Source organism: Trichosurus vulpecula, chromosome 6 (assembly GCF_011100635.1).
Source record: "Trichosurus vulpecula isolate mTriVul1 chromosome 6, mTriVul1.pri, whole genome shotgun sequence".
Lineage (NCBI taxonomy): Eukaryota > Metazoa > Chordata > Mammalia > Diprotodontia > Phalangeridae > Trichosurus > Trichosurus vulpecula.
The window spans coordinates 243,783,659-243,927,837 of record NC_050578.1 but is presented as its reverse complement, the minus strand read 5'-3'; the positions used below and the strand labels follow the sequence as shown (position 1 = coordinate 243,927,837).

Below are 144,179 nucleotides of genomic sequence, written 5' to 3'. Positions count from 1 at the left end.
ATGTGGTATAGCATATTCAAGAGATTGTCAGAGTTTTTCAGTATATTGATTTTGTTGATTTTTTTTCCTTCTCCTTTTTCTTTTTCAAATAATTCATTGCTACATAAGATCCCTCTGGGGAGGCAGGAAGGAAGGGAAAGGATATAGGGGAAAATGTAGGTGGTATAAAAACAAAAGATATTAATAAAAGTTTATTTTCTTTTAAAAAAAAGACTATTTTTCCTTTGCACAGAACTGAAATGTTCTCTCTTCTCATTTCTACCTCTTCTACCTCCACCACTAAGGGGGTGGAATAAAATGAGAAGAGACAGCTTCTGAGTCTTCTTTTCTAATTGTCAAATTCTGTGTGTAATTCTTTGTTCCTATGCCTGGATCAGCTTAGCCAAGGAAGAAACCCCTGGCTCAGGAAACATATCACTTAATTTGGGCAGAGATTAACCTGAATTCGTGTGTGTATGTGTGTGTGTGTGTGTGTGTGTGTGTGTGTATGTGTGTTTACATATATATATGTATATATATATATACTTATACACAAATCTACGTACATATGTATGTTTCATATATTATATCATAATTATAGAATAATTTTATCATAATTACATAATAAAATAATTATATATATTAACATATTATCCTCTGTGAGAAAACTCTTTTCTACCAATGCAGGGCAGCACTTTCTCTGATACTTATAATCTTAGAGAATTGCCTAGAGCACTGAGAGGTTAAGTGACTTGTCCAAAGTCACACAGCCAGTATTTTTAGAAATGAGGATTTGAGCCCAGCTATTCCTGATTTTGAGACCAACTCTCTATCCGTTACATCTACCACCTTTCAGTTATTTATACACAGGATTTATATGGAGAAATATGTGTATTGTTTATCACTCTCATTTTGCAGTCACTCTCCTCTCAATTTCTCCTGGCAGTCTGCGCCCTTCCCCGCACCCCACCCCCCCACCCAGTAGAACACTTTCTTGTGACAAAGAAGGATTATTAAGCAAAGAAAAGCACTTCTTTGGTAATGGCTGACAAAGTATGCCTCATCCCAGACCTAGTCTCAAGAGGCAGGAGGCATGTTCCACTGTGAGATTTCAGAGGAAGTGACATTTGGTCAGTGCATCATTCAGGGTTCTGATGCTTTAACTGCTGTTTCCCTTTTCCAATGTGTGCATTTTGCAATGCATTCTACGTACTTACTTAACATGCCACTAAAGAAGTTGCATCACTTTTTTTGATGAGTTTCCTTGTTTCTGAGCCTCTGCTTTTCATTTGGTTTTAAATGAACAAAAATCCAGTCTGACATCAAAAAGGATGTCAGCTGTTTTGTCTTTTTTTTCTTTTCCAGGCCCTTCCACATCCTTGGTTACTGTTGTTTAATAATCGTGGGGTCACTCAAAGTGCTTTTGTTCTAGGGACCTTTCAAGACAAGCCAAGGCAGCCGTTTAGAGAACTTCTCTTGTTTGTAGACAAAAATACATTAAAACAACCAAGGGAGCTATTACTCTTCTGGATAATTATTTTTAATGTCTCATTGGACATGTATGAAATGCCTTTCAGGCCCTTGGGAGACAAATTAGAAGAAATGCTTTGTTTTGTTTGAAATCTTGGAACTTGGTCTTTGTTCCATTTCTGTTCAGTTTGGTCATTGCGTAATACTCCCTCCCAAAGATGCTGCCACATTTTGGCTGATTCAAGGGATACAGACAGGGTACATAAGCATTGTGGATTTTGTTATCTTATTTTGGGCTGGTCACTTTTATGCCAGTGCAGCCCCTGTTAACTTCTATCTGGTTTGAAGTTGACCTTTTTCCATTCAGGTAAGCTGGTTCAAATGTTTCTCCCAGCAGGCATCTGGCCCATCTCTCTTGGACTTGGTTTTCCATCTCCAGCCTTCCAGCCTTTCTTTTCAGCACCACAGAGAGCTGGGTAGGGAGCAGAAAGAGTGGAGAGGACCAATCAAATCTAACATGCATTTATTAATGAGCTAGGTAGAGAAGCAGTGTGGTATCCTGGATAGAGAGCTGGTTTTGGAGTCAGCAAAACCTAGATCTAAGTACTCCCTCTGATACATACAGGCTCTGAGAGCATGGAGAGGTCACTTAAACTCTCAGGGCCATAGGTAACTCTCCAAATTGAAGACAAGTCCCAAACTGGTGGAGGGAGATTCCACACAAGGACTTCCCTACACTTATAAAATCACAGGTTTGGACTCCACCCGCTCCCTCAATTATGAAAAGCACTGGAATATAAAGCCAAAAAAACCCCATAAAAGATCCTTGTCCCTCTAGGAACTTATATTCGTCTTAGTTTGGTGGAAAGAGCAAGGGAGCCAAGTTCGAATCCTGTCCCAGCTACTTCCCACCTTTGTGACCTTGGGCACATCCTTTCAGCTCTCTAGGCTGCAGTTTGCTCATCTTTAAAAGGAGAGGGTTGTTTTATATGAATGAGAAAGTCCCTTCTAGCTCAAAAATCCATGGTTGTTGATCATCTCCTAGTTAGTATAAATAGTTTTCAATAGCATATTTCCCCCATTATGTCCTCTATAAAGCACATAGGTGATTGTTTATTTTTAATAACATGGAGAGTAATGTAGCAGAAAGAGTGCCAGCTTTGGGAGTCAGAAGCCAGGTTCAAGTTCCCCTTCTGACAGTTACTAGATAGATGTATGACTGGGGCAAGTCAACAACTCAGAGTCTGAGTTTCCTTGTCTGCAAAAATGGGGACAATCATACTGATGTACTCTCCCTCCCTCATGATGTGTGACTTGCTAATTGTAAGCCAAAAATTGGGTAAAATGTCCATCCTCAAAAGTCTAGGGATTTCATTGCTCAGCATATCCTCCAAGAAAGCCACTGATAACAAAGCAAGAAAACACAGCATGTTCTAAAATCTTAGTGGGTTTTAAGCTTTAGCAAAACTTTTTGTCACAGAAAAAAAAACTGAAAACAAAATACATGCCAACCAACTGGGGAGGTGACTAAATAAACTGTGGCATATGAATGTAATGGAATACTACTCTGCTGTAAGAAATGATGCATGTGACGAGCATAGAGAAGCATGGAAAGACTTGTGTGAACTGATGCAAGGTAAAGTAAGCAAAACCAAGAAAACTATGGATGTAGTGACTACAACAACATAAATGAAAAAAGCAACAACCATTAAATGACTGAAAGGAATGTTGCAAATGATAAAGATATGTATATATATATATATATATATATATATATATATATATATATATATGCACATACACACATATACAAGTATACCTACATAAAGCTTGGCTCCCAGTCAAATCAGCAAGCATCTATTAAGCACCTACCATGTGCCAGGCACTGTATTCTACTCTGAGAATATAATAGAAGGCAAAGAAGTCCCTGCTCTCAAGTGGCTTACGGTCTAATGGGGAGACAGAATGTAAACGACTATGTACAAAGAAGATATAGATGGGTCAAATTGGAGATAATCACAGAGAAAAGGCACTAAGAAAGATTGGGAAGGCTTCTTCCAGAAGGTGAAACTTTAGCTGAAATTTCAAGAAAGCCAAGGAATCTAAGGAACCTAGGAAGTGGAGATGAGGAAGGATAGAGTTTGAGGCAAAGAGGACAGTCAGTGAAAATGTCTGCATCAAGAGGTGGAGGGTCTTGTTTAAGGAACAGCATGGAGGTCCAAGGTCACTAGATTGAAAAATGGAGGGGAGTAAGGTGTAAGAAGAATGGAAAGGTAGGAAGAGGCCAGGTTATGAAGGGTTTGGAACACCAAACAGAAGGTTTTATACTTGGTACTGAAGGTGACAGGCAATCACTAGAGTTTATCGAATAGCAGGGTGATAGTCAGACATGTGCTTTAGGAAGATTGAGGATGGACTAGAGTGGGGACATGCTTTGGCAGGGAAGACCAGTCAGCAGGTTATTGCAATAGTCTGGGAATGAGGTCTAAACCAGGATGGTGGCAGTGTCAGGAGGTGCATATGAAAGATGTTATAAAGGTAGAAATGGCTGGGCTTGGTAACTGCTTGTTACCATGTGGAGGGAGTGTGTGTGAGGAGCTGAGAATGTTAAGTAGCTTGAGAGCCCCTGTAACTGAGAGAATGGTAGTGCCCCCAACTGCTATAGCGAAGTTGTTTAGGTGGGAAAGATAATAAGTGGAGCCTCAACAAAGAGGTAGGAGAAAATATCTCCTCTTACTCCTTTGTAGTCTGTCAGTCTGTCAATGAGTATTTATTAAGCACCCCCTATATGCCAGTCACTACACTAAGTGTAGGGAAGACAAAGAAAGGTAATAGATAGCTCCTGCTTTCAAGGATCTCACAATCTAACGGGAAAGACAATCCATGTATGATAATCTATGCGCAAACTATATACAAGATAAATGGGAATTAATCAGTGTTAAGGGGGATCAGGAAAGGCTTCTTGAAGAAGGTAGGATTTTAGCTGGGACTTGAAGGAAGCTAGAGAAGCCAGGAGGCAGAGATGAGAAGGGGGAGAATTCCAAGCATGGGGGACAGCCAGAGAAAATGCCTGGAGTCTGGACATGATATACTGCATGTATTGTCAGACTCCCCCCACCCCAGATATAGTGATCAATTTTGCTGATTTTTTTTGTCTTCCTCTTTTTTATTTTTCTTTCTTTCTCCTTTTTTTCCTCTTCATATCTTCCTTCTCTTCCTTCCTTCCTTCTCTTCCTTCCTTCCTTCCTTCCTTCCTTCCTTCCTTCCTTCCTTCCTTCCTTCCTTTCTCCCTCCCTTTTTCTTTCTTCCTCTTTTTCTTTCTTCCTCCCTCCCTCCTTCTCTCTCTCTCTTCTTTCTTTCCTTCCTTCCTCCCTTCCTCTCTCTCTCTCTCTCTTTCTCTCTCTCTCTCTCTGTCTCTCTCTCTCTCTCTTCTAATGGATGGTTCTCAGGGAGGGAGGAGAGGGAAGAATTCAGGAGGAGTTAAAGCAATGTAAAAACAAAAGTTGACAATAAAATTTATTTTTTTAAGAAGTGCTTTGTCCTCTTAGTAATGCAAGGTTCTAAGATAGGTCCAACAGACTCATGATCAAAAGAGCTGTCCACATCTAGAGAAAGAGCTATGGAGTCTGAATGCAGATTGAGGCAAACTATTGGCTCTCTCTCTTTTTTTTTCTTTTTTTGTTTTGTTTCTTCTTTCTCATGGTTCATTCCATTGGTTATAATTCTTCTTTACAACTTGACTATTGTGAAAATAAGTTTAACGTGAAGGTACATGTAGAACCTATATCAGATTGCATGCTGTCTGTGGGGGGAGGAGGGGGAGGAGAGGGAAGGAGAGAAAAATTGGAACTCAAAAACTTGTGGAACTGAGTGCTGTAAACTAAACATAAAAAATAAATTATAAAAAAGTGCTTTGTAAGCTGTAGAATGTAGGGGTAAACACTTGTGGCTGATCGCTTTGAGACTTGAATTCTAGTCTTATTTCTGTTTCATTACTAGATGTCTGACCTTAGGCAAGTGACTGAACTCTCTTGTGGCCTTCCTTCTTTTCTCATTAGTAAAACAATGACCTCGAAGGTTTCTTCTGGCTCTGAAGTTGAATGACTTTGAACTATGAGATTCTGCAGTCATCCTCTCTCTCACTCCAACCCAGGGAAGTCTACTGACTACAACTCCAAAACAGAATTGTGGCCCATTTGGCTTTTGTGCAGCTTGAATGCCATTCTGTTTTGGAGTGAATTAATTCCCCATCAGTGGAAGTTTTAAAGTGGGGATCAGAAGACCATCTTTATGGAGGAGATTCATGACTGGAGCATTAGGTGAGATGAAATGACCTTTGAAATCCCTTACAAATCATAGAATCTATGATTCTTTAATGTCACCAATACCACCTGACATCATCTAACTTGGACTTACCATTGTAGGCACTCACCTGAGCCACTTCACCTCTGAAGAAGCCCTCCTTTATATAGTAGATGGTCTTGGAGCAAGAGTCCTGAGCAGTCAAATCTGAAATCCCTTAATGAGATAAAAAGAAAATTATGCTGTCTCAGGCAGAAGACAGGTCAAAAGATCCTTGATTTAGAAACTGGAAGGACCTTAGAGTTCTTCTGGTTCAATGGTCTTAGTTCACATATGAGAAAACTGAGTCCCTATGAGCTATAGTGACAAGTTCAGGCAGGTAGAAATGAGCAAAGCCAGGAAATGAACTTGGGTCCTCTGGCTCCGAACTCAGGTCTTTCTCTATTATACTGTTCTGTATACTATATTTGGTCTGACCTAAGTGTTACTAGGAGGCAGGTAGGTGGCTCAGTATATAGAGCACTGGGCCCAGAGTCAGGAAGACTCACCATCCTGAGTTCAAATCCGGCCTCAGATTCTAGCGGCGTGACCCTGGCTAAATCACTTCACCCTGTTTGCCTCAGTTTCCTTATCTGTAAAATGAGCTGGATAAGGAAATGACAAATCATTCCAATATCTTTGCCAAGAAAACCCCAAATGGGGTAACAAAGAGTCAGACACAACTGCAATGACTCAACAACAACAGAGGTGTTACTAGGAGGGTCAAGTTAAATTTGGGAGATTAGGGAGAATGCAATAGAGACACTTAGTGGGAGCCATTTAAGAGCCTCTTCCAAAAAGAATTATTTAAAGAATCTCAATTTTGTCTGAATGTGGGAAGCTAGGCTTTGCTGATTCCATTTCTCGAAAATTACCATGTTAATGGCCACAATAATAGTTTTCTTTAAAAAACATGCCTTTTTAAAAAATATTTTTCCAATTAATAAGCATTTCTCTTCTCTCTCTACCACAAACACTCCTCTCTCCATTGGAAAAAGAAAATCTTTATAACAAATAAGCATGGTTTGGTTAAAAACAAATTCCCACATTAGCCATATGCAAAAATGTGTGTCTTTTTATGCATCTTGAGTCTATCACTTCTCTGTGAGAAGGTGCTTCATCGTTGGTCCTCTGGAATCAGATGACCACAATAATGCAAAGACAAACAATACTGAAAGGCTAGTGATCCATCATGGCCTCAGAGGACTGTCAGCAAATCATGCCTTTGGCTCCTTCAAAGAGAGGTGGTGGTCTACAGGGGCAGAAAGAGGCATACATTTTTAGACATGTCCAATATCTTGGTTTGTTTGCTTAACTTATTGATTCATTGCAAAGGAAGGTTCTGTTGGGAGCAGTGAACGATATAAGAAGAAAAGAGAATCAACAAAATGCTGTTTTGTTTTTTTTTTAATTATGCTGTTTGAAACCAAATGATTTTTCTTTTGGATTCTTCATGAGGGAATGATTTGGACAGTATTCCTCTTTTCTAAACACTGAATAAGAAAGTCATTCTTTAAGAGGGTGAGCTAGATAAACAATTCCTCAGGGGTATTAAGCACCCTATTATGGAGTCCTCTGAGATAGAGGTAATTAGGTCTGTGTTTAGAGAATCTCATTGTCTTCAAGGGAACATAACACAATTGACCTAACAGATGTTCCTGCTTATCCAATAATAATACATTGTGTTCATTTGGAACATAACTAAACTGCTCATGCTGACTTAGACGTCCAACTGCAAAATCTGGGATTCAGATCCTGGGGATTTATCACACCCTCTGGAGCACATTGGCTTTAGAATCCTCCGAATGGATGAGTCGTCTCCGTTAATGTAGGCTCTGTCCTCTCCAAAAGATAACATCTTGTTTCTCCAGCCTACATTTTCTGTAACTTCTTTCATAACATAATTTGGGGGTAAAAAACCAACAACGTGTGAGAACACATCAAGCTGGGAAAGGCTCAGAGGGGATGTCGCAATAAATATGTCAGGTATCCGGAATAGCTGGTGATATTTATTTGGTCCTTGAGCAGAAATTATTGGACTGTGAGAAACTGGAGTCATTTCTCAAGATCTCAGATTTCCTGGTAGTGCATATATGTTGGCAAGCAGCTGAGATTCATGCTAATTTGTTTATAAATCATCAGAAAAGGAGAATCCAATAATCTCTCCAATCAGATGTGCTAACAAGAAAGCTGAATTGGATGACAGAAGTATCTTCCAGTTCCTTTAAGAAGTATCTTCGTATGATGACGAGTCAGTTAGTCAACAAACATTTATTAAGTGTCTACCATATGCCAAGCACTGGGGAGGCAAAGAAAAGCAAAAGATTTTTCCCATTCTCAAGGAGCTAAGTCTAATGGGAAAGCATGCAAATAACTATAAACACAAGCTGTATACAGTATAAATTAGAATTAATCAACAGAGGGAAGGTATTAGCATTAAAGTGGGGATACGGAAAAACTTCTTAGAGTACGTGGGACTCTAGTTAGGTCTTGGAGGAAGCCAGGGAAACCAGGAGGTGGAGGAGAGGAGGGAGAGGATTTCAGGCATAGGGAACAGTCAATGAAAATGCACAAGACAGACAGCTAGGTGGCACAGAGGACCCTGGGCAAGTCACTTAACCCTGATTACACCGTCCCCCCAAAAACACAAAAAAGAGAATGGACAGGAGATGTTGTTGTCTTGATTATTGTTGTTTGTCCTTCGTTTTCGAGGAGGACCATGACATCGGGGAGGTGATGCTATGGAGTTTCTTTTGAAAGGATTAGCCACAAGAAGATCCCACAAAGAAAACTCCTAGGAATAGTTGCCAAATTCCAGAGCTCCCAGATCAAGGAGAAAATATTGCAAGCAGCCAGAAAGAAACAATTTGAATATTGTGGAAACACAATCAGAATAACACAGGATCTAGCAGCTTCTACCTTAAGGGATCGGAGGGCTTGGAATAAGATATTCTGGAGGTCAATGGAGCTAGGATTAAAACGAAGAATCACCTACCCAGCAAAACTGAGTTTCATGCTCCAAGGCAAAATATGGATTTTCAACAAAATAGAGGACTTTCAAGCTTTCTCAGTGAAAAAACCAGAGCTAAATAGAAAATTTGACTTTCAAACACAAGAATCAAGAGAAGCATGAAAAGGTAAACAAGAAAGAGAAATCCCAAGGGACTTAGTAAAGTTGAACTGTTTTGTTTACATTCCTACTTGGAAAGATGATGTGTGTGATTCATGAGACCTCAGTATTAGGGTAGCTGAAGGGAATATTTATGTATGTATATATGTATATGTGTGTATATATATGGGTATGCATATATGTATATATGTGTGTATGCATGTATGTGTGTATGTGTATATATGTGTGTACATATATATGTGTGTACATATATATGTGTATATATATATATATATATATATATATAGACAGCACAGGGTGAGTTGAATATGAATGGATGATATCTAAAAAAATAAAATCAAATTAAGGGATGAGAGAGGAATATACTGAGAGAGGAAGAAAGGGAGAGATAGAATGGGGTAAATTATCTCTCATAAAAGTGGCAAGAAAAAGCAGTTCTGTAGGAAGGAAAGAGGGGGCAGGTGAGGGGGAATGAGTGAATCTTGCTCTCATTGGATTTGACCTGAGGAGGGAATACCATACACACTCAATTGGGTATCTTACCCCACAGGAAAGATGGAGGAAGAAGAACAAAAGGTGAGGTGATAGAAGGGACAGCAGACAGGGGGAGGAGATAATCAAAAACAAACCCTTTTGGAAAGGGACAGGGTCAAGGGAGAAAATTCAATACAGGGGGATAGGTTAGGAAGGAGCAAAATAGTCTTTCACAACATGAGTATTGTGGAAGGGTTTTACATAATGATACACATGTGGCCTATACTGAATTGTTTGCCTTCTTAGGGACGGTGGGTGGGGAGGGAAGAGGGGAGAGAATTTGGAACTCAAAGTTTTAAAAACAGATGTTCAAAAACAAACAAAAAAAAGTTTTTGCATGCAACTAGGAAATAAGATACACAGGCAATGGGGCGTAGAAATTTATCTTGCCCTACAAGAAAGGAAGGGAAAAGGGGATGGGAGGGGAGTGGGGTGACAGAAGGGAGGGCTGACTGGGGAACAAGGCAACCAGAATATACGCCATCTTGGAGTGGGCAGGAGGGTAGAAATGGGGAAAAAATTATAATTCAAACTCTTGTGAAAATCGATGATGAAAACTAAATATATTACATAAATTAAAAAAAAGAAAACCCAAAAACAAAAAAAAAGAAAGAAAGAAAGGATGAGCCATCTGCTAATGCCATGACTGAGTGCAGTTTGGTGGCTAGTAGAGTCTGGCTCATTTCTAGGGTGTCTATAGTTCAGTCAAGAGGTCTGGGAGTGGGATGTACTCTAAGGAGACCAAAAGACAGAAAAAATGTTCATGTTCTATCCCTATCTCCAAATAGAATATGGGCTCAGCTCCTAGCACAGTACTGGGCCTATTAACAAGCAATTAAATTCATGTTGGATGGGATTGAGTTGAAGATGAAAAGTCCTATATAAACTAAAATATCTATGGAAGCATTTGTTAGGGTAGCAAAAAAAAAAAAAAATAGAAACAAAGCACGAACCCATCAATTAGGAATTGCTGAGCAAACTGTGGTGTATGAATGCCATGAAATGTTATTACATTACTAAAAACAAGACAAGTATTCAGAGAATTCAGAGAAATATCAGGGGGGCTACTGGTAAAATGATGCCAAATAAAGAAAAGAACCAAAAAAATATATAGACAATGACTAAAATAATGTAAATAAAACATTAAAAGACACCAGAATTCAAGTTAAAGGCAATGACCAATGCTAGTTTCAGATGACAGGTGAGGATGTACAAGCCCTTCATCTTTTCTTTAGTGAAGTGGTGGACCACGGGCATGGAATGCTATGTAAGCTGTCACATGTAGTCACTGTGATGGTTTTTTATTATGTGATTTATTATATTTCTCTGTTACAAGGGAAGGTTTTGAGATTTCCTGGGAAGTGACAATGGTCTTTGTGTGAGGGGAATTGATGAGAGAAGTCCTTCCAATTTGTCACCCATAAATCTCCTCTTAGGCAGGATGGACTTGTAACTATATTACTTCTGTATGTGTGTACCCAGCAGCACCTTGTTGACAGCCTGGAGATGGCTCCTGATTGAATTTCAAAGGCTGAAGCTACCTCAGGATAACTGACTGGCTGAGTCTCAGATGGATGGACTTTTGTCTTTTCCCTTGTACTTGTCTTCCAGAGTACAATGTGTGGGGCGGAGGGAGGAGATAAAGAGAGAGAGAAAGTTCATAGTGTCCTGGGTGAGGGCTGAAGAGCATGGAAAAAGCAGATGTGTTTGCCCGTGTGGCTTGAGAGAATGTGGTTCCTGAAAGTGGGCATCCCTATCCCAAGTGATAGTAGCAGTCAAGGCAATATTGTCAGAGTATGCTTGTCCTCTCAGCTGGAGAAAGGAGTTAATGGGATCACAGATCTCGAGCTGTCAAGGACCTCAGAGAACATCTAATCCAACCTTTTTATTTTTAATGATGAAGAAACTAGGGCCCATTGAAGTTACATGACTTGTCCCAGGTCATAAAGGTAGTAAGCTGCAGTGGAGGGATTTGCACCCCATGTTCTCATTCTAGAGTCCATGCTCTTCCTACTGTACCAAAATCATGGCCAATGTTTCTGAATCTGAAGATCCTATATAGACGGAGGGGCATTTCAATTTCCTAGGCATTTTGACCCTATGTTCTAGCCTTCTCACCAGAGAAGAGATATTTCCTGGGCATCATCTGCCTTGGGGTTTACCTTGAGAATTATCCTTCCAGAAAGAGAAGGGGAGTTCCTGATGTAGTTTGTCTCTTGGAGAAAGATGGTCCCATACGGCAATGGTCAAGGCTGTGAACTGGAAGACAAATGATGAAGCTTGCCACTACCCTCACTATCCCCATTAGAGTGAATGATTACAGTGTAGGTCTGGTGAGAAGTGGTTTGCCAATTCAATAAACTAAAAATATTTTTGCCTTTCAGGGGAGTCCAAACCACAGAGAAGCACTACAAATCTTGAGGACACCGGGCAAGACTCTGAAGGAGGAAGAGATTTCATTGTAGCATAAAAGAGTTGGCCATTGAAGTCCAGTTCATTTACCAGGGAAACTTATGGGCTATTTTGAGAGCTTTATGTGTTTTCAGTATTTGCTTATAGGTTACCTGGAGTACTTTTCACCTTCAGTATTTTCTATTTGATGAAAAATGCTCTTCCTTACCCCTACACATTTACTACCTTCAGTGCTTGTATGGGAGTTAGAGATTCCTTTTATCCATATTTGTGAAAACCTAGACTCAAACTACATTGAGAAATTTTACAGGAGTAAACTCTAGGCAAAAAGAAAAACATTTCCTTAGGCCATCCCCCAAAACCATACATGATCTGTAGGACTCCAGGGATTTTGGTGGCCCCTGGGCCATAAGTTATAGGTCTAAAAAAAGGGCACCAATAAAACATTTTTAATCTCCATGATCAAAAAGAATTTTTTTTCTGGAGCAGCTTCCATAAAACTATGTTATCTTATTACTAGGAAGAGAGAGAGACAGAGACAGGGAGACACACACACAGAGAAACTATAGATTCCATTTATAATGGCATTATTTGTTATTGTAAAAAACAAAATGAAATCTGGAAATAAGTGAAATGTCTAACAATTGAGTAGTGACTGAAAAAAGTGTTGTATATAATGCAGTGGAATATTATCAGGTTGTAACAAATCTTATTGAAAAGCAAACCTAGTTTTCCTTCCCATCTGTCTTTGGAGCCCCATTTCATGTACCTAACTCAGGCTCTTCTCTGGTTTCTCCTTAGGAGGAGATAGAGACTCATCTTGTAAGTATAGCTCACAGCTCTCCAGGAGCTCAAGTAGATAAAGCATGGGGAATTCTTATTCATCAGTGAACATAGCTATCCAGCCATGTCCTGTTACAAATATATAGGATAAATGAGCAGAAGGTTAAAGGGGGCACAGGGAATACCTGATACGTCCTTAGGGACATATCATTTGTAGGATTTCATTTATACTAATGCAAATAGTTGTGAAGTATATTCAATCAGTTTTATTGATGTTTGAAGCTCATGTAGAGTCATGAAATTAAAAACTATAAAGAGTTTTAATGAAGGATATTAGAATGTTCCATTCATTAATAGTAATATGACACTGAATATGTGTCAGGCACTGTGGTAAGCATTTATAATTATTATCTCACTTGATCCTCACAACAAAAAAGTAAATGCTATTATTGTTCCCATTTTACAGTTCAAGAAACTGAGGCAAACAGAGATTGAGTGGCTTGCCTAGAGTCACACAGTTAATGTCTGAGGCTGGGTTTGAACTCAGGTCTTTCTGACTCCAGGTCCACCACTCAATCCATTGTACCACCCAGCTTCCTCTCGTTGTGGAAATTGTTCAGATTTCTCTCTCTTGGAGGTCATATTTTTTTATAAATTAATTAATTTATTTTCATTTACAACATTCAGTTCCACAAGATTTTGAGTTCCAAATTTTCTCCCCCTTCCTCTCCTCCCCCTTCCCTCTCCCGAGATGGCATGCATTCCAATATAGGCTCTCTATATACATTCATACTAAATATATTTTCTCATTAGTCATGTTGCAAAGAAGAATTAGAACCAATGGAAATGAACCACAAGAAAGAAGAAATAAAACAAAAAAGAGAGAGCAAATAGTTTGCTTCAATCTGCATGCAGACTCCATAATTCTTTCTCTGGATGTGGATAGCATTTTCCATTATGAATCTTTTGGAGTTGTCTTAGAACCTTGCATTGCTGAGAAGAGCCAAGTCTATCAAAGCAGACACGGCACAATGTGTCTATAATTGTGTACAATGTTTTCCTAGTTCTGCTCCCATCATTCAGCATCTGTTCATATAAGTCTTTCCAGGTTTTTCTGAAGTCCATCTGCTCATCATTTCTTATAGCACAATAGTATTCCATTCATATACCACAACTTCAGCAGCCCCTCAACTTACAATTCTTTGCCATCACAAAAAGAACTGCTATAAATATTTTTGTGCATGTGGGTCCTTTTCCCATTTGTATGATCTCTTTGGGATATAGCCCTAGAAGTGATATTGCTGGATCAAAGGGTATGCACATTTTTATAGCCCTTTGGGCATGGTTCCAAACTGCTCTCCAGAATGGTTGGGTCAATTCACAACTCTACCAACAATGCATTAGTGTTCCAATTTCCCCACATCTTCTCCAGCATTTATAATTTTCCTGTTTTGTCATGTAAGCCAGTCTGACAAGTATGATGTGGTACCTAAGAGTTATTTTGATCTGTATTTCTCTGATCAATAGTGATTTAGAGCATTTTTTCATATGACTATAGATCTCTTTAATTTCTTCCTCTGAAAACTGTCTGTTCATATCCTTTGACCATTTATCAATTTGGGAGGGTAATATTTTTTTTAAAGGACCATCAACAAAAACAACAAAGATCTTAAAACATTTATCGTATACACAGCATTTTACACAAGAAGAGATATAAATTTTGATTTAAAAAGGTTCAAGGAACTTATGGTCTAGTGACTGTATTGGGAATAAAGATGGGCTCTTAGCACTTATTCAACCAAGTGCCCTTGAAGAGTTTGGCCTTTGTTTCCTTGATTATCTCCTTGCCTCAAGGGAAAGCCTAGTTTGCATGAGTTTGAGTGATATGTTTGTGACATCAGAAGCTTTTAGACTACGTGGGTTTAAGTTGCATTTTTGTGACAATTTTAGATCATGTGGGTGAGTTGCATGTGTGACTCACCTTTGACCCTGAACAAGATATATAAAACCAGAGGTTGGCTTTCTTTTTTTTTTGGACCCCTGACCCATAGCAGGAGTATTGTGTGACTCCGGGCCGGCCGTTGTTGACCTCCTGGCTGAACCCAGATGTTGGTAACTATGAATTGTATTTGGTCTGTGTACAAACGTATGTTTGTAATTTGTTTGTATTTGCTCTTAAGTTCAGGGTGCTGGCTTTTTCCCCGGAACTAAGTGAATGATATTTGTATGCTGGATTGAAGTGAGATTGTTAACCCCTTAATGTTGCTTTCCTTAGTAAAGCAGATCAAAAGAACCTGGGCTTGCAGTGTTCTGTGAACTGGTTGTTGTTGGTTTTTCACACCCACAGCAGCTGCTAGCCGAATTGTTACAACAGTGGCTAGTGACTTGACGAATCCCATTTGTTCTGTGATGTTTGGATTCAGCCAAAGGGCCACACTTGAGGACCTAGAGAGTCACATGTGGCCTCAAGGCCAAAGGTTTCCACCCCTGGCTCTAGTGTGGTAATGATACTGATACAGATCAAAAAATCATTTTTATTTAATGGTTGTATAAAGATGAACCACAAGAAAATTTTAAAATATGAATGAAGAAAATTACATGAGTGAGAAGTAGAAAAAATGTGTCCAATTGCTCAGAAGTTGGTTTTATTCATTCATTCAATTGTCAAATGTTTATTAAACATGTGATTTGTACAAGCCACACCTTGGGTAAAGGAACTGGGTTAAGGAGATTCAGAAAAAACTAAGAAATGATTCTTGACCTCGTGTAACTTACTGAATGTTCTGTTCATGTCTTCAATGTCACAACTCTCCCATCCTCCAATTCCATGACAGATCTGGGATTTCACCTTTGTGGATAATCCTACTAAGGACACAGAGCAGCACATCTGTGCCTGGCCTCCCCAGGAGACTCTTGCTCATGTCCTTCCCCATAGGGGACCCTCCCCAACATGCTGAGAACCTTCTTTGTTTTACCCTGATATTCCCAGGATATCAGTGGAGCACCTCAGTTGTCAAGCTGCCATCTTTTGCTGTTGCTTATACTTCTTCACTTTGCTTTGATAATTCTCTGTTCCTCCCATGTCACCAGCCTCTCCATTGCTGTTTGGATCATTATAATTTTCAGTTCTTCAGGAGCTGTGGTTTGATGACTACATAGAACAACACCAGCAGAGGAATGGGTGGGTCTTTGTTTCAGGGAGAAGCTTGGGATCCTTAAGTCAGCTTTGCAATTGCTCAAAGGCAATTCAATCCACTCTACCCACTTTGTTCAGTTTGGGACTTACCTCACGGACCATTTACAATGTGAAACCAACACATCTATATCTACATATCTATAGATAAAGAGGTAGATATACAGATAGATTTTGTGTACATACACACATATGTAAAATACACATATATACATACACACACATATGGATGGGAAGTTGTTTACCCTCTCAAGTTGGCTAATTGAGGCACAGCACAGTTGATGGCAAGATGTCCCTTCTAATTCCATCAGGGAGAAGGCCATCACTCTTCCTAAAGGGATAATGAAAATTAGATAGGTCATTAACACATTAACATTTTGTGATCTTTGTTATTTGTTCCTTCCTTTCTGCGATTACATGAGCTAGGCTGGGGAGGGGGCAAACCAAGTCTCCCCAACTAGGTATAAACTCAATAAATGGTCCATTCAATGGCATGACACCAACTGGACATAGGCATTCTTCATCCATCTGGTTTCACCCTCCCACCCCCATGGACATTTAAGCTAGCCTCCCTCCCACCCCCTGCCTTTCTAGGCTCTGTTTCTGACTCTCTGGACCTCTTTCTCCATCATGTCATAGCAGCCCTCTCAGGGAGGAGCCTTCTCACCCTGGAAGATTATTCTGCCCCAGTAGTCTCTTGATTGGTCAGTTGCTCCCAAGATTTCCATTGTGATGGGCCAGGCCAGCACTGTCCCCCTCATGGGTACCATCTCTCCCTATTTCCAGCTTCCTCTTATGTGTTATTTTCCCTCCCCCATTAGGATGTGAGTTCCTTAAGGACAGCAACTGTCTTTTTTTATATATGTTTTTGTATTCACAATGTTTAACAGTGCCAGGCACACAGTAAGCACTCAATAAATGCTTCTTGACTTGACTATGACTCTTATCCAAGAGACTGCAATATTTTGGGTCTTGATGCAATAAGCCAATGCTTTAAAAATACCCAACCAAACTTAGGGTACAACTTACTAGAACGTTGCCCTAAATTTGGGTCTACTGTCCAGGCTTCTCTTTCACTGCCCTACAACATGAGCCTTCCATTCCAGCCAAACTGGCTTACCCATCACCTGAATGCTGCTTGGGCTTTCTTACCTCTTCACCTTTGCTCATGCTATTTCTCTTGCCTATAAGGTCCTCCCTACCTATCCTTTGAGGCTCGGTTTGGTTGTAACTTCTTTATGAAGCTTGCCCTGCCCACCCCAGCTGAAGTGAGCCCTTCCTTCTCTAAACTTAGTGACTTGAAAGATGTGTTATTCCCTTTTCCTTGTTCCATTGAGCTCCGTGACCAGCAGTGTGGTATAGTGAAGGCCAGTTGGCTTTGAAATCACAAAGATCTGAGTTCAAGTTCCCCAGGATGCCAGTGAAGTATCTTTGATACTTACTATCAACAAAACCATGAGCAAGAAAATTTAACCTCTCTAAGCATTTTTAACCTGTAAATTGGGGATAGGGGCAGCTAGGTGGCATAATGGATAGAGTTCTGGGGCTGGTGTTAGGAAGACTCATCTTTCTGAGTTCAGTCTGGCCACAGACACTTACTAGCTGGGTGACCCTGGGCAAGTCATTTAATCCTGTTTGCCTCAGTTTCCTCATCAGTAAAATGAACTGGAGAAAGAAATGGCAAATCATGCCAGTATCTTTGCCAGGAAAACTCCAACTTGGGTCACAAAGAGTTGGACACAACTGAAAAATGACTGAACAGTAGCAAATTGGGAATAATACTAACTCAAAGCATTGATATGAGGCTTAAAGTAAGAAATTCATGTAAAATCTTGAAAATGTTGTATACATGTCACTTTTTTATGTAAATGCAGTCCATCATTCAATAAGCCTTTATTAATCACCTAAAAACTGTATTGAATTCTGAGGATACAGATACCAAAGTCAGATCATCCCTGCCCTTAGGAGCTTACATTCTATTCAGGGACAGTACATATTTTATATATTCCACAGTACCTATGACAGGGCCTTAAACATAATCTGTACTCTGTAAATATTTATAGAATGTATAAATGAAAGGTACTATTTAAAAACACATTAAGAAAAAGCTATGAATAATAATGGCTGACATTTATATAGCATTTCTAAGTATCCAGAGAATATGACATATTTTATACCTATATTTTTTCATTTGAACCTTACGAATAACTGTTGGTACCACTGGTATTAACCCCATTTCACAGATGAGGCAAATGAAGCATACAGAGGTTAAGTGACCTGCCTATAGTTAGTGACATAGATAATAACTGTCAGAGTCAGGATTTTAGAATCTAACCTCTCTTGACCAGGCTGTCTCTTTATAGTAGGGAAGGTCTGAGAGTAAGCAAGATGGCAAACTTGAAGCAAGATGTCTACATTTGCTCCATCACTAGGGTGGTACTCTGATGGAGGGTCAGTTTTTGCCCTAAATTTAGAATCAAATATAACTTACATTCTTCTGTTTATCTATGAATGAATCAAAAATACCATGGCTACTTCCCTAGCCTGGACTGATTAAAGTTCATATTTATGATCTCTTGAGAAGCTTTCTAATTAGCCTTTCCATCAGTATATTCATAACTTGGGCTTTCTGAGAGTCTACTAAAGGAGGAAGAGGAAAAAAACACCACCCCTTAGATCTGGAACAGTGATCACAATGGACGGTTCATTTGCGTGTGATTTATGAAAGCTGGAATTAATGGACGATTGACCAGCATCAGATTTCTGGAGACTTTATCTTGTTTTTTCTAGGCAACTTCTCATAAACTTGGTAGTATCGAAAGCAGCAAGATGATACTGTGCCTAAGTCTGTTTACAGAGCTATTAATAAATGCCATGGGGCAACACCAGAAAGAGGGTCAAACCAAACCGCTTTTCCTCATCATTTGCTGAAAACAATCCGCAAGTTATTTGAAAAAAAAAATGTCCAGAGTTAACAGCTCTGAGAGTCAGAGCTGAGTCAGCAAAGGGGTGCAGTGAGGAGAAGAGAAAATGAAAACAGTCCCCTCCAAAGACAAATAAGATAAGTAAGGGCACCTTAGAAAATTTGTGATCAGTATTCTGTCCAGGAAAGAATTTGTTCTTTTTTTTTTGAGGGGAAGTTATTTTTTAAAAGGCATACTGAAATAGTAAAGCTTTGATAAGACATTGGCAGTTTTAAAAGAGGAAATGGAAAATTCTTTGTATATGTGCTCAGAGTCCAGCTTTCAGCCTGGAGTAGTGGAAAGAACATTGGACTGAGCAAGAGTTGAGAACAGAGCTGTAACTTTGGTACGACAACGTGGAGTATGCCTCAGGACACTGAGAAATAGAAGGCAAAAAACTTTTTTAAAAATTCCTTTATACAGAGACAACTGTAGATAGCACTTAATTAGCAAGAATAGCAAATTAAATTAGGAGGCCTCCAGATGGTGTATTGTTAAAATACTCAGCATAGCACAATTCTACTGGTGATTTTATTTGTTGTTTTTGTTTTTGGTGAACTTAACAATCAACAAAAACCCCAAATGTTTCAAGATGAAAAAAAAAACAGGGAAGAGGATAATATTAGTAATAGAGAAACTGTGAACTTAACTTTTGGGAAAACTGGAAAGCAGTCTGGCAGAAATTAGGTTTAGACCAAAATCTCACAGCATATACCACAACAATCTCCAAATAGATATTTTACCTAGATGTAAAATGACATACCATAAAAAATAAGAGTGAGAGAGAGAACAAGAACATCTTCCCATGCAGCATGAGGGAAAATAGAGGGTTGGCCTTGAAGCCCAGAATACATGGCTTCAAGATCCTAATTGACACATCCTGGCTTTAGGACTAAATATAACTCAACCACTTAAGCTGAACTGGAAGAGAGACTTTCCTGGAGAGTTCTCTATACCCATGAAATCACAGGACAAGTTTCTATTCCTACTCCTATCCTAAATACGTTGCAGCAGGAAAAGAGATACCCTTCACAGCTATGTATGGGGGAGGAGTTCTTGACCAAACAGGGGATAATGACAGAGAGCATCATTTGAGATGAAATGAACAATATTTTTGATTACATAAAATTGAAAACTTATTTATTTAAATTTTGTTTTCATTTTCAGTTCCAAATTCTCTCCCTCCCTCTACCTCCACTATAGCCTCTACTCAAAATTGAAATTTTTTTTAAAGAAACAAAATCGATGCTATAATCGCGACTGCATCCACTGTACTTCCTAGCTTCCCCCTAAAATATAGGGCCCAGCATTGAGCGCAGTATTTCAGTGGATATAGTGCTGGGCCAGGAGTCAGGAAGAGCTGAGTTCAAATCTAACCTCAGGCATTTTATTAGCTGTGTGACACTGGGCAAATCATTTAACCCTATTTGCCTCAGTTTCTCATCTGTAAAATGGGCTGGAGAAGGAAATGGCAAAACCACTCTAGTATCTTTACCAAAACAAACAGACAAACAAACAAAAAACCCCAAACAGGGTACTAAGAGTTGGACATGACTGAAATGACTCAACAATAAGAACGATTATCTAGCAAGACACTGCGCTCCGGTGGAAAAAAAAGTCAGTCCCTTCTTTCAAAGAACTTAAATTCTGCTGGGGGTGGGAGGTACCATGTGTACACAGATAATTAAGTACAAGATAATTAGAGTAGGAAGAAAGCACTAACAACTAAGGGGATCGGGAAAGACTTCCCAGAAGAGTTAGCCCTTGAGTTGAGTAGTAAAGGCAGCTAGGCATTCTAAGGAGCAGACACGAGGAAGGAGTGCGTCCCAGGAATGGGAGAGAATTCTGTGCGTCCTTTGGAGCGCTTTCTGTGTGTTTCTGTGTAATAGTGACCTTTGTAACAGGAGGACTAAATATAACAGAGACTTATAAGTAGATCTGAAATGCCTCACCCCACACCGTATGGAGACTGGATTTACATCTTTGTGGGTAGTAGGACTTTTGTCACTAGTCAATCGATTTCTCTTTTGATCTCCTACCTTCAAGAGGGGTATTGAGCTGGCATTATATCTATCTATTACAATCAGATATTTGAAGTCTAGGGTCAGTCATTCAATCAACTAGCAATAATTAAGCACCTACTATTTGTCAGGCCCTGTGCTGACAAAAGAGAGTCCCTCTTCTCAAGAGTTTACAGTCTAATGGGGGAAATGACGTGCAAACCCCTATGTACAAATAAGATACATACAGGATAAATCGAAGACAACTTATAGAGAGAAGGTATTACCATTAAAGGGATCAGGAAAGGCTTCTTACAGCAAGTAGGGCTTTAGTTGAGACTTGAAGGGAGAAGTCATGGAAGCTAGGAGGCAGTGATGAGTAGGGAGAGACATAGGGGACAGCAAATCAAAACACTCTAGGGGTACAATCCTTTTTGGGGAGTCAGGATAAGAGCTACTTTCCCTCTTCACTACAGCGGGGTGGGGATAGTTCCGTCAAGATCTAGAGGATAAAAGTTAGCTTTATCTTGGCTGGTTTAATTTCTTCTCCCACCAAATAGTTATTACACAAAAGACAATCATGGATGATAAATAAATGTTAATTGAATCAGACAAGCAAAAGCAGTAATGATGACAGAATGGTTTAAGTGATAGAATACATAAATTTTAAGGGGTTTTGTGACCCAGGAGTAAGAAATCTCTGTACAGCCTAAGAGACAACAATCTCATTGGAGGGGTCCTCTGCAGGGAGGGGTGTAAATTAAATTTTGTTTTCATTTTCAGTTCCAAATTCTCTCTTTCTCTCCACTTCCACCACTGCCCCCACTTAAAATTGAAAACTGGAAATCAGTTGGGGGTAAAGTCTTTCCTCACATGTTTGGGATTTCATGGGTCTCCTGTTAAAGTCCAATTGCTGTTTCTCTTTGCTCTATATCTTTTTCTCTGTTTGTCTCTCTTAGAGGTCTATCAGTTTATCAGTAATCACATCTCCCCAGACCCACAGTGTCATAATGTCCTTCCTCAAAGAACCAGAAGGCACATATATAAACAGTGGGGCTACATGTGTAAAGGGATGGAAATGGGAGATGGAATTCTGACCTTAGGGGACCAATTCACAGGGAAAATATGCTTTGCAGAGCCTGTGGACTTTAATTTTTAGTTTTTAGATTATGTCAAGGGGAGCAATATGAAATAAATCTAGATAGGTATGTTGTAGTAAGATAGCAGAGCTCTTTAAATACCAAGCTGAGTGTGTTTTCTCCTAGAGGCAATAAGTTGCTGTTGAAGATTGGTGAGTAGAGGAGTGGTGTGGTCATTCGCACACTGTAGGAACATCATTTTGTCAGCAATATGGAGGATCGATGGTAGAGGGGAGATACTGAACAGAGAGACATCATGAAGCTATTGCAGTGGCCCATGTGATAGTTGATGAAAACCTGAACGAGGGTAGTGATCCTGTGAGGCTCTTAAAGACTTAGTTGTTCTAGCTATAAGATCGGTTCACTAATACTTATAATACATTGTTGTTGTGAGGTACAGACATAAGATGATGTAAATAAAGACACCTCATAAGTTTATAAGCTTTCGTATGTTTCATTCTAATTTTTTTTGCAGGAATGGAAGGGACCTACCTTTCACAAACTGATCAGATGCCTTTAAGATTTCAAATGCATTTGATGGAATTTCTGGAGTGAGATGCTATGGGCATGCACACTTACAAATGCTGCCCTGATCTGGACCCAGGAGTGGACAACGTTCTGTATGAAGAACTGCACAGGCATCCATAGACACATCATAGTGGGAAATGTTTTCTATTCTTTTTCTTTAATAAGTTTTTATTGATAATTTCTGTTTCTTACATCATCATCGTTATTCTAAGTATCCTTCCCCCTCCCCTAATGGGAATATGAAGAAAGGTGAAAAAATAGTCCCTGCAACAAGCCATGGAGGCAACATTCTAATGAACATGTACAAACAAGATAGATGCAGAATAAATTTGTTGATAATCTCAAGGGGAGGCACCAGGATTAACTTTCCTCCATCTCTAGTAAAAGAAAGAAATATGTATTAAGGATAAAAAGATAGAATGATAACTAGTTTTAACTTACCTTAATGAAAATATTTCAGCAAAACTTGGAGTTTAAAAAACACAGGACATCAAATCCCATTGATGTGTGCCTTCCCATCACGTCCTCCAACTGAATGGTACCCCTTTAATGCCCAGCTGGATCTGTGATCTCATCCATTGGAGAGTTCCCTCTAATCACAGATACAGCAACCTATCCAGGCTGGCCGAACCTGGGGAACTCTTCTTTATAAGTTAACCATGGTGGGGCGGGTTCTACCCAATGTTCTGGAGGCTTTTCTCACTTTCTTCTGACATGATACCAGTGCAGTACTTTGTTAATCGAATATCCCTCATTCCTCTCATATGACCAGTCTGTCTTCTCTTCCTATCACATAGTTCCTTGATGATGTTTTCTTTTATTATTCTTTGGAGTTCTTCATGGGTTATATACCGTAGCCTGCTCACAAACATCACGTCTGTCTGTTGTCCTTTGTATGATATTCGTTTTTTAATTCTTTAGAGGCAGTTATATTTCAAATCTTGATGCCATATAGAGTCAGTGAGCTACAGTCCATGGACCAAATCTGCTTCCTCTCTGCTTTTGTATGACCTGTGGGCTAAGAATGGTTTTAAAATGTAAAAAAAAAAAACAAACCATTTTTATCTTGTAAGATGTGCAAAAAAGGGTGGCAGGCTGAACTTGGCTTGAAGGCCGTAGTTTGCCGCGTCCTACCATATAGAATGTTAGTTGAAAATATGGGCCTTTTCTTTCATGGGAAGCTTAGGATAGGTAAAAGAGATTTTCTGCTTCTCCAAAAGCAATCCAGCTTCTGTTCCTAGGGACTCTGTGCCTAATTTGTTGTCCACTTTAATAGTCTATCCCAGGTATACATCTTGTTGAACAAACTCTCCATCCAAATGCATGTTGAAATCTGGACAATAGATATTCTTCATCCACTTAGTCTTTCCTATGTGAAAGGAAAGGCCAAACTTATTTTTGTGCTTACAGATAGAACTCTTCCATGAGGCTCCACAATGTTCTGGGGCTTGACGCAATCAACACAATATCAGAAAATAGGAGCATTCATGAGACTTTACCATCCATAGGAAATCCCTTGTTTGATGTGCGTTCTGTCCTAGATCGATCTATCCCAGCATATATTTAATATTTTATGCCTTTATTAATGTTTATTATCAGAGCATGACTGAATAGGGTTATTTCTGTCATTATATCTTTCAAAGAATATTGAAGCATATTGATGTATGAAATTGAACATACCTTATTGTAAAAGAGATGCTAAGGTAATATTTTGATCTACTGAATCTGATGCCTTTTCATAACCAACAAGCAACAATCATAATGAGATCTTACATCTTTCAGTTCATTGTAAAATGGTAAAGATGTGGTCTATCATTGAATATGACTTGAAAAAGACTGCTTGTTTCCTACTAATATCCTCATAAAGGATTCTCATAAAGATTGTGTATGTATGGGAGAGTAAACACATGGGATGGTAGTTGTTAATGTTCTCTCATTCATTTTTTTTGTATTAATATGTTCTAAGGTTTTTCCATGTCTCTGATCCTTCCTCTTTCAGATACCAAGTATATTGCTGCTCAATGTTCTCACAATTTTATCATCTCCAGCAAGGATCTCCTTTACATATGATTGGTCTAAAATGGCTACTTTTCTCATCTTACTTCTCTATAGTGCCATTCCCACAGCTGGGTCTGTAATTTTGGGATCCAGGTGTGGTGGTTCTAGAATCTTAAAGGGGCAAATTATTTGTTAAATTGATTTTTACCATTTTCCTTCTGTGCACTGACCTTCTATTTTCCTCCTTGAATGCCCTTGGCATGACTTTGGACATCTTGCCAAGATTTTTTAAAGCTGCTTTTGTCTTCTATAGCTTCTCTCTGCTTTGTAAGATGATACTGCTCATAATTTTCCAATATCCTTCTCAGTGAGATTTTATATCAAGTTTATATTCAACCCTAGTGTTGCCTTTGGTAGGCATCTTTCTCTATTTTGTAAGTTAGATTTTTGTTGATAGGCTGTTTTAGGGCTCTTTTTGTTTCTTTTTGTGGCAATTAATTGACATTGATTACACTTCTAGTTAAAATCAGTATAGTCCATGTCGATCTCATTTCTGTTGTTCATTTCTTATTTTTGATTTTCAATTACTTGTTTAAATAGTTCTAGGACAAGTTGTTTTAAATGTATTATCTTTTTTCATGGTTATTCTTCCTTTTTTCTTTTCTTTCTTTTACAAATTCTTATTTCAGCTCTTATGATTCAGTGGTTTGACCATATTTAGACAGCTAACTCAGGGATAATTCATTTCAATAACAATTATTTTCCTGGTTGTTAAAATATACTTTGTTCTTTTTGGTGTTATTTGGTGTTTGCCAAGTCCAGACCAATTCTTTTTTAAAAAGTGTTCATGAGGTAGAGGAGGTTTCTTTGTAATCTTCAAGTCCTTTGTTTCCTTCTTCCTGAACCATGCTTTCCCATATATTGTTCCCATCCTCACCTTTTCCCACTTTTGCATTTAAAGTTACCAAGTATCAAAGTGAATGTCGATTTAATTTGGATGGTCTTCTCCAATTCTTCATATAATTTTTCTTCCACTTCATTGGGAGCAACAGATGTTGATGCATAAAACATTAGTCATTTTCATGGTTGTCTTTTTTTGTACAGCATCAACCCTGTGATACATGATAGCCAAGTAGCCTATGAAATAATGTTTCTGTTGTTTCTGAACACAAGATAAAATTCACTCTTCTAACTACTTTCTTTGCCTTTCCAAGGAGTCCATGTGAACCATCTTTGCATTTAGCTGTAACTTTCCTCTTATTTTGTTTATAGCAAGAATGTCATAGTTGATATGTTGCAGCTATGCTAGCAATATGTCCACTCACTGGTCACTAAACAAGGAGCTAATGTTGAAAGTGTCAACAAACAAGATAAACAATCAAAAAATCAAGAATCAAAGTTTATTGATGGTCTAAAAACTGTAATTCTTAGTACCTTCCTTCCCTGCCCCCCTCCCCTTTGTGCTAATCTGACATTGTTATTACAGAAGAGAAAGGGTATCACATAGGACTGAGGGACATTTTTTCTTTTTCTTTTTCTTTCATGTCTTATTTTAACTATCTCCCCACCCCCAAATTCTCACCAAGAGACCAGCCTCCTGATGCAACACCTCTCCATAGTTAGTCTGGTTATAATACAACAAGAACAGACTAAATCTGTTACAAGGGCCATACTCAAAGACTTTCCAGAGTAGTAAGGAAATGACATTACAAAAATGCAGTGAATATGAAGAATTAGGAAAAGTATGGGAAGACTTATCTAAACTGGTGCAAAATAAAGTAAGCAAGGCTAGGAAAACAACATACATTGTGACTACAACACGGAAAATGGAAAGAACAATAAAATCCAAACTGAACACTGCATAATTATAATGACCAAGTTTGGCCCTGGAAAAGAGATGGGGAGAAGTATTGGAGTAGTAGTTAGAGTGAGACATATTTATGGCCAATATGGAAATTTATTTTGTTTGACTATGCATATTTGTTACAAGGACCTTGTTTTTACTTTTTTTCCCAGTGGGTGGGGAAAGTGGGAAGGAAAAAAAAGCTTGGTAATTGGGGGCAAAAAGCAAGGGAAGAAATGAGGAAATACACCTCTCCCATATCATTGGGAAAGTGTGTGTGGGGGGCTATGGGTGTGGAATGTTGCATATGCTGTCAAAACCAGTTAGTTGGTTGAACTGTTTAAAATCTTCATTACAAAGGAGGGAAGGATTAGGGGTATATTCTGAGCTAAATGGTATGTAAATAAAGAAGTCTTAACAAGATTATTAAATAAATAAGTAAACTAAAGGGAACAGCTCAGATTTGTTCTAATTAGAAACTTCTTCCAGCAGTTTCGGGTTGCAAAACAAAGACTGAGTCATGTGATCTTAGGTGTGTCCAGGAACTTCTTCATGGCTGGATAGTGGGCCACAGCCCATGTCTATCTTTCCAGTCTCCACAATCCAACTGAAATATAAAATCATATTCAATGCCTACCCCTTATATTGAAGAGATGTTAAGATTGATTCAGACTCTGGCATTTTGATGTAGATTAAGGTCAAAATTCTTATTTACTCAATAATAAAAGTTGACATTTATATAGTTCTTTGAAGTTTACAAAGCATTACATGCCCTTTCTCATTTTAGACTCAACATTCCCCAATGAAAGAGGTGCTATAGGTATTATAATATCCATTTTACAGATGGGGAAACTGAGGCTCAGAGAGGTTAAGTGAATTGTCCAAGGTCACAAGTGTCAAAGGCAAGATTTGAATCTAGAGCTTTCTGACTCCTGTTCCCAGCACTCCTTTCGTTAAAAAGTCACCCTGCCTTCTCCCAAGGATCTTACATCAACTATTGTGTCACCGATATGTCCAAATAACAGCCTGAAAAGCAGGTCCTTCAGTTAATACACTGGGGTGCTTGGTCTAGATAGCACCCAAGAATCAGTTTGGTTTTTATTTTTTACTTCAGTAATGGATTGGTTGGATGGTGTAGATGGTGTTTTCCTCATCCTGCCCTAAAACCTTGGAATCTGGAGCAAGGAAGGAAATAGGAAACTTCTAGACTTAAAGGCAGGAAAATTGTTTTCAGTCCAAAGAAGACATCATTGGAACTGACCATCAGAAAACATCATAGACTAGAAGGCAGGTCACCTCATAGATTGACTGGGGGAGGGATTTCAAAACCTGGCTATAAGGTCAAGCTTCACTGTGATTCTACGCTGTGAGCAGGTGAGACTCACCATCTGTATCAGGACTCCAGGGTGGGAGAGTTGCATCTGTCTTGCTGAATTTAACTTTTTAATCTTTATATTCCCAATGACTAGCAGAGAATTTTGCCAATAATAGATACTTAATATTTTTTATTTGAATTCTGTGATGTCAGAACCTTAACTAGGTTCCTGAAAAAAATTATCTTCTGCCCTCCCTCCTCCATTTCTCTCCCCTTCCCCCTACCCGGAAAGATACATATTGCATTATCCCAACGCTTGAAAAATGGACTTTGGAACAATTGTTTCCAAAAGGCAAAAAAATGTTCTGTCATTTTGCTAAGATTAGGAAGCCCCAAGGTTATCAACTGTGTAAGCATCAATTACAATCAATTTTATCTTGCTCCCTCCTTTCCTTGGGGAAATCTAAACCAGAAACTCTTCTGCCACATCTCAGGACACCTTTCCTTCTCTCTCTCCCCGCCCTGCCAATCCCCTTCCTCACTCACTCCCCATCTTTTCCATCCCTTCCTTCTTTTCCAGCTCTGGCTGACTTACAGGAACATCTTTCCACTGCAGACTAGATGCATATCCGGATTCACAGACAGACATCCAAGTGTCTGTTCGGGAACGTCTCATTAAGTTATCTATGGGGAAAACGGGTGCCACTACATTTTCTACTTAAATTGCTCATGAGGTTAGACTGGCCTTGGAAAAAGTAAGTTTTCAGAACTATCTCTCTCTCTCTTGTTCTCTCTCTCTCGCCCCCCCATCTCTCTCCGTTAGTCTCATTCCCTCTCTCCACTCAGCAATAATTCCACAAAGAATTGTTTTCTGCATACCTTTAAAAATAATTTACAAATCGTCTCCATAAAATGCAAAATATTACTGTTTTCCTCTACCCCTAACATACTGTTAAAATGGTGATACTTAGCTCCGTTTAATACACTCCTCTCTCTACCCGAAAAATTTTGGATACCGTTACAATATCCTATATATCCAGTATGAAAGATAATACTGATACCTTGTTTTATATGAACTTTTATACACCGGCATTTTGGCAAGGGGACTAGCTACATTGGAATATTTTATGGCTTAATACATCGGGATGATTTATATTCGCATTTTGTCTAAGCATTATACTAATAAATTTAACCAGTTCCCCTGTACTGCCCTGGGGTTCATTTTCTTCGAGGGGTCTACATACCAGGAAAGTTAAAGCAACAAGTTCTTACCGAGAGGAAGAAGTTGGTCCAACTGCCTCGGACCACAAATAAAAATGACTGACTTTCTGGGAGACTGAAGCAGCCATCAAAACCGAAAAGTTTTTAGCTCTAGAGAGATTCCTGCAATTAAGCTCTTTCTCAAAGGGGGACTCAGAGCATGATAAAATATTTAGCACGCTCATTTGCTTGGAAAGTGTCTGCGGTGTCCTACATAATTAAATCCAACACACAGAGGCGCTGACCATTATTAAACTCGCTCCAGCCGGTTGGAGGAAGATGGAGGAGATAAAATCCAGCCTATAAAAGATGTTCCATTATCTTCTGTGCCTTTTTAAAAACGCAGGCACGCAACGCACCACCCCCCCCCCCACATTTGGAAAGAATTTTATAAGATCAGAAAGATTCAGAGATTGAGGGACCCCTCCCCCCTTTTCTTTTACAGGTGCAGAATAAGTAACTTTTTTTGGTTCTTTGCAGAGTTGAATCTGGGGTCAGGAGTTCTAATTGTAACCTCAGACTGGAATTCCAGATGGCGTGTTCAGGACTGGAAGCAACTCTCAGTTCATCAATTTCACGAGCTGGAGGGATCTGTTCTGGTTATGGCCCCGACTCCATTCCCAATGTGGCATTAATGCAGAACAAATTGAGACATATCCTCTATGTAATTAGTTCCAGAATTTACAAGATTTACGGTAAAATAATAGCCTGGACTCTGCCGGATTCTTTTATTTAGGGCTTCTCCGGGGGACTTGGGAACTTCTCGTGGTGGCAGGGCTGCAGGCCAGGAACTGGGGTGGCACTGACTTCAGTCTTCGAAGGAATAAATCAGAGTCCTGGCTGAGAATTTTGCACCTCGCACAAGAACCGGGGAACGTTTCTCCCCCTCCACTCCACCACATCTCTTGCTTCTTACTAGGGCTGTCAATTTAGCAGGGGCCGGGGGGTGGGGAGGAGAGGGGAAGGAAGGGCCCGAGGGCAATAGACACAGCCAAGTTAGGGGGTGGTAAAGCACTTTTCCTTTTTCTTTCTTTTCTTTTCTTCCTTTTTTTTTTTTTTGAAGCGGAGCTTGGATTTTCCAAGTCTTTTGTAACAATTCCTGCGGGGCGTCAGCGTGGTCCTGACCCTTGTGGGCCCTACACTAGCAGGGGCGGAGATGGCGGGGTTCGGGGTGGGGGTATGCAGGGGGCTCGGTGAAGTGGGATCAGAAGTGTAGGCGCAGCGGCCAGGAGCCTCCCACAGCGCACAGAGCGTCGCAGCTCCTTAGGGCTGCCCCTCTCCTCGGCTAGGTGCTAAGTTAGCCTCGAAGGAGCTACTGAGCGCTGAGCGTCGGCTCCTCTAGAGTTTTCCTCGAGGGGCAAGGGGAGGTCAGGCCCACTATTTATTACGGGCTTCGATTCGCCGGGGCAGGAGGACAAGGTTCTTGACAGATCGCTGGGCTTCCTGCATGTTTGTTCAGTTGTCCGCAGCTCAGGAGGTTACGCAGGGAGAAGGGCCAGGGCGGCTCTACGAGCGCCGGGTTATTCCCTGGTGCCCAGAGCCTAACTGGCAGGGCCCGCGCTCGGTTAGATGTGGCTGACAGCGCTCAAGGGTGGAAGGCAGGAGTCTGGGGGCACAGGAACTCTCTTTCCAACCTTCTCCCAGGAATTCCGCTCCTTTCGATCTCACAATAATATATGTATATGTATACGTATGTATATGTGCATGCATAATGTACACAAATGTATAGATACGAAGCGCTATATCAAAGACTACTTTGGCACGATTTTTCCTTTCTGGGCTCCTCCCCTCCTCTCTCCACCCGCAGGCCGCCCCCTCCCTCTGCACCCATCCTTCTTCCTCCCCCTCCCAGTGTCGCCACTCCGGCTCCACGGAGCCCCTAGAGTAGTAGGAGGGGGAGGGAGAGCAGCCCTAGGCTGCCCTATCTCCCCCGACCCCGCTCTTTCCCATTCCTACCCTCACCTCCACACCCACCAGAGACTTAGCACCAGCCACAATCTTAGGTGCGGGGAAGGTACATTCCCTCTTGTTTCTGGTTTCTTTTCTCAGGCTGCTGGGTGATCCTTTAAAGGGGAGGCTGAGGGATTGGGCAGAAGTGTCCGAAGGGGAGGCCCGGGAACCCTGACAGGAGGTCCTGGAGGCGGTTTCCCACCCTAGGTTTGCTTGGAGAAGTAAGGGGCGAGACTGCCCAGTGCGTTCGTGTGCTACACTCCCGAGGGGTCAATCTAGAAGGGAGAGGGAAGTTCGCCTATCAGCTTGCTCTCTCAAAGCTGGGATTCCCCTTTTCCTCTCCTTCACGGACCTATGGACGCTACTGATTCCCCATCCCTAGCCCAGCTCCTGGAGGGAACCAGAAGGCATGGGAGGGAGTGGAAGAGGTTACCTTGGGAACATATTCTGTGGGGGCCTTGATTCTCCAGATTTAGGACACGCGGGTAGAGCGGGGCCTGGGGGGAGAACCCCTCCCTTAATGTTCCCACTAGGACAAAAGGAAGGGGAAGGGAGAGACGAAGGCACTCGGGGGAGGAACCTCGTTTGTCCGTTTTGCTGTGCTCCCTAGGGGTCTGATCGGAGTGAGGAAGGTCCCAAAGAGGAGGAGGGGTCTGGAATTAGTTTCCAATTCTCTTATTCCTAAATTTCTTCCAGGAAACAGAACAGGTGTACGTGTAGAGGGGAATATGGGGTTTCAAAAGATTTGGGTCGCCTCTAGTCCCAGACGCTTCACTACAGCCCGAGCGCGAAGCAAAGAAAATCCTTAAGAAGAGAACCCGGCAGGCTTGTCTCTTAATTAAACAAACAAAATTCTCCCCCGAAAAATGCAACAAAAACAAAACAACAACAAAATCCACCACCCAAACCCGAAACCCATAAAGGCACACACACACACACACACACACACACACACACACACACACACACAATCAGGACGTATTCGTTTAGAAATCGAAATCCTTAGCTTTCCTCCCTTATTTCCTCAGAAAGTCCTGCGATCCTATGTCCGGTCCCAGCTTATGAAAAAGCAAACCTTCCCACAACTTGGGAATAGGAATGGAGGGCAAGAAACCTTAGCTCCACGTTTCCTGGCAGAGTTAAGCTTACTAACCATGGGAGAGTTTTCTGTTTTCCTCTAGAGAAACAAAACCTGTGAGCAAATCCACCCCAAAATGAGGCAGGAGACCTGTTTTGCTAAAACAAACACAATAACCTGAAAGATTTCGTATGGATGGAGGAGAGGAGGGAGGGACTGAGGAACTGAAAGGTGGGGATTAGGGACGAGGAAATAGGAACTACGAAAATGTTCTTTAATGACCTAAATGGGGCAGGGGGTGGAAGATTGGTGGGTTGCTGCACAATGCAATCCTGAAGATGATGTACAATTATCAGAAGCGGGGGTGGGGTGGGAGGTGTATGTGTGTGTGAACGGATTCAAGTACTTCGAAACAAAAGGCGAGAGCGACGAGACGCGGGGTTTTATTTGTTCGGTCGTTTCTTAAAAAAACATCTTCCTCCCAGGCACCTCTGCAGAGAGAAGTGTACACAATCTTCGAAAAATAAGGTTATTGTATATAAAGTGTGTTGCTGTACCTATTCATTCATTCAACCAAAACAGGGAGCTAGGCTCTTCGTGGAGCACCTGATCTGTGTTTTTAACGTGTGTAAGACCATACCCTCATGTCCTACAGCCATTGTGATGCTGGTTGAGCTAAGGGGAAAAAACAATCACCACCCAATTTCAATAATTCAGCTAGGACCCCTTAGCCAGATAGAGAGCTACCGGGACCTTCCTTTACAGTTATTTCTCTGAAAACAAACAAACCAAAAACAACCAACCAGGTGGCTGCAGCTAGCCTTACATGGAGAGGCCAGCGGACATCGGACAACCACTTTGCGCAGTTTCCCATCCAGCGGTCCAGATGGCGCCTTCTCCCGCACACTCTTTCTACAGTCTTAGAAAAAGCGAGGGACAGATGGGGCAAGAGGCTCTTCTCCCCAGGGCGGTTTTCCCAAACGCGACTATGGCATATCAAAGAAACTCTCCATCTCTCCAGGAAGCCAAGGAGGATTTCATAGTAGGACAGGTTGGGTGAATGCAGAACTGGGCTTTAATTAAAAAGGAGTAAACCCTGGCAGATAGGAGCGCTTCTTTGACTTTTCCATTCCCATCACAAGGGTTTCTCAGGTCCCGAGAATGCTGTTGAGCCTCTGAGCGTACGGTGTTTTATGTCAAGGGCTGAATTCTGCTGGGACATCCTCTGGGATCGTCCTACTAATATCATTCCTTTCCCCAATCTCCCTTCCCAGTTCCTCTTCCACACCTCGCTGTCTCGGTTTTGGAGCTAATAGGGACTATTTGAGTGGTGTGGGATCTCCAGAAAAAGCAGGTTGTCGGTGACTGGGGTGGGGGTGACGCTTGCAGCCTTGAGAGATAGGGAGAGATACACCTCTCTGGGCGTTTCCTGAATTCTTAGGCTAAGGGAGCGCCCCCCCCCAATCCCGGTTCAGGAATGTCACAAGGTCTTTTTGTCCTTGTTGTACCCTCGGGTTAAGGTGTGGGATATTCCCAAGTGGAGGTACCACTGTCACGGATTTTCAGGGAACAAGAATAAAGGAAGACACTTCCGCCGAGGAAGGAACGCAATCATCGAAACAGGGCAGATTTATTATGGTTGATATACTGTCCCACTATTCTGGGCACCTGCTCACCTCCCGGGATCAGCTTCCTCCCGGCTCGCGCATCACCCAAGCCAGAGTAGGTGAAGCAGAATCTATCCCTGCGTGCTCAGCTATAGCCCCGATCTCAGACAGCACATTCCTCCGCCCCTAACTCCAGAACGCAGAAATGCTCAGGCAGCTTCTGGTTCCCGGTTGCAGAGATCCACAGCTACCCTCTTCCTCCCCTGCAGAAGGTGCCGCTTGCCTGTAAATCCAGAATTAAAGTCTCCCACTCCACCTCTCTTTACTCTGTACCAGGGACCAGAATCTCGAGCAAGGTGCATGAATGTTCCATATTCCTTACGAGCCAGCGAAGTTTCCCAAAGTCCCACCCCCTTGCAACTGACCCCCTCTTCCCCGCCCACGGCCTTCCTTACGACCCTCTCCATTGCGTGTCTATCCAGTTTCTTCGTAAACAGGGCTTACCTGGAGTGCCCCCCTCTGTCTGGAGACCCCGACACCCGCAAAATCTTAGAGGGGAGCTCAAGCTTGGGGGCAAGGAGGCAGGGGAGCGCCCCACAGGATAGTTGACCTCGAGCTGTGTGAGGGGTGGGGGGTGGGGGCGCGAAAGGAGGGCTTTTCTGTTCGAGATCCTCCCCCAAGTCCTCCTCACCCCGCCCCTGGCTCACTCTCTCCTCCCCTCCTCGCACTCAGGTCGCCCTGGGGAGCAGCGCCTGCTGCCTAGTAGGGCCTGGCCTGCAGTGTGAATGGAGCAGCTGGATGTCCTAGCTCCTCCTCCTCCCCCGCCGCCAGTCCCTCTTATTTGAGCTTTGGGAAGCCGGGGGCAGCCAGGCGGCCGGGGTAAGGAGTTCAAGGCAGAGTCCACACCCAGGGGGCTCCCTCCAGCCGGACAATCAGCTCCCTCCTTTCCTCCTCTCTGTCCTCCCACTCGCCCACTCATCTTCCCTTCCACCCACCTACTCTTCCACCTCGGACAGCAGTCCATGAGCTGGGGCCCCGCGGCTCCTGCCTCCGCCTCCTTCCCGCCGCGACCCTGGACTTCCTACTGCCGCCGGAGCCGGCTTCCACGTGTGCCCCCGAGCCGGCGTCTCCCCGTGCGCTTCGCTCTGGGCCCTGGGGTCTGCAGCAGCCCGAGCAACCGGGAGCGCGGGGCCCGGGCGGCGCCTGGAGCAAGTTCGCTTCAGTCGGACAGGGAGGCGAGCGCCTTCAGGGGCGGCGGAGCCGGGGGCCGACCGGCGGGGAGCAGTCCATGGGCTCCGACGTGCGGGATCTGAATGCCCTGCTGCCCGCTGTACCCTCGTTGGGCGGCGGCGGCGGCTGCGCCCTGCCCGTGAGTGGCGCAGCGCAGTGGGCCCCAGTGCTGGACTTTGCGCCCCCGGGCGCCTCTGCCTACGGCTCCTTGAGCGCCCCCGCGCCCCCGCCTGCCCCGCCGCCGCCGCCGCCTCACTCCTTCATCAAGCAGGAGCCGAGCTGGGGCGGCGCAGAGCCCCACGAGGAGCAGTGCCTGAGCGCCTTCACAGTCCACTTCTCTGGCCAGTTCACCGGTACAGCTGGAGCCTGTCGCTATGGCCCCTTCGGTCCACCCCCGCCCAGCCAACCGCCCTCGGGCCAGGCCAGGATGTTTCCCAACGCTCCCTACCTGCCCAGCTGCCTAGAGAGCCAGCCTACCATCCGTAACCAGGGTAAGCATTGAGCGCTGCGCCTTGGGGGAGTGCAGCGCAGCGCAACCCTACAGCCCATTACTGAACTAGGGCAGCCCAGACAATTGTCGCTCGCTTCTCTCTTCCACCTCCTGCTTGCTCCACTTGAGCCCATTTCTGGTTCTGGCTTCCTGCATTTGATGGGTCCTTTCTGAAATATGAGGGTCCCCGGGGGATCCTGAAGGTGGGAAACCGCAGCACTGTCCCCCAAGGTTCTCCCTAGGCCTGCTCTCCTGCATTCATCTAAATGAGACTCTGAAGCCCTTGGGGCAAGGGGGTTAGAGACCTAAAAAGGCTGGGACAAGGAGCCCGTGGCCAGTGTAAAGCCTTGCCGCCCGCTTTCTTTTCCCTAAGCCAGGCCCTGTAAGGGAAAGTTTCTAGACTGTTCGCAGGAGCCGGGAGGGACCAACCCTCGAGCACTCCTGGATCTCTGGGATAATGAGGCATTTTACAAACATGGGGAGCAACGAAGTGGGTAGGAGGGAAGGGTTGATGCTGCTCTAGGAGAGAGGTCCAGTATGTAAAGAGCTAGAATCTAGTGGTTTAAAAGACTTAGTCTTCCACCACAGAACCAAAAATAAGAGGAATTTCCCCTAAAGTCTTTTAATCCGAGTCCGGGCAAGGGACTGGGGAACTCAAGAGCTGCCTCCCGGCTCCTCGAGGCACTTCGGCTATTCTGGCCCTCTTGCTGCCAAAGATAAGGAGCCATCACAAATTGAAATATAACAGGCTTGTTGATTTCGTATTTCTCGAGGTCTTTATTTTCACTGTATCCGCTTCGAGGTATTTCCCTTTCTAACAATTATCGGTTCCTAGCACTGATTTTGAATGGTGGAGGAGACAGATTAACTGCTGCTGAGTATACTTAATATATGGGTATACTTAATATACTTAATATAGTAATCACGTTTCGACTGGTGACAATGTTATTCAATTCTACGTAATTAAGAATCACCTTATAATAGGGATTGACCCAACTCTGAGACCAGCCGGCGGTGCAGCAAGCCCAGAACTGATTTACGGACGCCATCCTTTAGAAGGGAACCGTATTTTAGAGCTGGAAAGGAGCTTAGAGGCTCTCTGGTCCAATCCTATCATTTTACAGAATTGGAAACTAAGGGCCAGAGAGGTTAAATGACTTCTTAAGGCCTCATTGCTAGGAAATATTTATTTTCCAAATGTAAAGGGAGGAATACTCACGATGCTATGGAAAACTGCACGTGGGAGAGAAGAGAACAGAAAAGGGAATCAGAGTCTGATTTCGTTAGTCTGCATCTCTTTGTTAACAGACGGACGAATTTAGATAACCCGAGGTCAAGGCAGCATCCTGCGTCGTCTGTATTTAAGGATAATTCTTTTGCGATTTTCCTGGCAATCAAAAAGGTAAAATTAGCCAGGCTGGACTGTAGTCCTCGGGAATTCTGGTCTTGGGATTTCGTTGTTTCTGGAACTAGCGGACTGATGGGAATATAGTCTGTGGAATATCCTAATGTCCTATTTCAATGTCCTATTCCAAGCTTCTGCGACTCACTCTCCAGGGGGCTGATTTTTAGTTTCTTCTCTGAAGCCTTGATGACCCATAGATGGGGGAATTCTGCACTCCCGAAACCTTCCTACTCCACCCCACCCCACTACTCGGGCCTTAGAGAAACTGAAACTTGCTTCAGGGCCTGAGTCCTGAAGCTGCTTATTCCTTCCTTCCTTGTCCCTAACTTGTTCCCCCGAAGTGGCCATGACGATGCGCTCCTAGGGGTCCAGGGAGAGGTGGTCGGGGCAGAAGTCATGGAAGTCTAGTCTAGAAGTCTCTTCCTTGTCCTTACCAAGCTAATTGGGCTAGGGCCTATTTCCATACCAGTTTGGGGAAGAGTGGAAACAATATTAAGCTTACAGGAAAACCCCGAGTTGGAACCTTAAGTCTGCATGTTTATTAGTTGTGCGTCCTTGGGCAAAGCTAGTGCCTCGGCTTACTCATTTGTAAAATCTGGGCTTCTTAACTTAAGGTCCATAAACTTGTTTTAGAAAACATTTTATAAGCATTTCAATATAATTGGTTTTCTTTGTGATCCTACTATGTATTTTATTTTATGCATTTATCAACGTTATTCTGAGAAGGACTTCCTCAGACTACCAAAGGGGTTCAGGACACACAAAAAAGGTTAAGAATTCCTTCACTGGATGATCTCTAATGATTGACATTCTTCCAGATCTGAATCCTATGAAGAAGGGAAAGCCTTGCTCTACTCAGGGTTGAGACTCCATTCAAGAGCCTAGCTGCTAAAGTAGGGGTTAGCATCTACTGTTTCCCATAGTTGAAAGCACTCCACCTTAGCCTGGCACAGTCTTCTAGCTCTTGCTCAGTTCATAGGCTAAATCCCTGAGTCCCATACAATTCCAAGAGGGTCTAGAAATTCAGGTGTGTGGGGTGAGGCAGCCAAAGGCACCTTCCTTGACTACCTGAGAGTTTCAGTAACTCTGCTGCTCTGTGCTAAGCATTCTTCATAAACTAGGGAACCAGGGAAGAACTGGGAAGGGATCTTATTTTCTTGTATAGTAGGGGAGACAGACAGACAGACAGACAGACAGACAGACACACACACACAGAAACAGAGAGAGACAGAGACTGAGAGAGACAAAGACACTGAGAGAGAGAGAGAGAGAGAGAGAGAGAGAGAGAGAGAGAGAGAGAGAGAGAGAGAGAATGAGAATGATCTTTTGGAGGGATTCCATTCCAGCAGTTCTTTTCTAATTCTAATTTAATCCCTGAATGGGCATTTTACCCCTGGTGAGTCCCCCCCCCCCAACAAGATTAAAATGCAAATATAAATAAATAGGCTTCAGACAGGCCATTTCGGTTTTATTTCAGGTAAGAGATGAGAAAGTGGGGTTGGAGACTGAGGATCTTGGTGGAAGAGAGGAGGCAGGTGACTCTTCAGGATTTGCTATCTGCTCATTGGCAGTTGGGAATGAAGAAAATTCAGTATTCAGTATTCACCCTTACCAGGTGATATACCTTGTAATATCCCTTGAGAAGCCTAGGACAAACCAATTGGGCCTTCTCTGTAACCAGATGTCCCAGCATTTCTCTGGGCCATTCACAACCTTTCAGCTGTCTAGGAGAAAGAGCTGGGGCCAGAGAAGGCCTGATTCCCTCTTTAGAGGAGTACAAAAGCTTTTCGGACTTGGGTGGACCCACTCAGCCAGTGTCCTGTCCCTGAGTCCCAAACCCAGGTGATTATGTGCTCTAGTCCAGTGGGGAAGGAGAAAGGGAACTCTTTTTCTCCAGGCAATGACTCACCCTTCTTCCCCTCCCCTGTACCAGAGCTTCCTTCTGACATGTTTTCTTCCCAAGAGAAGTAAGAAGGGACTGAACCCCAGAGGGTGTGTGCCCTCCTCCCTATCCTGAGAGAGCCAATTCCGTGCTGACTCAGCTTCCTTCAGACGCTCTTGCATCTGGGGGCTACCCCAGAACTTCAGAACCCATTCCCTGTTAGTGGTAGGGTAGGGGCTGGGCCTGGGTGGCTAGGAAGAACTCTTGGGAAAGTCTGGGAGCAGGCATTGGGTATGTATGAGTTCCTCCAGTTCTTGGTGTGAGGAATCCAACCAACTCCTTTCTCCTGGACTGACCGAAGATACCCAGAGTTCCCTGCCCTTCCCCAGGACCAGAAAAGCAGGGCTGTCTACAATCAGGAAAGAGATTTGTGTTGTCTTCTTCCTTGTTTGTATTTCATGAAACTGCAAGCTTTCGATGGAGAAGGATGCTTTGTCCCTTCTGGAGAGCTGGCTAGGGTGCGGAGGAAGTAGCTTTGGAGTGTGAAGTGTCAGCTTCCAGGACCAGCTCTGCCACTTGCTAGCTTTGTAGCCTGGGGCACAGCCTGAGCCTGTTTCTGTAAAACTATGAAAGTGGGAATCATAGCATTGTAGAGTTTCAAGGCAATTTAGCTTTAATGTAGTCTAGCACCCTCATTTTACAGTCCCAGCAGAGGAAGTCTTGGTCCAAGGTGTATAGATACCTTCCTCAGCCGCCTCACAGGGTTGTGAAGAACGTGTTTATTAGAGTACTAAGCACTATTCTAAGTGGAAACCACTCTCATCGATTTTCCTCTGGGTCATCTGGTTCTTGGCACCAGCCAGCCCCTTGCTCTCTCCCTGCCCCCCCATAATGACAATACAAGCCCCCCCTTAAGCCCTTGGGGCTCCCTTGAAGAGGGGATCCCTAGGGCAAGTCCTGACTTCTCCTCTGGTAGTAGGAAGGGAGGTGAGTTGAAGATCGACCTCCAAGGCGGTCAAGGCTGCTCTTAGCTTAGAGGCCCAGGCTGACCGTGGGAAAGACGTTACCTTGGCCATCAGTGCCTCCCTCTCCCCAAGAGCTGAAAAACAGAAGTTTTGCCCGTTCCCTGCGCAGCAGCCTTCCGCTCTCTTCCAGCTGTTATCCAGCTCCACCCCCCCCCCCCCCAACAAAGCCGAAAGATTGCAGCAAGCAGTAGGGCTACGTGGTTTAATCAGCTCCGGTTCTGATAAGCGCCTAATTTCAACAGGCCTCATTAGCTCCAGGCGTCTTCAGAACTGAACTGCTCTTATCTCTTTGCGGGGCTCGGGGACAGGCACTACCAGAAAGTGTATGTGGGGGATGGGTGGTGCTCGGAATAGTGGGGTGCTGTTGGCCGAGGTGATGGGGATGGAGGCTACCCGCGTCTTCTGGTTCAGATCGATGACTGAAGGTCATCCGATGCTCGTGGGAGGCCGAAGAGGGGGGAGAGGGAGTGAAAGAGGCGCTCGAACCTCTCCTGCCTTAGCTTAGCTCGGGTCTTCCAGGCCTCCGGGGCCGTCTTCCCTAAACAGGTGATGCAGTTGAGAAGCACAGAGGAGGAGAGACGTTCCATATCGAGCTGCAAGAGCTGATCTTGTCCAGTCTTGAGCAGGGGCTGGAAGGCAAGGCAGGATTATGCATGCCGGGATCTGTCCAGAGCAACCGAGCTATTGGGAGAAATGTCTTCGGAGTTCAGGGCTGCGGGAATGACAAGAGGGTACAACGAGGAAAACCATCTTGTTCGCAGTTCTTAAAAGGGGGCGGGGGCGGAGCGGCATAGGAGTTATATCAAAGCTCTCCTCTTTTCTAAAGATCCTGGGTGGCGATGGCCAAATTTTGTTTGGAAGCTGCGGTTTGTGGCTTTAATTGGCCAGGTCACTGGGACAAAATAAAGAACAACCGGGATAAGAATGACAACCCTAACCACTGGACTCCTCTGCAAAGCACTGCGCATTATCTCATTTGGATTAGGATATCCATTTCGCAAATCTAGCTATTCCAATTTTATAGATGAGGACCCTGAGACCCAGAAAGCACAAGTTATTTGCTTAGGGTCGTCGGGTTAGTAAAAGATTGTTTATTGAGGACCAATCTAGGGACTGGTCCTAGGTCCCTTTTCACCTGGTGGCAATTTTCCTCATAGCCTACTATTACTACGTATACTACTATGGCAGCCTACTGTTTAGAGTTCATTGCAGACCATCTAATTCAGTCCTTTGAGTTCCTTGAACGAACATCTGCGATTTGGTTGTTTGAGGCAAAAAACCGGGGTTTTCTTTGCTGCTCACACCTGCTTGCTAAAGGGGGCTCAGTTCTCAGACCTGTCGGTCAAGTGAAAACCTAGCTGGCCACGCTAGAGTAGTTGCCCAGCGTCTGGTGGCTTCCGGGATAGGGTGCTATAGCCTCGGCTGCTGGGGACACTCGGAGAGACCCTGAATCTCTGAAGAACGTCCGGTGGGGGTGCCTCCCTAGGGTCAGTCCAGGAGCGCAGGAAGTGGGGCTAGAGAGGCTCGCGAAGGGTCTTCCAGGTAAGCTAAATGCATTAGCCAATTATTTGTTGCTTTTCCTCTTCTTGAGAGATGGAAAAGATTCCCAGAAGTGGAGTTAGGAGTCTGGGGTTCAAGAACCCGCGCTTGGATTTACCAGCTATGGGGCTTTAGCTAGGTCATTTCCCCGCCTCGACGGTTTTTTTCCCTCCTTCTTAAAAAGGGGACAACGAAAGCTGCCCTAGCTCCCTGCCTCACAACGTCATAAGGAAAACGCTTTGTAAACTGCCACAGGAATAAGAATTGTCGTTAATTTCGAATTTGCTTAGTACCTCCGTTGAACCAGCTCTCTGCCCCCAACAAGGACATTTTGCTGGTTAGTCTAGATCTGTTTTCAGGGATGAGAGAATTTTAGAATCGGAATGGACCTTAGAGATGAACTTCTCCAGTCTCCTTATTTTACAGATGGCAAAATCCGGGCCCAGAGAAGTGGTCCCCGAAGGTCGTTCATCTAGTAGTAACAGAACCTGCATTTACACCCATTTGCACGCTGTTCCTTATACATGCAGTGTACTTTTCCCATTACACTTTTTGCTCATTTGACCGTCATCATTCCTTGGTTCCTTTCCTCCCTCCCCATCTAGCAATGTCCCCCACTTTGCTTAGTCCCAGATATATACTACCCAGAGACCCGCAGGTGGGAGGGGATAGTGGTGGTGTGAGGCAGAGCCCTGAGTTCCAACAACCTTGGAAGAATGCCCTCTCTCCCTCCCTAATCCACACCCCTCCCAGATCCAGGCACTCAGGGTGGATTCTCCTATTGTCTCAGATATTCTCCCACTCACTGTGACCACGCTGCCCACGCACAAGCACCTACACTAATTCCCACCAAGAATCCAAAATCCCTTTCTGCAGTTCCCACCTCCAAGCAGAGAGGAAGAGTACAGGCAACCGGCATTGCTCTCAATTTGTAGGTGGAGAAAACAAGCAGTAAAAATAGAAATAGCACAGGACAGTAGTGCCAGATTTGGAGTTAGGCGACCTATGACTGAGGGCAAGGCATTTACCTTCTCTGGGATTCAGTTTCCTTATCTGCAAAATGAGAAAATTGGATTAGGTGGCTTCTAAGGTCCTTTCCTTTCAGCTCAAAGTTTCTAAGTCCATGCAATAAAAGGATTCATTTCTCTATGGTACACAATATCATTCTAGGGAGTAAACAAATCCAATCCAGTTCAGTAAGGTGTATTATCTTTTCACCCAAGAGTCGAATCTGTGTAAAGCTTTTTCTCACAACTACTCTATGGGGTAGTCAGAATTGAGTATTTTTCTCCCCATTTTACTGATGAGAACACTGAGTTCCAGAGAGGCCATTTGACTGGCTCAGGGTGTCATACAAAATATCTGGGGGAAATGACGGGGTCTCCTGAGCTGGGAATGCAGGGAAAGATGGCCCAAGTTGGAGACACTCTCTACGAAAGGGGCTAGAAGCTGAGCCAGAATGGCCATTGCCCCCAAACACCTCTCTGACAGCAGTTAGCTTGAGGGATCTGGGTGTAAATGGTGATGAGCCGAGGAGCAGCCGACTGATAACATTTACTCGGTAATTACATTTTTTTTAAAGTCAGACTTGCTTAACTGGCTCCGAGTCATTAATGAAAGTTGGTGCCCAGGCTGCTGATTTACGGTTTGGTGTCACTGAGGGGTCAATAGAGAGGATTCATTTCACTTTCTGAATCTGCTTGGTCCCTGGAAGAGCCTGACTGTTTGATTTTTTTGGGAGAGCAACTTTCTCCAGAAGGGGAAAGTAGTGTTTCGTTGCTGCTGCCTAAGACTTTTGAATTCTGAGTACCTGGAAGTCAATCAGTTGGGAAATAGCTGAGAAGTAGATTTTGAATGGGGGCGGGGACTAGGCATCTCCCTTCTTCTTCCCTCCCCTCCCCTCCCCTCCCCTCCTCTTCCTTTCCTTCTCCTTCTCTCCTCTCTTCTCTTTGTCTCTCACCTCTCCCTCTTCTCAACCTAAACTCCCATGCCACTCAATGGGATGGGAACAGAGTAAGAAGGGATGGTTTTGTTGGTTTTGGTACCTCCCAGGGGAAGCTGGCCTCACTAATCCTTGTGCTTCTCCTTGCTACACTCAGGATACAGCACTGTCACTTTTGACGGAACACCCAGCTATGGACACACGCCCTCACACCATGCAGCACAGTTTCCCAATCACTCCTTCAAACATGAGGACCCCATGGGTCAGCAAGGCTCTTTAGGTAAGAAGGAAGAGAACAAACGTGGTTCTGACCCCACTCAACCCAGCCTGGGTGCATACCATCGTGACTTAAGGAAAGGTAGTGTGATGGGTGCGGAAAGAAGTCACTGGTCCCTCTTCCCTGACCACTGGGTGCCCTCTTCAGTTCCAGGGTTTGGGAGGGAAAGCAAAAGGTGATGCTGATTCCCCTACTGTACCATCCTGCTACCTACCCCCAGAGCCAAGATCAGAAATAGACCAAGATAGGCAGGATCCTAGAAAGCCACATTCAAGGTGTACATTTGAAAATCTCTGATTTACAAAGGTTTTAAAGTGTGGCGGTTGCAACACCAGTCTAGCTAAATTTGGAAAGGCTCAATACCAGAAGACTAGACACCAGGTGTTTTTTTTGTTATTGTTGTTTTTGTTGGGGTGGGGGTTGGGGGGGGGGAAGTCACACCAATTAATTCTGGGGCATACTGGATGGAGTTTTGGCCTTAGAATCTGGTTGACCTGGGTCCAGTTCTATCTCTGACGCTATGACCATGGATATTCACTTAAGCCCTCAATGCTCTGGGGAACGTATTAAAACTTTACACGCATTAAGTTACCCGGCGAAGCCCAAGTTCCAAACCAGGAGTTCCCTAAGCTGATGAAATCACAATCCAACAAGGTCATAAAGAGCCTTCTACCTAAGGCATGGAGGGGTTAAATATGCTAGCGGTGGCTATATCTACTTGGCAAAATCATCAATCTTTCGAATATTTTGAAATACATTTAAAAGAATAAATAATGTAAATGTCAGGGTTGTCCCATCCCCTCCACCCACTCTATGACACGCAGTTGTTTATTTTGTATTAAATCAAATCGTGAACCATTACATACTGAGAACACTTGAGGCTTCCAGTGGTCAGGAACACCATTTTGGGGTGGTGGTGGGAGCATGGGAAGGGAGGAGCGTAATGTTCAAACCCAGAGGGGAACCGCCACAATTTTCAAGTCTTGCCTAGGGAGTGGGTAGACCTTATTCAGGTTCTGCCCACCCCACAAAAAAAAATCATGGTTCTACACCTTTATGTAAAGTCTCCTCTCCCACCTCTTCCCTTCTATAGGTGAGCAGCAATACTCCGTGCCTCCCCCGGTCTATGGATGCCACACACCCACCGACAGCTGCACTGGCAGCCAGGCCCTGCTACTCCGAACTCCCTATAACAGGTAAAAATTCTCCAGCCCTTCTCACCCTCGAAGCCAGAGGAACCTGCCCTGGAATCCTGTCCCCAGCTTGGAATCTTAGAAGCTGTGTCCTGCGGAGAAAGAGGGACCTGTGCTCTGTCCTGGGTCCTGGGATCCAAATTTGGGCCAGTTTATAAAGATCAACCTGCATGGCAGCTTCTTGTGGGAAATACTTGGGGCTTAGGGCAGTTCATTGCATCCCCCAGCCTTCTATGTCCTTGGGTGCAGCCTTTTGACTGAGTCCAAGTTTTACAGAACAAATCCTTTTATTGAGGGGATTTGTTCTGTGAAGTTTGGATTCAGTCAAATGGCCAAACTTGAGGACCTAGAGAGCCACGTGTGTCCTCAAGGCTGCAGGTTCCCCACCCCTGTCCCAGTCCATACCCCCAGACAAGGAAGGGAGGCTGGGTGATTGGTGCTATGAGGAATGTTCAGCCTTTTGAGATATGTCTTAAGCGCATCCTTGAAACTCCGAGGCAGAAAGCAGCTTGGTCAGGGACTGGTCAATGAAAGCTCACCTGGCTCCCTACTCCTAAATTTAGGATCTCCACCCTTCTCTTAGCATTCCCACTTTAGGTTGCTCTAAACACCAACAAGGAGATAAATTTATCCCTGTCAGTCTAAACGCTAACATTCATTCTAACAATAACAGCCACCATTTCCTCAGAACTCCAGCTGATAAGAACTAGATAAAGCTAACAAAGATGGTGAGATGATAATGGTGGTGGTGATGGTGGCGATGATGATAAGAATACGGAGGCAGCTCGGATAAGAGAATGGTCCTTAGAGTCAGGAAGGCCTGAGTTCGAGTCCTTTCTCACACAGGCCATGAGACCCTGGGCAAATCACTTAACCCTTCCCTTCCCCTAGACAGCTCTCTCAGACCGTGAGTAGCGGAGAAATTGCTGATGGTCACTGATAGAGAAAGTTTCCTCCCTGGAAGTTCCCTATACGGACGACATCACAGGTCTGGTCTCTCCCTCACTCGTTCATAATAGCAATGATGATAGTCATAGCAAGGTAGTGTTGTTCAGTGGACAGAGTTTTTGATTTGGAGTTAGTAAGACCTGATTTGATTTCTGATACCGTGTGACCTTCTGCGAGTCACTTAACTTCTGTGAGACACCGTTTACTCATCCATAATATGCGGCTAATAATAACTATATAGCTGCCTTTCAGGTTGTTGTGAAGCTTGAAGCAGATAATACATGGAAAACACTTTGCAAAATAAAAGCCATAATATAAGCTTGTTATTTTTAAGCAGGTCTTCAGTGAAAAGGGAATAAGCTTTCAACATAAACAGGAGCTAATTACTAATTGGATGGAGGGAGACGGAGATCCAGGGCTGTGACTTCTCTTAATAAAAACTTACTTTCTGTAGAGCTGGGATTCTTAACCTGGAGTCCACAGACCAGGGCGTCTGTGAAGTTAGGGGAAAAAATTATTTCGATATCATTCGTTTCTTTTGTCATACCATGTATTTATTATTCCCATTTGACAAACGGGGAAACTGAGTAGTTGCTGCGTGGAGGAAAGGATTTGTCCAGCAAACAGCTAGCAAACACCAGAAGTCTGAGAGTTGCCTCCCTTTGAGAGCAACTCTCCCCAAATATTCCAAGGAGGCAGCGGAGCGTAGTGGAAAAGGGTGGATTCTTTGGCCAGTGACAGTTTCTCTGAGCCTCAGTTTCCTCACCTACAAAATTGAGGCGGGAGACTGGATCAGAAGATTTCTAATCTGGCTCTAACTCTGATGACCGTCCATTTTCCTGGGCTTCGGCCTCTTTTCTTCCCTTTTGGGAGTCTCGGAAGCCCTTTTGCGATCCGGCTCTCCAGGCGAGGAGCGTCTTGGGCCCCAACTGCGCTCTCTCCCTAAATGCCGCCTCGAAGGGTCACGGCCCGAAGAGCGGTCGGGACCGGGCTGGGAGCCGGAATAGCTCGCAGGCGGCTAGCAGCGTCTGCCCCGTAGCCGCCGCCTTCGCGGGGAGGCAGCCCCAGCTCGGGCCCTTTGTCCTGCTCTCCGGAGCTTTGAGAGAAGCTTTCCTTCCCTCCTCCGCATCCTCCCCCCACCTCCCCTCCCCAAAATTTATTCTTCAACTTTTGGTGAACTTGGCTTCAGTCCCGCGACTCCGATAGGGTTGCTTAGTAACTCGGGCGCAGACATCGGGCGCAGTCAGGGACTGGAGGGGAGGAGGTGGGGAGAGGGGATGGGATAGGGGTGGGGGAAGCAGGGAGGAACAGGGGAAGTGGCCGCGTTGTTTTCCGACTCCCCATTGGCCTCTCATTACCTCATCCTCCCAGCTGGGGGGTTCCTGATGCTTCCCATTAGCCCCCACCCCCACCCCACCCCAACTCCTCTCCCTTCTGTGCTGGGGGCGGGAGGGGGGCAGGACTGACGTCAAAGGGAAGGAGGCAGTGAGGTAATGAAGGAAGGAAAAAGGCCTGTCAGGAGAGATGGGGGGTGTGTGGAATGACAGAGACTGGGCCTCTGGTACCTCAGGTGGGGGGGAAGGGCTCTGGGTGAGTGCACCTGAGGGCCGCCCAAACCTTAGCTTTGTGCTCCATCGAGTCTCTTCTTTGTGAAGGCATCGGGGGAGTTTGGGGCAGCCCTTCCATTCTCCTCTTTCTTGCCTTGGCTTAAAATGGGGCCCGATCTCTGGTCTGCAGTCTATTCTATTTTGTGGGTCCAAGAGAGTGCAAGTCCGTGCATTGTAGCTAGTTTGCAGGAGGGAGAATTGGTCACAGCCTGGCTAGATCTCTCCCACTAGATCCCCGAGGCTTGCCGCAGTCGGGGCGTGCTTTTACTACTCCTTCTGCGGCTCCCAGGGCGCCCTCAGCTCCGCTGGATGTAGAGTATCTAGAGCGGCGGCTGGAACAAAGGTGGGGCTCCTTGTCCTCGCCGTCCAGTCCGTCTGCTTCTGGTAAAGGCGTGGGAATGACTGAGGGGTGGGGGTTGCAGAGGGCGTGGCAGGGCGAGCATCTTGCCTGCAGACCGGGGTTGTGGACCCCAGAGGGGTCGTCCTTACCCCAATGCCTTGCGCAGGCCGGAGCCCCCAGGCCTAGGGTCACGCTTTCAACAGCCTCTCTTCGGCCCTTTCCGGGCCTTGGGCGTGGACCTTGACCTTTCTTCACTCACCCCACCCAACCCCAGCTCTCCTGGCTCATCGGCAGCATCCCTTTGGCATCTTCGAAGAAGCGAGATGGCGAAAGCCACGGTGGGGGAGTGGGAGCCTGGCTCTAGGGAGGAGGCAGGAGGGGGGACAGCCGGGCGCCTCTGGGGACTCCAGGAAAAGAGAAGGGATTGGAACAGGAAATCGGGCTCGGGGGAGCTGGAGGAATCTGGCGAGCCTCTGGGAAGTGTGGCTGCGACCCACTAACACACACACCCTTCCCTCCCCTCCTCCTAGCCCTTGGGACCCCGGGGGAGGGAGGTCACCTCCTCTTTCCTGCTCTGAGCCAGATCCCTTTTAATTAAAGTGATCTAGGAGGTGCCTGGGGTTTGAGTTGGACCTCTTCCAGGCCCGGGGGCGGAAGCCTTGGCTAAGGAGCCCGCAGCCGAAGGAAGGGAGGATACCAGTCCCTCTCCCCCAAATCCCCTCAAGGCCAGGCTGTGTCCCGAGGCTGTCTGCCTGCGTGTTGGAGGGAGCGTGTCACGCTACTGTCCAAAGCTCACAACCAGAGACTTGACTGTACAAGGCAACTCTTAGGGATCAGTGGTCCAGACAGCTGCCAAGATCTTCCTCCTCCCCCCCACCCCCCACACCTCTTCGTATCTACTATTTCTCCGAAGGACCTGCCTCACCCAGGTGGGATGCTCTGGGGCCAGGGATAAGGAAAGTCCTGGTAGAAGGACTCTTTTCTACTGGGCAGTTTCCTTCTCCCAGAATCCTTTGGTGAATGAAACTTCCTGCTCTTGTGAATGACCCCTCTCTTCCAATAGCAGGCCTCCTTTCCGTGTAGGACTAATCCTAGAGCTTAGCTACTTGAATGCAATTGGAATGTCCCCAAGTCATTCATCTTCACCTCTCAGCGAATGACTCCAGACTTCTTCTTGTTACCCGTTTGGAAACTGGAAAAGTCCAGAGAATGTTTGGAGAGTCTAGGTCATAGATTTTTTTTCTTTTTACATTTATTTTATCTACTAAAAATTAGAAAGAAGCCAAACTTTGATAATATGTACATATCCAGCAGTTGATCCTGGCACCCTCACGTATCAGACAGTCACCGTGAAAAGTTATCTTGAGGGAAGAGAGTCCCCTAAATGGAAGGCATTGGCAATGGTGCCCTTCTTCTTTTGTTCCCCTTCAGGGTACTAAATCATATTACAGCCTAGGTGTTCCTGGGTAAATGGTTTTATGGATTATACTCAGATGGTAGATTTAGAGCTGAACTCAAACTTCAGGTTCATTAAATCCAACTGTTTCATCTTACAGTTGAAGAAACTGAGGCTCAGTGAGGTTTTAAATTGTAGAAACATAAATTCAGGGCTTTTTTTTTTTAAGCTTGCTCCTAATTCAACAAACATTAAATTCCTAGTATGTGCCTTGGGCAAAGGACAGTATTAGTTCCTGGGAATACAACGACAAAGCCAGTTTAAAGCCCTTGTAATCAAAGGTCTTATTTTTCTATAGAGGAGTATAAATGCAAAGAGAAATCAATACAATTTAGAAATGAAATAATACAAAATAATCTCAAAAAAGATACTATATTAATCACTAGGCAATTAGGTGGTGTAGTGGATAGAATGGCAGCCTGGAGTCAGGAAGATTAATCTTCCTGAGTTCAAATCTGACTTCAGACACTTAATAGTTGTATGATTTTGGGCAGGTCACTTAAACCTGTTTGCCTCAGTTTCCTCATCTGTTAAAAATGAGCTGGAGAAGGCAATGTCAAACCATTGCAGTCTTTTTGCCAAGAAAACCTCGAATAGGCTCAGAAAGAGTCAGACATGACTAAACAACATTAATAACTGGCCTGATGAGGAGAAGCCTCCATAGAAATGGATGTGTAAGCTGGCTGTCGGAAGGAGCTAGGAATTCCAAGAGAGGAAAAGCAAAGAGGCAGTGGAGATCTATTGGGCCAAGTCCAGGAGGTTGGCCCAGTTTGCACAGGAGATTTGCCTTTCCTATGATATACCTTCTACATCACTCCCGTATTTTTTTTTTTACATTTCTTTATGTCCCCAGTGTTGAGAACAGTGACAGGCACTTAGAAGATATTGGTAAATGCTTGTTGTTGTTGATGTCAATGATGATAGCTTAGAAGGGGAAGGGAATAAGCTCCAACTATGGCCAGACACAGTGCTAAGCACTTTTACAAGTATCTCATTTGATCCCCACAACAACACTATGAGGTAGGGGCTGTGATCCCCATTTTACAACTGAGAAACTGAGGCAAGCAGAGGTTAAATAACTTGCTCAGCATTACAAAGCTAATAAATGTCTGAGGCTGGATTTGAACTCAGGTGTTGCTGTCTCTAGTCCCAGCCTTCTATTCACCAGGCTGCCTTGGTTAACATTATTTAGTACATTAAGGTTTGCAAAGAGCTTACTGTATATATTTCACCAGATGTAGTGATAACAGGGACAGGCTACAGATGATTTTCAAATGATTTTTATCCAGATCACTTGCCCTTTCTTTTCAATATTCTATCTTACTTTCAATATATATATATATTTACTTTCAATGTGTATACTTACTTTCAATATATATATATATACACTTCCTATACTTTGAATATACTTATAACAATTTACTTTCAATATGTATGCTTACTGTACTTTGAATATATACTTACAATATACCATCAATCCTTCCTGTACAAGTTTTTCCCATTGAAAAACGAAATTTCCCCTCAACACACACACACACACACACACACACACACACACACACGCACACAAACTATGTTGGTTAGTGATGAAAAGTAATAGTGGATCATAGATGGGTGAAGGGCTGGACTGTTGTGGCAGTTTTCTTTCTATTTCCCCCACATACCCAGGCCAATATGTTTGCCAAGGGCCAGGGTTAAGCTTTTTTTCTTTCGTGGATTTATTTATGTCTTTCTTGGAGTTTCTTCCCCAATCAATCAGCAGGGATTTATGAAGCTCTTGCTACACTTCAGGCACAGTGCAAAGTGCTAGGGATACAAAAATCTTTGAAAATGGTCCCTCCCTTCAGGGAGTTTCCATTCTAATAGTTTGGTTCCAAAGGTGACATTTATCACAAGATGTGCTCAGGGGCGTCTGGAGTCTGTATCTTAGTAAGTACAGCTAGAAGGGATGTTAGCAGTCAACTGATCCAACTCGCCTCATTTTACAGATGAGGAACCTGTGTGGCTCAGGGAAGTTAAGTGACATTACACAGATATCTAAGCCTCAGAGTTAGGCTTTGAACCCAAGTCTTCTGACTACAGACCAGGCTTCTTTCCATTATTCCACAGTACAACTCCATTTTTCAGATGAGACCCAGAGAAATGAAGTGGGCTGCCCACTGTCACAGAGGTAGTAGTAAGCATTAGAACTATGATTTGAACCCAAGATTTCAAAATGGCTGCAAATCTTCCCCAGCTACGGTGGATTGTCCATTATTTATTCATTTTCATCCCATGTATGTTGTGCACAAGCCATCAGCTCTGCCCTGCTTTCAAACCTTTCCAAGGTTGAATACTTCCTAATCATCCAGAGGAATGACCCTGGGATGGGGGTGAGGGCAGGCACCCCACCTTCCCTGGCTAAGGCTACCCCTTTTTCAGCAGCCTAACTTTCCATTTATTATGGAGAAAGAGAGTCTGGCAGCTGCGGTTTCTACTTCTCTTCCCGGGAGCTGCCTGAAAACCTAAATGTACTGCCTCTTTCTGTTCTCCTAGACACATCTCACTCCTAAACCTTCTGTAGCTCCTTCCTTCCCCCCATCTGTTGTTGTCATTTTACTTGAGTCAGACTCCTCGCAACCCCATTTGGAGCTTTCTTGGCAAAGATAGTGGAATGGTTTGCTATTTTCCACTTCATTTTACATCAAAGAAATGGAGGCAAATAAGAGGTTAAGCAGTGGTGGGATTCAAATAAATTAGCAACCAGTTCTCCACGAAACCAAGCCAAGTTGCCACTGACGTGGTAGGCACAGGCCCCACCCCTGCTAACGACCAGTTCAGCAAACTCAACCTAAAATTAAGTATTGGTTCTGCCAAACTGGTGTGAACTGGCTGAATCCCACCACTGGGCTTAAGTGACTTGCCCAGAGTCACACAGCTGGTAAATGTAAATCTGAGGCCAGATGTGAACTCAGGTCTTCCTGAATCCAGGTCCAGTGCTCTATCCCCTTTGCCACCTTTCTGCCCTTCTCCCCTCTTCAATAGCCCAAACAATGGTGGAACACATTCTCTCCATTTCCACTGTCCATTGCTGATCGATCCTCTTGGGGTGTTTGGAAAGAAGCCAATGAAATGAAATGATGTATGTAAAAGGCTGTGCAAGCCTTGAAGCCCTTCCTAAGTTCTAGTTATTATTACCATCATCATCTTCATCTTCATCATCATCATCATGCCCTAACCTGTGTTTGAATCACAGTCCCGTGCCCCCTCCCCAGGCTTGAAGTCACTCTTCTCTTTCTCCAATCCTCCACCTCTTCTTGCTTGTTGCTGTTTCAAGAGCCATGTGTTTTGGCTTTGCATTCATGGCACCTATCACAGTAGAGATTGAATACATGCTAATTGATTGACTGATGGACCACAGATACCTCTTATGTCATCCTTCCTGTGGCACTGAGGAGGCCCTCCAACCTTCAGATGCTTCAATGATCAGTTTAACTGGAATCCCTCTTGCTTCCTATACTTCTTTTTTCCTCCCTCTTGACCTCTGGATGACTTTGAGTCATTTACTCTATGACAGAAGATTAGCACTGGACAGGACCATAGTCCATAGAACATAGAATGTCAGAGTTGGAAGGGACCTTAGAATATAAAAGGGGACTTTCCAAATGACTTTGTGGCAAAGCTGAGACCCAGGTCTACTGATGCCTGGTCAAGGACTTGAAGGGTCATCATTTTAGAGCTGAAAGTGACCTTAGAGACCATTGGCTCCAACCTCCTCGTTTTACAGATAGAGAAACTGAGGTGCAGGCCAGTTCAGTGATTTTTACCTAGGGACACATTGCTAGTCTGAGGGAAGATGTGAACCCAGGTCCTCCTGACTATTACACTGTGATTCTTTCCGATATAACAAATTATCTCTCTACTCAAAGGAAAAGTGACTGCTGGTTTGAATGCTGATAATTTTATGTTTGTAATTCACAACTACTGATTTGGTTAGTTGGTGCTCGTACAAATAGATTATTGTTTGTGTTGGTTGTTCATAATTTCATTTTATTAAAACATTTTCATTCTGTGCCCAATAACCACCAGCAAAAACCAAACATTCAAATAAGCAAATGAAAATTTAAAAATAACTGCACATAAAAGTAAAATTTCCACATGATTTACAATCTGTGTATGTGTTTTTTAAAGGATATGCACACTTTCTGGGAGGAGACAGTGGGTTTTTTTCCCCATCAGTTTAGAGAATTCCTGGTGGAAATTCCTCCCCCCACCTCACCCCCATGCAGAGCAGCAGCTCAAGACAGTTGCTTGGGGGAGCTGTTAAATTACTTGCTTGCATTGCCAGGTCTAAGACTGGTCTTCTATCCACTATCCCCCTCCCCCACCCCTTATCCTTAGTTTAACAAAATAATAACAAAAACGTCCTGTTGGCTTCTGTATCATTTTCTGATCCTTCTTTTTGTCTCTTTATTTTTTCTATTATCATTATTATCGACATAGTTGGCTATATTATTTACTATTAATCATTGTCTCTATTATTCTGACTCTGCTTTCCTTCCTCTGAATCACCTCACATAAAGCAATGTTGAAACCTTGACCAATGCAATCAATCAACCAACAAGCATTTATTAAACACCTACTTTATGCCTGGAACTGTGCTAGCTCTTGGGGATACAAAGGAAAAATGAAATCATCCCTGCTCTCAAGGAGCTTCCATTCCATGTGAAACATGCCCCTTTTCTCTTGGCAAAGAGCTGGTGGTTCTGGAGGTCTGGAATGAGGCACATTAGCATATGGCTAATGGGTGGGTTTTGCTTAATTATATTTTTTATTATAAGGGAAGGTTCTACTTGGGGCATGGAGAGGGAATTTTTTTCTTTAAAATTTTTTTTTATTCTGAACTTAAGAAATAAAACAAGCATTTCTATAACAAAGTGGAATAGAAAAAAAGAGTACTGCTCCTGAAACTGCAGATCTATTATGTACAATTTGCTCTTCCTTTTAAATATACTATGAAGTTATCATGTACCTTTCCCTTTTCCCCCTCCCCTCCCCAGAGATGGCTACCATTAGACACAACTATGCATATGTGAGAAGAGGCATTATTAGGCAGCTACAGAGTAATTTAAAAAACCAACAATAATAGCTCGAATTTCTATAGTGCATTAAGTTTTGCAAAGCACTTTAATATGTAGCATCATTTGATCTTTACAACAGCCTTGAGAGGTAACTATTATAATTGTCTCTATTTTTTGAGAGATGAGGAAACTGAAGCAGACTGAGGTTAAATGATTGGTCCAGGGTCACAGAGCTAGTAAGTGTTTGAGGCAGAATTTGAACCCAAGCCTCTTGACTCCAGGCCCAGCACCCTATTCACTATACCACTCTACATTTCTACAAAAATAAATAATTATATCTTGAGGGTACACAAGTAGTCGGATTACTGAGTCAAAGGTGATGGTGTTTTGAACCCTTTACCATTTATTTTATGTAGGTTGTTTAGCAGTGAAAACAGGGATGCCAGTCAGAAAGTTTCAGTTTGTTCCGAGCTTGCAGGTCAGGCTATTCTAAGTGCATGACCTAGGTTATAGGTATATCCTTAACGTAAGCATAGAAGTGCAACCAGGCCAGTGGCAGGGGGCAGTGTCTCATGACTCTCTCCGATTTTTCCCACCCCCAACTTTTCAAAAGAGTGCCCAGGGATGCATCTCATACCAATGGATATCACAGGTGGCTGTCCGGCTCTTCAGGGTCAAAACCCATGACCTGTCCTATGGGGTATCAAGTCACATTTATCGATAGGGGTGAAATCCAGTGACAACATTCCTTTGGTGTCCCTACAGTTTTCAGGTGTATGAGTAGAAGCTGAGTCTTTGGCTGTGTTCTTGGCCAGCTCAGTTAGCAAGAGCGAAAAGTTCCGTAACTTCGAGAGATCATAAGCACAAGTGAGTTTGGCCGAAAGGAAGGAGACGGAGATTTCTAAGGAGTCAGCTTCCAAGGCGCCATGCAAGGAAATGTGTGTGTGTGTGTGGGGGGGGAAGTCTCTGAGTTGGAGACTTGCTTTTTCAGTTGTGAAAGAGTTCTTCCTTGTAGCTTAGTGTGTGTGTGTGTGTGTGTGTGTGTGTGTGTATCGGGGGTGGGAGTGAAAGGTGGGGAATAGGAAGGAGGGTGAGTGATAACAGCAGACATTTGAAAGGTCAGAGATTTTAATCCTTGGATGAGTCTCCCAGATTTGACATCTCATTTGTCCTTCCCCTTAGGGAAATGGCTACTTTAGGCCAGTGGGCTTTGCCAGCTCCCTAGTCTCCATTCTGAGACTCCTCAGCATGTGTGAGACAGGGCATCTCTTCGAGGTGACAGAAACAGACACCAGTTATGCTCCTGTCAAGGAGGGAAGGGATTTTTCTACCTTGTACTCACTGGATGTAGTAAACACTGGCAAGGTTCAGCGTTTACTGGGAATCAAGCTGGGATTTTAAGAGGGGGGATGGAGGAGTTCCAGCCTAGATTATGGCTGTTTAAAAAAAAAGTTTTGTGTGGAGGTCGAGAACTTGGTCACCCAGTGGTGTAGGCCAAAACAACCAAATGATGTACTACTGATTTCCTTTCATGGACTTTTTGGTTGCTTAGGGCTGACTTCCTTTCATTTGTCTCCAACTTGTATGAATCCCCGTTGTAGAAATCTCTTCCCTCTCTCAGCTGTCCTCTGCTTCAAATATTTCTTACAGAGAAAACAAATAACTGTTTTTAACCTGAAAAAGAACTTTAAAATGTTTTGGGGAGTTTGTGACCTTGAGTCTGTTTTTAAAGCTTTCTTTAAAAAATTTATTATTTTGTTTGCTCACATTTTAGGATGGGCTTCTCTTGCATATTTAAAACTGTGTATTTTTAGCAAATTCTTGTTCCTAAATTTATTCTGTGTACCACACTACACATACATACACGCATACTTACATGCATATGTAGACATATATACAATGCACGTATTGAGCACTTATATGTACATACATTGTATGTAGGTGTACACACATGTGCATATATACATATATGTATGCATACACACACAGCCCTATACATAAATTGAGAAGCTAGGTGGCACAGTAGAGAGCTGGATCTGGAGGTGGAAAAACCTTGGTTCAAATCCAACTTCATACTCTTACTGACTGTGTGACCCTGAGTGAAATCACTGAACTTCTGTCTGCCTCAGTTTCCTCGTCTATAAAATGAAGATAATAATAGCACTTACCTCGTAGGGTAGTTGGGCAGCTACCCTAGGGCATAGAGTGCTGTGATCGGAATTGGGAAGACCTACCATCCTGAGTTCAGATTTGACCTCAGATACTAGCCGTGTGACCCTGAGCAAGTCACTTCAACCTGTTGGCCTCAGTTTCCTCATCTGCAAAACGAGCTGGAGAAAGAAGTGACAAATCACTCCAGTATCTCTGCTAAAAAAACCCTAAATGGGGCCATGAAGAGTCAGACATGACTGAGCAACACTAATTCAGGGTAGTTGTGTGGATAAAATGGGATGATATGTGTAAAAGGCTTTGAAAACCTTCAAGTACAATAATAATGTTAACTATTATTATGTATTTATTCACATAAAATGTATGTACACACACACACATACACATACACACATATATATCATATGTATGGAAAATTCCTCTACCAGTACAAATACATACCCTTGTACCCAAGAGAAGGGAGGGGTTGTGAGATGCAGGATTTTTTTTTTGACTCCCTGTTGATCTCTCGGTAGCCTAGATCCTTTCCCCATCTGCAGGTATTTTCACTCCTGGGTTTTGCAGTGTAGAGAATGCTAGGTTGGGAGCCAAAAGACTCTTTCCGTTCTCTGGGCCCAATATTTATTATTACAGGTACTCAGATATGGCTTCCTTAAAAAAATACGGTTTTGTTGGCTTTACCTTGAAAGGTGTGCAGCTCCGTCCCATTCAACAAACACATATTAAACCCCAATGTTATGTACAACTTGTTGTGATCTGAGTTAGAGATACAAAGATTCCACCCCCCACCAAAGGAAAGGAGCCCCTGCCTTCAAGGACCTTTCACATTCTTCTGGGGTGAAGGATAAAGCATGTATATGGATAAACAAATACAAAATATATTCAAAATAATACAGAATGATTTTAGGTAAAGGAATACTGGTAAATTGCAAAAGTGCCCTTGGGTATAACTCTAGCTTTTTATCATTGTATTATGGACTCTTTTCTCAGCATCTATGGCTTCTCTAGTTCTGCTTGGAAAGGGGGAAGGATCTGGTACCTCAAGAGCTGGTTTTAAATCCTGGTTCTGTGACTTACTATCTCTATGACCTTGAGTCACTTTCCCACTCCAGGCGTCTGTTTCTTCATCAGTAAAATGAGGGACTTGGATGAGATGGTCTCAGAGGACCCGTCTAGCTCCAGATCTTAAGTTCCTACTTTCGGCTGGAAAGGTGGAGCTAGCTTAGTAGGCTGAACCTCCAAGAGTCCCCTGAGAACAGTAGGAAGGATGTGCTTAAAACTAGACCTATCCTGAGCATCACCACTGGGAAACCAGCCTGGGGTGTCTTCCGACCACCAGTTTTCCCAATCTCCTCCTAGCTATTTCCAGCCTGGAATAATCATTAGGAAGACAAAGATAGTGAATAGGTCCTCCTTCTAGGATCCTGGGGAGATCGTCGTCTTCCGAAGCAAAAGCTTATGTGGTAACTTCTGGGTAAATCATAGATTGAAGACAGGATTGTGCAACTCATTGAAGGTAGAGTACATTAGTGAGACAGAACCACAACTAAGGTGGGGCATTAGGGCTTTGCCTAGGGCACGAAAATTTTAGATGGCATTGACAACATAGCCCTTTAACTGGGCATAATACCTAGTTAATTAAAATAGTAAGTTAATGTCTGGCCACATCCTAGGGGAGCTATTCCCCAAAGTGCCCACCACCTGCAGCCATTTTTTGTATCTCTCCCCCCTTGCCCCAAGCATTTCAGAGTTCTCCTTTCAGGGGGGTGGGCACTGGTAGAGAAGTTGCTTGTTATGGCTCTATGGTGGAGCTTTGTGGGAGATGCTTCCTCTACTCTTCTTCCTGAAAGTAGATGTTCCCTACATGGCATCAGAATACTAATCTTTCCCCAACTCACACCTCCCCTTTTCTTTATTGTTTACCTGTAGCAGTCATTGCTCTACTGCAAGACTCATAGGAGACCCTACCTTCACAAAATTTACATTTTACTCAAATAACCATTTTAATTTGAAGCTGTTTCCTTGAGGAAGACTTTGAGAAAAAAATCCTGTGTCCAAGAGTTAGTGACTTGAGTGCCTGTAACCTTCCTCTTTGCCTTGTCCCCTTTGAACTCAAGCTCAGGGCTGCACAAACTGTGAGGATCCCTTAGGTGCAAGCCACAGAGGTGTCTAGGTACAGAAATTGAGTTTGAGAAGTCTGTCTCCTGCAGCTCCTGAAAATCCCAAGACGTTTCCTGTGGCATACTAATGAATTAAAATGAAGAAGGATTCAGGGGATCTGGACAGGCCTAGGAGAACTGTCAGTAGGGCTGAGTGATTTTAGTGGGTGAGCAATATTTTTAAAAAGGGGAAAAAATTGTCACAAAAATATAGAGCTGCCTGGGGAATACAATGCTTGTTGGCTTAGATTAATGACAAGATGAATAAATGGATTGCCTGATGAAAAGGCGAGGGAGAACAAAAACCAGTTGAAATTGTGGAGGAGGTCTCTTATTAATGAACTGTCAGCCTAAAGAAAGTTAGCGGAGTCTCCTCCTGGAAATGCACTGGGCTGGCGCTTCTAATAAAAATCTGGGTCCTGCAGGAATTAATTACACCCGCCTTACAGCAAAGAATTTCTGGAATTGTGCAATGTGGTGGCACAGACCAGCACGGGTTGCTGTTGCCAATGGGGAAACCGTAGGAAGGTTTAATACTTTCTTTCTTTCTTCTTTTTTTGGAGGAGGGGATGAAATGCAGGATATTATAGTAGCATAATAGCCAGTCCGACATGAGGATGAATGATGGGGGCCAACCTTTCTGACAAATGATGCCTTGCATACTTGTAGTTTGAAGTCACTTGACTTTTCATATGCAAAATCTCTTGGAATCTGATTTCCTCGTTATCATAGGGACCTGCCCTGGGGAGTTAAAAAATCATTTTGGACGTGATTACATAAGACTCAGATGTGCTTTGCTTTGATTAATCAAACTGGGGAGAAAGCACAGGGCCGCCCTCATTTATTGGAGAATGGCGGCCATGTCCATCATCTCCCTGTGGAAGCCTCCTTCCTCATGGTCCCGTTTTCTGTTGGCCTGACAAAAATATCTTTTTAATTAAAGTTCTGTGCTGCCCATGCCTGGCGAAGCAACTCAAAGACATGCCATGTGGAGAGGGCAGATTCTCAGGATTTGCGATCCATTATTGCTTAGTAGACATTTTTCACTTCGGTGGGATTCTGAGATGCCATATATGATGAATAAGGACTTTCTCCTATGCTTATGTATGTAGCAGCAGTGTTACATAGTTGCTAGACTGCTGGGTTTGGAGCCCAGCACTTAGTAGGTGCGTAATAAGTGTTCACTGACTGACTGTGGGCAAGTGACAACTTGTCTGTGAACACCATGAAAGAGTTATGTCTGTCTCCCTAGGGCTTAGCTCAGTGCCTGATCCATAGTAAGCACTTGGTAAATGCTTATTGACTTGACCTCCCTGGCACTCAGTTTCTTTGAGGTCCTTTCAGTACTAGATCTATGATCCCATGAACCTAGCTGTGTATATGTCCCTGGACAAATCTCTTAAGTTTTTCATGATTCAAGAGACTCCTTAGGCCTCAGTGTTGAAGTCACAGATGGGTTGTGATTTCCAGTATCAATCAACAAGCAGTTCTAAAGTCCTTACCATATGCCAGCCATTAACAGCCCCCCTCCCCCAGCATCTTCCCTTTTCTGGCAAAACATCGCTCTCCAGATTGATTTTTGCTTCTATGTCACGTCCACTAGTAATGGCCAACCAAACACTCTTCATTTTCCTTTATTTCAGGCCACCACAAACCATGTGTCATTCCTCTTTTGACTAAAACTGCTTAATGAATTTTCATGAACGCTAAATCTGCTCTCCTTTACATTTTGGCTCCAGGCTTTGACTTGAACTTGGGGTTACAGAGTCTATATGACTTTCCATAAGATCACTCTCTCTAGTCTCTTCCTCTATGCTTTTTAAAGATGTCTTTAAAATCTTTTTTGTTCTCCCAAGGTCCTTTCTCAGGGTGCTGGATGTGGAGTCTGGGTTCAAACTAGGTTCACATCCCACCTCTGACTCTCACTAGCTGTGTGACCCTAGGTGAGTCACTTAATTTCCTCTCTGAACCTTAGTCTTCTCGTCTTTAAAATGGGGATAATAATACATCTATTAACTACCTCACAAAGGTGTTGTGAGGATCAAACAAGATAACATATATAAGATGATCTGTCGACCTTAAAGTTCTCTGAGTGTCAGATACTATCACTGTTCCTGGTCTTTGAATGACTCTAATGTCCAGAGAAGTGCAACCCGAGTGAATGATTCTGCTGTCCAGAGTTGTGCACCCTGAATGGTGAAGAGCTTTGAATTCATGACATATGAAGATGAGTTGAAGGAATTTGGGGCGGGTGAAGACCCATGCCCCAAAAGAACCCCCATTAAAACATCCTTCATAAACTGTCACCCACCTTCTATTGAAAGGCCTCTATTGAGGAGGGCAACTAAGCTCTCAGAACACCCATTCCACTTTGCACTTTCTCTCTGCTCCTCCACTTGACAATTGCCTTCAATCTCCATTCTTTGGGTCCATTCCCCAAACACAAAATGCACTCACTCATCATTTTCCCATAGATCCCACTCATCCCTTCAGAAGCAACCCAGGGGTCACCTTCTATATGAAGCTTTTCCTGATTGGCCCAACTGCTAGGGCCCTCCCTCTCGAATTACCTTATGTCTAGATCTTTTGGGGCATGGGTTGGACTAGATGGCTGACGAGGTCCCTTCCCTTGCTAAGAAGCCTGGAACTTCTGTGACTCTATGTTTCATACTCACAATATGAAATGAAGGGAGGACATTTTTTCTCTAGAGAGAAATGCGAATGTTGCTACTTTTCACAAGAGTTGAATCTACTTGGATTCTGATTGGGTAGGTGGTACAGTGGTTAGAATGCTGGGCTTGGAGTTAGGAAGATCTGAGTTCAAATCTGGCCTCTGACATTTACTAGCTGTTTGACCCTGGGCAAGTCACTTAATCTCAGTCTGCTTCAGTCTCATCAACTGTAAAGTGAAAATAATAGTAAGAATAATGTTGATAATAATATTAATAATCATAATAGCACCTCCCTCCCTGGGTTGTTGTGGGGCTTGAATGAAATAATATTTGTAAAGAGCATGGCTCAATGCCTGGCATATAGTAGGCACTTAATAAATGTTTGTTTACTTCCTTCCTTCCTTCCTCTAACTCTGGCTATTTCTCTCACAGTGACAATCTGTACCAAATGACCTCGCAGCTAGAATGCATGACCTGGAACCAGATGAACCTAGGGGCCACACTGAAGGGGTAAGGTTGAATCTCTCCCGGTCCTCTCTCAAGTGATTGTTCATTGATACTAACTTGGATTTGTGTGACCCAGTTTTAAGGTGATGGTGGGTAGAGCGAACAACATTAGGCAACAATTGTGGCATCCAGTTGCCTTTCTTTGTCAGGTATTTTCTTTTTGTGGCTGGTGATCTTTTGGATAATTTTAAGATTTTAAGAAAATAAATTGCCTTTTGGGGTCTAATGTACCATATTTTTCCTGGACTGTGGGCATGGTAACAAAAATTTAATTTTTAACGTGGTCATTTTGTATTAAATGCCTCGGAGTTCTCCAAACTTTTGTTCATTCAGCTGATTTTCCCCTAATGTTCACATTTTGGAGGAAATGTTATTTACAGATGGTATCCATTACACTTATCAAGAAATGCTTTAAGTGTACAAAGTCCAGGCCCAAAATCTGTATTTGAGTGATGATGCTTTGGACAGACAACAGTCAGATCTGCTTGAGAATGGCCCCGCCAACAGGCACCCACCCTGATTGATTTTCTATCACAATAGGGAATGTATTACCTGTCTGATGACAGGCCTTAAGGTCACTTCAGCACCCACAGGAAGACAAGTAATTTGGAGTTGGTTCTAGCTAGCAGGCGAAAGCTCTTTCAAAGCCCCTTACCTCCTCACAATAGATGTTAGAACAAGGAATGGTATCAGAAATCAGACCTGGCAGGGCTAAAGGTTTACCGAATTCCTTTGAGATGCCCTATCATCTTTGGATCTCTTAAGAAAATATTTGGCTCCCCGTTGGATTTCTAGGTAAGGTGGCTTACCCACCACCATGCATGCGCCATCCCCACCCCACCTCTTCTTCTTCTCTTCTAGACCTGCTGCTGGCAACTCCAGCTCATTGAAATGGACAGAAGGGCAAAGCAAGTGAGTGGATGATACTGTGGTTTCCAAAAGTAATGGTGCTGCCATTGGCAATGTGGCAATAGGAGCATTACAAGTGCAAGCTGATGGAGGCTGATCAGGGACAGTACCCTGGGGCCACTGGGGATGGGCTCAGAAACAATAGGGGCCAAAGCCCAATATCTCGCTCTTTTTCTTGTGCTTGACTTAGGATGGTCATGGGAGAGAATGGTATAAGACCTGAGATACCTAGTCATGGAATGTGACTGGGTGTCTTTTTTAGAGTCCAATAGATGACTCGCTACTTTTCTTGGTATATATTTCACAACTATGCTCATTTTGTAGTATTCTGCTTGTTTCTCTTAGACCTAGCAGCTAGGAAGTATATATGTGCTGAGTTCTGTATTTTTCTTCACTCACTTTTCTTCTCCTTCCTTTGAAGTTTCTTAGGGTGAACCATTGACTTCCTGTCAGGTTCTGCCAAGACCTATATCTTTTAATTCCCCAACGGTTATGCTTTCCTCAGCCCCTGCCCCTAGGACTATCCCTGTGGGTTATTTCTCCCTCTTTCTATTCCCAGAGCCCAGGACCATTTCCCCCTTTTCTTTCACCCAACTTCATTTCCTGGTATATCCAACAGCTTTCATGATATTGGGGCTGCCATTTTGGATCTCGCATCTACCAATGCCTTGTTGCCAAATATTTCTCTACTGCTCAGAGCTGCTTGTGGTCAGTCAGGAACATCTTCACCTCCCTTATCTGTATGTTGGTTGTAGTGGTGTCAAATTTTCCTTTCCCTTTAAGTCAGCATCTTACTCTCTCCCACTTTCCTCTGGTCTGCTGTTGAAAATTCCATAATTCTCTCTTTTGTGTCTCTTCTCCTCTTATCTTAAATTTCGCTGCTTCCCAACATTGGCCATTCTTTCTCTTCTTTGGCATCCCTTAGCTGGCTTCTTTCCCTTTTGGCCCTTTCTTCAGTTTGGGGTTTAAGAATTATCTCCCTTTCCCTTAAACCAAACCTATCCCACAGGAGAGGCTGAAGGTGGCTGTGAAGCGTTCCATGTTTTTCATGTGTTATACTTCCTAATAGCATTCAGGACTTTAAAAAAAATTATACCAGGGATTTTGGAAATTTGCAAAGGTAAAAGGTGGGTTGGTGGGCAGGCAAAGAACTACCAAGAAATTCGGTAAATTTAAAAGATCACTGCCATGATCTAATATTTGATCAATTGGGTATAGTATCTACTGGAGTAATTCAACAGGACTTGTCATACATATATACATACATAAGTACATATATGTACATATATCTATATGTATATATAGATATACACACATCTATACATACGTCTATACATATATACATCTATCTATAGATCTATATACATATGTAACAGTATATACAGTTACAAATAGATATGTACATAAATCTATGTGTATGTAGGACATATACATACAGATATACACATATATCCATATATATGCATGACAAGTCCTACTGAGTATGTATAAATGTCTATGTGTATACAGATATATTTAGGATTAAGTACAGGCTTTTCAAGAAATCTTAAAGAATTATATAATTGTATTTATTATAGTTATTGCAATATTTTTATTTATAATAAATATAATTATATTAATATTATTATAATTATAGAACTACAATTTGTAAATGTTCCTATTATTGTTATTCATGAGTCTGCCTTCTTCTGTACTATCTGGAGGAAAAGGCTTAGGGGTTTTAAAAAATTCATTTGCCTGACTATACCGTAGTTCCCTCTCCAGACTGAACCCATTGGTGGGTTAAATGCATTTGGAAAAAGGACTATTGAAATGCAAGACAATCTCTATGTGCCCAATGTGTTCAGAAGCCATAGATTTCCTATGAATAGTGTCCAATGGTGCCGACAATGACCACGAAAACAGCAGAGATAATAGCTGGAATTTAGAGTTTAACACTCTGAGGTTTTCAAAGTGCTTTATAAATATTATCTCATTTCGTCCTCACAATGACTCTGGGAGGTAGCTGCTGTTATTATCCCCATCATATAGATGAAGAAATCAGATGTTATGTGACTTACCCAAGGTCACACAACTTAGTATGTGATGAGGGATTTGAACTCAGGTCTTCCTGACTTCAGACCCAGAGCTCTGGGCACCGTGGCACTGTTGCATTTGAATAAATAAATATTAGTCTCTCCCATTATATAGCATTTGGCCTGTGTAACCTCACTTGACCCTCACAAATCCCTGTGAGGAAGGCGGATTACTGCCCCCAGATTTACAGATGAGGAAAGAAGGGGTCAAAGAAGTGACACAACTTTTCCACGCTCCACAGAACAGGTGACTCATGTTACTCTGGTACTTTCCACTGTACTCTGGATCAGCACCTTTGGGTAACCTCCTTTTTTTATGGAATAATAGAATGTTAGGTCTAGAAGGGCCCTTAGGACACTTAATCAATCAATTAATAAGTATTTTTCAAGTTTGTGCTACGTGTTAGGCATTGTGGAGAGTGCTGGATCTGGAGTCAGAAAGACCTGAGTTTGAATCCCACGTCAGATACATACTAATTGTATGACCCTGGGCAAGTCACTTAACTTCTGTCTGCCTCAGTGTCTTCATCTATAAAATTGGAGTGATAATATTAACCACCTTCCAGGGTTGATGTGAGGACAAAATTAGACAATATTGGTAAAACACTTTGCAAACTTTAAAGTGCTATTTAAATTACAGCTATTATTATTATTAATTGTTGTTGTCATCATGCCTCTGAAGAGAAGCACCAATGAAACCATCCCTACCCTCCAAAAGCTTATGTTCTACTGCGAGGGGAGACAACACTGTGTGTATAAGTAAATACAAATAAACTAAACAAACAGAACATGGCCTGCTGGAGAAATAGAAGGGCTTTTAGAACTTAGATCATAGTATGTCAGAGCTGGAAGGTACCTTACAACCTAGAATATAGAGTGTCAGAGCTAGGAGGAACCTTAGAAGCCAGATCCCAGAATGTCAGAGCAGGAAGGAACCTTACAAACTAGAATATAGTGTCAGAGCTGGAAGGGATCTTAGAAGCCAGATCCTAGAATGTCAGAGCAGGAAGGAACCTCACAACCTAGAATATAGAGTGTCAGATCTGGGAGGAACCTTAGAAGCCAGATCCTAGAATGTTAGAGCAGGAAAGAACCTTACAACCTAGAATATAGAGTGTTGGAGCTGGGAGGAACCTTAGAAGGCAGACCCTAGAATGTCAGAGCAGGGAGGAACCTTACACCCAGAATATAGAGTGTTGGAGCTGGGAGGAACCTGAGAAGCCAGAACCCAGAATGTCAGAGCAGGAAGGAACCTTACAACCTAGAATATAGAGTGTCAGAGCTGGAAGGGACCTGAGAAACCAGAACCCAGAATGTCAGAGCTGGAGTACTCTAGAACACAGAACATGGGATGGCAGAGTTTGGTGGGATATTAGAATATGGAATGTCAGAATAGAAAACAAACCTTCAAACAAAGAGCATAGCACATCAGAACTGAGAGGAGCTTTCAACCACAGAGTGTCCAAGCTAGAAGGGATTAGTGATCACTAGCCTGGCTTTTTTGGACACATTATAGATCCGTGATTTTGTGCCGCTGTGAGTCTTTACTACTATTTCTATTTTGAAAATTACATATTTGCATCATAAAAGCTGAGATGCTAAGCCAGAAGATGAAAGGTAATTACATAATCCTGATAAAAAAATATGATTTAGTCAGTTAATTGTTCCAGTTCAGCTCTTTGCTTTGACTGTGGAGACCTGGGTGTAAACCTTTTATTGCCTGTGATATTGAATGCAGAAGCCCTTCTCCTTCAGTGCTACAGAAATATCTTTGGGATTAAAGTATGTATTGGATAACCTCAGTGACGAAAGTTAGAGGTTCGGTTCTTGTCTTTAAAAAACAAACAAAACTTTAGCTTGTGACCTGTGTTCTAAAATAGAAATTTGAAATAGTTGGAACATTTGAAGAGGGAGAGAACACATTGGGCCAGGGGAACATGGGAATATACATGTAAGAGGTGGTGCCCAAACTGAGCCTCAATGGGACATGAGTGTTCTAGAAGGCAGGAATAAGGATGTAATACCTTGTAAGTGCTGAACCCAGTCCATATGAGTACACAGAAGAGGCAGGAGATAGCATGGTAAGTTTGGAGAATAGTCTGGCTAGGACATGGCGTGTGTGAAGGGGAATAAAATGAAATCAATCTGGAAACGTCAGATAGAGCCCAATGGAGGAAGGTCTTCAGTGCAAGATCTAAGAATTTGTATTTTATGCTAGAGACAACAGGGTGAGCAGGGGAGTCACATGATTATGATGCTAGGTACATGACAAATGCTTGATAAATGCCTGTTGATCCATTTAATGATTGGTAGTCAAGCCTATGCTGCCTTGGAAACCAGGAAGAGACATTTATTATGGCTGCTAATATAGAATATGCTATTTCTGACTGAGTTTAAGGCAGGCATAAGATATTTTAGGAGGCTCATTACCTCTCATTGTCTCACCAAAACACTATTAGATTTTTTTAAAAGCGGGGCTCTTAAGGAAAGATGAGTTTTAAGGGGATTATTTCTGTAGCATAAGCCATCATGTGTAATTTAAAAAAATACTTTACTTTTCCGTTCAATTTGGAGTTTTAAAAAGAAACCATCTTTCTTCCATTTTCTTCATGGTTTCTGGTTTCTAAAGGATTAAAAAAAAAGCCCAGGCTGTTAAGCTAACACTGTTAGACACTGTTTTGTCTTTTCTGGAGAAAATATCCTGCAAAATGGAGAAACACATCAACCTTGACTGGGGTCCAAGCTATTAAAATGAGGAAGAGGCTATCCTCCGGGGACTTGAGAAGGGGGAGTGGGAAATCGAACACAATGGAAATATGGACGGAGTATGGAGCAGAACAAATGTTCTCTTGCGTGTCCAAGAAGTTCGCAGTCTGTTAGGAGCATGGAGTATTTGACCTGTGGATGTTTTCAAGGAGGAAAAAAAGAAAAAGAATGAGAGAGAGACACACACAGGAAGAGACACAGAGAGAGAGACATAGACAGAGAGAGAGCGAGAGACAGACAGACAGACAGACAGACAGAGAATGAGAATTGAGATGAATGATCTATGGTAAAAATCAGGCTGACGTTTTGGTAGGGCCAAGACTGTAGAATCTGTAGAAAATCAGGGCTAGACATGGTCTCATCACTGAGAATCTTTGCCAAATGAGTTATCTGTCTCTTCTGGCCAAGAGTTACAATACACAGCCCAGCACCTCGAATCTCCGACTCTGTGAACATAAGGTACCCTTCCAAGAGATTTACATCTTGAAAATGAATGGCCTGTTTCTAAGTGGCTCCTGAGGGGCTTTGGGCTTGAGATGCAAGGCAAAGATGGAGAAGAGTTTTCCTCGATGAAAATCCACGCCCCCGACTCCCCTCTTTCCTCCATAGTTCTTGATTTCTCTTCTAATGCAGTTCTGTTTGCTCTTGGGTTCTTCATTAATTATCTTCTTGTCTTCGGCTTGGCTGAGGGCTGTTAGCCATAATGTGAAGAACAAAGGATGAGACTCTGGGGTTTGTGGAATAGGAAATGTTTGGTTATGATTTAATGCCGAGTCCCTTGTTCCTCTCATTTACAGTAGACTAATTCAGTAGCTTCTCCAACCCCCCACTTCTCTCTTTTCTGTTTCTCCCACTTTGCTTCCCTTTCCCACTCATTTCTTTCTGGACTCTCATTCAGTTTAGACTATTTGCCCAATTTATAGACAATTTACCCTAGCAATATTAACACACAGACTATTAATGAGTTCTCATCTTAAATAATTTGACAAGACTCCCAAAGTGTGCTAACACTTTCCAGAACATTTTTAACCTTATTTATTCTTTTGTCCCCTTTTTTCTTTTTAATAATATTTTATTCCCCTACAATTACATGTTAAAACCAATTCAACGTCTGTTTGTTTTTAAGTTCTGAGTTCCAAATTCTATCCCTCCCTCCTCCCCTCCCCCCATACCAGATGGTAAGCAATCTGATAAAGGTTATACATGTGTAAGCATGTAAAACATTTCCATATTAGTCATTTTGTACAAGAAGATTCAAACAAAACAAAAAAGGGAAAGAAAGTGAAAAATAGTATGCTGCAGTCTGTGTTCAGACAATATCAATTCTCTTTTTGGAGGCAGATAATAGTTTTCGTCATGAGTCCTTCAGAATTGTCTTGGATCATTGTATTACTAAGAATAGCTAAGTCATTTACAATTCTTCATTGTACAATATTGCTCTTACTGTGTATGATGTTTCCCTGGTTCTGCTCTCTTCACTTTGCATCAGTTCAGGTTTTTCTGAAATCTGCCTGCTCATCATTTCTTATTCAGCCCAGCTACTTTTTAGCTGTGTGACCTTGGTCAAGTCACTTAACTTTCCTCATCTCCAATTCCCTCATCTTTAAATTGATGGGATTGGAGAAGATGATCTCTAAGATTCCACCCAGGTCTAAGTCCTATGAGCTTAAGGGCTCCCAGACCAAAGTTCAATATCTGTTTCTTCCTTTCAAACCTTTCTAAAGACTTACTAGCAGGAAGCATGCTGTGCATGTTTCAGTAGAATAATTTCAAGTATTGCTATTTGCCCCTAGGAACAATGTTGGTAGACAAGGCACTGGAAAAAAATGGTCCAGCAAACAGATGTTCTACAGCTGTGGTGTAAAATTGACTTAGAAAACCACATGTTAGCATTGTCCATGTTCTATTGTAGTTTTCTTTATTTTGTTAAATATTGCCCAATTACATTTTAATCTGGTTGGGTGGTGGGTGGGTGGGGAGTATTGCCACATACATCAGCTATGTTTGACACTTCTATTCAGAACAACTGTTAAATTATTTTTAAACTTTTTTCCCCTATTGATAAGGGAGCAGGGACATTCATTTGTTCTTCATTTCCAAGTCCCTGATTTCAATGTGAAATAGGCATATACTAGTTCAAAGGACAAGTGGTGAGTTTGGAGGAAGTCACTCCTTCCAAATGGCAAGTAGAATCATCTCAAAATTTGCCACCTCTGCCTTGATTTCCATTTTAGTCAAGGTTTCGCTTCCCCCAAAAGTGATGGTTTCCAAAAAATCCCTTAGAGAAAGAGTAGAATTCTTTTCCATCTAAAGGATACCGTTTGAGAACTCCATACAAAGACTGAAACAGAAACAAAAATAGCCCCAGCCCTCAAAGACTTTATTCATTCTATTTTGGGGATCCATTGCAACACAAGGTAATACAAAGTAACTTCACATAGAGGGTGGGGTGTTGGACTTGGAGGCAGGAGAGCCTCAGTTTCCTCATATGTAGAATGAGGGCGTTGGACTAGATGACGTCTATGTTTCTTTTAGCTCCCATATGCAATTGGTTGCCAAGTCTTGTCCCTTCCACTTTCACAGCATTTCCCTCTTCTGTTTCCTTTCTCTTACTCTACAACCAACCTAGTCAAAGCCTTTATCGCTTCTTCCCTGGACTACTGCAATTTCTTCTGATTGGCCTCCTTCCATCTAGTCTCTCCCTCCCTGCTGCAAATGATCCCTTACACAGATGCTAAAGAGATACTTAGAAAGCCCAAGTCTGTCCATTCCACTTGCCCACTGAAGAAGATCCAGTGGTCGTCAATCGCCTTTAGGATGAAATGCGAATTTTTCTATTTGGCATTTGACCCTCTGGCTCTGCCTATTGTTTGAGAGAGAGAGAGAGAGAGAAAGAGAGAGAGAGAGAGAGAGAGAGAGAGAGAGAGAGAGAGAGAGAGAGAGGGAGAGGGAGAGGGAAAGGAAGAGGGAGAGGGAGAGAGAGAGAGAGAATGAGGAGGAGGAGGAGGAGGAGGAGGAGAAGAAGAAGAAGAAGAAGAAGAAGAAGAAGAAGAAGAAGAAGAAGAAGAAGAAGAAGAAGAAAGGGAGAGAAGAGGGAGAGAAAGGGAGAGGGAGACAGAGACAGAGACAGAAAGAGAGTGACAGAGAAAGAGAGAGAGTGTGACAGAGAGAGAGAGAAAAGAAGAAGAAGAAGAAGAAGAAGAAGAAGAAGAAGAAGAAGAAGAAGAAGAAGAAGAAGAAGAAGAAGAAGAAGAAGAAGAAGAAGAAGAAGAAGAAGAAAGGGAGAGAAGAGGGAGAGAAAGGGAGAGGGAGACAGAGACAGAGACAGAAAGAGAGAGAGTGACAGAGAAAGAGAGAGAGTGACAGAGAGAGAGAGAGGGAGGGAGAGGGAGGGAAGGAGGGAGGAAATGTAGTGTAGGAGATAAGAGTCCTGGCCTCAAAGTCAGGAAGGCTGGGGTTCAAGTCCCATCTCTGACTCATAGTGTCTGTGAATCCCCAGGCAAGTCACATAACTCCTCAGTGCTCTAGACGACTAACTCTCTGAGACCCTAAGGTGCAAAAGGGCAGGAGGGGGTGGGGTGCTGACTTGTATCTATGAAGGCAGGTCCTCCAGGAACTCCCTACACTAATGAAAAAAAAAGGCAAAAGAAAATTGGGTGAGGAGAGGCTCATACTCCCAATTGTAGAGATGAGGCTTCAGAGCCTGAATTCCATTTCCCAGGATGTGCCCGAGCCTAGAATCTTCCCATGGTATTTGCTTTCATCCTGATTGGAAACAATAGCCAGGTGAAGACAAGATGTCACCACCCTGCTGTGTTTCAGAATGGGAGAGCTGAGACTTCCCTAGCCAATAACAGAAAGTGTGTGAGAGAGATTGCAGGCTCCAGGTTTTTCCTTTCTGCATATTCATATGAAATGCTAATTGTTTTCAGAAAGTACTATTTATTTTCAATGTTTCCCATTGATCTGGCTCTTGGACACAGTTCTGCTTTTCCTCATCTGTAGGGTTATATCTATTTTTTTTTAGAGAAATAAACCTCTTCACATGTTCTGTGGAAGATCAAAATTATTATCATTATTTTTAAAAGCTGTTGTCCATGTAGTAGGGATCTTCTGGGCTACAGCTGAATGCTCAATGGCTCAGAGGTTAGCATTCAGGTCATATGGGTCCTGCTTTTACAAACTACCAGGGCAGACTACGAGGCAAGTTTTCCTTGGTTTATTTTTCAACTGCCTAGGAAAAAAATATGTAAGGCCAGGTTCAGACTATTGTAGGAAATGAAGTCACTAGATGTATGGGGGACTGATAACTACTCTTACTCCCTTGTTGTCTTCCTATGATCAGGAGAAAGTGCTTACAAAAAACTATGGGCGATTTGGATTATTCTTCTTGGGACAGCCAGGTGGCACATGTAACGGCTGTTTGCCTCAGTTTCCTCATCTGTAAGATGGGCATAACAATAGAGTTTATCTTGCGGGGTTGCGAATATCAAATGAGATAATAATTGAGATAATGAGATAATGAAAATGATAATGAGATAATAAAAAGCACTTAGCATAGAACCTAGCATGTACTAGCTGCTATGTTATTATGTTATATGTTATGTTATATGTTATTTTTTTTTAGAAGAATCACATACAAGTGCTGCTTAGCAAAGCTGTAATGAGAGTGAGGTCAATGGGTCTTTGCTTCAAGGCACTGAAATTTAGAGAGCACAAAAATTTAGCACAGGAATTCTTTTCAAACAATCAATCAACAGGCATTTATTAAGGATTTAGATGTTGGGTATACAAAGACAAAAAAAATTAACTGTCCTTATGGAGCTTTCATTCTACAGAGGCTTTAACAGTCTAGAAGCCACCACCTCCTACAGGAAGCCTTCCCTGATTACCTCCTTCTCTCACGCTCAGACTGATTTGGTCCAATTCCTGCTTGTGATATTTTTGCATTTTGAATTGCAAGGTTCATTTTGCTTTGCTTGTCCTGAGCAAGGCTTGTAGCAGGTACCAAAATGACTAAATATTGTTTTGCTGGTTAGGCATGATTTTTATTCATACCAACAGAAATCTTGAGTCACAGAATAGTAATTTAGGCATCCTGAGGAGGCCCTGTCATGGGCTTCCCTCCCGAGCTCCATCCTTCCCCCCACCCCAATTCTTTACCATTAGCATTAAAAATGAACAAAATATTGTTTCCTACAAAGAATTATGAAATAGTCAAACAGAGGAAGCTAACGATGACCTGATGGCCCAGCATTCTGGCACTATATCTACATACATATTACATAGTTTAGATGTCCCAGAGAGCAAGGCCACATTCAGTTCCCAAAACACCTGTGTATCACCAGTGAAAAATGGCCCCATGTTGACAAAAGCTAACCATTGCTATTGGTTTCTAAATGAGTGACTCCATCATATGCATGTAGTAAGAGATAAAGCTAGGATTTTCAAAACAAGTCATTATCCACTAATTATCCAGGATTATCCACTAATCAAGCATTTATTACATAACTAATATGTGGCAAGCACTGTACCTTGGGGCAGCTAGTTGGCGCAGTGGATAGAACTCTGCACCTGGAGTCAGGAAGATTCATCTTCTTGAGTTCATATCTGGCCTTAGACACTTACTAACTGTGATCCTGGGCAGTTCTTTCACTCTGCCTCAGTTTCCTCATCTGTAAAATGATCTGGAGAAGGAAATGGCAAACCACTTCAGCATCTCTGCCAAGAAAACCCCAAATGGGGTTGCAGAGAGTCAGACACAACTGAAAAATGACTGAAGAACAACTGAATCTTGGCATAGAAAGACAAAGAATGAAAGAGTCCCTACCCTCAAAGAGTTTGAGTTCTATCGGGAGAGATAATATGTACATACCTAAGTATATACAGAATAAAGAGGCCATAGACTTACAGTTGGGAGGGACCTTGATGGTCATTTAGTCTAACATCCTCATTTTGCAAACGAAAAGGCTTTTTTTTTGTTGTTGTGTTGAGTCATTTTTCAGTTGTGTTTGACTCTCCATGACCCCATTCAGGGTTTTCTTGGCAAAGATACTGGAGTGGTTTGCTGTTTCCTTCTCCAGCTCATTTTACAGATGGGGAAACTGAAGCAAACAGGGTGAAGTGATGTGCCCAGGGTCACACAGCTTGTAAGTATCTGAGGCTAGATTTGAACTCAGGTCTTCCTGACTCCAGGCATGGCATTTAGGTCCAGAGAACTTGAGTAACTTGATTGTATTTCTTGCTTAAAGAACTACAGGTTATAGTAAGTGGCAGAAATGAAAGGAGAAACCAGGTCTTCTGACTCCAAATATATTGTCTCACCCTGCTGAAAGAATAATCTTCCTTATAGGCCACTCTGATATCAGTGTTTTGTTTAAAAAGAAAAAAGTACCCAACGAACTTTCATTGCCTATCAAATAAAATATATAGACTCTGGATTTCAGTTTTAAGGTTCTCTGCCTTCTGATCCCAACCTGCCTTCATCTCTTATTTCCCACCGATACTCTGTGTTTTAGCCAAACTGGCCTACTCTGCATTTGATGTTCTTGTCCTGTCCCCTCTGAACCTTCGCTCACACTTTCACGCACCTCCTGGAATAGATCTCCGTCAATGTAATTTAGTTCTTTCCTTCCTTCAACACCCAACTCAGCTGCTACCTCCTACAGGAAGCCTTTCCTGATTACCCCCTTTCCACCTGAAGCTGATCATTCCCTCCTCATTTCTTCTCTCACTTTGTCTGATCCTTGTCTTTCTACTTCTCATATCCTTCCCTATCACAGCTGTGTACATTCTTCCCTCCCTCCATCCCTCCCCCTATTATATTATAAGCTCCTTCCCAGTAGGGGATCTATCCTGTCTTATCTTTGAATCACTAGTGTCTTACACATGTTCTAGGTGCTTAGAGGGAGTTTGACATGAGCACTAGCTCTGGAGTCAGGAAGGTCAGCGTATGCTTGATAATTTGAGGAGGAGGGAGTGAGGACCATCATGGTGCAAAGAGCATTGGGGTGGCTTCAAATTCTGCCTCTGTCACTTACTATCTGTAAGACCTTAGCCAAATCAAGTCCATTAATCTCCCTGGGACTCAATTTCCTTAACTGTAAATTGAACTGGATTGGCCTAGATGACCTCTGAGTTCCCTGCTAGGTCTAACTCCACGAGTGTGTATGCCTATGGCAAAACAACCAAGGGGATCAGAAATAATATTATTTAATATTATTATTATGTCATTTAATAATATTATCAATATAATATTAGGAAACATTTCCTGGAGAAGAAACTCGTTTAGCTAACTCATCTGTGAAATGGGGATAAAAATACACTAGCCCCCTCACAGAGCTATGATGAGGAATGTGCTTTGCAAGCCTTAAAACCCCCTAGAAATGGAGTTGTTCTTATTTCTTCAATTTTGTTATGAAACATCCCTGAGAAATTCTGCTTGGTGGTCCTTCTGGAGCTCATCTACCTGCCCCAGTTTAGAGTGAACCAATCAATTAGCAAGCATGGTTAGGCTTCTTCTATTTGCCTGGCACTGTCCTAGGCACTGGCGAAACAAAGGAAATGAATGAAAGAATCCCTATTTGCGATGAGCTTACAAACAAACACTACGAGGATTTTGGAACATTTTGCATTTTCACTATTTTGTGTTCTGGTTTCCTCACTCTGGACAACGTCCCTTGAACTCCACCTTTGAGGATGTCCATTGGGGTGATGGTCTCACTTCCTGCAGAATTCGGAGCTAAACAAAGGGGCAGAAAGAGCTTCACGGGCCTTATCAGCCAAGAGCTTTGGTGATGTCATCTCTTTCCTAGCTGCTTCCCATGCACACTTGGCCAGCACTGTTAACTTGTTTTCTTCATGACTTTGACCTGGACTCTCCTTTCCCAGGGTCACACAGTTAATAAGGCTGGATTTGAACTTGGGTCTTCCTGATTTCAGGTTTAGAGCTTTATCAACTGGGTCACCTAGCTGCCTCTGAGAGATGGCTGAGTAGAGATACAACACACTTCTCTGAATTTGCTATCATGATCCCGCACCAAGAAGCCAGATGAGCATTTCTTAAAACCCCAGGGCTGGAACCAAATGGGGAATTCTACATTGGCCCCTCCTCGAAACCCCTTCTAAAAGCTGGGTCTCCAGTTTACCTGGTAGACATTCCCTGCCCCTCTCGAGGCTTCCAAACTCCTCATCCATAAAGTGAGAGAGTTGAATGAGATTATCATTAAGGTTTGTTTTGGCTCCAAATCCTATGATTTACACCCAGGGCATAAAGAGCAAAGCAAAAGACACATTCTCCGTGACTTCTAGCTGCTTAGGAGAAGATATGACATATAGGCAGTGTGGTGTTATGGAAAGTGCCGAACTTAGAGCCTGGGTTCAAATCCTGCTCTGCCTCTGACTACTCTTATGACTCTTGGGGTCTCAGTTTCCTCATTTGTAAAATGAGGACTTAGATGACCCTTCCAGGTCTATATTTATGATCCTGTGAAATAAATGTAATATGAGTTTTTAGTGTCTAGGAGGACTCAAATTGGGAAGTGTGAAAGATCTGAGGAGCTGGAGGGGACAGGGTGGGGAATCAGAAAACTCCAGGAAGGAGATGTCACCTGAGCTAGACCTTGAAGGAGGAGAACAATTTCAACAAATAGAGATGTCAGAGGAGGAGGGGGGCAGCCAACCCATTCTTTGAAGTGGGAGGTGGGGGTGTCAGTGAATGAAGTTGGAGGAAAATCTTAGGCTGGAAAGGACTACCTTGTCCAGTCCTTTCATTTTACAGATGAAGAAACTGAGGCCAAGGTAGGTGATGTTGCTTATTCATGGTCATATAGGTAGTCAGTGTCAGAGGCAGGATTTGAACCCAGAGGCAATGTTCTCTCCTCTATACCACAATTTGAGGATGAGATTGGTGAATAGAGACTTTAGTTAGAAGATAGAGTATGTCAAGGGAAGATGTGTGAAATTAAGCTGGAAAGCCCGAATAGAGCCATGACATGGAGGCTGTGGTGTGGTGAAGGGATAGCTTAGAGAAGACAGATCAGAAGCAGAAAGACCAATTAGGATCCTATTGTAATGGTCTAGGCAAGAGGTGATGAGGTCCAGATAGAAGGTCATAGCCACGGGAGTGGAAAAGGAAGGACAGACCCAGGAGACTTCACTGAAGTAGAGACAATAGGACTATGGCAACTGATCAAATGTGGGAGGTGGTAGAGAGGGAAGACATCCTAGATTTTGAACCTTGGCAACTGGGAAAATCAGGCAGCTAGGTGGCTTAGTGGTTAGAGTGCTGGGTCTGAAGTCAGGAAGAGCTGAGTTCAAATCTGACATCAGATACTTACTAGCTGCATGACCCTTGGGAAGTCATTTAATCCTGTTTGCCTCAGTTTCCTCATCTGTAAAAAATAAGCTGGAGAAGGAAATGGTAAACCACCCTAGTATATTTGCCAAGAAAACTCCAAATGGGGTTACAGAGAGTCAGACACAACTGCTAAAATGACTGAACAGAAGTTGGGAGCATTAGTCATTAAAACACATTTTGATGCCCTTTCTGGCTTCTGGAGGTCATCTGGTCCAATCCAGCCATTTTTCAGATGAGAAAACTGAGGTTTAAGTGATAGCCCCCCACAGCCACACCAGTAGTATGTAGTTTGGTAGGAAGTGAAGCTCTTACTTTTATAACGGTTGGAGGGAGGGTTTGAATTCAGGTCTTTCTGATTCCACAGTCCCACCTTCTACCCCTTATACAATGCTGCTTAAATTCAGGGACATTAGTAATTTATGAATCCAGACTCTACCCACTGGGGTTGCATAGAACATGGGTTCATTGTGCCAGCCCACCCTGGGGGGCACATTCTTAATGGCCTTCTCTCTGGGGGCCTTCACCCACCACCCCAGCACCTCACTGTTCTTATAGATCAACCACCAACATTTCCTTACTTGTAGATTGGTTGGAGGAATCTATCTCATCCTTAGTGTTTTTCTTAACTCCCCTAGGTTCTCCCGAGTGCCTTGGTCAGGAGAGGGAGATTATTCTAATGTTTTTTTTTTGCGGGGGGAGGAGGGTGTCAGGGATTTATCTTTGGGCACAGCCTGAATCAGGCACAAAGGGTTAAACTAATCTGGAAAGCTGATCTGGGGGTTAAGTGGAGCTAGGCCACTGATTTGTAATCCCCCCTGCTTAGGCCACAGCATCTATTCTTGTAAATGTCATCACTTGCTTGGTGTTATCTGGTAACATCTGAGTCATGAGGTGCTGACAAAAATCCAGGGTACTTAAAGTTAAACTTGAAGCATTCTGCTCATTCCTAAGATGCTCTCGCCCAGTCGGGTCTGCAGTTTGGATGGTAAACATCTTAGCTGAAAATGAAGCTTCTCCTTGGAGTCCTGTCCACTCACCTCATGAGAAATGGACTCTCTGAGATATGGGCCCAGGGGCTGAGGGCTTCTCACCCACTCCAGGCCACAGAGAAGGCCAGGGGGATGAATGAGCAGTTTGCTCCAATGGCCCAACGCTGCATTTAAGCTGGTTTGGCTTCCCCTCCCCCTCCCAGGTCAAAGGTCAAAGCCAGATGTCTGTTTTTGGGGCTTCTAAAGGAATCTCCCTCTTGGATTGGAAGCTGTGAACTTCATGAGTTCTCTCTTTATGCTTGCAGCCATACCACAGGATATGAAAATGATAACCACACCACCCCGATCCTCTGTGGAGCCCAATATAGAATACATACTCATGGCGTCTTTAGAGGAATACAAGTGAGTATTTCCTACTTCCCCCCACTCACCTTCCCACAAACCCGCCTTTTGGTTCTTCGCTGACTATTGGTTGGGCATTGGATAATCTGCTGCTAATTTTAGGGCTTCTCTTGTTGACAGCAAGGACCCCCATCCTCCAGATAAGCTGGCTTCCTACTCCTCCGCAGGCCAATATAAACTCTATGACTCAAACCGAGATCCTTCCTGCCCCTTCCTCCTCTTCAACTTTCCTTTACCTTGAGAGGCCGTGAGGGGATATAAGACTCCTGCAGGACCTGGGATCAGGAGGAACAGAGTTTGCATCTGAAACTACATTATCCATAAAATGATGCCGCTAACACCTGCCTCTGTCTCTGAGGCTTAGTAGCTGTGTGACCATGGACAAATCATAAGATCACAAATTTAGAGCCAGAAGAGACTTCCGAAGTGGTCAAGTCCAACCCTCATCATCTGACAGATGAGGAAATCGAGATTCCAAGTCTAGCATTGTATCCAGTAGGCTAAGCCACTTCCCTGAGCTCCAGTTCCCTCCTCTATAAAATGGCGATGATTTGACTTGGAGTCCCAACCTCACCAGGTCATTACTGAGGGTCAAATGTTCTAATGTATGGAGAGCACTTGGCAGTTGTGAAAAATGTCAGTTATTCTTTATTCAGGGTGGTCCTGCTATTGGGCTGACCTTGTACATTGGCTTCCCCTGTCCAGAGGGAGCCACCCTAACAATGGGCCAGTGTAAGGGAAGGACTCGCCCCCAGGGAGCTACAAATTCAAGGCAAAATAACAGTTAAAAAGTTTCTGAAAAATCAGAGACTTTTGTTGAAGGCCACCTCCTCAGCTCTTTTCAAAGGCTTGAAAATGAATACAGTTACCAAAGGTTGGTACTGTAACTGGCTTATTGTTACAACTCATATCACATGCATGATGCTTTCTTCAAAGTAACTAGTGCCCAAGATTAGAAATAACTGGAATTGGCCAGAGCGCTGCTGGCATTATCAATTGAGAGATCCTCCTTAATGTTTCCAGTGAAGTTTCTTTGTGATGAAACACAATGATCTTACTTTACTGTGCCTTCTGATGGGGTAAGATAGACCCTGATGTTCCAGATAATTTATCTAATATAGAAACTCCCATTTGACCACTGCCTTCATACTGTATTCAATTCAGTACAACCAGCATTCAGTAAGCATCTCTTATGTGCAAGACACTGGGGAGACCAAGAAAAAAAAAGAGAAAGAAAGAAAATGAGAGAAATAAAGAAAAAAGAAAGGAGAAAAGAGGAAAAAAGAGAATGAAAGTAAGTAGACAGAAGAAAGAAAAAGAAAATGAAGGAAATATAGAAAGAAAAAACAAAGAGAAAGAAAAAGAAATTAAGAAAGGAAGGAAAGAAGGAAAATAGGCAGGAAAAAGAAGGGAGTGAGGAAAGAAGGAAAGAAGGGATAAAAAGGAAATGAGGAAGGAAGAAATGGAGGGAGAAAGGAAGGAAGGAAAGGAAAAAAGGAATAAAGAAAAGAATCGAGGGAGGAAAGAATGAAAGTAGGAAGGAAGGAAAGAAGGAATTAAAAAAAGGAAATGAGGAAGGAAGGAAGGAACCTCTACACTCGGAGCTACTCAAATGAGATAATCAGTGAGGCTCAAAAGACCATAGATTTAAAGTTTAAAAAGACCCAAATCAATAAAAATTTCTTACATCTTCAAGGTACTGTGCTGAGAGCTGGGCATGCCAAGAAAAAAGCAAGAAGCTTACGGTCTACTGGGGAGACCTAAATAATACATGAAAAGTATTTTTTGCAAACTTTAAAACATTGTATTATTATTGTTTATGTGGACATAGCAGAAGAGCATGGAATAATAGATTTTAGAGTACGAAGGGACCTTAGACATAATTCAGTCTAACCCCCTTATTTTATAAATGAGGAGCTGAGGTCTAGAAGGGCTGAGGGACAAACCCAAGGCCACACAGGCAGCACATGGTTCTCTGGCTTCAAATCCAACACCCTTCCTGTTTGTCGCATGCTTAATAATTGTTAATGACTAAATGGAATAATGAATGAATAACATCTATGATATAGTAGGCACTTAAAGCTTGTCGTTGCATGTTGATGAATGGCTAATGGAGCTCAAGGAAATCTTGAGAGATTCCTAAATATTCCAGTCTCTGAATAGGATAGGGAAAAGAGTAAACTGGAACCTGATGAAGGGCTTCCTTTTCTAGAGATGCACGAATGGGCTGGAATGGCCACTAGGTCAGAGGCTGAGGAGGCTACCTTCCTTGATTCTCTATTAGCAGAGGCAACATGTAGGAGACTATGATATGGTGGGAAAAGCCACTGGATTGGGGGTCAGAAAACCAGGGTTTGAATCCCAAATATATTAGGCTTAAACGTTCTTTATAGCTCTAAAATATTCTGTTCTAAGGGCTTTCTCTGATGTTCTACGCTCTAAAGTCCTTTCGGTTCTAACCATCCTAAGTTTCTAACATTTCTAGCACTTCGTGTTAAGTGCATCATTCATTCATTCATTCATTCACTCTTTCTTTCATTCACTTACTCGTTCACCCACTCACTCATTCATTCATTCACTCACTCACTCATCCATCCATCTTTCCATCCAGCTTAATAAACACCTACTATATGCTAGGCATTGGAGGGAGTGGATAGTTAAGATGTCTCCCTAGTAGGCAAGATGACCTATAGGTGTGGGAGAATCTACAAAATCCTGGCTTTGTACCTAGAATAAAGAACCTTAAGAAAGCAACAAGGTGAACTAAAATGACTAAGGAGATGTATAGGTAGTTGAAGATAGACTAAAATATTAGGAGATCATGACTAGGGGGTAAATGAGGTTGGCAGTGGGCAGCCAGTCTCAAAGTCAGAAAGAGCTGGGTCCAAGTCTACCAGCTGTTCTACCCTAGCAAAGTCACATAATCTGTTAGGGTTAAGACTGTCACAGAGTAGGGGATGATATGCTTGGGTACAGGATATTCCTCATGAGAGGAGGAATGAAATTACAGTTTTTAAAAATGGTCATCTAGGGGCAGCTAGGTGGCACAGTGAATAGAATGCCAGGCCTGGAGTTGGGAAGACTCAAATTCCTGAGTTCAAATCCAGCCTCAGACACTCACTAGCTATGTGACCCTGGACAAGTCACTTCACTCTGTTTGCCTCAGTTTCTTCATCTGTCAAATGAGCTGGAGAAGGAAATGGCAACCCACTTCGGTATCTTTGCCAAGAAAACCCCACATGGGGTCACGAAGAGTCAAACATGACTAAGAAATGACTGAACAACAAATGACTATTTTTTATACGAATTCCTTTTTTCCTTACCTCCTCTTGTTATTACTTTGGGGAACATCATGGTATCAATGAGAGTTCTGGACTTGGAGTCAGGAAAAGCATAAGTTTGAATCTCACCTCTGACCCCAGTTGGGTGATCCTGGACAAGTTATTCAGTGACTGAGTCTCTGTTTCTTTGGCATAATAATATCTCTTGGTTCCTACTCCACAGGGTCACTATGAGATGATGTACATAAAGCACTTGTAAGCCTGGCAGCTAAATAGAAATGTTGGCTATTTTTCCTTCCTTGGGTCTTATTTCCCAAAGGAGAATCACAAGGTCAAAGAATATGAGCAACTTTATAGTTTTTTGAATCAATGGCTTTTAATGTACAACCTCACTGGCTCCCATGGAGAAGGGGAAAGGCAGAGACTTATAATGTTTTGGGAGCTTTCCTGGCTCGTCATTTTGTCAGAGCTGTTTATTTTTCTTCCATTGTTGGTGAAAGTTGTTGTTCAGTTGTGTCTGACTCTTTGTGACCCCATTTGTCTTGGCAAGAGATACTGGAGTGGTTTGCCATTACTTTCTTCAGCCCATTTTAAAGATGAGAAAACTGAGGCAAAGAGGATTAAGTGACTTGCCCAGGGTCACCCAGCTAGGAAGTGTCTGAGGCTGGATTTGAACTTACGATGACGAGTCTCCCTGATTCCAAGCTCAGTGCTCTATGCACTATGGTGCCACCCAGTTGTCCATTCCACCCACCTCCCCACCCCCCACCAGGGACAGACCTAGGTGTTCTGATCTATCCTTAACAGTTATACTACAAGAGGTAACACTTCATCTGACCTGTGGTTTTGTCATTACAGGATGTTCGGCGAGTGCCCGGGGTGGCCCCTACTATTGTGAGGTCGGCAACGGAGACCAATGAGAAACGCCCATTCATGTGTGCGTATCCAGGCTGCAACAAGAGATACTTTAAGCTGTCCCACTTACAGATGCACAGCAGAAAGCATACTGGTAAGTCAGTTTCACTACTTTTTGTCTGAGCTCACTCCTAGCTGTTCCGTGTTGGACAGCAACCTCTGGGATTTACCCTTAGAACCTTATGTAAGTATTTCAAATCTGGGTCCAAGGTGGGTTTAAGGATGTTGAGAGGGAAACAAGGATTTCTGTAGTGGGAAGTAAGAAGGGTTTTGGGAGGTTTAAGGATGGGTTAACAGGGGTGAATGGAGGAAGAAAGAGGTGTTAGATTTAGAGCTAGATGGCACCTTGGAGCCCATCAAATCAACCCTTTCCAAATGAGGAAATGGATGCACTGAGAGGCTCATTCATGTAACCAGTGAGTATCTGAGGTAGGATTTGAACTCAGGTCCTCCTGACTCCAAGTCTTGTGTTTTATTCAATTCCCCATACTGCTATGAGTCCCACTAGAGCAGATTCTTTCTTGGTGCCGCTACGTCTGAAATATTGTGCTCAGTTCTGAGCCCATATTTTAGGAGTACCTAGGTGGTGCAGTGGATAGAGTACTGGGCTAGGAATCAGGAAGACCCGTCTTCTTGAGTTCAAATCCAGCCTCAGACACTTACTAGCTGTGTGACCTGGGCAAGTCACTTAATCCTGCTTGCCTCAGTTTCCTCATCTGTAAAATGAGCTAAAGAAGGAAATGGAAAAACCACTGCAGTGTCTTTGCCAAGAAAACAGCAACTGGGGTCACAAAGAGTTGGACATGATGGAACAGCAACCTATTGTAGGAAGGCTACGAGTAACCTATTACGAATAAGTTGAAGAAAAGAAGAAAACCAGGATGACGAAGGTTCTTAAGTTCTAGTCATATGAAGAGCAAACAAAAGACCTGAAGATGTTTAATCTGGAGAAGAGAAAATGGAAGGGAGGGAGGGGGAGAACATTAGCTGTCCTCACATAGAAAAGACTGACACATGGACAAGGAAGGCACTGGTTACTAGATTTGTTCTCTCAAATCTAGGAGGAAACGAGTGGAGGGGAGTTACAAAGAGGTCAATTTAGGGCAGATTTCTGGGGTAGTGGATAGAGTCCTAGACTTGGAATTAGGAAGAAGAATTCCAACCCTGCAGCAGTCACTTATTAACCGTATGATCCTGGGCAAGTTGCCTACTTATAACCTTTCAGTCTCAGTTTCCTCATTTGTAAAAAATAGGATAAAATAGTACCTATTTCACAGAATTGTAAACACAGATCCTCATCTTATTGTTGTTCAGTCATTTTTCAGTCATGTTCGACATTTTGTGACCCCATTTGGAGTTTTCTTGGCAAAGATACTGGCCATTTCCTTCTCCAGCTCATTTTACAGATGAGGAAACTGAGGCAAACAGGAAGAAGTGACTTGTCCAGGTCACACAGCTAGGAAGCGTCTGAGGCTGGATTTGAACTTAGGAAGATGAGTCTTCCTAATTCCAGGCCCGATACTCTATAGTGAGGATCAAACGAAATAACTGATGTGAAGCTCTTTGCAAACCTTAGAATGCTGTAGAAATGCTAGCTATTATTGTTGAGTCAAACCCTCCTAGCAGTTAGGGTTATTGAAAGTGGAATGTGCTGCTATGGGAGAGTAGTTCCTGATCTCGGGCGATCTTCAAAGAAAGGCTGGATGGCGACTTGTCGGGGATGTTGGAGAGAGAAGTCTTTTTAAGATACCAGTTGGATTTGATGGTCACTGAGGTTCCTTGCAGCTTTGAGATTCAGTGAGTCTTTGCTTCCAGCCTACCCATTGGCCCATTCCTTCTTTGAGGGACCACCACTTTGGCCACAACTGAGGAGCAAAGAAGAAATGAGAGATATCAAAGAGATATTCGACTTTGCAAGCCATTAGAAATTTTGAGTGGGTTGAGAAGGGTGGAGTGTTTTGGGAAATCTTTTTATTTTTTTTTCCAATTCTCTTTAAAAGAGCTACATGACTGTCTAGCACAATCCCAGTGGATGAGAATGCAATACTTATGAGGTCAAGGTCATGTTTTTCCTGTTGTAAAGGCCAGTTGGCTCTATTCTATTCATGGCCACAGAGACTCTTGGGCTAGTTTGTGGCCAGGCATTTCATAAATATGGGGTGCTGGTCTACATGGATGTTGGATGTGTCAACAGGCTTCAGAGGACCCCTTAACATTCCTTAACAGATGTGAGTACATGGTTGGAGTAGTGACAATTTTCCCCAAACGATGGAAACACAATTCAAGGCCCACGGTTTACTGATGATGTTGGGTCAGTAACATCATCTCCATCTGGGAAGAAAAGTTTCAGTCTTGCTATTATAATGATGACGATGACGATGATGATGATGATGATGATGATGATGATGATGATGATGATGATGATGATGAAATGCACTTCTGCTGGGAAGCAAGATGTATTTAGACTACAAAATCTGGGCATGCATCCCCTCTTTCCCCTAAATCCTCAGTGTTTCATTTATTTATTCAACAATTCCTTATTTGGGGTATTGTGCGTTTCTGGCACTCTATTAGGTATAAGGGATACAAAAATAAAGACAAGAGGCCTTTCCCAAGCCCCCTCAATGCTGGTGCTTTCCCTCCATTGATTATCACTAGTTTATCCTATCTACAATCTTACTTGTACCTTCTTGTTTGCATGCTGTCTCCCTCATTAGATTCTAAGCCCCTTGAGGGTAGGGACTGTCTCTTGCCTTTCTTTGTATTCCCAGCACTTAGCACAGTGCCTGTCACATACTAGATAATTAATAAATATTTATTGACTAACTGAATAACTGCCCTCAAGGACCTTACATTCTAGGGGAGGGAACAATGTGTACATAAATAAATCAATATCAAATATATAGAAACTATGGCAAAATAATTTTGAGGGAGAGGCAGAGTGACCTAACAATTGCAGTAATCAGCAAAGGCTTCTTGTAGGAGGGGCCACCTGAATTGAGCCTTGAAGGAAATAAGGGATACTATAACAGACCAAGGTGAGGAGGGAACACATTTTAGGCATGGGAACAGTTAGTGCAAGGGCATTTTTGGTTCCTGCCAAAGTTGGAATTCTTTTGCTTGGCCTTCAAGGCCGTGACAATCTCCCATCTACTTTCTTGTCCTGATTTCAAATTATCCCCCTTCAAGCACACTATATTCCAGCTCAACTGAACATCTCTCTGCCTCCCAAACACAGATTGTGCTCTCACGCTCTCTCTGCTTTTGGTGACATCATTTCCTGGGAATACGCCCCCCCCCTTCTTTGCCCACTGAATTCCTACTTGACCTTTATAGTCCTGAGCAAATTCTGCCTCTTCCAGGAAGCTATCCGTGATCTGCCTGGTCATTAAGGACTTCCCTTTTCCTTCCTCAAAGATCTCCACAATAAACTTACGTAATGCTATATGGACCAGAGTCTTACCCCCTTGTAGGCTATAAGTTAGTCCCAAGAGAGGAGAAGGGACTCTATCTTATCTAAGCGTTGTCTTTCCCCACAGTACCCCACACAGTGCTCTACACATAACAGACACTTAATACATATTTATTGAACAGACCTATTATACACCTTTCATCACCCAATTCTTCATGATTAAATTGAAGTGCATTTGAGAAATGGTAACTCATGTACAAACTCAAATTAATGTTAACATTGGCCAAGTATTTCATTTAAGGACAAAGATTAGAAAAATGATGATACAGTAAATTTTCATATAATACAAAAGATGGAGTTTCCAAAGAATTAGAAATTGAGAGTAATTTTTAAAAAGTGTTTTATTTATGCCTTTTGATGTTAGTAATTTTCTTTTTCAAATTAAATTTAAAAAGTTAATAATCTTTTCCTCTTCCTCCCTGATTGGGAAAAAAAGAAAGCCTATGCATAGTCAAGTGAAACAAATTCCAGAGTGGACCATGTCCAAAAAATATCTATGTCTCATTCTGCATCTTGAGCCCATCACCCCACCAGGAGGTGGGCGGCATACTTCGGTCAGTCATTTTCCAATACTTTCAATACTTCACATCAAACCTTACCTTGTAATAAAGGAAAACAGTTCAGTAAAACCAACCTATCCGGTGATCTTCCCTGATTGCACAGGCAGCATCACTCACGCAGAGCCTCCTGCCTTTCTCCTGAGAGGAGGGAAGTGGGTTTCAGCTGTCACATGTCATTAGTTATCAGTGACAGTTCAAGTTCAAGACTCTAATGTAATGGAAAATTATTGTCTCTGAGATCAGCGATAAGCTCCTCTGTCTAGAGTTGAAAGTTCTCCCCAGATTGGCCCCAACCTGCTTCTCCAGCCTCGTTCTCTATGTCACTCTCCTTCCCTTCTACGGCTCAGTCAAGCTGGCCTTCCAACTATCCCTCACTCACATCTCCATGTCTTGACCCAGCCTGTCCCCCAGGCCTTCTCTTAGAATCTCTTCTTTCCTTTGGGTTTTAACTCAAGCTCCCCCTCTTCCAAGGCTCTTGGTCACTCATTCAGCTGTGAATGTCTCCTTCCAAAAAATACCTTTCAACATATTGTGCATATGTCGCCCCTTGTATACAACATGTATCCATTTTCATGGGTATGTGGTGATGCAGTGGATGGGGCCCTGAGCCTGGAGTCTGGAAGACCTGAGTTCGAACCTTGCCTTGGATACTTACTAGCTGTGTGACCCTGAGCACTTAGCTTCTATTTGCCTCAGTTTCCACAACTGTAAAATAGGGCTAATGCATCTACCTCCCAGGGTTGTGAGGATCAAATGAGACAGTTTTTGTTTAAAAAAAGAAAAAAGAAAAACACTTGGCAAAGTGCCTGGCACATAGTTGGTACCATCTAAATGTTTATTCTCTTTCCCTTTCTCCTTTGTTTTCCTGGATAGAATGAATGTAAGATTCTTGAGGACAGTCACCATTTTATCTTTGTATTGCCAGTGCCTAACTTGCACTAACTATCTTGTACATAGTGCTTAACGTTTGTGGACCAACTGATCTTCAAGAAAAAATCCATATACATGTATATGTATACATACATACACATATACACATACACATACACATTTATACATCTATTATACATATATACACACATGCATATACATTCACACATACACACTGAGACAGATAGGGTGGTATGGGGGATTGTGAGCTAGCTTTGAACCTAGGAAAACTTGGGTCCAAGTCCAGCCAGTCAGTCAATAAACATTAAGCTCCTACAATGTGCCAGGCACTGTGCTAAGCCTCTGACACATACTGATTGTGGAATTCTGGGTCAGTCACTTAATTTTCTCTCAATGGCGTTGGCAGCTTTCTCACATTATAATTTGTGGAAGAGGGGCTATCCTGCATTGGTAGAGGGAGTTTTCTCACCTGGGAGGGCCTCATCCCAATGAAATTACAGGTCCTGTCCCTATCTCTGTCTTACATACCAAGATGCTGTTGGCCTCCCGGGATGCTGAAAAGCAAGAGTTCTTCATAATTTCTCCTTTGCCAGTGCCTTGCACACAGTAGGGTGTTTAATAAATGTTTATTGACTGATTGGCTTTTTGTGTCATGGCCCTTTGGCAGTCCGGTGAAGCCTATGCATGCCTTCTCGGAATAAAGTCTTTGAACAATAGATGAAAATGCTAAATTGTAGCTAGAAGTCAGAGAAAATACAGCTGTAATTTTTTCCTCCATTCAAGCCCACAATTCCCCTGAAATCTATCCACAGGACTTCTGGGGGCCCGTGAATGCCAGGCTCAGAACCCTCATTGTAGAGGGATGCCTGCTTCAGGTAAGGGGTGGTCAAAATGAGCTCCAAGGTCCGTTTCAGCTGTCAAATTCCACGATTCTATGTTCTTGCTACTATAGTTAGCAACTTTTCCTCCCCATAATTAATTTTTGAAAAAATGTTGTTAAGACATTTATAGCCTTCTGGAAAATCCTAGCTTGTAGAAGTGGTTGCAGAGCCATAGACATATCCTACTCCAACTTTCCACCTCTTAGGCCTGGGAATTCCACAGAGAAGCCAGGAAGACCCTGCGGTCACTAAGCTGGCCTCTTCGGCTTAGTTCCCAGCATTAGTGTGACTGATTTTTCTATGGAGGGGGCTTCACTTACTGAGGCCAGACCTTGAAAAGCAGTTTCACAATCCAGGCATCTAATCTTCCCTGTTAAGAAGCAGTCAACATTTTCTTTTCATAATAATAACTACCATTTCAATGGTACTTTAAGGATTTTAAATTAAGTTGACATATATTATTTTATTTGATCTACTCAACAAGTCTTGTTGAGTCTTATTCCATTTTACAGATTGGGAAACTGAGGCAGAGAGGTTAAGTGATTTGCCCAGGGGCATACAGTTAGGTATCTGTATCAGTTGGGATCCTCCTGATTACAAATACAACACTCTTGAAGGGAGGCAGTGTATCATGTGGATAAGACAATGGAGTCATAAAGGCCTGGGATCTAATCCTGCCCCAGATACTTGCTAGCTGTGTTGTGATCCTGAGCAAGTCACTTCATGGTATCAGCCTCAGTTTTCTCATGTGTAGAAATGGGACTAATTATAGCATTTCCCTCTTAGGGTTGTGAAGACCACATGAGATATTAGTCTATGTTAAGATCTGTACAAACCTTAAAAGGGTGAAGAAATGTCAGCTATTATTATTGGAGGACTCAGCGCAGGAGTTCGCAATCTTTTTTGTGTCCTGGACCCCATGGGCAGTCTGGGGAAGCCCATATGCCATGCCCTCCTCCCCCCAAATGCTGGCTTTCAAATGCATAAAATTAAATGCAGCGGACTGCAAGGAAAGTCAATTACATGGAAATACAGTTATCAACATAGATATTTTAAAAGTTGATAGACAAAAAACTTAAGAACCCCTTATCTTGGATTTTGCCAATGTGGGTGTTTCTACCATTGGTGGCGGTAAGGATGAAATAAGCATTTATGTAGCACCTACTATGTGCTAGCACTCTGCTAAGGGTGTTTACAAATATTACCTCTTTTGATCCTCACAAAAGCCCTGCGAGGTAAGTGCTGTTATATCCCCATTTTTACAGTTGAGGAAACTGAGGCACACAGTGGTTAACTGACTTGCCCAGGGTCACAGAGCTGAGAAGTGTCAGAGGATGGAGATCTCAGAATCAGAGGACCCAGGTTCAAATCCCAGCTCTGCTATCTACTACCTGTTGTCTTCTCAAGCTCTGTTTCCCCATCTTTAAAATGAGGTTAGATTAGATAACCTCTGAGATCTCTTCTAGCTTACTATCTATGAGCTTTTAGTCAAATAAGATAATATTTGTAAAGCATTTAGCATAGTGCTCGACACATAGTAGGCACTTAATAAATGCTTGTTCCCTTCACTCCCCCTTTTAGTCCCAACACCTTTACAATTTAGTAAACCATATTTATGTATTTTTGTGGATGAAATCAATCAACCAACAATCGGTTAGTGTGGATTAAGCAACTACTATGTGCCAAGGATTGTGCTAGGCTCTAGGGATGTAAATATAGAAATGAGACAGCTTCTGACCTCCAGGACTTTACAGGGTACTTGGGATTGGTGGTGGTGGGGGTAGAGGTTGTAATATGTTCACATTAGGTCCATACAAGGTTGATACAAACTTCTTGTGTTGATCTTGTATGAACCTAGATATTTATGTATCGTCTTCCCCATTTTTAGAATATATGCTCCTTGAGTGTTGGGACTGTTTTTGTTTTTCACATTTTGATTTTCTGTTTACACCCAGTGCTTAGCACAGCGTCTCTTATACAAGTGTTTAACAAATGTTTGCTGGTTGACTAGCACATAGTAGGTACTTGGTAAATACCTATTGAATTGAGTTGATTCCAACATCTTACTTTCCCATAATACACAATTCTGGATTTGTCATCCGGGATTGTGCAAGGATGGTTCCAGAAATGGAGGTTTAATATTATCCACAAGAGAAGCCTTTCTTGTTTCTCTTTGGTATTCTTCATTCACAATGGAGGCAGTTGTCCTTTGTCTCTCTGTTCCCAATGTCCAATATTATTTTTCATGTGCAAACTGTGTCCTTTTAAGGTGAGAAACCCTACCAGTGTGACTTCAAGGACTGTGAACGGCGATTCTCTCGGTCGGACCAACTCAAAAGACACCAAAGGAGACACACAGGTTTGTAGGGCCAGCTCTTGACAGGATGTGAATATTTTCTTGGCTCTCATTAATGCTGAATACTGCTAGTTGGAATTAGGTCATGAGTCAGTCTTCTGTTTAATATTTCCATTAAAGTTTCTCATCTCTGTTGGCTTTCTGCTTCAAACAAAGAAAACCAAGATATTATTTTAATCACCCCCAACTTCTCCTCCCAACCACAGAATACTAGTCCTGTTAGCAGTCATCTGGAAGTAATGAGACAGACAGAGAGAGAGAGAGAGAGAGAGAGAGAGAGAGAGAGAGACAGATAAATATATATATATACATATATATATATATATGTATATATATATATATATATATATATATATATATAGAGAGAGAGAGAGAGAGAGAGAGAGAGAGAGAGAGATACAGAGAAGGAGAGAGAGATAGACACAGGGGGTGGGGGAGAGAGAGAGAGAGAGAGAGAGAGAGGTTTTTAGAGGTGGGAAATTTGCTATTTGTGACCCACTTTCCAAACCGACTCTGAAGGTATATTTCAGTTCTTATGGAGCTAGGAAGAAGCTGAACATTTCTGGTTGGGAACCTAGCTCCCAAGACAGAAGAAGGCTGGTGCAGAGAGCCATTTTTTTTTCCTTGAGTTTGGGATAGTGATCCCAATGAGGAGTACCTGTTGGAAGTCTCTTGGTGGGGGACATACCTAACGTCCTTGCTCACCCCTGAGGTTTTCCAGTTTGGCACTAGACTCTCTCTATCTATTTAGGTGTGAAACCATTCCAGTGTAAAACCTGTCAGAGAAAGTTCTCCCGGTCTGACCACCTGAAGACTCACACCAGGACTCATACAGGTAAAACAAGTGCGTAAAACTTTTCTTCACATTTATTTTTCATTATTTTCTTGATGTGTATGTGGAATGAACTTGTTTGTGATGAAAGGGGGCCCAAATTCAGGCAGGTCTAATCCAACCCAAGGAAAAGGGCAATTCATTGAAATGTTCAAGGAAGGAAAAAGAGTAGGCAGAGATAAGAACCCCAGTTCCTACCCTGCCTGTTTAAAAATCGATTATCTCTGAAGAGATAGAAGAGAGTCTTGTTCAAAATCAGATTTTTATTCCCTATTTAATTTTTAGGCAATGATCAACTTCAGTGGAAAAGCAGCATGCCACAACCCCTCCCCCAATAACTCCTCTTTATTGATCTCACTAAGGTCATTCTCTCTATTTTAGGAGAGATGAACCGTCTTGGCTCAGTTTCAGAGATCTTGCAGCCACTGCCCTGGGGCCAGGAATAATTCTTCCAGGCTGATGGATCGTGCTTGCTAGAATCATAGAATGTCAGAGCCTGAAAGAACCTTAGAGGTCACTTAGCCCTTATAGAATAGATGAGTTCACTGAGGTCCAGAGGGATTAAGTGTTTTTTCCCAAGTCCAGGTAGCTCCTTATGAGGGGCAGCAAGGTAGAGTGCAAAGAGTACTGGAACTGGAATTAGGACAGTTCTGACCTTGACTCTGATCCTAGCTGTGTGATGCTAGGCTAGGCTTTTTCTTCTCTGAGACTCGGTTTCTTTCATCTGTTAAAATGGGAGCAATAGTTCAAATACCGTATATCCTCTTCATTTGTTCAGTTGTTGGCAGGAAAATGTATTGTAAACCTTAGAGTATGATGGGAATGGGAGGTGACGGTGGAGATCGTAGAATCCTAGAGTTAGCAGAGACCTCAAACGCCATCTAGTCCAGCCTCTTCATTTTCTAGATGAAGACACAAGGCCTTGAGAGGTAAAGGAATTTGCCCGAGGTCACACAGCCACCAAGTGTCAGAGCTAGCACTTGAACCCATATGTGCTCATTTCCAGCCCAATGGCCAAGGACACAGATTTGATATTATTTCTTATATTCCATCAAAAGAAATGCTTTTCACAAACCAATGTGAGTGTTCTGTTTTGTTTTCCTGTAGAAACAATAATGATAGCACTTCTTTTGGGAAAGGAAGGGAGGGGAACCAACATTAAAAAAGCACCTATTCTGTGCCAGGCACCGTGCCAAGGGCCCATAGATAGCATTTCCTTTGATTCTCACAACAATCTTGTGAGGTAGGTGCTGTTCTTATTATCCCCATTTTACAGTTGAGGAAAATGAGGGAAACACAGGTTAAGTGACTTGCCCAGGGTCACACAGCTATTAAGAGTCTGAGGCCAAATTTGAATTCAGGTCTTCCTGACTCTAGACCCAGAGCTCTATCCACTGTGTCATTTAGCTGCCATTAGCATTGCGCATTATGATTCTCATAAACGACCTCGCATAACTCATGTTGCGGCCCTTACATGCTCACCTTGAAACGTACACTGAGCCTGATTCTCCCATCTACAATGGCAAGAGAGTGAGGACTGGCTTTGGCAGAGAAGGGGCAGAGACATCTCTGCCTTCCACAGAGATGCTTGCAGATCACAGGGTCATAGGAATTAGAGCTGGAAGGAGCCTTAAAAACCGTTTTGTCCATCCCCCTCATTTTATGGAAAATCTAAAGAAGGGAAATGATGTTGCTAAGGACCCAGAAGGCCTTTCTCTTCTACTTGTTTCCTATGTCACCATGCTTGGTATAAGGATATGTGTGCAGACTCAGATTGCCCTGGCCTAGCAGAGAGTTCCCAAGGACAGTGTCCAACAGCATGTATCCGGTATTTCACTTGGCTACTCTTTGCACACGTACAAGGTATTTCAAAAGTCTTAGTGAAATTTTAAATGTTAATAGCTTAAAATAAGATTTCTGGGACACCCTATACATTTGGGGCAGCTTGCTGGAATAGCTTCCTCTTTTTCTGGGTATACCCCCATATGGTGAGGGAGAACCCAACATGAGAGAAGAGGGTAAATCTCCCAGATGCTTTTGAAAAAACTGCACCTGTGCTTGATAATTAGGTTGACAATTTCATTTGAAAACAGCCTCCATCAGTGAGATAGTTGACATTAGCAGGGGTTCTTTTTCTGATCCAAAAAGAATAGTTTGCTTAGCTGTATTTTTACCATGTTGAAAGGGGCAGAAAATTGAAGCAAAAGTTGATGAAGCTCTAAAATGAAGTAGTGATTGGTGTTGCCTTTTGGCTTGTATCCACATCCAGTTTCCAGAGTTGAATTCCACCCTCCTCCTCCCAAGTATAAGAAAATTTAATGCACCAAATGAGTGTTTTAGTAGCTAGAAAGAATTAAACTTTCCCAAAGTGCTTAATTTGCTCCCATGAGTAGTCATGAAGTTGTCTGTAGTAACCACAAGCCCTTTAAAAATAATATCAAAGTGATTGTTGCCATTAGGAAAGTCTAGTTAATATGATGATTCCAGATATTCCTTCTATGAGAGTCAACATGGGTGATGCTCACAGGGAGTACTGAGGCCACTGGTGGCCTTCCAAGGTCCTTCCAATGGTCCATAGAATGATTTCCTGTAGTGTTTGTATGATTAATATTCTTCTGTTTCTGGCAAGGCGTATGAGTTTTTAGAAACTGGAAAGAAACGGATTTTATCGGACTTATGTAGCCAACCCTTTGGATGGGCGTGCCGAGATCTCTTTAGCTGGGAGAAGTTTCGATCTAAAGAGTTGGAGGCAAAGCTTGATAAAACAAGACTTCAACTAAGCAGAACTAACAACCAGAACCCTCAAGATCAGTGAGATTCTTTTTTTTTATGGCTGGAAGAGTTAAATGTTCACTCAGCCTGTGTGGCTCTTCTCCATATCTTCCCATCAATCTGTCATGGTGGTTTGTCCAACATTAGAGGGAATTTTCTGTTGATCTTTTGACAGAGGGAGATACCAGTGTAATCACATAGGCTATCTGTTGGTCATTCTCTGCTCTCTCTTTGAAACTAACTCCTAGGATGGAGCTTTTGAGACTTTTCTATTGCAAAATCACATGCATTTACAAAAGCGTATCCACTAGGAGGCTAGTAAGGCAGAAATGCCCTCGGCTTACAAACATCTCAGTCCAGCCCTGTTCCTCCCAAATTGTATTCTCTTCCATGCCCTGCAAAGTTCTCAGTTACCAAGGAAAGATTCAGCAAGGCTCCTTATTCTCAATGTACTGATGCAGGAAAGAAAACTAGTGGTTTTTACAAAGTTTTTTTTTAAAGTTCAAAGATAAAATTTCCTTCTTCAGATCCGAGTTGGCATAGAATTATCATCTCTAAAGTTTCTCCCATCTCAAGGATCCTCGTACTCAGCAGATGAAACAAAAAGATGTTTTCTATTTAGATTCGAGTGAACCAAAAGATTCTATTTATTCAAGCTTCCCTATTCCTTAAGTCCTCTAATTAAGATTTTATTTTGTTACCTTTGTTTTTTAGGGACTTGATCAGCATTTAATTAAATGTCAAGAGGCAGGAGCCAATGGATTGTTCTATATATCTTGTTAATTAGAATATTCCAATCTATGTATTTCCTCTATAGGTTCTTAACTGGGGGCCCGTGAACTTTTTTATTTTGTTTATGATAGGTTGATCTATTTGATTTCCTTTATAAAGCTACGTATTTTATTTTATGTATTTATGAACATGATTTTGAGAAGGGCTGTACAGACTTTACCAGACTGCCAAACGCATCTATGAGTACAAAAAAGGTTACCAACCTTACCTCAGAGAAACCTCTTTCACTCTCTACATTTTAAGGATCTCTCTAGAAAACACTTTAAGAGAATCTCAGAGACAGGAAGAGCCTTGGAGGTCATGTCCTTGAGCCCACACCTTAATAAGATTCTCCTCTACTTTATCCCTGACAAGTATCCATCTCACCTCCTGGGACAGAGCCGAGACAGCTCATTCCAGTGTTGTTTGGAAATGTCTCCGTATATTAAGCCGAAATCCACTTCTGTTGCTTCTATCGTTCCTACTTATGAACTCTGAGACTAAGCAAAACCTTTCTTTTCCCCATGAAAACTCTTAAGCATTTGTAAAGAGAGAGTATGTACCCCCTAAGTCTTCTCTTTTCCAGGGTAAATATCACCCGTGTGGTGCAGTGGAAAGAATGCTGGATTTGGAGTCAGAGGACCTGGGTTCGAATCCCAGCTCTGCTGCTTACTACCTGTGTAACCTTGGGCAAGTCACCTCACTTCCTTGGCCTCAGTTTCCTCATCTGTAAAATGAGGGAGGGGGGTTGGACTAGATAATGACTGAGGTCCACGTCTAAATCTATCTCCTATGATCACTGTTTCTTCCATCTGTTCTCATATGGCCTGGCTTCCAGTCCTGACACCTTCTGGATTACCTAGTCCCAGGACTGAACACAATGCTTCCGATGTGGTCTGATCAAAGCAGAGGAGAGGGAGGTGCTATCACCTTCCTGGTCCTGGATACCCTGTTTCTATGAATGTGCCCTTGGATGGCTTTAGGACCATGTCACTTTTTTGGTTCATATTAAGCTTGCTTTTTTTCAGGAAAAGAGCCCAAACTAATTCCAAGACTCAGGATCACAGAACTTCAGAGCTGGAAGGGATCCCAGTAGCCATCTAGTGTCTCATCTAGTGTCCAAGGATCAGAGGCCTGCTCCTCATTGTGTCAAGTGATAAAAGGACAGAAATGCAATAGATTATTATTCTATTAATCACAATATAAATGTATTCGATGATACTTGACAATGTGGTGAAAGATGGTCATCCAGCTTGATCCTGAAGACCTTCACTGAGAGAGCACCCACTAGGGGGCTTCATGGTGCAGTAGGGGAGAATGCAGTATTTAGAGTCAGAAGAAGTGAATTCAAATCCCACCTTGGGTACTTATTACCTATGTGACCTTAGAAAAGTAACTGATATCTCATTTAAAATGAGGGGGTTGGAGTACATCACCTCTGAGAAAGAGGATGGTATGGTAGAAAGAGCTCTAAAGAAAAAAAAAAGGACTCTAAAGTTAAAGGACCTGAGTTCAAATCCAGCCTTGGACACTTGCTACCTGTGTGAACTTGAATAAGTCACAACCTCCTTAGGCTTCAATTACCTCACCTGTGAAATGAGGGAGTTGGACTTCATCACCTGTAAGGGTCCCTTCCAGCTCTAAGTCACTTCCCTTCTCTGAGACTCAGTTTCCTCATCTGTAACATGAGGGCATTGGACTAGCTGACCTCTCAGGTCCCATCTGGCCCTAAATCCTGTGATCCGATGACTTCTCATGGCAGCTCCTTCTGTTCCTTTATCATGACTTAACCCAAGCCTTTGATCCTGGGCCTGTCTTTGGTGCTGTGCATGTGCCGGCTTCCTCAGCTGCCCGCACCCTGATCATTTCTTCTATTAACAGGTGAAAAGCCCTTCAGCTGCCGGTGGCCCAGTTGTCAGAAAAAATTTGCCCGCTCAGATGAGTTAGTGCGTCACCACAACATGCACCAAAGGAACATGACGAAGCTCCAGCTGACACTTTAAAGGGTCAAGTTCGAGGATGCATCTATATCCCAGGCAGGACGTTCTATGAACCACTATGGAACTGGGCTTTTAAACTCATCCTCGGCCACCTTTGCAATAAGGAAACCACAACTGACCGTGAAGACAAGTTACCCGTTCAGATGGAACCAGTTCCAGGTTTGTCAGACAGCAGGGTGGCCTCCATTTTCCCATCTCTTCATTCACTCCCCAGGGCTCAATGTCCCAGTTTCAGTAAGACCTGTATCGTCTTGAACCTGGGGCTCTCACTGTGAAAGAGAGCTGCTGTTGGTAGGCTTCCTTCCCTACCCCCTTCTCCAAAGTCCCAAAGAAACCTTGAATTTCTCTTGGGATGGATTCATGACACTATTTTCTGTTGTGGAATATTTATAGGCTGGGGCATGTCTATGTGTCTGCTAATGTAAACTTTGTCACGGTTTCCATTTACTAACAGCAAGACATAAATCAGAAAACCAGGGCATTTGGGGGTGGGTGGGTTTCTCACACAGCATTCCCTGGGGTCAAGTGAGATTCTAACCTGGATGGCAGGAAAGTTTCTTCCACCAGTTGACTTAAAGAAAAAAAAATTCTTGTTTATAAAGCAGCTAAAAAAGAAATCAAAACTGATCAGTACCTCTGTACCGAAATCCATAAGCATCTTTACCAGTAAGTTAACTTGTTTTTAATATTGTCATAGTGATCTGAAGAAACTGTCCTGTGGAGGCGAAATTTTATTATTGTTATTTTGGTATGAATTACAGCTTATTTTTAGAGATGTTCACATCTCCTCATATTAGAGAAGCAGAAAATTGTTCTTATCATTCAGGACTTTATTGTGATGGCGAGACCACACTGGTTATGTGGTTTCAAAGTTGTAAAAATTAAGATGAAACTAAGAGAAAAGGGGGCTGGTCCAGGATCTCCATTGAGAATTGTTCCTAAGTAACTTAAAAAGACTCTGGGTCTACAAGAATATGTGGGGGAAAAGAAAGAGACTTATCAGTGTGAGAAAATATATTGTTGGGGGAGGGTCTTTTTTTGTTGTTCTGTTTTGAGGGAGGGAGTTCATTATTGACTGTGGCTTGAAATGATTGTGTAAATATCTATCTGATAATGCATTGCTCTTAGCCAATTAAAATTAGAAAGTGTATAAATATTAGATGCCTCACTGTTCAGATGTTACTGTTTTAACATATTGATGATTATAATGATGATGATGATAACACTTAAGAATGTAATCTGCATTTTTCACCTTCAATTTCAATTAAAACCCATTCAAAAAGGAGACATGTGAGATTCCAACATCTGCCTTCCGTCACAACTGGTATTAGATTACAAATGTTTTCGTCCAATTGAGTCTAATTCCTTCCTTCTTCCCTTTCCCCTTCTTTCCTTTCCTTTCCTTTTCTTTTTTCTTCCTTCCTTCCTCCCTCCCTTTCTTTCTTTCTTTCTTTCTATCTTTCTTTCCTTTCTTCCTTCCTTCTTTCCTTCCTTTCTTTCCTTTCTTTCTTTCTTTCTTTCTTTCTTTCTTTCTTTCTTTCTTTCTTTCATCTTTCCTTCCTTCCTTCCTTTCTTTCTTTCTTTCTTTATTCCTTCCTTCCTTCCTTCCTTCCTCCTTCCTTCCTTCCTTCCTTCCTTTCTTTCTTTCTTTCTTTCTTTCTTTCTTTCTTTCTTTCTTTCTTTCTTTTTCTTTTTCTCTCTTTCTTCCTTCCTTTCTCTTCTTCCCTTCCTTCCTCCCTCCCTTCCATCTCTTCTTTCTTTTTTCTTTCCTTTTATCTTTCTCTTTCTTTCCTTCCCTTTCTTTCCTTCTCTCTCTCTCTCTCTCTCTCTCTCTCTCTCTCTCTCTCTCTCTCTCTCCCTCTCTCTCCACCAGCATGATGACCACTAGTTAACCTGCTTAGGTCCTGACCACAATTTATCCATCTCAGTTAGGAATTGTCCCTGCAAGGGGAAAAAAATAACAACAGTGTCTGATTTCAGATGGTGTTATAAAGCAGTTGTGCTGTTCTTCTGGGGTGGGAGTTATGGCTGGGGATGGGCTCTGTGTGCTCACTGGGGTGAGGGGTGGGATGGGTAGAAGTTAGGGTTGTAGAGCAACCTTTAAGTTACTTTTATTTATTGGGTCAAAATGGAAGCCATCACCTCTCATTCCAGGTCAGCCCATGAAAATGCAGTGCTTAAGTGGTGACCAGCCCTTCTGAGGTATTCACACAGATCCCCTTGAGCTTAGGAGGTGGTATGTTGGACACCATGTACAATTTAATTTACAGCCAGAGTTTCTTTAAATGCCTTTAGCAGGTTGGAAACCACTCAGTCTTTCCAAGACAGCCATGCATGAAAGGGAAGCCTGATGCTGGTGGTAAACTCTCTGTCTGCCACTGCAAATAAACACATGTATTTGTGGTTGCCTAAAGTGGAGCTGTATCTTTGAGTCTGCATGAATTCTCTGTTCCTTTTATTCTTTAAAGGTGTATTTTTAGCTAACCTCAGAGAGAGGGAAGTACAGCCATAGAGAGAGATTTTGTGTATTGAATTCTGGCTGTAACCTGGGACAACATAACAGTCAATGGCTTAAGTCAGCCCCACCATTTTTTTTTCAGATAGCTATTGCATCACTGTTAATTATAGCTGAGTTAGTGACTCATTGGTATCCTTCATTTTTATCTTTTCCTGCTAGAAGACAGCATATCTCTGGAGAAGCTCAGGATAAGTATGGCAAACATCAGATGTGTAGAGCTTTCCAGATTTGGGGGAAAAAACCCAAAAACAAAACCACTTAGCTCTGGCCTCTTAATAAAAGTTGGCCTCATTAAGGCTGGACAAAGGTTTGGAGACATGGAGGAGTATCAGCCCCTTAGAGATTTTCTAATCCAAACCTCACTCTAATTAAGACAAAGTTACTTTTCTCAAGATCACACAGGTATTAAAGAGTTGATTGGGTGTTCAAACCCAGGTCTCCTGACTCGAGGTCCAACATTTTTTTTATCACAAACCTATCAGTATTTTCTGTTCCCCAGAGTGTCCACTTACCTCTAAACACAAATAGGCAGCATTTACATAGCACTCTGAGGGTGGCAAAGCACTTTACATATATCTATATCTCATTTAATTATTACAACTCTGTGTGATTGTTATCCTCACTTTATAGATGAAGAAATTGAGTCTGAGAGAGGATAAATGACTTGTTCTGTGTCACTTACAGCCAGTAAGTAACAACACAGTTGTTACTTAGCTAGTAAATACATAGCTAGTAAATAAGTGAGGCAAGTTTTGAACTCAGATCTTCCTGATTCCAAATCCAATTCCCTATCCACTGTGTCACCTGGATGCCTACTAAAGCTGCCCTTAAATTCTTGCCATTTACACTGTTATAATTTTCGTGAATATTGCTTTCCTGGTTCTGCTAATTTCACTTTGCATCTGTTCATAGATATTTTCCTATGCTTTGCTGAATTCTTCTCATTCATTACTTTTTTACACACACATCACATTTGTGTACCACAATTTGGTTAGTCATTCCCCAACCAGTGGGCATCTACTTTGTTTCCAGTTCTTTGCTTCCATAAAAAAATGCTGCTCTGAATAGTTTGGTGTGTATGGGACCCTTCTTTCTGTTTTTGACCTCCTCGAGGTGTGGCTGGCCATCATGATGCTGAATTCTTGGAAGGCCACGTCAATGGAGCATTAGCATAAGCCTAGTGATGGATTGGTCATCTGTCATCTAAGAAGCAAGTCAAGATCAGAGAAATGTACCACCAGATTGGCCACCAGTATGATGAAACTCAGACAGAAAATTGTCTATGGAAGCATGGAAGGGCTGCAATCTGTCAGGGGAGGGAGTACCCCATACTCTAATATTCAGATGAAGTTGTAATCTTACTGATGTGAGTACTCTGTCCAACAATGCAAATCCCAACCCATCTTGTACAACTGTTACCCATGCTTCTCCTTAAGTTTGCCACAAAGGATACACCCAATATGAGGGGGGCCTTTCTCTCTGTTCCAGACTATACAAAATTTGATTTTTAAATAAGCTTAAGTAAGGCCTAATTAAGTACAACATAAGAATTCATACACTAGAGTTGAACTCTTTGATCTTGCACATAAGGAAACTGAGGCAGGTAAAGCAGCTTGCCTAAAGTCACACAACTAATGAATAGCTAACAACAGTCAAATCTATTGTCCCTGTTTTCCCTTGGTGAAACCTGAGTAGGAGAAAGTCAGAACCTACTCTCTTCTTAAAAACATGTCCTCAGTCAGCCCCAAATCTGAGTTTCCAGCAAAGTTTCATCCTGCTAAGTCTTGTCAGTGATGGTATCATGGTACCAGGATGGTGTCCAGTTTTCTACTTTGCCAATCAATCAATGATCACTTTGCTCCCCAGGGGCATTGAAGGAAAAAGGGGAACCCTCTTTGGGGACAATCTACTTCTTCCCTCAGCCCTGCCAACAGGGGCTTCAGAATAACACCATTTATGGCCATCTGAAGGGATGGCTTTAAGGATCACGTAGGTTCTGAATTTCTCCAGACAAACATTTTACCAAGGTTTGAAAAGGAAGACTGTAGATCTTGCTGTTGGTAGTGTTCAAATTGGAAGGAAGTAGCAAGGTTTAGTGATCACACCATGGATTTGGGAAGCAAAAGAATTCCTTTCAGGTCTGGTAATAGTAATTTACCAGCTGTGTGACATAAGACAAGCTGTTTTATAAACCCTGGCCTCAGTTTCCTCATGTGTAAAATCAAGGGGCTCAGGCTCCAAATCCTTCATAAGTATAAGAATTGTTAGGTTGACACTAATTAGGCCTTCTTTAAATAAGCTTTTTTTCAAATTGAATTTTCCATGGTCTGATTGCAAAGGACAGATAATAAAGCACGTTGCCTATCTTAGGACAGAGAGGTAATGGGGTTGAGATAGGGGATTTTGGACATGACCAATGTGGGAATTTGGGGTTTTTTTGTCATAAATAGGCATTTATTATTTAAGTTCAAAAACAGGCTATGAAGGGAGTCGGGGGGGCAATTCAGAATAAAGAGTCAAAGATGGAGCCCTAGGGGAGGCAAGGAGGGAGGAGGCAAGGAGACCAGAGCCTCTCATCTGTGTCTGCTCTAGACAGGGTTGATCCTGATTTCTGAGCTTTGCTCCAGAAGACACAACACACACAGTAAGATGAAGTTCCAGGGGTCCAGTTTAAGGAAAACATCCAGGGGTGGCCAAGGGTACACAACCGACCAAAGGTGGGGGCTAGGATTCTCCTTGGATGAGCACAACTGCTTCCTCTTATGGGAGGGAAGGGAGAAAAGGGGAGAGGGAGGGGTAGGCAGAGGAGAGGAAGGGAAAGGAGAAGGGAGAAAATAAAAGGCTGGGGATTTGTTTTCCTTAATTATGCATATTTGTGACAAAGGTGTTCCTTTGTTCCAGTGGGATGGGAGAAGGAGGGAAAGAAAAATGCTTGTTGATGGAAACAAAGATTAAAATAAAAAGAATTTTATATAACCTTGGGACAGCTTTCATTTTTTGGTAAATTATTGTTATACTTATAATTTCATTAGCCAAAGGACCTAGGGAGAAAACTCCTACTCAATGAAACTATAGTCTTTGAGATAATAATGATAACAACCATGATAACAGCCAAAATTTATATCATTTAAGGTTTGCAAATTACTTTACAAATATGATCTTGTTTTACCAGATGTAAAAACTGAAGCAGAAGGTAAGTGACTTGCCAGTAGGAAGTGTCTGAGGCTGGCTTGGAACTTCGGTCTTCCTGACTTCAGGTCCAGCACTTTATTCACTGGGCCACCTAACTCCTGAAATTTGAGTTACTCAGAGTGTTGAGAGTTTAAGTTACTGGACCAGGTTTGTACAGCGAGTGTGTATCAGAGGTGGGATTCAAACCCTGGGCTTCCTGACTTGAAAGCCAGCTTTTTACCCATTAGGCCAAATTGCCTCAAAGGCATCAGTCTCTGGAACTCTGAGGGGGATAATATATCCCATTAAAATTTCTCTCAGATCAATATGAAAAAAACCTTGTGGAAAAACTACCCCAAATGGCCTCAGGAATTTAGTCTAACATTTGATATTTTTATGAGCCTTTTGCTCTTAAAAAGCAAATTTCTATTTGTTTTCTAACTGGGCAGCTATGAAGGTTTTTGGTGATATGAGAAATTGCAAAGGATTCGTGATTTTTTCCGTTGTGGGGACACTTCCCTATGGGAAATCCTTTCACTACTTGGCAAATTGCAAAAAAAAAAAATGAAAACAAAAACCCAATAATAGCTAGCATTTATATAGCAGTTTAAGATATGTAAAGTGATTTATATATGTTACCTCATTTGATCCTCATAACCCTGTGAAGAAGGTATTATTAGCCTGATTTTACAGATGAGGAAACTGAGGCTGAAAGAATTTAAGTAACTTGTAGAAGGTCACACAGCTAGTGAGCATCTAGGGATGAAAATGCAAGCCTTATGCCAAATCCAATACTCTATCCACTGCACCTCACTACCATGACTGAAGAGATAAATCCTAAAGTTGCCTCTGGCATCTGGTAGAGTGAATTGCCCAGGATGTCATAACTAGTAAATCTCAGAGGCAGAATTTGAACCTTGGTTTTCTTGACTCTAAACCTGGAATGGCATCCATTATAACATGCTGATGATACTCTAACACGTCAATATTCCGTTGAAAAATCATCAGAGCGGCCTGACAGGAAAATGCAGCTCTAATACAGCCTGACCCTATTATGAACCCAAGTCAGTCCAGCTACCCACATCCCATGGTGGGAACCATACTGCTTTGGAGCAGACATCACCCCCATCTAACCACAAGTGAACTCCAAGAGCCAAAGGAACACGGGTGCCAGGAAATAAAATCTGTGTCAACTTATTTCCAGAACTAAAGAAAAGACCAAAAGAGAACAGATCTATGAGAACCTGATTGGTAAAAAAGGACTTTTTTCTCCCCTGGTAACATTTTGTAGAGATTGTTTGCGAAATATGTTTTTTAATCTCTATTTTAGGTTAAATGCCAGAACTTAAGAAATGACATAACATATTGCCTGCCAGACAAAGATGAAAAGGGAAAATTGAGAAACACATTTTGAAAGTTCAAGGTCAATGATGATTTTTAAATGGTAGCATCCTGCTTTCCCAAAGAGCCGCATAGCAAGAAGGAAAGGGATGTGGAGGAAGTTGTCTATTTCAGTAGGCAACATGTCAGCATGTGCTCATAGAACTACAGTTCTCAGAGCTATAAGGAACCTCAGAGAACAAATCCAGTGGTTCTTCCCCTGCGGTCCACAGATGGATTTCAGAGGTCTGTGAACTTGGAACTTTGCATTTCTTGACAGCTATAGTTCAATATAATTAGTTTCCATGGTAATCCCATTTACTTTATGTACTTACAAATTTTTTTTTCTGAGAAGGAGTCTGTTGGTTTCTACAGACTGCCAAAGGGTTCCATGACCTAAAAAAGCTACAAACTCTTAGTTTGGTCCAGCCCCTCATTGTATTGATGGGGAAACTGAGCCCCAAAGAGGGAAACTTGTCCAAATTCACCCTGCAAGTGGCAGAGCTGGGATCAGAACCCAGGTCTCCTGATTCCTGGTTCAGTAGGCTTTCTAAGTAGAAATGAACAGGGTTTTTCCTCATTCTATTTACATAGCCTTTATTTTACCAATATATCTGCTAGATTTAAAACCTGTCTGAGACACTTACTAGCTATATGGCTCTGGACCTTGGTTTCCTGACCAGTAAAATGAGAATAGGACTCAATGACCTCTAAGGTATCTCCCAGTTCCAAATCTATGATCCTATTTCCTTTGCCCACCCCTTCCCAAGGAAACCCAAGGGAGGCTGTGACTTCCCAAATCCCTGGATTGTCTCAAAGTCTCCATGACTGAGTGGCCATGTTCCTTAGGCATTCAGCACTGTGCACTGGAAACAACCATTCCCATCTTCCCAAAGCACCCATTTTTCTAAGCCCCTGTCCCCAAGTCTCAGAGAGAGCTCATTTATAGGACTGCTTAAGGTTAGGGCAGAAGAGTGGGAAGAAGCACAGGGAACTAGAGATTTGTGAGAGGCCAATGGCAATAGGACATAACTCTCTTTACCTCTTCCATAAGACTACCTACAAGGAATTACTGGACTTTTCTAGAAAAGGTAACCTCATGTATAAAATGAAAAGGTTGTAGGAGATGATAATTGTGGAGGGGGCAGGGGAGAGAAAGAGGACAAACTGAATCTGAAGTCTCATTGTCCTGCCAGCCCTGTTCCTGGCTCTCAGACTTCCAAACCATACTGTGCTTCATCCTTGAATTTCCCTCAGTTCCCAGGGCCTCCTCACACTGGTTGCATGACATCGAATGATTGCTGCAACCATCTCATCCTGGAATACCCCACTGTAAGGCCAGCCTCCTCCTCCCATTGGTGAGTTCCTCCTCCATTTTGTGGAGGGACCCAGCTGGCCTTTATTCCTCTCCCTGCCCTGTCACTGGCTTCTGGGTACCTTCATTTCCACTCCACACCCCTTTTTATGTTTCCTTTTTCCCATTAAACTGTAAGCTCCTTGAGGGCAGGAACTATCTTTGTATTTGTATCCCCAGTGCTTACAGTCTGGCACAAAGTAAATGCTTGCTTTCTTCCTTGAAGCGCTTCCATCTCTGGCTTCCTTCTAGACCCAGCTCAACCCACCCCCTTCCAGGGAAGCTGTTCCAGGTTCCTCCAGTTGTCAATGCTTTCCCCTGTGAGGTTACTTTTCATCTAGTCTAGATATATCTTGTATGAACCTAGTCATTTACATGTTGTCTCCTTTATTAGAATGTGTGTTTCTTGAGAGCAAGGACTGTTTTATTATTACTTTTTCTCCCTCTCTTTGTATCTCCAGAGCTTAACACAGTGCTTGGCACACTAATAAATACTTGTTGACTGACTTACTATTTAGTGAGTGCCTTGTAGATACTCTGGTACTAGGTGTCAAACTGATTGATCCATCCGAGGCAGTTAACCATATGCCACAAATGTTACTGTTGTTATTCAGCTGTGTCCAACTCTCTGTGACCCCATTTGGAGTTTTCTTGACAAAGACGCTGGAGGGAGTTGCCATTTCCTTCTCCATCTCATTTTACAGATTAAGAAACTGAGGCAAACAGGGTTAAGTGACTTGCCCAGGGTCACCCATCTAATAGGCATCTGAGGCTGTATTTGAACTCAAGTCTTCCTGACTCCAGTCCCAGAGCTCTATTCACTGCACCTCAAATAAGATATTGGCTGGGAAGATGCTTTGACCATTGTAGGGTGCTATTGCAAACATATTGTGCCATTATTAAATGTGGAATTCCAGAGTGAAGGAATGGGAAAATGGGACAGGTGGCTAAGATGAGAGTCTATTCAATCAGGGACAGCATGCCTGGGCTCTAGACCTGCAGTGGGTGATCTTGATAATATAAGGGGGCATTCTGAGATTCATTAGGTGCCATACAATTCTACCCTACCTGAATAAGAATTTCTTCCATAACATCCCAAGGAGTAGTCCTCTAACTTCCCCACAGAGGCCAACAATAGGAGGGGATCTAGGCTGGGCGTGGGCATGCACCCTTCTAGTCCTTGCTCCTGGGGAGGCTGAGGCTGTTGGATCTCTTGAGCTTGGGAATTCTGAGTCACAGTTGGGTTAAAACAGATTGACTGTACTAATATGGTAACTCCAATGTGGTGAGCCTTGAAGAGCAGGTTGCCTAGGAGGGAGAAAGTGACCCAGGGTGGCAACAGACCTATCAAAACTCCCACATGAATCAACAGTGGAATTAGACTGTGCGTGACTGCTGCACTTCCAGTCTGGGTGAGGTAGGGAGAAGCAATGAGAAAGAGAGAGAAGAGAGAGGGAGAGAAAGAGGGAGAGGAGTGGGGGGGGGGGAGAGAGAGAGACAGAGAGAGAGAGAGAGAGAGAGAGAGAGAGAGAGAGAGACAGAGAGACAGACAGAGAGACAGACACAGAGAGAGAGACAAAGAAGAAAAGGAGGAGGAGAGGAAAGAAAAGAGAAGAGATAAAGAGGAGAGAGAGAAGAGGAGAGAGGGAGAGAAGAGGAAAGAGAGAGGGGAGAGAGAGGAGGAAGAGGAGGAGGAGGAGGAAGAGAGAAAGGAGATGGAGGGGAAGCAGGGAGAGAGACAGACAGACAGACAAAGAAAGAAGAAGGAGGAGGAGAAAGAGGAGGAGGAGATAGGAACCCACTATTCCCAATGTTCTTGTTGTCATCCTTCTTGAAAGGCTCCTGATTGTCCATCTCCTTTCTAAAATGTGACACACAGAACTGAATTCCAGATGTGATCTGGCCGGGCCTGAGTCCAGCAGTGGCTGAGTCTAACTGCCCTGGTTCCTGACATTCTGTCTCTCTTACTGCAATACATGATTCAGTCTGTTCTTTTGGCTCCCATAGTGAGCTGTTCACTCATGTTGAGGTTGCTGGTCACTGACCCTCCCAGATATTTGCCACCTGTTGTCTAGCCACTCCTTGCCTCCCCAATCCTGTGAGGGTACAGTTGATTCCTTGAACCCAAGGGTAGGACTTAACATTTGCTCTTCATTTTTGTCTTACTACATTCAGTGTATTGAGATCTCTTTGGATCTTGATGCCCTTTTTAAAGAGGATTCTGTAAGTCTCTTGGGCAGCTAGGTGGTAAAGTGGATAGAATGCCAGGCAGGAAGATTCACCTTCCTGAGTTCAAATCCAGCCTCATTCACTTACTAGCTATGTTACCCTGAGCAAATCACTTTACCCTGTTTGTCTCAGTTTCCCCATCTGTCAAATGAGCTGGAGAAGGAAATGGCAAACCACACCAGTATCTTTGCCAAGAAAACCCCAAATGAGGATATGAAGAGTCAGACAGGACTGAAATGACTGAACAACAACACATAAGTCTCTCAGAATAGCTCATCACAGAACTCTGAACCTGGAAGGGGTCTCAGAAGTCATGTAGTTCTGAGCAACTGATGCCTTCTTGTGGGTGAGTTGGAATCCAGTCCTTTCTTGTTCTAAGCTACCAGTGGGTCCTAGAAGCCTGGAACTGGAAGGGACCTTAAAGAACTTTGAGATGAGTATCTTTGACTCACTCCCTCCTTTGACAAATGAGGAAACCAAGGCTCAGAAAGATGAAGTGATTTGGGAAAGGCCACATAGGTGGTTGGGGCTCATCTTTAGGCCTTCCAATTAACAGGGCAGTGCAGCTCTCAGTAAAAATCACTTTGATCAGGCTCAACACCCATGGAGTATAAAATTGCTGTTGTTCACTTGTTTCAGTTGTGTCTGATTTTTCATGATCTTGGTAAAGATGCTAGAGTGGTTTGCCATTTCCTTCTCTAGCTCATTTTCACAGATGAGGAACTGAGGCAAACAGGGTTTAGTAATCTGCCCAGGATCACACAGTTAGTGTCTGAGGCTGGATTGGAACTGAGGAAGATGAGTCTTCCTGACTCCAGACACAGCACTCTGTCCACAGTGCCACCTTGCTGCCCTATCATAAGGTCCTCCAAATTATGCAGCAGACAGGGTGTTTCTCTTGTGAGGAGGGTCAGTGGATCATTGAGCCTCAACTCTGTACCTGGCCAGCCCTGGATAACAATATGGGAAATTCTGGGAGAGTTAACATAATTTTAATGAAAAAAATAATTTTAAATAAAGTAAATAAGAATTTTAATTAAAAAAAATTCATGCCTTCCACAGTATTTCACTTTGCAATAAATGTCACAATTGTTTTTTAAAGTTTTATCTTCTTAATTATGGCTATTTAAAGAAACCCAAAACCTGAATGAAATTTAAGTAAAAAAAATAAGTTAATTATCTGATTCTCATTTGCATGATAACAAATGTCCCGATATGTGATAAATATCCAGATTAATATGTATTTCCCCCCTTTTGTCCTGATATCAGATATCAGACATACCAAATCAGTGTCTGCATCTGTGTCTGACTTGGGCTGACATTTCCATCATTTTTGCTTTTGAGAATATAAGCTTCTTGAGGGCAGGGATTGTGTCTTATTTACCCCCAGTAAATCCCCAGTAGCTTAGCAAAGCATCCTTCCTATAAGAGATGGTTCAATAACTGTGTATTGGATTGACTTTTCTGAGCATGAATTGGCTATAGGGCCATATAGAATCATGGAATCATAGCCAGGAGGAACCTAGTCCAACACCTTCAATTGACAGATGGGGAAACTGAGGCCCAAGGAGATAGGATCATAACTTTAGAGCTAGAAGGAATATTAGAGACCATCTAGTTCAACCTCATTTAATTTTGCAGATGATAAAACTGAGGCCCAGAGGGGAGCAAAGTGACTAAAGTCACACAGATAGTGAATGACAGAGATAGAATTTGAGGACAGGTCATCTGACTTAGAACCAACCCCCTTTCGACCATTGCCCAAAGTCATACAGAGAGTAAGGGGATGTTTGGGGTGTTCAGGGAGGACTAGCACCTCTGGTGTGAGGGCTGCTGAGTCCTTTTCAGGGCTGCTCATCCACCTTTGGTGACCACCTGGCACTCCACTCTCACCTGTGACTCCAAGAAGCTGTAGCATGAACAATGACCACACCCTGGTAAACTGTCTATGGGCTAAACCAGATTGAGGGTGACCAACAGACCTCAAACCTGACAGTGAGTTAGAGAGGTATCTGCTCCAAGCACTCGAACACTTCCCCAGTGGAATGGGTGGATGAGAATGTTCCAACAGCCATGAAGGCAGCTGATGTAGGTGCTGTGGAGTGCTTAGAGCTTGGTCAGACATCGAGGATGCCAAGGTCATTCACTTCATCCCAGGCCATTGCTAGTTGTCCTGACTTTTGTCTTACCACTGGCCTTTGATGGCTCTGGAAGAGTGAGGCCAATGACTTTGAGCAGCTCTTAAATCCAATTCATGCACAAGTCAAGATATCACCCTGTGATGTCATTGGTACTTTTTGAAATGAAGGACAAATAGCAACAACAGATAGTAAGTGACAGAGATGAGATTCAATCTCAGGTCTTCTGACTCTAAGTCTAATGTTTTTTTCATTGTATCATGCTAGTTTTTGAATCCAGGTCCAAATCCATGCACTGACCACACTGCCTTTGACAAGGAAAGATGGGCTAGGTTCAAGACTATGGCATGGACAACCTACACAATGGATAACCCACATAGAGATAATGGAGAATTGTCTCTCTTAGAGTTTTCTTCTATTCAGTAGAATTGAAATTTCTTGAGAACAAGGATAGTCTCATTTTTGTCTCTGTATCCCTAGTGCCTAGTATAATGCCCAGTAAACAGTTGGTGCTTAATAAATACTTGTTGATCAATGCATTGACAGAAGGGAGTTGGACTCAGAGATGCTCTGTTTCCCTGCCTGCATTCCTCCTCGTCTTTTCCAGCTGGAATTCAAACACCGGGGTGAGTTCCGTACCAAGGCCCAGCCTGCCAAAGAGCATTAATATACGCATATTTATCTGGGCTGCAGTGCGTTACAAGAATTCATTAGGACAGTCTGTGATACAGTGCTAAAACAGAAGGCCGGCTTACTCAGGCCAAGGATGAGGAAGTCTAGGCCCTGCTGAACTGTTAGAACTGATAAAGGCAGTGTCTCCTGGCATATTTCATTTTTCACGGGGCCATCTGCATCCAGTCAAGGATAACTGGACTTTCTGAAAAGGCTATTTGTCAGCGTCAGTCCCGTCAAACTCCTCCTTGATGAGTCCAGCAACTCTAAAGGGAGCAAGATGGTGGACATACTTCCCCGGGAGCAAAAGGTCGGGTGCCAGTGTAAGCAGACCAGTGTCATTGTGATATACAGAAGCAACGAGGTGGCCTGGCTGTTTAGACGGGGAATGCCCCATGGCACTTTATCAGCATGGTTATCATTTAGTTAGCTCTGCTTTAGCTGGCTTATAAATCTTTGGAGCACTGTTTTTACTCTTAATTTTGTCATTCCTGTTATCGGCTTTTATCACCTGTTTATGTCGAGAGCATTTACCCTCCTCTGCCTCCCTCTCTCTCTCTCTCTCTCTCTCTCTCTCTCTCTCTCTCTCTTTCTACTCTGGTCTTGATCAGTGGCGGCCTAGCCCTTCTCTCTTGGGTTTAGGCCTTTTTTGCTTCCCAGGTCCCAAAGGAAGTAGAGAGCAGGTCTAATAGGTGATGGTGTATCATGAGGAAACACGGTGAATTGGAGTCAGAAGATCTGAAATTGAATTCTGACTCTGCTACTAGGGCCTGAATGACCTTGGGCAAGGCAAGTCACTACTCTTGGACCTCAGTTTCTTCATCTGTGAAAAGAAGGTCCTTAAAGGTCCATTCCAGCCCTAAAGTCTATGAGTCAATGATTCCTCATCCTATAGTTTAGATTCAGTCAGCATTTGTTCAATATCTATTACATACCCGCTCTTGTACAATACTCTGGGACTGTAAAATGAAAAACATGTCTTGTCCTCAAGGAATTTATATTCTATTAGGGGAAAGCAGCACATATAAAATAAATAGATATAAATATCTGCCTACATAAAATAAACATAAGGCATTTATCATTATAAGGAACTAAATTAAATTGGAAATGCATAAGTAGGCAACTTTGTTACCTGCCTTAGTATTGGTCCTAATAATATTGTCATTTGTGTAGTATTTCCAAGCTTGCAGAGTACTTTACATGCACTGATAATTAAAGCACATTAGAAATAGCTATGCTGAGTGCCTTACAAATGTTATCTCAAGTGATCGCAACAACAACCCTGTGATAAGTTCGTGCTATGTCTCAGGTCAAAAATATGATTTGAACCAATCTTTTTCTCATTTACAATTCTTGTAACTGGTTGTCAGGGGGATAATGCTGGACTTTTTTCCCCCTATTAGTCAATTAATCAACAGGCTTATATTAAATGCCTGCTATGTGCCGGGAACTGTGCTTCACACAGGAAATACCAAGAAAAAACTTACTCTCTGCCCTCAAGAATCTTACATTCTACTTCTGTATATAAAGATATGGGGTAGCTAGGTGGCGCAGTGGATAGAGTTCTGGGCCTAGACTTATCTTCATCAGTTCAAATCTGACCTCAGACACTTACAAGCTGTGTGACCCTGGGCAGGTCACTTAACCCTGTTTGCCTCTGTTTCCTCAAAGGAGATAACAGTAGCATATACCTCCCAAGGCTGTTGTGAGGGTCAAATGAGATAATAATTATAAAATGCTTAGCATATGGTATTGTTCTCCCTCTGTCCCCCCTTAGCACTGCAACCCTACCTAATCACTAACCGTGAGTGCTAGAATTGAAAGATTGTCTCTCCTGTTTTCAATCTCCTGTTGCCCATGGCCTGGACTCTCCTTCCAAGGCAAGATGGCCAGAATAACCTCGGGAAACAATTAGGATTCAGATTTCTGGCATGCATAAAGGACAAACCTTAGAATGAAGCTGGGGCCAAGCTTCAGAGAACATGGAAACTGTTGCCCAGAGCTGCTGAGCATACTGACTCATCCACCCCAACTGGAGACCAAAGTTACTGATAGATGATGGGCCATCCGTCATCCAGGAATCTGGCGGCTCCTCGAAGAATAAAACTATCGGCAAGACAGAGAAGGGAGATGAAGCGTTCTCCTTGGCTGGAATGTGACGTGGTAGAAGATAAGACAAAGCTGGAAAATTGGCAAAAAATAAAATATCAGTTAAAGAAGTAAATGTACTTGGAGCAAATTATTGACCAAATGTAAATTATGTGAGGCTTTTTTTTTTTAATGATGAAGGGTTTTTTCTCCCTCCTTTTACTGGGTGTTTGTTTTGGCCATTAGCTAGAAATGACTTTTGATATTCTTGACTGTTGAAAAGTGTTGCTACATGGAACTGGCATTTTTAGGGGCTTTCTGTGCTTGATTAAATTAGAAACACTTGGGTTATATAAACATAGGGAAGGAAGTGGTGAGAGATCATTTAGTCCATCACTCTGCCTTCCAATAACATCACTCCAAGTCCACCAGGGATAAAAGTTAAATTTCAATATATATAATATATGCATATTATATACATTTTCTCACACACAAAGAGATCATTTGTAAAGAGTTTTGCAAACCTTAAAATGCTAATTGTTTTATAATAGCTAATAATTATAATAAATATCATTATCTACCTCAATTTATATCAGACATTTTTAATTTTCTAGTAATTAAAAAAACTTTTTCAGACTTTTTTCAAACTCTCGTCTCATCCATGACTTAGCTCAGCTTTTTTCTCATTAACAATTCTTGCCAACTGATTAATGAGAAATATAATGCTGTTCTTTCAATCAATCAATCAACAAACATCTGTTAGATGCCTATTATGTACCAGGCACACATATCTTAGAACTGTTTGATCATAGGAAGGTAGTCCTTTCATTGTAGGGTTAAGATTGGGGTTAGAGTTAGGGTCCTTCTAGCCCCCATTAATTGCTCAGATTCTTAAAATCTTGCCCACTTGTATTGGTGACACAATAAATTTTGTCTCTGACTGAAGAAGGCTTGAGTGGTCAAATTCTTTCAAGGCAGACCCGCATTTTTACCTTTGTATTTCAGGGTTCCCAAGACCCCTAGACTGCAATGGTAGCTGGGGTGGACCAAGAAAGGACTCTTGTAGAAGTCTGTACTTGTGCTGGGTCTTGAAAGAAGTCAGGGAAATTAAGAGGCAGAGGTGAGAATGGAGAGCATTTCAGGCACAGAAGACAGTATGAAGATATGAGAATAGGAGATGAAGCCATACCCTCTGACTTCAAATCCAGTGCTCTTTCTTTTTTAATAATTAACATTTTTTCATTAATAAATACTTGTTTATCTTCCTCCCACCTCTCCCTACCTCTGAAAAAGAAAAAAAGAAAACCAAAACTATGTAACAAATACATATAATCATGGTCTATCTTTGAAAGTCTATGTTTCACTTTGTGTATTGAGTTCCATACCTCTCTGTAAGGTGGTGGGCAGCATTCTTCATAAGTGGTCCTTGGAAATTATGGTTGGTCATTACATTAGACTTTCCATTGTGTCATGCTGTTTCTAGATGGGCCAGTCAGGTAGCAAAGATGAGGGATAACTGATGACTAATTCTTGTACTCTGTAGATATCCACACAATGTCAACAGGACAGGAGGGAGGCACACTGCAGATTGTATGCATGGAATAGCCATCCTCCATTTACCTGCCCAACCACTCATTTCCAGTTTTCCCAGCAACTAGAGGGAGGCGCATATGGGTGTGTCAAGACATTCAACCCCTCTCTTCTTGTTGTTTGTCCTTTGTTCTTGAATAGGACCAATGACATCAGGAAGGTGATGTCTTCACTTGCAAGTAAATTGGATTCAAGGGAGGCAGGGCTGTGCAAAGTCATCAGCCTCACTCTCTTCTCCAGAGTCATCAGGAGTCTAGAAGCAAGACTTATTAGGACAAGTGGCCATGGCCCCAGTGCAGTGGGGAATCTTAGCCTTTTTAAGCTAGGGTCTTCCCAGGTCTCAGTTGGTCTGAGGCAACACCCATTCAGTGATTAAAGGCTAGGTAAGAATGGAGGCAAAAGATGGCCTAGTTTGGCTTCACAAAAGAATCAGTCTGGGAGGGGGGGACCCTCAGGGTTTCTGGCTAGAACAGAAACAATTGCTATTTGCAATCACTCTGAGTCATCAAAATCCAAATAATGAGTAAATGAGGCTGGGACCTACTATTGGTCAGTCACTGAGAGCTGGTCTGCAAGAGGAAGCCTATTCTTTTAAAGGCTCATTTGCATTTCCATATTACTGGAAAAATGACTTTATATTATAAATTACTCTATATTACATATCCTACCAAAGTGTATGTACACTTAAAATGATTTGTGTCTAAGTCTATACATGCGTGAGAGAATTTCTGCAATGTTACTGTAATAGACACTGGCAGATTCACAAAATGAATTACTGTGTTTGAATTGACTAGATTTGATGCAAACTCCCTAAGCAGAAGACACTGGCGAGACTGCTTGCAGAACACTGATATTCTTGGCCTCTGAGAAGACATTCTGTTACTGCTTCTGATGTGCTAACCATGTGGTGGACAGCAACCTCTTTATTTGGTACAGTTTGTAGAATAAGAGCTGGAGGGTGCCTACAAAAGACTTCAGTCCTTATTGGCCCTCTCTTACCCTGGAGCTCCGCTCATGGTTTGACTCCTTCACTGATGGCATCTGGTGAGAGGCCATGCTGTAAGGGAAGAAGCCTTGGGTCCTCTTCCTCCAAGGTCCAGTGAAAGTGGGCTTAGGTCTTTTGCCTATCTACTCATTTGTTCTTTCATTTTAGGTGAAGAAGATTCATCTTGAGTCTCTGATCTTGTAATATTTCCAAGATCAGAAGAGAGCTTCCAGGCGTCTGAGAGTACATGCCAAGTTTTGCAGTCAGCCCAACGTCCATGCCTTAGGAGCAGGAGGTGACCTTCAGGAGTGACCTAGTGACCTTCAGGACCTAGCCCAGCAGTAAAGACAAAGACTCATTAGGCAGAGATGCTGCATTTGAATATGAACTTAGTGGAACTATTGCTATGTAGAAACTGGGCTAAGACTGAGTCCAGTCTTCGCCCAGAGCCCATGGAGGGGTAGCACCAGCCATGATGGATAATAGCAAGTGGTGGTGCTGGGGGATATAGCCAGGAGGAACTCAGGCCAATGCCAGTTAGAGAAGAAACACTCCTGAAATTCACCTGAATAACAAGTACCTTTTAATTTTAAGTGTATGATGTCTTGACCTTTGTTCCTAGTAGCGGTTGTGTTTACTACTACCTTTTTTGTAATTAGAAGTTTATGAATAACTGTTGAAAAAATAAATGAAAGGAAGAAAGACCTTCAGACACTAAGCCCAAAGGGTGCTCAAAAGACAATCAGCTTTCACTGTAGGCCCATTCAGGTTTGTTCCCCTTCCCAATGCTGTGGCTCGGTCTGTCTGTTCCTGACCCTGTGGTGAACAGACATGCCTCTTATTGCTGTTCAGCCATAGGATCAACATTTAAAATTAATTGCCAGAGAGTGCCAGGACTCTTTTACCAAAATTCTCCCAGGGACCAGGAGGAATAAATTCACCTCTGAGGGTATTCCCCTTGGCATCAGCCTAATATTTATAAAGTTTTCTTAAGCAAAGAAAGCATCAGGATGGGAATCCCTTTTTTCAGAGACTGGATTCCCTCCAATCTCTTGTAAATAGAGAAGGCTCTTAAATCATTGATAGATTAACATTAGAGGAAGCGATGTTTGAGAGGGTGAAGGGTTTGAACCAACGAACTTTGTGGGTTACTCAGAGAATGGACAAATAGCTCTGTTCTTTTAAAATACCACCTCTTTGGTACTTTGAACCACTGTTTCCCTTCAGTAGGAGCTCCAGCCTTCCAGTAACATAATAAACCTAGAAACCTAGGTAGGTCCCTATGATGATATTGGAGTCCTTGGAATGTCAAGGTTGATTTGGAATTGTTGCTTGGTACTATTTTTTGGTCCATGTGCAATTTTTTCCTGTTGTTTTACATTTCTCACTCCTTTACTTCTCTCCTGGTTGCACCTGACTCTCTTGACTCATTCACCATGTTTGATCAGCCTTCTCCATCTTGAGGGAAGAAGAAACCAGGCTCCTCCAATTGTCAAGTTCCTCTCAAGCCTCCATTTTGAGGAGGTGTCTGGGCCAGCCATATTCATTCCATTGTTCCTCTTCTGGCTCCACTCCTGACTCTCCTGACTTCTCCACCATGGCTCCTGGAGGGTACCTTCACCTCCACCTTCCCCCATGCCTTTCATCTCCTTTTTATGTATTCTCTTCTCTCATTAGAATGTAAGCTCTTTGAAGGCAGGGACTGTCTTTCTTTTTGCTTGTCTTTGTATTCTTGGTGTTTGGCACAGTGCCTGGCATGTGCTTAATAAATCATCACCCATCTATCTATCTATTTATCTATCTATCCATCCATCTATCCCTCTATCTATCTATCTATCTATCTATCCATCCATCTATCCATCTATCCATTCACCTCTGTCTCTCTACCTGTGAGGGTAAAATAAAGGCATTCCTATAACCCATATAATATCAATGTGGTCTATGATATCATCAATATGGAATGAAGGAAATAACAGTTTATTAAGCACCTTCTGTACTAGACGCTGTGTTAAGTGCTTTACAAATATTACCTCATTTATTCCTCATGACAACCCTTTGAGGTAGGTCCTGTTATTATCTCCATTTTACAGTTGAGGAAACTGAGTCAAACAGAGGGTTAAATGACTTCTACAAGGTCACACAGTGAGTAAGCATCTGAGGCAGGATTTGAACTCAGATCTTCCTGACTTCAGGCCCAGCACTTTGTGCACTATGGTGCCACCTAGTAGGCACTTCTTATGGAGGGATAAATAGAAAGCCATCCACACTTCATCCTGGGTGACCATTGTCCATGTTCTGCATTCATTATTAAAAGATCCTAAATTTAGAGATGGAAGGGAATTTTGAGGAGATCTAGTCCACCCCCTTAATTTTACAATTAGGGAAACTGAGGCCCAGGTGATTATATAATTTACCTGAAGTTACTTAGGAAATGGTAGAGTGAGGATTGAAACCCAGCTCTTCCGAGTGACACAGTAGAAAGAACTGGAGTCTGAGGGCCTGGGTTTTAGTCTCCCCTCTGCCAGTGACTACCTGTGTGACCATGTGAAAACCTTTTACATTCTCTGGTTTTCATTTCCCTTAACTTTAAAATGAAGTCTGATCTAGATGTTGTCTAAGGTCCAGCTTTGGATGTCTCAACCAATAGACAAGTCCTCTCTATCCACTAGGACAAGTTGCCTCTCATGGCATGGAGATTGGCAACACTGATAATTCCAAAAGGATAAAAAAATGCCAACTCTCCCCTTTCTCAAGATTTTGCTATTGTTTTTTTTGCCCTGCTCCCTTCCTTCAGCAGGACACTCTGCCCACCTTTATCCTCTTGACACTCCATGAATCTCTGGGGAGAGTCTGCCAAAGAAGGCCTGAATTTATGGACCCCGGTTGCTTCTCTCTTTGGACTGAGCATTGAGTTAAGGAGAGGATCCATGGCGACTGGGATCCAGTACAGTGCTGTATAATAACAGCCTCTCAGAGCCTCTTACTCCTTACTGGCCTGATTAGCTCTGTTTGAGGCAGCCTGTCCAGCTGCCCTGGGACAGTGTGTGCTGGCTGTCTCATTATCCCACATGAAGGATTATACTCCACTTACCAATGGACTCACATCTTAATTCTCTACATAAACTTTTTTCTTCCTTTCTTTCTTTTTTAATCAATAAACAAGCTCTGCCCTTACAAGTCTCAGTTATCCAGGTCAATGACTAATCCCTCACTTGATCAAGATTTTCTGGCCTAAGCATCTGTCCCGAGAGTGACAAATTTATGACTCCAGAGTCATTTCATCTTTTTTTCACTTGAACTAAAGGAGAATTTGTGGGAATTAGCTGCCTGATAAGATAAGTCGGGGGAGACGGGCAGGCCATTGTAGCCAGCGTAGCAGAGAAGGCTGTGGAATTTGGGGGGCTACATTGGAGACACAGCAGAGACCATTAAGGGATTAGAGGGACCTTGATTGAGTGGCTGCTTAGTGAGGAGATTGGTAAATCATTATAGCATAGACTTGTTAGTCTCAGAAGCCATTTGGACAGTTAAGTCCTAGCCTCAGAGGACAATGCCTCCAAAGGAGGTTAGTCCCTCGTGCTCCAAGTACTCAGACTTGCAGGCCATCCATGTTCAGGATTCCTTTTGTCATAATCTTTGACATGAAATAAAAAAGTATAAATAAATAGAAATATACTTTACTGATTTTTAAAAATATCTCTGCTCTAGAATTTTTCATTGCAACAAAGAGTGGGGAAAAGGAAAGGGAATAAAAATGTATTAAGTCCCTACTATGTGCCAAGCACTGTGAAACAACCCTGCAGGAAGATGGTATTATTATAACCATTTCAGTTGAGGAGTTGAAGCAAAACAGAGTTTGTGACTTACCCAGGGTCTACCACTAGTAAGTAGCTGAGGTTGATTTGAACTCAGGTCTTCCTGAGTCCAGGCCCAGCACTCTATCCACTATGCCACCAGTAAAAACAGTTAAGCCAAATCAGGAATCACACCAATCATATCTGACAGTGTTGGCTGCATCCTGCACCCATAGTCAACCACCTTAATATTGAGAGGAAAGAAAAACCTCATTCATCCTCTGGAATCCATATTGGATTAGGCACTGCTCTAATTTGAAATCTGTCATTTTCTTGGGATGTTTTCCTTTACACTGTTATGCCTGCTGTCTACATCGTTCTCTTGGTTCCCCTCTTGTCTCTTTAGACATTATACAAGTCTTCTCAAATTTTTCTGAATTCCTCACATTTGTCGTTTAGAATTGGGAGACATTTTGTTTTCTTCCTGTATTAGAATTTGTCCAGTCTTTTCTTAGGTGGTGGATGTTCTACTTTGTTTCCAGGGTAATGTATGTGCCTGTGTGTATATTTTGCTTTTAGCTTGGCATAATGGAGTGTATTGGACTTGGAGTCAGGGAAATTCAAGTTAGAATATTCCCTTGAATTCATCAGCTATGTGCCCCTGGGCAAATGACTTAGCTTCTAGGAACCTCCGTTTCCTCATCTGTATAATGGGGATAGGAATATGGCCTACCTCCTATGGTGGTATGCAATAAAGTACATAAAGACTGTTGTAAGCATTAAATATATGAATTTCAACTGTCATTGTTTTTATTAATCTCGCCGAAGACAGCTTTTGGCAGGAACTTTAGAGAACCAACACATTCTAGACACTTTTAATTATCAGCATGTTTTTATGCAATAGCTCTCAAGCAAACTCATTTCTCTGTACCAAATTGTATTCACTTTGTGCTTGGTTCCTTTAGGAAAAAATGCAGGAACAGAGATAGCATTCATTATTTGATAAGAACAAAGAAGTTTCCCTCCATGGTATTTGTCAACATGGAGTTTTAGGGAGGGTGGGGTTGGTTCTTTCTCAGTAACTGCCAAATTTGGGGGAGGAGTCTTATTTTGCTTAAACAGAGACTTTTTTTAAACCCTATTCTATGGAATCTGAAGAGCTGGGATAGCACCAATAAATGGAAATAAAAAATACATTTTAATTCCTTATGTTTCCCTCCCCCAGATGCTCCATTAAATCCACAGCACTTCCCCTGCGCCCCCCTTTAAAGACAGTTATTAATTATCCTGCTGACTGAGGCTCATTCAAGGAAACTTGCATCTGTGTCCTCACAAAGAATGTTTATTCTCATCTGGGAAGTCAAAAGAACAATCATATACAATTGGGGGATTTTTGCTTTGCTAATTCAAGAGCTCTGAGACGTTATGGTGAAGGGCTATCACAAGGGGACGTTCACCAGTGAACAGGAAATGTCCAGCTTAGGTCGGTCAAGTGGAAGGCCACTGAGCAAAGAGGCCAGAGGGACCCTTCAACAGGGGATGGCTGGATCGAGATGAAGAAGAGGCTGGGCAAGTAACTTCTCCTCCCTGAGCCTCAGTTTCTTCATCTGTAAAGTGAGAATAATACCTTACTCCTGACCTCACAGGGATGTCATGAAGCTCCAATGAGATCACATTCAGAAAGTACTTTGCAAAGCTTAAAGTACAATTTCAATATTATTACAAGGGTTAAGACTTCATCATCATCATCATCATCATTTTTATTAACAGCAATAATCATCAATAAGCATTCATTAAGCACTTACTGTGTACCAGGCACTGGGCTAAGTGCTAGAATATAGCAGAAGTAAAAAGAATTATAGTCCCTGCCCTCAAGGAGTTTACATTCTTTTGAGGGAAGACTACAGATTAAAGGAAGGAGGTTAAATTATTTAAATTAATTTTAAATCAAAATAAATCAATTTTAAATTAAAGGAGGTGGAGGGAGGATGATACTGAAATTCTGAGAGCCCAAAGCAGAGTTGGGAGAGGAATGAAGGATGTCTGGCCTGGACCCTTCCTCAAAATAAAAGTTCTGGGAAGAACTCAATTTCAAAAGATAGTAACCATTTTCTCAGCAGTGCTGTGGTTCTACGTACATAGCTGGACAAGCCATTTTTGACATGGAGGTCAGGGACATTGATCTCCACTAATAAGAAGAGGGTTCTATATTAGTGGGCATTGGGCCGAGGGTTACACAAGTGAGAAAACTGAATCCCAGAGAGGTTGTGACTTATCTAAGGTCACAAGAGAAGTCAGTGACAGAAGTGAGTTTGAATACAAGCCTCCTGACTCTGCCGTCATCTCTCCTTGATAATAAGATCTAGCGATTGTAGATGCTACAGACAAATCCTCCTGTTGATGAAGGGGAGGCCAGGGTTCTGATAAGACCGTTTCTGAAATGTTTATCATTTTTGTGCTTAGAATCTCGCTGCAATGGTTTGTGACTCATTCCCCAGATCACCTTGTGCCTGCTTCCTACTTATAAAGTGTTCCAGCCTGTATCTCTGGGCAAAAGTAGCAAAACTCAACCTGGAGAAATCCGAGCGGGGACAATTTTACACCATGGTCTTATAAAGCAACACTGTATAATTCCAAGTCACCAAAAAGGAAAGTAGTAATATATTTAAAAAGATACAGTCACATTTTAAAAGATACAGTCATATTTTAAAAAATATACCTATCTATGACCCTGTTTAAATTTTGTGCTAGGGAGAATCAAAAGCATTATTAATAATAATACCTAGCATTTCAATTGTGCTTGAAGGTTTGCAAAGTGCTTTACAAGTGTTATTTCATCTGATCCTCCCAAGAACCCGGGGAGGTAGGTGCTGTTATCATGCCCATTTTATAGAGGTTAGACTTGCCCAGGGTCATATAGCTAGTGTGTGTCTGAGGCTGGATTTGAACTCAGATCTTCTTGATTTCACATCTGGTGCCCTATCTTCTGCAACACGTAGCTAATTAAAAAGATATAAATGGATTAATTAATCATTTATTTGTATAATTTAAAACCTGGTAAATCAATGTGTACCTTTTTGCAACCTCCAATAAGATGTCATTGCTGCTGTAATGGAACTTGCCTGACTCTCTTCCCACAATGATTTTGTGAGATAGTCCTATTTATTGAGGTGGTATTATTTATTATCCCATTTTGTAGATGAAGAAATCGACTCGCGTTGTTGTTGCTTGTCCTTTGGACCATGATGTCAGGAAGATGATGTCATGACTTGCAAGCAGATTGTATTTCAGTGAGGGAGGGCTGTGCAAGGGCGCCAGCCTCACTTTCTCCTCCGGAGCCATCTGGGTCCAGTGGCCAGACATCCATCAGGATGACTGGAGATGGCCCCCTTGAGGCTCTTAGAAGGAGAAGGACTTGCCCCTGGTCTTCAGCTCAGTCCAACCATTTCCTGCTTAAGGATCCCTCTGGCATCTTTACTCAGTAGTATTGCTCTGCATTGACCCAAGGTGAACACTGGGGCGTGTGCAGAATTGGAAGTCTCCAAGGGGAAGAGACTGATTTTCATTTGGTATATTTGAATCCCTTTGATTTCTCTCCAGAAAATACAGATGATCTATTCTTCCAGCGGCGACACATTTCTGCTTTTGTTCCTTCCATGTTTATAGTCCAATGCGCTGTTGCTTAATGTTTCCCATATGCAGATAGTGCAAGTAGCGCTGGAAATACTAATGATCATCCAGGTGCAGAGGATCATGGCTGGAAGGGAACTCAGGAATCATTTAATCCATCACCATCATTTTACAGATGAGGAAACTGAGGCCCAAAATGTTTATGTGACTGGTTCAAGAGCCGACAGGTAGTCAGTGGCATGAGTGAAATTTGAACTCAGGTCTTGTGACTCCTAGAAACTCTATCCCTAAACTTCACAAAGTGCCCACAATATGCAGATTACACTGTTGTTATTCATTCATGTCTCGGGGTGCAAGTGAATTGCACAAGGTCACAAAGGTAGTAAGTGACAGAGGTCAGATTTGAACCAGTTACTCTGATTCCTCGAGGTGAGGTTGGACTTTAGATGGCATGGAAGAGACCATCACTAAATTCAGCTGGAAAGGTGGGGCAGCACCAGACTGTGGAGAGACTTAAATAGTTGTTTAAACTGTACTTGGGAGACAATAGGGAGCCACTGAAGATTCTTGAGCAGTGGGGTAGCATGAGTAGATCTGTGTAGAAGAAAGGATAGCAGTGGGAAGGCTGGATTGGAGGCAAAGCTAGAGTTGAGGTGGAAAGACCCATTAGGAAGTTGCTACATCTGTCTAGGTGAGTGGACATGGAGATCTGAACTTGGATGGTGGTAGTGGGAATAGTGAGGGCAGGTAGGTGGTGCAGTTAATAGAGCACCAGCTGTGGAGTCAGGAGCATCTGCATTCAAATCTGGCCTCAGACACTTTCTAGCAGTGTGACCCTGGGCAAGTCACTTCACCTTGTTTGCCTCAGTTTCCTCATCTGTAAAATGAGCTGGAGAAGGAAATGGCAAACCACTCCAGTATCTTTGCCAAGAAAACCCCAAATGGGGTCACAAAGAGTCAGACAAGACTAATCGACTAAACAACCACAACAGGTGGGAATAGAAAAGGAGGGGATGGATGAGACATGTTGTAGGGATGTAATCACTAAGATTTAGACATGAGATGTAAGGAGCTACCTGCATTTCTTATCTTCAAAGGAGGCATCTTAAGGCATGATGACATTACCTGCTGCTGGTTAGGAATTACTAAACAAGAAAACAAGACTTACCAACTGGAAAAAATGCTCCATTGGAACATTGCTCCATGATGCTGCATCTTTTCAGTTTCAAGTGACTTGTTAACTCAAATGGTTCCAGCAGTTGCTAGGTCCCTTTCCCCCAGAAAAAAAATCATCATCAAACTAAAGGATGAATAATGACCAACATCTTTCCTGTTCCCCAGAGCCAGGAGGGAAGAGCACTGTGCTTTATTTGAACTGCTTTCTCAGCTTTAGAACTACAAAGCCCACCAACCTGTACCATTGGAGGATTTTGCCTCCTGAGCGAGAGAAAACAGGCTACATCTGGCTTAGCACTTTTTTTTTTACTCCCACTGTGACCCAACATCCACTAATCCTGGTAGAGCCATCATCTTGGTCCACTCTCCCTGTAAGATGCTCGTGACTTAGAAAAATAGTGTGTGGGGGTGGGGGCATAGCTCACCCCAATTCTCTTGAAGGGCAGGACTTTGCTGGACTTGACCATAAGTCATTGATTCTTGGTATTAGATGAGACCTCAGATTAATCCAATCCATACCTGAGGAAAAAGTCTTGCTATAGCCTCCTTGCAAAGTGGTCCTCCAGCCTTTACTTGAAGACCTCCAGGGCATGCCATTTCACTTTGAGATAGCTCCAGCAATTGGTAGGAAGTGTTTCTGACATCGTCTGCATCTGCCTCTTTTTAGCTTTCCCCTGCCACTCTTGGTTCAGCCCTCTGGGACCAAGTAGAACAAGCCTAATCCCTCTTCCATACACATGATTCAAAGACTTGAACTCTAACTTCGGTCATGCCCTTACTCTCAAGTCTTCCCTTCTCCAGGCTATAAATATCCTTTGATCCTTCAACCGAGTCACCTATGGCATGAAAACAAGGGTCTCCACTATTGGGGAGACTGTAAGCACCATGAGGGCAGGAACCATTTTGATTTTGCATTTGTATTCCCACAGGGAGCATGGTGGAAGCATAAAGTAAGAACTGAAGAAAAGCTTGTAGATTGATTGATCCTAGATGCTTTCTCTCCTATTTGAAACCTGGTTTGATTTACAATTTATCAATATCCATCCTAAATAGTGGTGCCCAGATCTAAATACAATATGCTAGATGTGGTCCAGCTTGGGCAGAGTACATGGGGCCAATACCACTGGCCACTGGTAGAGACTCCAGACTAGAAAATGAGAACTTGAGAATATTTTGTGGTCTGAGTGGATGGGTTTGACAGGAAATCTCAGACAAATCACAGCTAGGGTGCCCTGATGCTCTAACGCTATTGGGAATTAGTCATAGGACACCAAGTAACTTACTCAAGGTTACACAAGTATTAGTCTCCAAAAAGCAGGATTTGAACCCCAGATCAAGTACAGTGCCTGGCACATAGTAAGTATGGTATAACTGTTAGCTATTGTTTACATTTCTGGACTCCCCTCCATGCCATCTCTTCCAGCTACTAACTACTAACTTAGGCTGCTAACTATTCTTTGCTCCTATCCTTTCACCTAAGCCTGTGATTGTCCCCCATTCCTGACACGTCACCTGTCCCTTTCTGTTCCTTTTGAGATCCTTCTCTTTCTCCCAGGCTCATCTCCAATGTCATCTCTACATCTTCTCTGATTGCCCACACTCCTTTGCCCTCCTGAAGTGATCTCTTCCTCTTTAAATTACCTTAGACTTTCCTTTGCCCCCACTACAATCCTCCGGGAACTATTGACTCATATTTCTTTGTTCATAAGCTCATAACTTTAGAATTGGAAGGTACTTTAAAGGCCATACAACCCCTCCATTTTACAGTTAAGAAAACCAAAGCCCTAGGGGTAAAGTGAATTGCACAAGGTCACATAGGTAGTATGTGACAGAGGTCAGATTTGAACCAGTTACTCAGATTCCAAATTTAGAGCTCTTTCCACTGGGCCACCTTCCTTAGTAGAATATAAACACCTTGAGGGCAGGAACTGTGTCATTTTTCAACTATGCGTTCCCAATATTGCATATAGTAGTTGCCTAATAAATACTCGTTGAATTGAAAGTCACTACGCCTTTCTGTCTCCTCTGTCTTTCTAACTTGGGACTGTAGATGTAGAGTTGAAAAGAACCTTAGAGGTGTCCTAGTTTAAATCCTCCATTTTATAGATGAAGAGTTCCAGGGAAGCCAGGACTTCCATGTGGATAAGTCACATGACACCTTAGAGTATAGTCCTCCGTTAAGTTCTCTGTTTTATAGATGAGGAAACTGAAGCACAGAGGCACTGATTGATTGGCTTTTCCTTGGTCACACAGTGTCAGAAAGAGGATTTAGACCCAGATATCTCCTAACTTTAGATAGATAAATTTGCTTTTCACTCTACAACACTGCCTCTCCAAACATAACACAACACAACCAACCCTGAGGTAGAACTCTCTGAGTTATTGTAGCTCCACAAATTTGCTGAGTCTTCAGGCAACCAGGCTTGGATTTTCGAAGGTGCCCTCTGAAAAAATAGCATGGTTCATGGGAGGAAACATCCTCAAACATTTCCGAAGAGCATCCAAGAAGAGTAATGGAGAACAGATAACGAAGTGGGATAAGTTGTCTTTTTGTAGGCCATAAGCCTGAAGCTGTTAGTTTGATTCATTTCTTTGATATAGGGCCAAGTCCACCTCCACCCACTCCCTGTGCATCCCTCCTATGTGGGCAGCTGTCCTCAACTTCAAAGGCCCAGGGACCATCTAGGAGAATATAAATAGGGTGGCAATGGGGTGCTCTGCCTTGGAGCTGTGAGTGGACAGTCATGAGGGAATCCATTTGGACTGCTTTCTTCATGATTTACAACCAAGGCTTGTAACTAAGTCTCTGAGCACAGACATAGTAGAGACAAAGGTAATTAGTTGTACAGATGTGTGCCCAGTCCTGCGTGGAGGCTGAACACCTTGTTCTTTCCTGGATTGGATTTAAGCACCACGAGGCCAGGCAGCAGAGTCTGTCATATCTAAGGCTCTGGGGTTATGCTCAGGCCAGAGAGGTTAGTCCCTTTGGCCTTTAATAATAATAGCTATCATTCATGTTGCACTTAAAGGTTTGCAAAGTACTTTCTACAGGGTGTTTCTAAAGTCTGGACAGATAGGCAAAAATGCAAATTTTCAAGAAATGAAATGAATGCAATTTTTTAAAAATTTATTTATTTAATATATTTAGTTTTCAGCATTGATTTTCACAAGAGTTTGAATTACGAATTTTCTCCCCATTTCTACCCTCCCGCCCACTCCAAGATGGAATATATTCTGGTTGCCCCATTCCCCAGTCAGCCCTCCCTTTTGTCACCCCACTCCCTTCCCATCCCCTTTTCCCTTCCTTATGAATGAAATTTTTAACAACATTTTATTTAATTAACAAATAACATCTTCAATATGATTTCCATCATTTGTGATGCAAAGGTTGATGTGCTTTGCAAGATTCACGTGAACTCAATGCAGTAACTCCACATTGCCTATGTGTCCAGAGTTTAGGAACACCCTGTAGATGCTCTCTTACTAGGGCCTTACTCTGTATGATAGCTGCTGTTATTATATTATCCCCATTTTACAGATGAGGTAATAAAGAGAGAATCATGAAAGAAATTAAGTGACTTGCTCAGGGTCACATAGCCAGTAAATATCTGAGGTGGGATTTGAATTCAGCTCTTCTAAGTCAAGCTTCCATAAAAGCTAGCTGCCTTGAAGCCTTAATGTTTCCTTTTCCTTTTTTATTTTTGAGCCATATCAACAGGAGCTTTTAGTCTGGAGGAGGAAGTGATGAACCTCCCAGAGAACATTGATTTACACCTTCTAATGCACATATCAGAGACTGTGGTTTACTGCTGCTATAACCGGGCTTGCCTCACTCACATAGCCAGCTGGGTGGATTATCCAGAGTTCTCCATGTTCCCTTTGCTCTTGAGCTGGAATGGATTTGTTGGGGCAGCCGTGGAGAAGGTGCCATGTGGTTTTTCCACCTGAAGTCCTGGCTTCCCTGGGACTTTTCATTCTGGATGTTTGGAGGATCACCAAGTGATAGGGAGGAGTGGAGGACAGTGGAGCTGATCATCTAGAGAATTGTGGATGTCACTGGAGTCAAGCTGTTAAGTGGGCTGATGTTCCTTGCTGGCTCCAGGAGGGGAACACCAAGCTTAAATCACTCTCTTCCTACAACCCAGAGAGCTGAATACTCTCAGCCTCTGAGGTGTTATTTGCTCTTATGGATTCTAATGCTGGCAATAGTGACCCCTGTACAGAAACATTTCCTGGGGATCAAATGACTGGCCTCATTCAGTAAGTCATTAATCTGTGGCAGAGCAGGGCTATGAGTCCATTCATTTGAGAAACTACTCTATGAACCCTAACCCTAAGTCTCCAAGGATTTGGCCAGTGAAAGATCATGGTAATTTACAGACCTCTTTAGTTTCCAGGGATTTTCTTGAAATTGCTTGATGTTTAGAAAAACTAAACTACAATTTGGGTTCACCGAAGGGTCCCGTTGCTTCATAAGAAAAGAGTTAGGGGGTGCACCAGTAAGGGTGCTATAGGAAGTGTCAAAAGACTCAAGTACTAGGCCTGTCTGCTTCCTCCCTTTCCTCAAAATGCTGTTGTGACATTGGGCAACTTATCCAACATCTCTGAGTCCCTTATCCTAACAATATTAATAATAGCTAAAATAAAGGCTAACATACATATGTATGTATATGGATGTATGTATGCATATAAATATACATATATATGTGTGCATATATATGTGTGTATATATGTATACATAGAAAGAGAGAGAGAGAGAGAGAGAGAGAGAGAGAGAGAGAGGAGAGAGAGAGTTTTTAAGTTTTGCAAACTGCTGTGCATATATTATCTTTGCTGGTTTTCACCCTGGGAGGTAGGTATTATTATTAATCCCGTGACTTTACAGAAGAGAAAACTGAGGCTGAGAGAGCTTAAGAGACTTGCCCAAGGTCATGCAGTTAGTAAGTGTGAAGCAAAATTTGAATTCAGGTCTTTCTGACTCTAAGCCTAGCACTCTATGTACTATGCCACTTAGGTTATACTTAAATAGCTCATTATGGTATATAAAGTACTTGGTACACCATTGCCTCATTTGATCATAGATTTAGAGATGGGAGAGACCTTAGAGGCTATCAAATCTAGTGCCTTCATTTAGTAGGAGAAAATAGATGCACAGAGGTAAATGTCTTCTGCTTGATTCACTAGCCCATGTTACTTAACAATAACCCTGTGAAGTAGGTAATACACATATCCTCAAATACATTTTACAAATGAAGAAATCGAGCCAGAGAGAAGTTAAGCTTTTATGTGGGTGACCGCAGCAGGAATCAAACACAGTTTTCCTGGTTTAATAGAGTGGGTTTTGTAGATTTAGAGTGAAAGAACTGGGTTCAAACCTTACCTGTGTAGTCTTGGACAAATCACTTCATTTTCCTAGGCTCTGGGTTCCTCATCTGTAAAGGGAGTGGGTCAGATCAGAGTAGCTCTCCAGGTCCTTCCTGCTTCTTCTGACCTAGTTTTAAAGACTAAGTCATTTCTCTTTCCACTACACTTTGGCTGCTTTGTCAAGTCAGACCGAAATGTCTCCCAGGCTCACAACCTGTAGGCCATCCTTGACTCATTCTCTCACCCCACTCCATATCCAGTCTGCTGTCAAGTCTGGTCAATTCTTCCTTCGCATCTCTCTGATAGGTCCCCTTCCCTCCTCTGACATAGCCACCATCTTGGTGCGGGCCTTTAATGCATCACACCTGGGTTACGGCAATCACCTGCTGGAGGGTTTGCCTGCCTCATATCTCTCCCACTCTAGACCATCTTCCACTGATGGGTCTGATGAGGTCACCTCCCTGCTTAGCAAACCCCCGTGGCTCCATATTGCTTCTGAGATCAAAGGTAAAATCCTCTTTTAAAAACTCTTCCCCCAGTTTTCCAATTTTACACCTTTCCCCCCTCAAAAGGCGTATTATTCTACAATACAGTGAAACTGGCCTCCGGACTGTTCCTCTCACAAGACACACCATCTCTCATTTTCACTGGCTGTCCCATGCATGGAATTCTTTCCTTCCTCATGCGCACCTTCTGATTTCCCTGGGTCCCTTCGAGAATCAGCTTCAATCTTACCTTCTGTAAGTAAACCCTTCCCAATTCCTCTTAATGCTATTATCTTTCCTCTGTTGATTATCTCCAATTTTTCTAGGATATATCTTGTTTGTACACAGTTGTATACATGCCATCACCCCCATTAGAAGGGGAGCTCTTTGAGGGCAGAAACTATAGCCCAAAATGAGAAAGCATTTGTAAAAATGCTTTAGCACAGTGTCTGGTATATAATAGGTGATTAATAAATGCTTGTTATAGTAGGTGATTAATAAATGCTTGTTCCCTTCCCCACCAGTACCTCACATGTATTATTAGGCACTTTATCATTACATTTTGAATTGGTTGGAGGGCATCAGCAACAGTAGTTGGAGGCTTGGCGTGGGGCTAAGAGCTGTTTGTCTCTCTGATTGCTGGTAGAGCCTGGTTCAGCAGGCCAGGATGGGAGAATGTGCTTCCTATCTCAACTCAAGGATTTGTAGTCTTGAATGCAAAGTCCAGGATAATGAGTGGTTCTTTAAAAGAATCACTTTTCTTCTGAGTGATTCAAGTTTCTGGCACTTAATTTTATGGAAAACCCATCCATCTTCTACCACAGAACTCAGAGATTGTTGACTGGAAATAGTCTTACCAAACTAATTAAAAAAACAACAACAACCTAGTCCCGGTTCTTTCTTGTCAGGGGCTCAGCAATTCATATATCTTTCCTAACCAGAAGGACCTTAAGAATGTGCATGTAACTAAGGTGTTGCCAGGGCGTATTTTGTAAACATACATGTAAGAAACCAAGAAGAAAACCAGGGCAGTTGCATCTCTCCTCCTTAGCCCAGGGTGAGATGAAACAGGAGAGGGGAGAGATTGTGTCCCTTTCTCCATTTTTTTGGAGCAAACTAGGAATTGTTTTGGCCAATTCCCGACTGCATGTACAACATATGTGGGGCTCAAAGACAAAACAAGCTTTTATAAAGACTGAAACAAGCTTAGAGAGACAACACTACAGAGAGGATGAGGGCTGGCCTTGGAGGCAGAAAGATCCGAGTTCAAGGTCTGTCTCTGACATATAGTAGCTGTGTGATAGTGGGTAAGTCACTTAACCACTCAATGCCCCCCAACCAACTCTCTAAGGGCATAACTTTAGGAGAGATTGTTCCCTTTTTCTCCATTTTACCTGTAAGGAAGTGACTTGCTTAAGGTCATACTTGCCATAGTAAATGGCAGAGATAGAAATCAACCCAAGTCTTTCGACTTCCAACCCAACACCTGGTCCACTGTGTCATGCATATTCACGTGGTCCTAGCCAATAAGGACAGATCACCTTGACACGGGACTCCCTGAAAGTCCTTGCTTCCCAAAAACTCCCTGGGTAGGTGGTCTAAGTAACATCATTCCTGTTAAGTGAGACACAGAGAGATGAAACGCTCTCCTTAAAGTCCTACAGCTAATATTTTGGTGAGTGGATCTTTATCCTAGAAATGATGATAGCTTTCCCATAGTTTTTATAATATCTGAGAATGGTGTTTTAATGTTAATCCTGACCAAGATTTGAGGCAAGAAGGAGAAAGGGAACTAGAACTATTTTCCCCAACCCAGAATTAAATCTAGGAAAACGCTGCATCTGAGGCATATCCGAGTACTGGGAGAGGTGGAGAGCCAGCGCAGAAGAAAGTCTGAACCAGGGGTGGGGGGTGAGACATCAGTGCAAAGGACTGTTCCAGTACCAGGAGGGGCAGGCAGTCGGCTCTCTTGAGGAGGAAGTTTGGAAGGCTGCCTGAGAGGAAGAGTGCTCCCCACTATGAAAGCACCTGTAACAAAGCTCAGCTCACTTCACCCTAGTCGGAGTTCTTCCCCAGCTTGGAACTCTACCAGTTCCTGTCAACAATTCACCTGTGACATCTAGTCTTAAAGGTCTGCCTAGGTGCTAAGTGCTTAAGTGACTTACCCACAGTCACACAACCCATCTATGTGACTGGCAGGATTGGGATCCAACTCTTCTTGTCTCCAAGGTTGGCTATCTCTACCCACTGTATCTTGCTGTCTGCCTGTTGCTTCTGTAGGATCCTGGGATCATAGATTTAAGGAAGGAATCTCAGATGTCATCTAATGATGTCCAACCACTTCATTTTACAGATGAGGAAACTGAGGCATGGAGAGGTCATATAGGTATTAAGTGACAAGAGCCAGGATCTGAGACATTCAATTATATTTATGGGGCATGGATCCAGGGAGTTATTCTCAGCATTTAATCAGTGAGACCAGGGAGCGGTGCAGAAAATGACCCTTGGCCTTTTACATTTGTAGAAGATTTTTCCAGCTGGTGATCAAGGTTGTCCCAAAAATTTCAGTGCAGATTGAAATTCTAGTAGCTTAGTACCTTAAAACGTCTTTGAGACTTTGAAGATACTTGGTATTAGTTATCTTTCACAGAAGCTTTGAGAAGCAAGGCCACGTGTCTTAGACTCAGAGAGACTGAGGACATGATAGAACCTATGGTGGAGCCATGCTGGAATTCAGGATAGGCTCTTACTCAGAGCTATGGAGAGGAGATGAAGGACTTTGTCGATTTCCTTCCTCCGGGTCCATGGAGAGGCCAGAGTGCATCAAAGGAAAACATCAGGAAGAGAGGGAAGGGATTTGGGGTCCCTGTGGTAGAGGGGAAAGAAATGACTGAGGACCAGCCAAAGGTCAGCAAATCAATCCCCCACCCCTCCAAGATCTATAAGTTTAGAGCCTTGTAAAGGTCAGCCTTGTCCCTTTAAAGTACCTCCAGGATTTACATCCTAAGTAACACTTGGTTTCCTCCTCAGTAAACATGAAGATCCAATTAGTTTTCCCAATAATTCAAAGAGCTCCGAGAACGAGGGACTTTTTTTTTCCGGTTGGGAGTTAGCTGAGCCGTAAAGTTTCTTGCTACATTATTCCAAGGATGAACTTTAATCCATATCTTATCTTCTGCTTGAAAATGAACATCCCTTCTTTTCTTATCGTAATGTTTTTGCTTCTCCTGCTCCTCCCCCCTCCCCCCTCCTTTGAAGCTTTGGCCATATTCCTTTTTGGCAACTCAAAGCAGTCCTTCAAGCTTACTTCTTAGCTACACTCAGTTACCTTAAGACTTTTTCCTCCTGACTCAACTCCAGAAGCCTTTTTTATTGAAAAAAATTCTTTAAGGGTTCTGTCAAGGCTTAATGGGGATGGGGCTTGCTGTCATCCCTAGGCACTTATTTCTTTACAAAGCCAAAGGGTGCATCAATCCATATTTCTCTTTGGATCCTTGGCATAGGAGGAAATTTTAGAGAGCTATTAACCCTATTTTAAGTGGCTGACTGATTATTTACCACTGTCTCCTCTAAAACTGATAAATCCTCATCTTTTCTTCATCCTTACTCATAAGACTATAGACATAGAACTAGAAAAGATTTTAGGAGCCACTGAGTCAAAACCCCTCATTTTTAGCCAGCCAATAAGCATGTATTAAGTTGCTACTTATCAAATGAGATGGGGCAGTTAAGTGGTGCAGTAAGATACAGTGCTGGGCCTGGAATTAGGAAGATTCCATCTTCCTCAGTTCAAATCTGGCCTCAAACATTTCCTAGCTGTGTGACCCTGGGCGAGTCATTTAACTCTGTTTGCCTCAGTTCCTCATCTGTCAAATGAGCTGGAGAAGGAAATCACAAACCACTCCGGTATCTCTGCCAAGAAATCTCCAGATGTGGTCACCAAGAGTCAGATGTGACTTGAAAGGCTGAACAACAACAATCAAGTGAGATAATATTTATAAAAAAGTATTTAACACAGTGACTATAGTAGGTATATAAATGCTTATTCTAGACAAAACCTTGAGGAGATCATGAACCAATGAAGAAACTGAAGCACAAAGAGACTGAGTGATTTGCCTTGAGTGTCTAAGCTATTAAGTGTCTAAGGTGGATGGGATGAGGGCAGAGATGAGATAGAGGCTAGTTTTCACTGTGGCCCCCAGCATTTGTTGGTTGGCACATATCCATTTAACTCCAAGTTCATGTGTCAGTGGAGACAGAAGTATCTGTTACATTCATGCTGGTGATAGTGAGAATGAATTGTTGGTTTTTTTATCAGCCAGGGTGGGACTGGTAAAACAGCCTTCTTTGAGCTCATGATGTTGAAAAAAAGCCTTCTTGGGAAATCAGCAAGGAGGAGCCCAAGAAAAGATGAGTAAGTTTTTTAAATACAGAATATCCATCTTTGACTTATAGCCAAAGACAGAAAAAGACAAGGTTGGAGGGGCCAGATCATGCTGATTCATTGTTGGTGGAGTTGCAATTGAGCCAACCATTCTACAGTTATTTAGAACTGTGCTTTAAAATGGAGAGGGGGATAATGGTAACTAAAATTTCCACATCTTTTAACCCAGAGGCCTACTGACAAGCATGTACCTCAAGGAGTTCAAAGACAAAAAGAAAGGTCTTATATACAGTAAAATATTTGTGTGTGTGCACATGTGCATGTGTGTGCGTGTGTGCGTGTGTGTGTGTGTGTGTGTGTGTGTGTGTATGTGTGTGTGTGTGTGTGTGTGTTGGGACTAAATGACCTCTAAGCTCCCTTCCACGGACCTATGCTCTTTTCGAATATAGAGTTTATAATTTTCTAATAAGTTATATATTATATACAATATATGTTATATAGAAATTATAATTTTCCAATAAATCTGTGTATAATTTATGTTTATAATTTTCTAATAAGTGATATATTATATACAAGTTATTTATAAATTATAATTTTCTAATAAGTTTATATTATATGTGTTATAATTTTCCAATAAGTTTACATATAATTTATAAGTTTATAATTTTATAATAACTTATATATTATGTTATATATAAATTATTTTCTTAAAAGTTTATATATAATTTATAAGTTTACACTTTTCTAATATGGAGTTTATAATTTATAAAAGTCTTTGTAAGCCAGTTACAAACTAGTGCACAATGTGACTCAGGACAGTCAGTTAAACTCTTTGGGGCTCAGTTTCCCCATTGGTCAATGAGGCAGGTCTGGACTTATGGTTTCTTGGTTTAGGGAGCTTTCCATATGGGAATCCCTTCATAGCTTCAAGGCAGTAACTTTTCTGAAACCCAGGGTCATTCAGTCGGTATATCTTAGGTGTACAGGTTGAACTTGGGTCTTCCTGATGCCAAGGTGGACACTATCTCCACTATGACATGCTTCTCTTCTGAGATTCCATACGAGGCATACAAGGACAGAAATCAAAAGCCATCCTTAAAGGAACTAGATGCTTCTAGGGCTATATAAAAGTAATTTGAGGAGGAAGAAAGGATTGACATCTAGCCAGGCAAGGCCTGCAGAGATTGATATATCATCCATCCCTGGGTCTTGACTTGAAGACTTTCCAGTTTAGTAGCATCTACCAGAGTTTGTTGAGAACCTGGGTCACTAGAAGACTCTAGAAAAGGAATGCAAAGTTCAATGTTGAATAATCACATTTCTGACTGTCAGCATCATGATACTGGAACAAGAGCTTTAGACTTGAAGTCAAGAGTGATATGGGTTCAGGTCCTGCTTCTGACCCTCACTGTCTGTGTAACCTTGGGGATCTGTCTGGACTTCACCTTCCCCACCTGTAAAAGAAGCAAGATTGGCCTGGAAGATCTCCAAGGTCTCTTCCTGCTCTAACCTAGGGTCATATGAAGAGAGACATTAATTTGCTCTTGCATGAGGGTGAATTTGGGCATCTTCTTGGCCTCAATGGTGATTTCTCAGTTAAATCAAAGATACAACTCCTTATTACCTCTCTAATTTGAAGTTTCTAGATGGCTAAAAAAAATATTCCCAACTAGTTTTTGGGACCTGAAATTGAAGCTCAAAGGATATTTCAGATATTCTCACACTCAATAAATTGGGATTAGTATCGGAGAAGTATTTTTGGCTCCCTTGGGCAGGAATTCTTAGGCCAAGAAGGTGCTCAAGAGAATAAAAAAATGGTTGATCAAGAGATCCCAGAAACAGTCTTTGTCCCTGTTCCTGTTTCTTTCTGTCTGTCTTTCCCCTCCCTCCTCTCTCCCTCTCTCTCTTTCTCTCTCTCTGTTTGCTCTCCCCCTGTCCCTCCCCCCTTTCTCTCTCTTTTCTTTCTGTCTCTCTCTCTCTCTCTCTCCTCTCTGAGTCTTTCTTTCTCTGTCTCTCTTTCTCTTTGTCTCTGTCTCCCCCCGTTCCTTTGTCTTTCTCTCTGCATTTTCTCTCTCTCTTTCACTCATACACACACACACTCACACACACACATACACACACACTCATACCCCACCCACATGCTCATACACTCATACACACAGGCACATCTACTATGTTTCTGCTGGAAACATATTTCTACTAAGTCCATTTCTTTTCTGTTTTCTTCCCTTGAAAAATGACATAAACAAATTTCACTGTTGCTGGAAGAAAATTGTTACAAGAACAAGGCCAATGTTGGAGGAATGTGCCAAATTAATTTGCTGTTAGAAAACACTCAAAGCTAATAAGGAAGCAATTGACCATTTATGTGGGCAGTTTCAAGGGGTGCAAACATTTCCTGTGATGTCATGCTTAATAGCCAATAGCAGTTTGTAATGGAAAGTGTGTTCAACTGGGCAGATTGAAAGTCAAAAGACTTGGATTCTAGTCTTGGCTCTGCCATTTGTTTACTAGATGATGTTGGACAATTCAGTCACCTCTCTAGGTCTTAATGTTCTCATTTATAAAAAGAAAATATTGGACCAAATCATCTCTCAGGTTTCTTTCAGCTCCTGAAGCTCTTTGGTTCTGTGTGAATGCATTAATGTATCATAAGAACTAGGACAAAGGTTGTCAGCTCCACCCTGCCCTTTCTAGTATTGCTAAGCAAAGTTCTCCATTAATTTATAAGAACCTAGTTGCTAGTTGCCAAGAGTGTGATGAAAGTTTAGAGGAATTTTATCATCCCCAACTCAAGTAAAAAAGCAGGATAGAGGGAATAGTCAATGAGACAGAATCAAAGCAATAAGGAGAAGGTTTTACAAAGGCTTTACTGGCTAGTGGATTGTAGCTGTGGGTCTGAATCACAAAAGAACTGACATAGCCCTGAGATGATGAGATTGACTCACAAAAAGCACTATGATCTTTCTGGTGGGAACTGAGGCACAAAGTACATAGCTCAGCAGAGAACTCACAGATGGCAGTGCAACAGAGAAAACAGCATGGTAGGTGAAACCAGCTGATTGCTGATAAGGTGAGAAAGTAGTGTGTAGCATGACAGAGAAAGCAGCTCAGCAGATGACACAAAAGAAATTAGTAGATGATATCACCATCTCCATCAGGAAGCAAAAGGCTGAATCATCAGAGGCAAAGAGGTGTTCCAGCTCAAATAGAGCCTTAGAGGCTTGAATTGTCCTAGCCATGCATGTTCCCTACATGCAATGGTGTGGTGATAAAGGATTAACAACATTTATATACAACACTTTACATATATAACAACATGTAACCAAAAAAACCACAACATACTTTCAAGTTTAATTTGTATTTTTACCATTTTTTCCATCACTTTCTTAAGACTAGACTTAAAACCTTAAGTCTAGACCAAAAAAACCCCAATAAATCAAGCCCTGATATATAAGATTTGCAGATTTCTGAGGTGTAAATGTCTACATTGAAAATCTAACAATTGGCTTTCTTGTGCCATTTTGAGCTGGCACCAGCATACTCCTGCCTACATAAACTCCCATGGGTGATGTGGGGATCTGTGGTAGAATGGGCTTCTACACATGCAGAGTTTTTTTATTGTCATTTACTTTGCTATACTGTATAATTAGATGCTTTGTAAATTGACTCAGTGGGCCCTCTGGTTTGGTCTGGTAGAAGAGAAAATTTTGGGTGGAGGGAGGTTTAGAACATATGTTGACTCAAGTGTTCCCTGAAACTGGATATAATTTTTAGGGAATTACAGTTTAAGATAGTCTAGACTGTAATAGTATATTGAATTTAATGCTATTTATAAGTGACATCTATCCTTCAAGGCTTAGTTTGAGTCTCACTATTATATAATACTAATAATGTCACATTTAAAAAATTTTTCATTTTTAACATTCTTAAAGTTTTTTTTTTGAGTTACAAATACTCTCCTTCCCTCCCACTCCTCCTCCACCAATTGAGAAGGCAAGAAATGTGATATCAATTATACATGTGAAATCATATAAAACATATTTCCACGTTGCAAAAGAAAAAAAAAGCAAGAAAAATAAAGAAAGTGAAAACATTTTTCGCTCAGACTTCATCAATTCTCCCTCTGGAGGCATATAGCATTTTTCACTATGAGTTCTTTGGAATTGTCTTGGCTCATTTTATTGATCACAGTAGCTAAGTCTTTCACGATTGATTGTCATTACAGTATTGCTGTTATTGTGTACAATGATCTCCTGGTTCTGCTTCCTTCACTTTGCATCAGTTCATGTAAGTCTTCCCAGGTTTTTCTGAAACCATTCTGCTTGTCATTTCTCATAGCACAATAGTATTCCATCACAATCATGTAGCACAACTTGTTCAGCTACTAACAATGTCACATTCGCTTAGTGATTTAAGGTTTTGCAGTGTGCTTTGCTCCCAACAACTTTGTGAGTGGAGCAGGTATCATCTTCCATTTTACAGATGAGGAAACCGTGCTTCTAAGAAGCTAAATTACTTGCTTATTGTAACACATCTAGTATCTAGTTAGGATTTGAACTCAAGTCTTTTGATTCTAAGTCCAGTGCATCTTCCATGATGGTGAGCTTCCTCTCCATGGAGTCTTTCCTGACCCCAACCTCCCTTTTCTTGGGCCTGTGCTACTGGTATTCTGTACTCCCTAACTCTCTTGTACTCTTCTCTAACTCTTCTATGTGGTCAGGTCTTATCTCCTCAAATAAATTATATACTCATTGTGAGGAGGGATTATCACACCCAATAGGCCTTTCACTTATTAAATGTATTAGAAAAGTTTCTTAGTAAGTTCATGGCTCTTAGTAGAAACAATATTACAAAGAATTAGGTTTCCTGGCCAGCATGTAAAAGCCAAGATTATCCATAATAAAGATGAGATATATGTTTGCCGAGGAATAAAGTAGAAAACAGTACAGTTGCAATGCTGGTAATTAAATAAAACAGGAAAAATATAAATGAATAATGAATAGTTTATTTTGAATGCTGGCATTTCAAGGAAAGCATGGACTTTATGGAGAAGTAAATGGTTCCCCCTCACTGGAGGTGTTTAAGTAGGGCTCAGTTGACCACTTGTGGGGTCTGTTGTATAGAGAATTCTTGGTAAGGTAGGCAATGGGCTAGAGGGTCTCTAAGGCCCCTTACAATTTTGAGATTCTATGATACTGTAGATGAAAGTGTAAATGATTGGACTGAAAGTATACAGGGTACTGGATGTCCTCCAGAACTTTTTTCTTTTTCTTTTTCTTTTTCCTTTCCTTCCCTTCCCTTCCCTCCCACCTTTTCTTCCTTCTTTCCTTTCTTCCTTCCTTCCTCTCTCTCACTCACTCTCTTTCTCCTCCTCTTCTTCCTTCTCCTTCCTTCTCCTCCTCCTTTTCCTTCCTTCCCTCCTTCCTTCCTTTTTTCCTTCCTTCCTTTCTTCATTCCTTCCTCTCACTCTTTCTTTCTCCTCCTCCTCCTTGTAATATCTCCTCTTCCTCCATTATTATTTGCTTTTTCCTCCTAAAACTAAGGACTAAAAAACTTTCTAGCACCCTAATCTTCACCTAATCAAGGTTTATAGTAGGCAATGCACACATAGTAACAATTGTACAAACTGAGAAGATTGTAGTGTTGTTAATAACAAAATTGGGAAGAACCAATTGTAATCAAGGCACTGGCTCAAAACTTAACTGAGTAATGGTTGAGGCAATTTTATGAGGATATGGGTAACTTAGAGTAGAGATAAATCAATATATTTATATGTCCATGAAAACTGAGGCATGATCTAGTCCACCCACCTCATTTTACAGATGGGGAAGCTGAGGCTAGAGAGACTAATAGTTTTGACTCTAAATCTAATGGCTTCCCCCTATTGTACCCCTGTAGTCCTGAACCTGCCTTGTTTAGTGAAGTTCTGCCTTCTTGCTTCTTATCTCTTAGCTTGGAAATGCCAAACCTTTAAGAAGATTTATGACACATGGAAAAGAGGCTCTATCTTTGGCAATTGAGGGTCATAGAAAGGAAGCTGATTATACATTTATAATGACCAAGCTTGTCCCTGAAGAAGAGACCCCCAAAATGGGCCCTTCTTCCTTTATGGAGGCAAGGGACCATGGGTGTGGAACACTGCATGTAGTAGGACTCAGTTGATAGTTGAATTGCTTTCTCTTTTTTTCCCAGTCATTGTCATAAGGGATGGTTCACTAGGTAGGGCAGGAGAAAGGCTTTGTTGGGAAATAAAGATGATGCAAAAACAAAGACATCAATAAATGTTTTTAAAGAAGAAAGGAAGCAACTTCTATTCCCAGCACATCCCTTTGGGTCTCTGACTCCCTGCTCAGCTGCCATCTTGCCACTGACTGATAGGGGTAGGTGAGCACCAGGCTATAAATTACCAACAGTGGAGGAGGAGGCACAACGGATAAGCCCCACTACTTATCGATGGGATTTGCTGGGAGTGCTGAAGGGCTTCTAGTAGCCCTTTGAGCTTTATTTCTTACCAGCTTCTCATTCACTCCTCATGTCTCACTCCGCCCCCAGCCTCCACCTCTACCACCCAAACACAAAACACAGACCTTCAGAAACCCCATCTCAAAGGAATTTGCTTTATCTTCCCTTCTTCTTTCTTAGGGTCCATTTCACCGAAGGAGAGCGCCAAGGGGAAGGGGGGAAGCAGTGTTTCTGTAGTTGGACTCAAATGGCCCAAAGAACTCCAAAGGCCTAAATGTTCTTCCTGCATGTGCTGAAGAGTCGGCAAATTTGGAAACACTGGGAAAATCTTACCTTTGTGGCTGAATCAGAGCTGGAAGGGAGCCCAGGGGCCACTTAGCTCCAATTCCTTCATTTTACAAGTAAGGAAACCAAGGTTTTCTCCCTTAATAGGGAGTTAAGGTGATTTGTCAAAGGTCACACAGGAAGTCAAGAGGAGAGTAAGGATTCAAACCCAGGTCTTCTAACTCTGAACCTGAAGTATTGCTTCTAATGTTTGCCTCCCTGGTGCTTGGCAACAGAGTATAGGTGTTTAATTAATATTGATCGAATTGAATTTTAAATGTGCTAGAAAGGGGGATGGAAAAGTTCAAGGCCTCCTAAATATTTTCAATCAGCAAGGGACTTATTCAATAGGAAAGATGCTGGACTTGGTGATGGGAGGCCTTGGTGATGGGAGGCCCACCCTGTTACCTAGTAGGTGTGTTGTTCCCAGAGCATGTTTCTGCCTTTGTAAAATGACACAGGGGGAGAGAGTTGGGGTGGATAGCACCCCTCCCCCCTCCAGCTTTGACTTTCTGTAATCATCAGAGTTTAGACATCAGAGGCCATTTAGTCCAATTCTCTTGTTTCGCAGATGAGAAAACTGAGGCCAGGAAGCGGTGGCTTGTGGAAGGTGACATAGTTAGTAAGATTCAGAGGTGGGATTTGAACCCAAGTCTTTAACTCCAGAGCCAGGGTCTCTTTCCTTTCCTAACCCTGTACATCCTGCATGTTCACCTTTTGCTCCCTTATTTAAAGTAAGGGCCAGGGCTGGGCTCATACTAGAAGGAGGCCCTGACCATCTGCAATGGAGGGCTGACTCTGTCCTCCCCTCCCTCCCTGCTGGGCAGCTGGTTTTTGAGGCCTGCTCACCCACGGGACCTTGGATCAGGCCTGAGAATTGTGACCCTGAGCTGGCCTCAGCAGCAACAAACGAGGTTTTTCTGGACCCACGTTTTGACAGCGAGTGTGTCGGGGCTCTCCCCGGAGGAGCCTAGGGATTGCTGGCTGCATAAACACTCTCACCCTTTAGCACTTGGGAGCGCTTGGCTGCGTTTGTGAGTTCTCCAAGGTTCTGGGTGGGAGCTGGTCATGAAAGATAGGCTGTTTATGTTGGACAAAAGACATGGGGAATAATTAACGAGTAACATCCAGCTGATGTCTACAGCCTTTCCCTGTAGGACGCTGGCCTGGGGAGGGCCCAACAGCCATCCTAACATGAGCTTAGTACTCTCTTTCCCAGAAATGACTTCAGATTTTCTGATATTTGTTCCCTTTGTCTGAGAGGGCTGGAGACTTGGTCTTGGAGTCGTGAAGATCTGTGTTCGAATCCTGCCTCTGACTTGCTGGGGAACTCTGGACTTCTCAATGTTCTGGGCAATTCTTTAAGACCAAGCTTCCCCCAACATGCTGACCTGCATGGACAGCAGGAATTTCCTTACCTGGGAGTTTCCTGTGCCAATGAAATCCCTATTCCTTTGATTCTTCATATAGATTTTATAGGTTCTAGAGCAGGAAGCGAAGACTCCTAGAGGGGGTACAACTTTTCCAAGCTCATGTATCTAGAGCAGAGACTAGAACTCCAGTCTCCTTCCTTTCTTTTGGGAACTCCCTAGCTTTTCTCCCTTTCTTCTCATGGCCTTTTTTCTATTGCTGTGGGTTCATATTCATTGTTTCTCTCACAACAAGGAGAGGTCATGACACTGCCCACCACTTAAAGGTGGGAGTTAATACCTCTTATATGCTGGGGTGGGAGGAGTACGAAGAAGAATATAAGGGAAAGTGCTGTGGACCTGGGTTCAAATCCTGGCTCTGCCGAGTTCCTCAGGCAATGTGCTCTATCTCCAGGGATCAGTTTTCTTCTGTCAAATAAAGAGGTTGAATGAGGTGATTGCTAAGGTCCCACTAGCTTTAAGTCCTGTGATCTTGTGATCCATTGTTATGGTTTGTTGTTGTTGAGTCGTTTTCGGTCATGTCCAACACTTCATGACCCCATCTGGGGTTTTCTTGCCAAAGTGAAATAGTTTACCATTTCCTTCTCCAGCTCATTTTACAGATGAGGAAACTGAGGCAAACAGGGTGAAGTGACTTGTCCAGGGTCACCCATCTAGTGAATGTCTGAGACCAGATCTGAACTCAGGTTTTCCTGACTCCAGGCCTGGTGCTTTATCTACCGTGCCACCTAGCCATCATGGTAGGTTTTGCTTTAACAGTTAGTCTTTGGGATCGAATGCAAGACACTGACGCTGAATTCTAGATCTGCTACTTACTATCTGTGTGACCCTGGACAAACCAATTCAGGTCACCGTGCCTCCACTCTAAAATCCGGGTGTCCAAAACAAATGGCCTCCGAGGTCCCTTTCATTTCCCAATCTATGATTTTCTGATCCTAAGTTTAAAAACAGATGCTTAAAAGATTTTGGAATTCCCTGTGGATCTAATCCAGCTCTGCTATTAATGTGCTGACCCTGGGAAAGATATTTCCCTTCTGAAATTCAGTCTTTTCATTCCATCAAATGAGAGGCTTGGACGAGATTCTTTTCAATTCAATTCTACCACAAGCAAGGTGAGAGGCAATGCGGCACAGGGGAGGGAGTGATACCCTTGGATTCAAGAAAGTCCTGCCTCTAACACATACGTATATGACCCTGGCCGAGTCACTAAATGCTTCATTGCCTCAGAGAGTCCTCCGAGTCCTAGAGACTACAGGCAGAGTATTATAGAAAGTTACAGAGGGAAAAGGTACAGATGAGTTGTCATCAGCATGAGGAGAGTGTTTTTCCACACCAGAATTACCTCACACAGATAACATCACAGTTCTGTACCAAACAACAACAAAAAATAATGAGGTCCCATATAAGGAGTTAGGACTACAAAAACACAATGAAACAAATCCAGCTGTCACATCCATTTTCTCACTAAGTAAATGTACCTCATCTCTATTCAACCTCCAGCATGTGAATAATTGAGAAATAACTATACTGTTTGGTGACCAGTTTTCTAGCTCATTCTTCATTTAGTTATAGAGACCATGGGAAGGAAGGACTAGATTTATTCTGGTTGGCCCCAGAAGGTAGACCTGGGAGTTACAGGGGGAGATAGCCAGAGAGGCGACATTTCCCTCAAAGTAAGGAAATACTGCTTAAAAATGAAAATGATCCCAAAGTGGACTGAGCTGCCTGGGAGACAGCAGGATCCCTTTAGGGGCAGGTCTTCAAATAGAAGCTGGATGGCCCCTTATTGGGAGTGCTTGTGTGTGTGTGTGTGTGTGTGTGTGTGTGGGTGTGTGGGTGTGTGGGTGTGGGTGTGTGTAGGGGGATGACAAGGGGATTTCCAGTACCAATTGGATGCCCAAGCACCCTTCCGGTCCTATGATTCTTCAGTTTTGCCTTCTGGCTCCAAGTTCCCAATCTGGGGGTGCCATCCTTAGTCTTATAATGACTCAGGATTGCAGCCAACATGGGGAGGTGGTTTTCCTTGGTCTTGCAGGATAAAGGCTGATTCAGAGGAGCATGGCAAGCTGGCATTTCCTTCCTTATTTTCACTCCACCATGATGCCCCCTTCATAAAGCACTGAGGTTGAGGTTTTTATGCAAATCTTATCCCAGGCAGGAGATGTCTGTGCTAGATGGAGATATAGCCTTTTGAGTACTCCCAAACCCCTACATATTCATAGGATCATAGATCGTTAGTTCAAAGGCACTTCAAAAACCATTTAGTCCAGGGGTGGGGAACCTGTGGCTTTGAGGCCACATGTGACTTTCTAGGTCCTCAAGGGTGGCCCTTTGACTGAATCCAAACT

The 144,179-nt window shown here is 42.5% G+C and overlaps 1 protein-coding gene across 2 annotated transcripts; it reads left to right on the top strand.

Annotated features, from left to right (window-relative positions):
• Window positions 1-34,811: 34,811 nt before the first annotated feature.
• On the top strand, window positions 34,812-96,660 carry WT1 (WT1 transcription factor). 2 transcript variants are annotated; one of them, XM_036764361.1, is made up of 9 exons: window positions 34,812-35,244; window positions 43,194-43,316; window positions 44,407-44,509; window positions 61,350-61,427; window positions 77,827-77,923; window positions 82,063-82,213; window positions 90,193-90,282; window positions 91,031-91,123; window positions 96,536-96,660. In XM_036764361.1, the coding sequence occupies exons 1-9, from the start codon at window positions 34,812-34,814 to the stop codon at window positions 96,655-96,657; spliced, it is 1,290 nt and encodes a 429-aa protein (XP_036620256.1). In that variant the 3' UTR covers window positions 96,658-96,660. The 2 variants fall into 2 exon arrangements, with proteins under 2 accessions (XP_036620256.1, XP_036620257.1); XM_036764362.1 differs by lacking the exons at window positions 34,812-35,244; window positions 43,194-43,316 and adding an exon at window positions 62,286-62,336 and having other exon boundaries at window positions 44,406-44,509.
• The last annotated feature ends 47,519 nt before the right edge of the window (window positions 96,661-144,179 follow it).

Coding starts and splice junctions, on each gene's coding strand:
- WT1 (XM_036764361.1), top strand. CDS start 34,812: ATGGGCTCCGACGTGCGGGATCTGAATGCCCTGCTGCCCGCTGTACCC. Junction 35,245..43,193: donor GCCTACCATCCGTAACCAGG/GTAAGCATTGAG, acceptor TGCTACACTCAG/GATACAGCACTGTCACTTTT. Junction 91,124..96,535: donor GACTCATACAGGTAAAACAA/GTGCGTAAAACT, acceptor TTCTATTAACAG/GTGAAAAGCCCTTCAGCTGC.